Source organism: Schistocerca piceifrons, unplaced genomic scaffold, assembly GCF_021461385.2.
Source record: "Schistocerca piceifrons isolate TAMUIC-IGC-003096 unplaced genomic scaffold, iqSchPice1.1 HiC_scaffold_2340, whole genome shotgun sequence".
In the NCBI taxonomy this organism is placed as follows: domain Eukaryota; kingdom Metazoa; phylum Arthropoda; class Insecta; order Orthoptera; family Acrididae; genus Schistocerca; species Schistocerca piceifrons.
Genome location: NW_025728274.1, coordinates 7,510,202 through 7,654,380, shown reverse-complemented (window position 1 = coordinate 7,654,380; position 144,179 = coordinate 7,510,202). Strand labels below are relative to the sequence as shown.

General features: G+C 40.2%; 1 protein-coding gene across 1 annotated transcript; it reads left to right on the top strand.

Moving 5' to 3' along the window:
• Window positions 1-48,030: 48,030 nt before the first annotated feature.
• LOC124742871 (mucin-20-like) lies at window positions 48,031-120,805 on the top strand. Its single transcript, XM_047248816.1, has 3 exons — window positions 48,031-48,626; window positions 119,496-119,563; window positions 120,657-120,805. The coding sequence occupies exons 1-3, from the start codon at window positions 48,031-48,033 to the stop codon at window positions 120,803-120,805; spliced, it is 813 nt and encodes a 270-aa protein (XP_047104772.1).
• Window positions 120,806-144,179: the final 23,374 nt, after the last annotated feature.

Here is a 144,179-nt window from a genome sequence, read left to right as displayed (position 1 = left end):
TTAAAAGCGCTTCTTTCAAAGAACTGAATTCCAACTGTGCCTGTTCGTCACAGTTCCAAATGGTATTTCTTCCAGTGAGTGAACAAAGCTTTGGTGTAACTAGAATTTGCATATTCAGAAAACGACGGTAAAAATTTACGAGACCTAGGAAACTGCGGACTTGTTTTTTTGTGGATGGAACTGGAATGGCTCTGATTGCTTCTAACTTTTCAGGATCCGGCTGAATGCCTTCAGAAGAAATAATATGTGCTAAAAACTTCACCTTTGTCCTACCGAATTCAGACTTTTCCAAGTTAACTGTAATTCCAGATTCTGCAAAAATACGTAACAAACTGTTGAGGATGCGATTATGTTGTTCCCATGAGGCTTCTGCAATCAGAATATCGTCAACATATAAGGTGATGTGACGTTTTAAGAACTCGGGTAATATGGAATTTAGCCCGCGAATGAATGCTGCCGAAGAAATATTCAAACCAAAAGGAAGTTTCTGAAACTGATAAACGCCGAAACAAAGGAAAGCTGTGTATTTTCTACATTCTGTATGAAGTTCGATCTGATAAAAGCTGGATCTGAGATCAATGGAAAACAACACTTTTACACCATTAAAATTTTGAAGTTCTTCCACCGTTTGCGACCTGTCTGTTTCTGGAATAATAATAGTATTGATTTGTCTCGAATCCAAGACAAGTCTGATCGATCCATTTTTCTTCTCAACAACATGTAATGGATTGTTGTATGAGCTTACTGCAGGCTCAATAATGCCTTCGTCAAGCATAGATTGAATTCTGTTTTAACACGGTCCCTATAATGTGCCGGAATTACGTATGGTCTAACACAAAATTTTGTATGTTCACGAACACGAAATTGGTATTGAAATCCCGTGATTGTTCCTGTTTTGTGAGTAAAAACTGTGGAATGTGCTAGTAAAATCTCAATAAGGTCCTGCCTATCAGTGTCATTACAATTCTCAACAATTTGAATTTTATTCTGAATTAACTCATTAGTATCAAATACGCCGTCGATATCATCCCTGTCAATACTTGCAGTGTGATTGTTAGTGTCAAGTTCCGACGAAAATTCCGAACTGTTGTCTAACAGGAGGTAAAGCCGATTAATTACTTCTTCATCGTTTGAGAGCCAATCTTCAAATTTCAAAGCTATTGACTTACCTTCTTTCTCTAAACTTATTTCAGCATTGTGAAAGTTTAAGATTGCTTTGTATTCATTCAAAAAGTCTACTCCCAATATAATTTCTGTTGACAATAATGGAACGATAAGGAAGTTCGTAGAGAAACTGTGGCTCTGCAAAAATTGTAGGTGTATGCCAACAAAGCAACTTAGAATTCTTTTCTCAAAGATTGCACCTTGTCATTTAATCTTACATAACGGAAGTGTGGGGGCAATCGTTCAATTTTTTGCATTTGCTATAGCCTGTTTCACTAATTACTGAAATGGGACTGCCAGAATCAAGTACTGCCATAAATTTTACGTCATTTACTGTAATGTGAATTACAGGATATGCAATGGTGTTCTGTTTCACGTCGTGTTCCTGCAGTAAGATATCCCTAATGTCTTCCATTTTTACGTGATTATTAGCCACAGCAGCTACATCGTCAGCTGCAGAAGTACATTTTGTGGCTACCAGCGGTGTGTCATTGTCTACTGTCTCTTTGTTGGCGCGCACCGTTATTGGGATTAGGAGACTTAACTTCTACAAATTCACCTTGCCGAGAGGGCCCTGCCCCGTTTGAATCCCGCCAGTTCTGATGAAATTCAGGTCTGTCGTTATGTCAGTAGTTTCCACAGTTTCTTATTTGTCGGTCATGTGGTGGAGAATTTCTCCCGGAATCATAAATGTGCGGTGGACCGTTGCGTCTGAAGCTATTCTGTCTTCCTTGATAATAATTATTTTGATTTCCATATTGTCTGCTTCTCTGATTGTCTCTGTCATAGTCATTACCACGTAGAGGTGATCTTTCCCTGTGATTATTATTATTCTGCCAGTGGTTGTCATATAGGTGATATCTGTTTTGGTCACGATTTGCGCTATAACAATAGCCTTGTGGTGTCCAGTTATTATTTCTGTCATCGCGGAATTGTGACGGATGTGACCTATAATTAAACAATGAGATTTTCACTCTGCAGCGGAGTGTGCGCTGATATGAAACTTCCTGGCAGATTAAAACTGTGTACCCGACCGAGACTCGAACTCGGGACCTTTGCCTTTCGCGGGCAAGTGCTCTACCATCTGAGCTACCGAAGCACGACTCACGCCCAGTCTCACAGCTTCACTTCTGCCAGTATCCCGTCTCCTACCTTCCAAACTTTACAGAAGCTCTCCTGCGAACCGTGCAGAACTAGCACGCCTGAAAGAAAGGATACCGCTATATCGTAACATAACATATACATGGCTAACAAGGGGAGGCCGCCAATTGTGAAATTCAGATTCGATTCATACTGCGCATAATAAAAGCTCATGGCCAGAGGTGTAATGTGGCAAAGGACCAAGATGCACTTCTCAGCCATTGTCGAGAAAATCGACAGTTAAAAGAAACCGTTGCGTGAAATACTCTCTACGATTAGTAATTTTCCACAGCGTCGTGGCGCAGCGGTAAGCGGTCGGGTTTGTTATCCGAAAGTCGCCGGATCGAATCTCGCACCATGCAACTTTTTTTTTTTTAGTAGGCAATCAGTTGCAACAATTATGCATATAATAAGTTGTTGAAAGTCGTTTGTCGTGGAAAAACTGACGACTTCGAACATCATTATGTTTTCCGCAAACAAAGTTGTATTTCACAAATGTTATTAATTGTCTTCATAATGTTAACCACGTATAGTTAACGGAAGACGTAGAAACGATATTCCGAAACGAATACGTATAGCGTAAGTCAAACGTTCGAATTCGAATAGAGACCCCACGAACACAAATTCGCTGTGGCAGGTATGAAATATAAACTCCGTTACTCGCTCGTTACACTTGAAGGATAGATGTTGAATGGGCCGAAACGAGCCGCCGCGTAACAGCGTAGTTGCCTGCTAACTTCGAAAGAAGGTAGATGCGGTCCCTAGCGCAACTTATAACATCGTCGAAAATCAGTGCGGACGGGAGAGCTTTGGTACACCCTGTTAAACAAACGGAAAAATGGAGGCGGTACAATTGGAGATGTAAACTGGCAACGCCAACGACACACAATACCACTAGGCTGTGAAACAACTGTAGCAAAACAGAGCATCCTCGATGTCCATGTGATGGATAAGGCGGCTAATTCGCAACAAAGGTGATTCATGGACCAAATAAAATACATTTTCTACGTCTTCAGTGCGAATCATAGAGCAAATGTAATTTAAACAACACAAAAATATCGAGTTTATTTACTAACATAATTATGAACCAATCAGTAACGTAAATTGATGGTCACATAGTTGTCAAACGTATTCTACGGTGTTGCCATTGTCCATCAGACTAGCAGCAGGAAGGAAACGTTCGCTCAGCTGATGTGCAGAGCTGGGGAAGCTCACGCTTCGAAGATGCCACAGCATCGTCTGCCACCACTTCGTGGGAAATGAAATACCAAAAGTATAAATCAATGTGTTGTATTCGCAAATCTGTGGTTATGGCTTTGCGCTAAAGTGTGGTTATGGATAGTACGTATGCTGAGATTGCGAATCTGACATCATAAATAAAGATAAGGGGAAATGAATTAGGCGTCCTCCATCTTCCGTAACGTCAAATATATTTTAGTTATTCTATATTAAACAAACTGCGCATAAAATTATTCACCACGTCATATCGCGAACCGCTGCTCCTTGCGCCGTCAGTTCGAATCCTTCCCCGGGCATGGATGTGTGTTAGGTTAGGTACGTTAAAGTAGTTTTAGGCCTACGAGACTGATGACCTAAGCAGTTTGTTCGCATAGTTCGTAGAGCCATTTTTTGACCTTTCGCATAAGTTTTCTTTACTTAAACAGCCCGATCTTTAGATTGTGTTGACATAGAAGCTCACTTTTTTCACACCACCAAGGGACCGTAGACCGCAGGAAGTGCGATACATTTCCGCTTATTATGTCTATCCAACTCTTAAAATCTGTTACCCTCGAGTACAGGCAGACAGATAGACGATCAAGAAAGTGAGACTAGTAGGGTTCCATTTTCACCGATTTAGGTGACGAAATACTAACAACGAAAATAGCTATGATAGTTACTGAAGATGAGGGAAGCATAAATAATTCCCCCTACTCATTATACGAAATGTTCTAGTTGCAGTCGATACATCAGCATATTACTCCAAGCCACACTTTCGATCCAAATAAGGTTTACAGTAATACAAATAAAATCCATTTGCCTATACACGTGGTTATTCAGATCCCCGTATTAACGCCACCGAGTATTCCCATTGCTATATAGATCAAGAAGCACTTCAGGTAATGAACGTTTTCTGGCTGTGGCGAGTCTACTGGAGAATTCGAAACATTGTAGAATACATTTGCCAGCTATGTAGCCGTTTATTTCCTGCGGTTGTGCAGAATTATCCTACTAAATTTACTTGCTAATATCAGTATTTTGTTATTTCGGTAAACATCCCGAATGATTGTCACATAAGGGGTGGCATAAAAGTAGAAAATTCATGTTTCTGAGTCCAGAAAGCTCTATGCAACAGAGAATGCAGATAATTTTGCCATTTTCATTGCGAAATTGCCGGCTTATTCATGTCTGGGGTAATAATAGAGGGCTTTTTGCCTGAGTTCTCTGCTAATGTAGTGAAAGGTGTTTGGTACTACAAGGGTGGTCTGGTTTGTTTACGGTTCTGATCTCTATGGAGGCAGACAGACTATGAGTAAAGCAATTTTAAGAGATTCTCGCCCCTCTAATACGTTTTATTGCTACCTTTGTTCTGTACTGGTGCCCCGTGGATGTCAATATGAAACTCTTGTAGAATTTCATACTTGTTATTGCCTACTTTTTCCGCTTCTGTCAATAACTGAATTGACTTAAGTGTGGCAGGGAATAATTTTTAACTGAATTTCGTTATGAATAATTACGCATTGCTAAATTTGCACACTTTCATGGTAGGTCAGCAGCGGTAATCCAGTATGACTTGTCTGAACGTTGACACAAACCGTTTTTCAGCCGAATGCGCATAATATTTTGCTAATTGGTAACGATCTGTGGTGCTTTGTCGTAGTAAAACAGTTATGCTATCTCGATAAGCTGAAATGCATTTTTATTAGTACAGTTCATACTATTTAGCGTTTCTTCTTTCATTCATATCTTGTATTTACATGTTGTGTTCAACACACTAATCAGCACTAATATAGTCTTACCCATGGTTGAAAACAGTCTGCCTAAGTTCGGATGGTTTTTCCATTTCACGTCTATGCATAGTATGTTGGTAGCACTTCATCGCCTTGCCTGTTATGCAGTATAGCAGACTTTAAAGCTGTGCAGAGCAGCATTGCGAGAAGGCGAGGGGTCTCGGTCGTTTTGTCCGCGACTGTACATGTGTTGGCCACATGAAATATTAAGCATGTATCTGGGTCATTTTTGTAACCAAGAATTATTCAAAATGTGAAGAATTTTAAACAAGTTTTTTAAACAAATTCTGGTTTTGTGAAAAATAACAGGATTGTAAATAAAATATTCCGACATATGTCAGAGACAGAGTACTAGGCCAGTGGCCAGAATTTCCGCAAGCGGAAGTCATAATACAAGTTGTGATGCTGTAAACTAAACGAAGTTTTGGAAATGGGCCACTCAGAAACCTAAGTTGTCGGAAATGGGTCAGAAGTCAAAATGAACACTACCATGAGCAAACCTGTCACTGAAGTGAAAGAACAGTTATATAGGGAGGAAAAATATCACCGTAAATACATTTTAATGCCTTTTGTGGATGTCCAAATATGCTGCATTATTGACAAAATAGCCATTTTGGTGAGGAGGACAGGAGCTATTACAGAAAATCTACCTCCTTGCATTTTCAGTATTTCCTGTTAATAATTTACATATTCCCATTGCTATCAACAATCAAAGTAAACCCATTAAGGATACAGGGTACTTATAAATGGTGGAAAAATCGAAAATTTTTGTGACTTTATTAAAGTCTATGGTCTTTCCTGAAAGCACTGATATACACTACTGGCCGTTAAAATTGCCACACCATGAGGATGACGTGCTACAGACGCGAAATTTAACTGACAGGTTGAAGATGCTGTGACATGCAAATGATTAGCTTTTCAGAGCATTTGCACAAGGTTGGCGCCAGTGGTGACACCTACAACGTGCTTACATGAGGAAAGTTTCCAACCAATTTCTCATACACAAACAGCAGGTGACCAGCTTTGCCTGGTGAAATTTTGTTGTGATCCCTGGTGTAAGGAGGAGAAATGTGTACCATCACTTGTGTTCTTGCTACTTGCTACCTGTGTTCGTCAAGATCCAATGATTATTAGCAGAATATGGAATCGGTGGGTTCAGGAAGGTAATACGGAATGCCGTGCTGGATCCCAATGGCCAGGTAGCACTAGAAGTCGTGATGACAGGCATCTTATCCTCATGGGTGTAATGGAATATGCAGCCACACCTCGATCCCTGAGTCAACAGATGGGGACGTTTGCAAGACAACAACTGTCTGCACGAACAGTTTGACAACGTTTGCAGTAGCATGGGCTGTCAGCTCGGAGACCAAGGCTGGGGTTACCCTTGACGCTGCATCACAGACAGGAGCGCCTGCGATGGTGTACTCAATGATGAATCTGGGTGCTCGAATAGCAAAATGTCATTTTTTTTTGGATGAATAAAGGTTCTGTTTACAGCATCATGATGGTCACATCCGTGTTTGGCAACATCACGGTGGATGCACATTGGAAGCGTGTATTGTCATCACAATACTGGCATATCACCCGGCGTGATGGTATGGGGTGCCATTGGTTACATGTCTCTGGCACCTCTTATTCGCATTGACGGCATTTTGAACAGTGATGATACGTTTGAGATGTGTTATGACCTGTGGCTCTACCCTTCATTCAATCCCTGTGAAACCCAACATTTCAGCAGGATAATGCACAACCACATGTTGCAGGTCCTTTACGGGCCTTCCTGGATACAGAAAATGTTTGACTGCTGCCCTGGCCAACACATTCTCCAGATCTCTCACCAATTGAAAATATCTGGTCAATGGTGGCCAAGCAACTGGCTCGTCACAATACGCTAGTCACTATTCTTAATGAATGTATCGTGTTGAAGCTGCATGGGCAGCTGTACCTGTACGTGCCATCCAAGCTCTGTATGACTCAATGCCCAGGCGCATCAAGCCTGTTATTACGGCCAGAGGTGGTTGTTCTGGATACTGATTTCTCAGGCTCTATGTACCCAAATTGCTTGAAAATGTAATCACGTCACTACTAATGTAATATATTTGTCCAATGAATACCCATTTATCATCTGCATTTCTTCCTAGTGCAGCAATTTTAATGGCCAATAGTGTATATACATTATAGGGTTTCAAATTGAAATTTGGTATTCATATGTCATTTTTCAAGTTACGGTCATGTATATCACCACACCCAATTTTTTCTGTTACAGAAACCAGTATTATTTCGAAAAGAACTGAACTTTCTGTTTCGAACAATTATACGCATGATGCATTGTATATGTTGGTAACAGTGAAGGTTTCTTGTGTCTGTAAATGTTTATCTTTGCTTCAGCAAAGCAAAAATAAATACAAGCAGTTTGTTCACGTGTTACTGAATATTTGTTACCCAAGAGCTACATATATTTGTGGAACTACATATCCTTTAATGTGCAATAATTGCGAATTATGCCACACACCAAGAAATTCAATAACAGGAAATTCCGTGGTAACCAGTTCACAAACAAATCAAGCCACACTGTTGAAAGTAACGTATGTATCAGTTCTTCAGAGAAAAAACTCCCATATGGCATGCCTCCTGCTGATTCAAATTTTTGTGTTAACAATGGGGCTGCTTGTAGTGTATTTGTTGTTGATTATGTGGGCATCTTATCATCTTTGCTAAAGGAAGTTGCAAAACGTAAACAATGTGATCGTGTAGGCTGTCTGGAAATAAGTGAATAACACAGTAGCAGGAAGGGTTTAGTGTCAAATGTAGTTGTTCTGTGTAGATCCTGCAATAAATCTATCTCAAAAATGACCTTGAAAATTTATTTCAGATTCATATCAAATGAGTTATGCACAGTGTAGGCAATGTGTGCAATAGGAAAAGGAAAAATGGTTGCTCAAACGTTCTGTGGTTTGATGGACCTTCCTCCTCCTCCTCCCAGTAGGTTCAAATACATAAAAATACTTTTAGGTTCACTGACTCTTGTGGCTAAAGCATCTATGAAACTTGCAGTAGAAGAAACTTGTAATGGTCGCCTAGTCGTTGATATTGCTAATTGCTGTAATCGCACTATTTCACTCCCATTTACGGAGCTTGTTAGCACTTGATGTTTGGTTGGCGCCATTAAAATGCGTTGTAGTAATCGCTGCTGCTTGCTGGATCGCTGCTGTGTCTCGATGCTGATGCTGGCTCTAAATCTGGTTGTCTAGGGTTAAAAACATGAGGTCCCGTGTTTTTTATGTGCTTTTGATGATAAAGAACGAGCGAAACCAACAAATATGTAAACCTCAAATATTTATTACTCTGGTGGCCATCTTAATTCCACTGTCCACCAAAGACCATGACACAAGACAAAGTAGTATTTCCGTTGCATGTTCTTTGCATTGTTTATCCACCTCAAACAATAACACACAAACACACTCTACCAAAGTGACATTCCGACTGCCTCCTCGACCCTTCTTGCTGCTTGTATTTATAACATTGTCAAAGAACTACTAAAAAGAGATATCGTTTATAAGTCACATGTACATCTGTTATCATAATTTGTGCAGATAAGTTATTAATTTGCATCGAGTGACATAATTTAACATGTTATGAAAATGACAGGCAGATTTGTTGACTTGACAGAATAATTCTTTGTTACAAAAAGGCCATTTTTTAGAAGTTTGTCAATTGACTTCTCTAATTTGCATAAATAAGTAATTAACATTAATTATTAAGAATTACATTGGTTTTTGTCTAAAACAGGATTGATTTCTTGAATACTGAGTGAAACCGCTCCTAGTAAACAAATAGGTTTCACTGAGTGATTTTTATTTAAGGAGATCCATAATACCTAATTTGGCCACTATTTTTCGTACTTCATATTAATTATTTAAGATAAACTTAGTGTTTTTACATGATGACATTTGCTGTATCAGTGATCAAGTGATATTAACTTTTGTGTGGGTCAGTTATTCAGTATAATTTAATGGGTTGACTGTTTATGGAGACATGTTGTGCAATCATTGTTAACATACACAATAACTCTTCTATAATCATAAATACTCGTTAAACTGGTTGAATTTGGAGGGTATCACTTACTTCATTAAAGTAAAGCCTTTAATATGTTCCGTTACAAACTGTAAATATTAGTGGAACTAGGGATAATGCTGTTGCACCTGATGGACATGGCAATGTCGAGGACATCGTTCCATGAATGGTGTTTTAAGTGGTACTTCTCTGGAGAATGGAAAATTTGTTGATGTCGAGTGCTTATCTAAGTATTGCCACACCTGCCATGGTAGTACTGATGGACATATTGAACATCAGTGTATTAAGAATTATGGTGGTGCCTCTGGAGGTATGGATTGTGATGTAGCTCTAAAAATATTTCAGAGGTTGGTACCCATTTATAATGTTAGATATATGAAGTAACTAGGTGATGGGGACTCTAAAGCATTCAATAAAATTAATTTTGTTACCAAGGTATCACATGGAACTCTTTAGAGTGTTGTGGACATGTGCAATACAGGATGGGTACTAGATTGAGGAAGCTAAGAAGGAAAATGAAAGGAAAGCTGCTAATGGGTGGAAAATCTCTCTCTGGCCAAGGCAGACTAAAAGAAACTGAAAGTGACATTCTTCAGAGTTATTATGGACAGCCCATTAGATGTATTGCACCTCTGAATGATGTTATAGCACAGAGAAAAGCTGTATGGGCCACTTACTTTCATACATTGTCCACAGATGACCTCCCTGTTCACGGACTATGCCCTAAAGGAGCATATTCTTGGTGTGGTTACCAAAAAGCAAAAGAAAGTGGTCAAATATACCATCATAAGCATTCTCTTCCTGAGCCTGTTATGAATTAAATAAATCCAGTTTTTACAAAGTGGAGTGACCCTGTTTTGCTTTGTAAATGTCTTCATGAGGGCACTTGGAATACAAATTAATGTTCCAACCATTGCATATGGGAAAAATTACTCAAGAACGTTTTTGTAGGACTAAATACATTAAAAGTTGGTGTACTAGATGCAGTGATATGTTTTAGTGATGAAGTGATAGGAAGGTTGGAAGTCCTGAGAAATTTAGGCATAAAATGTGGCTCTAATATTGAAGATCAAGAGCTAAATCTTTCAGCTTCATCCACCGATTGCCTGTCACATGCAAGCAATTGAAGTTACCAAAGAAGCAAAAAGTGCTAAAAGAAATGCCAAGGGGAAGCTTGAGGATGAATAAATGCTGCAGGATGATGACTATGCTTCAGGAAAGTTCTGCGGCATGGTTTAGTTGGACTTATAACTTCATTCACGATTTTGCGCAAGTTGTATTTTTCAGAATTCATATACAAATATTCCCTAAAGTTTATATAGCATTGCTCTAATTTTTCCCTGTAAATTGCAATAGTCCATATGTATGTAGTAGACCTAAGCTTTAGCAGAATCAACTGTTGTTGTTGTTGTTGTTGTTGTTGTCTTCAGTCCTGAGATTGGTTTGATGCAGCTCTCCATGCTACTCTACCCTGTGCCTTCTTCATCATCTCTACTGCACCCTACATCCTTCTGAATCTGCTTAGTGTATTCATCTCTTGGTCTCCCTCTACGATTTTTACCCTCCAATACTAAATTGGTGATCCCTTGATGCCTCCAAACATGTCCTACCAACTGATCCCTTCTTCTAGTCAAGTTGTGCCACAAACTCCTCTTCTCCCCAATTCTATTCAATACCTCCTCATTAGTTATATGAGCTACCCATCTAATCTTCAGCATTCTTATGTAGAAACACATTTCGAAAGCTTCTATTCTCTTCTTGTCTAAACTATTTATCATCCGTGTTTCACTTCCATACATGGCTACACTCCATACAAATACTTTCAGAATCGACTTGCTGACACTTAAATCTATACTCGATATTAACAAATGTCTCTTCTTCAGAAACACATTCCTTGCCATTGCTAGTCTACATTTTATATCCTCTCTACTTCGACCATCATCAATTATTTTGCTCCCCAAATGGCAAAACCCCTTTACTACTTTATGTGTCTCATTTCCTAATCTAATACCCTCAACATCACCCGAATTAATTCGACTACATTCCATTATCCTCGTTTTGCTTTTGTTGATGTTCATCTTACACCCTCCTTTCAAGACACTGTCCATTCCGTTCAACTTCTCTTCCAAGTCCTTTGCTGTCTCTGACAGAATTACAATGTCATCGGCGAACCTCAAAGTTTTTATTTCTTCTCCATGGATTTTAATACCTACTCTGAACTTTTCTTTTGTTTCCTTTACTGCTTGCTCAATATACAGATTGATTAGCATTGGGGAGAGGCTACAACCCTGTCTCCCTTTCATGTCCCTCGACTCTTACAACTGCCATCTGCTTACTATACAATTTGTAAATAGCCTTTCGCTCCCTGTATTTTACCCCTGCCACCTTCAGAATTTGAAAGAGTATTCCAGTCAACGTTGTCAAAGGCTTTCTTTAAGTCTACAAATGCTAGAAACGTAGGTTTGCCTTTCCTTAATCTTTCTTGTAAGATAAGTCGTAGGGTCAGTATTGCCTCACATATTCCAACAATTCTGCGGAATCCTAACTGATCTTCTCCGAGGTTGGCTTCTACCAGTTTTTCCATTCGTCTGTAAAGAGTTCATGTTAGTATTTTGCAGCTGTGACTTATTAAACTTATAGTTCAGAAATTTTCACGTCTGTCGACACCTGATTTCTTTGGGATTGCAATTATTATATTCTTCTTGAAATGGGAGGGAGGTGATGAAAGAAGTGGAACTACAAAGATTTGATGTGCTACAGAAGCAGAAAAAAATGCTCCCTACAGTTTTCATTCGTTATAGTGGGCAAACAGGTAACCAGTGTGAAAGATAACACATATAATCTTTTACACCTGCACAAATATCACGACAGAACACTTTGCATACTTGTGACTGGCCTGTTAAGCAGAAATAGAGAATAACATCAAAGTCACATGACAGTGACCATGTATTCACTTTACAAGCTCTCTCCCCAAAACCAAAATCACACACATAGAAAAGGATTTTCTTACTTTCACAACTATGACCCTGAACAGTGAATGTACGACATCTTCAGGACTGCAATTAAATTCCTCCATGCATCGGAAGTCTTGTCCTTCATGGCATTAGATCCACATTCCAACGTTCAGGTTGTCACTATTCATGGGTTGTATAAGCAACCAGTTTATCAAAATTACTATACAGTTAAGATTAGTCAGTTGCTTCAGAATATCATCAAAGCTATCAAACAATCTGCAGTGTGTGATGTAGCTGTGACTTATAATATAGTGTAAAAATATGTAATAAAACAGTTTCTGAATCCGGCGGGTAACAGCAAGAGCATATGGGTTTCCTTCAACGTTCATTTGTTGAAATCTTACTGGAGCGAGTACACTGACAGGCATTTTATTATGTAATAGTTTGAAAATTGGAAAGTTTCTCCATCATGCTGTTTGTTAATACCAAAAGACTGACTTAACAATAACGCACCAGATTACCAAAATGTACTTTAGTGTAAGTAGATGACAATGCAGAAAGGATGGCATCATGTATATCTTCATGACTAGTAGTTCAGTGCTTGGAGTATCTTCTATGCAAGGACACAATTGAAGTTGTTCAGTATATCAAAGATGTCATTGATTCCAGACCTCCAAATGATAAATGTTAACCTGCATGTACTGGATTTGGAATCAATATTACTACAATACAGGAGAATACTATAAAAGAGATCCTTGGAAATGTTCAACTAATCTAGTTAGCGATGACAGACTGTTGCTTTCAAAAAAATGTTTCATTACCGCCATTAAGTCTTTCTTTGGTCTTTTTGAAAGCCAAAAGTACCATGAATGACAATTATAGATGAAGTTACAGGCTAAATCAACATTACTTGTCATCAAAATCAGGAAATAATTTTTATAATAATTCTATGCCGTTCGGTTTAAGTATCTTACCACCTTGCATAAGGAGATGCACTCTGTTTCTACATGACCCCTCAACATTATCAACTGTTGAGTGGTACTTAAGATAAGTAAATAAATTAGAGAAATTAGAAAATAAATGAAAAACTTAGTTCAGTTTAGAAGAATTACACACTGGCAAACAACGGACAAAGTAGCAGTGGGAACGGCCAGCACTTGCAAGTCAGCATAGCAAATTCAGGAGAAGGTGTCAATGCAGCCGTCAGGGCATCGCCCGGCTGGCTCACATCAAGAAGATTCTTCGAGAAGGTTTTCATGTGACAGAAGAAGCCATCGCGCTACCCACATAAGCGGGCGCTGTCGATTCAGCCATCAGGGCATCGCCCGACCGGCTCACATGTTCCTCAGTTATCACATGTGAGCAAAGGCCCTCACCTATATTCCAAGAGCCAATGACCGACGTTAAGAAGATTCTTCGAGAAGCTTGTCAACGTGACAGAGGAGGCAATGACCGTGAAGTCGTTCACCTCCAGTAGACTGAAGTGAATAAATACGCGAGACGCAGTGGGCCCGAGGGACGAGAGACGAAGAAGACGATGAAGTGAAGCAGCGTAGCAGTAGTTTTCAGTCAGTTTTGGTGCTGAAGACCGTCATGCAAGAAGAGACTGCATCATGCATAGGCAGACCAAGTCCGCCGCTGTAATGGAATAGCAGGCAGCAGCCACGGCGCCAGAAGACAGAAGTTAAAAGGTATTTGAAGTCTGATTTTTACATACCCTGGTGACTCGTGAGGACGGGAAGGAGACGGCCTCACATCAGCAGTCACCTGTGAACTGGGATGAAGATCTGACAGCCGAAGACTGGCAAGAGGGAGTCCATTGTTAGAGTCCGGGACACGGGCCTTCCTCCGCTGCGCCGCTCCGCTGGCCGACGCACAACACACGCGGCCGCTTAGAGAAGAGAAACACTGGGACGCCACATCCAAGGTATCACCATCCAATGCACAACTTCGCCCGCAATAATTAAACGGGCCACCTCGCGCTGTGCATCTCCAGTCAGCTGGGTGAGACGGCGACACGAGATACACACTGCCACGCGTAATCAGATGCCGCCGCTGCCGCAGCAGAAGGCTTCGCAAACGACACAGCTGCTGCTCTGAGCCAGAACATCGAGTAAGGAAACAGTTATACAAAACTTTCAATAAAAGTTATCTTATGTAAAAATGCTGTTTCATTCTACCTCATACTCAAGCCAAGGAAAAACCCACCCTGCCCACATGTTGTTAAGAAAGAAAAATTTATTTATTTATTATTTTCACCCTGACATAATGCTTTAGAATCAAATGCCCTTTGCAGTAATGCTCATCCTGACAATTGACTAGCATCAAAAGAGAAAATCCAGTTACATTTAGGAGCAGAAGTGTTACACAACATATATCGTATTCTTGTACTATTCTGCTACATCAATTGATCAGCTACCACACATAAATGCCACAGGTGGCATGTACCATGACACTATTATGCCTGACCTTTTGGGCTATTCAAATAATTTGGTCAGTGCTGTTTATGAGATACCTCCTCTTGAGACACCGTCAATACTAACCTTGTTCAGGATGCATACTCTTGCTTTATAAGTTCGTGAATCATCTCAATTATGAACCGTGAATCAATGTCAGGATTAACTCTCAAATACTGATTTCGTATGTACAAAATGTTTCCGATGTCTGGCATGAGGGGAGTGTGGCAGAAGCCAGACGTTTTCTGCATGTGAGATAAACACCCATTGTAAAATTTGAAGAGCTTTTACTGTTGATGTTTAATGATTGAAATCTGATCAATATCTTTCAGATGTAAAAGAATTTTGTAACACTGAAATGATATTGACCAATGAATAGCCAGCTGATACATGTAAGTCTTCTACTAGAATCTGGAGAGCGCTCTGCTATGAAGTGCTGTGCCATGATAGAATATATTGGCACAGCCAAGTAAAAATTCAGACATCTTCCCTGGCAACTCAGGAAACAGAGGAAAGCAGGCAAGCTGCAGTAATAGAGCGGAGTTTCAGTTTAGGGAGACCGTTGAAATTGTAATTATGTCCAGATTATGGAACAGGTTGCTGCATACCATATGAGCTGGGCTGTCTGAGATTCCTATGGAGCAAAATATCTTAGGAGGGAGGCACTGTCATTCTGTTGACCATACACAATTAAGCAAGAAAGTGTAACTCAGATGCAACAGCAATATGCTGACACTACAAAATACAGTAGCGAGAGCGACTGGAAAGTAAAGTTGGGTCATCACGGAGCATTCAGAAAAGCTGAGCAGATGGACAAAGCAGACCAGATGCATAACTAACACATAGAAGCCTCCCATAAGCACTACTCATTTCCAGTACAGTTACTCAGTCAGCAGCAAAGCAGGCTGGAAGAGCGACTTATATCGGTCTGCTGTCTACTTGTCAAGCTGTTTATGTGATTCTGTGAAAGAGCAGGCACCATTGTAGAGACTGATGCTGTTTAATGCAAGTTGCATAGTAGTCATGTAGATGTAGATCGATGACATGCTGCAGTAAGTGCTTGCCAGAGGGTTCTTTGAACCATGTTCGCATTGTTTCTGTACCGTTCCAATCTCCTGCAGCACATAGGAAAGACGAATGCTTAAGTGACATCAGAGTCCACATGGAAATATTTAAGTTATTAGAACTTCAATTTCTCTGTACTTATGTGGGTGTCAACCAAATATTTCCACATTTCTACATAAATCTCCCTTCAATGAAAAAAGCATTTTTTTAATGATTGCCATGACAATTACCATATCAGTGAATCTCTCTCCGCCTCACCTACCCCCTCCACCCTATTTCACGATATTACAAAATGAAGTGGCCTTTTTAAACTTTTTCGGTGTACTCAATCAGTCTTATCTGACAAGGATCACATAAACCACACGAATACTCTGGTGTCTACTAAATGTTCTAGCAATAAAATACAGTCTTTGGCTTGGCTTCTGAACAACATTACCATTTTAATTTAAGTTGTTCAGAACAACATTATCGTTTCAATTTAAGTTGTTCAGAACTCAAAAGCCTACGTATCTAGTATAACTGACAACCTTTAGATTTATGTGGTTTCCTGTGTAGTTGAAATTTAACGGACTTCTTTTAGTGCTCATGTGGATGACCTAACACTTCTTTTTTTTTTTTTTTTTTTTTTTTTTGGGTCACATTGCCACTCTTCACACCATACAGATATTTAGACTAAATAATTTTGCAATTGATTTTAATACTGTGATGCCTTCCTTAGACAGTAAATATCAGCATCATCTGCAAACAATTTTAAGAAGACTGCTCCTAAACCATTTATATAGCTTAGGAACAGTAGAGCACCTATTACACTTCATTCAGGAATGCCGTATATCACTTGTGACCGTTCTGACAGGAAATCAAGAATCCAGCCGCAGAAATGCAATGTCACTCCATATGCACACAATCTGCTTAGAAGCCGATTATAAGGAATATTATGCAAAGCCTTTTGGAAATCTACAAATACGGAATCAATTTGAGATGCCTGGTTGATAGCAATTGTCAGCACAGATTCAGAAAATACCCTTCTTGTGAAAGAGAACTAGCTCTTCACCCTCAGGAAGTAATGCACAATGTTTGAACATAGTATTAGTTCAAAAACCTTACTGTGAACAGAAGTCACAAATATGGGTCAGTGATTCATTATATTACTCTTATTTCCTTCCCTGATTAGTGGGGTGACCTGTGGGGCTTTCGTTGAGTGAGTGCTTATATATGATTATGCGGATACAATAGCTCAATAATTGGCACTCTAGGTGATCTAAGTGATATATAATCTGGACTGGGGGACTTGGTTTAGTGAAGTGGCTGAAGTCACTTAATGAAGACAAGGGTACCTACTTTTAAGTTATTCATACTAGAAGCAGCTCTTGACTCAGATTCTAGGTAATTTAATTCAGTTTCTTTGCTGAAGGCTTTTTGGTGTCCATGATGAGTCACGAAATACTGTTTGGAGGCCTCCACCCTGAGGGACCCAGGTAAACATATGGGGACATACAGCTGTTCTATCTTCATTACAATTAGGTGAACCATATTGTCTGTCAACCTCCAGATCTTTAGTCACCCACTTCCAAAGCCGCCAGCTGCCTCTGAGAGCACAGGTGTACCTATCTTGAAATGAGATAGTATTTGTGTGTGTGTGTGTGTGTGTGTGTGTGTGTGTGTGTGTGTGTGAGTGAGTGAGTGAGTGAGTGAGTGAGAGAGAGAGAGAGAGAGAGCGCATGCACGCGCTAGATGTGGCGTAATTTGTTCAGCAACTAACACACACACACACACACACACACACACACACACACACACACACACACACACACACACACACACACACACACACACACACACACACACACACACACACACACACACACTCAATATGAATGTCTTTCAACCAACTCCAACTCCACAATCCACACTCCACAATCTGCTTTCCTCTTCTTCTTCTTCCTGTGTGACAAGGCAAAAATAAGCAGGTTTGCAAGCTCATTTCTGTTGTGTTCAATCAGTACCGGAGGGTAGCATAGTGGTGTAGGTACTCAATACCAACTGAAGTACTTAAAATCTCAAAGCAAATTCAGAGAGGTTGCCTCGAGTGAGAGAATGGCCCATTACCTGTGGGATAAGTGCAGTTGGTGGCAATGCTCTTCCTTCCCATTGCCCCATAAAGTCTTTGGCGTGCTGACGGCCAAAGCTGAATGGGACCAGTGAGTGTGTACCACATTTTGCAGAGCTCTGCAGTCTTCTAAGAACCAAGCTTCAATAATTCAGAATAAGTTATTCCTGTTACTAGATAGAATTGATGAGACTAGGAGATGCATGTATTTAATTCAGATGTTTACTACATTTGTTTGTATGAGCTATGACCATCGAGACCAACCACTATGTGGTACCTCAGCTAAAATGATCTAACAGTGTTTCCATGTTCACTAACCTCACTGATACATAGAATATAAGTGATCAGTTGCTTCTCTAAGAAATCATAGTTCAAATGATCAATGTCCAATGAGCAGCATCTTACCGCCTCATGTTTATGAAAATATCTGTGTACTCGCCTTGCTTAAAATGAATCTGCATAAAATTCACAAAGGTTCCAGTGATACCATTCAGGACTATGTGGGTCCAATATTTTAGATTTTATTATCTGTTGAGTGATAATGTATGGACACAAAGAAATTTGTTCTGCTTTTCTCCATCAGTGTGATCAGTGTACATTATGAAACCTTTTTATTGTGATTATCATCTGCTTCGTAGCTCACAAATCAGTTCTTTCTTGAAAGAGCAGAATGCAAAGTTAGTCATAACTCAGTCAGTAAGGAATTCATTGTGTGTTTAGAGTGTTTGGAAGATCCTTCAATAATTATTATAAACCAGAATATAGGTGAAAAAATTTTCAATAACTTATACTCCCACTATTCCCAATTCTTGTCACATATATGATGTAAGAATCTGTTGTGGACTTGAAAATGTGAAGTTTGTTTTGTTATGGGAAGGTCACTTAGTTATGGGAATAGCCTAGCCCCTTCCCCAATTATTAAATTAGCAATTTCTGATTGCTCACGTCATCAACTTTGAGATCCACTAGCATGGCATTCATGTCGGATAATGTGATACTGATGCAAGTATCTGTCGTGTGACAATAATTTATTGTCTATTAATTCTCGGGGCACGAGTGACAGAACAGGATTCAGGCATCTCAAGTGTGCCCACGACAACTGGATGTATCTTAGTGTTGCAGATTCAATTGTTACTGCATGCCAAAAACACACAAGTTAATCAAAACTAGATCCCAAGTTTAAAAGCCACGACCTGTCATAACAAATTGGAGGTGTAGGCGATGAAGTGTTCAAACCTGCGCAGTATAAATGAAAGATGAGACACAAAGGTACATAATATTTCAGGGACCAAGCCTGCATGGAATATACCCAGTAACTGAGGCACACTTTCACTTTCAACGTGTCAGCTTTGTAGGGCTGACCGGTCTGGTGCCATTACACAGCCAGAGCTGATGCTGCTGCCACTCGTCTCAGTCACCGTGTATCGGGTGGATGCTTCCTGTCACTGTCCCAGCCTGGAGTGTAGAAACGTCAACCGTTGCACAGTTTTGTATCTTAATACTGTTTCACTAATTCCCATGGGTGTCAAATGGGAATCCACTCACCACACCTGGTGTGATGGTTGTACAGCCTCCTGAACCCAGCCAGCCTTCAGAGCGCACCCTATGTAATGTCCAGCCCCATGGACAGTACATCTGGTAAAAGCAGTCTTCTGGCATCAGAGGCAACTTCTGCCTCACCTCACAGCCCAGCGCTACGCTACGCTTTTGTGACTGATTCTTGGTTTTGGCATTCTTTTCTGTGTTAGGTGAATGCCCTACGGGCTAATTGTGCTTGTAAGTTTAAAAATCTCTTAATGCTATCGGCATTCAGTTAGGTGTCAATGCTGCAGTTAGTTTGCGCACTGGTTGTGTTGCACAATGACAGTGCCAGTTACACTGTACCGTGGCCTGACAAGATTCAAAGCACTGCTGCACTCTAAGATTAAACCTTACGTGTAGTACTTGTAGGAGCATCGGCTATAGTCAGTCCCTGCTTGTTTGTTTACTGTGGTGATGCAGTATATTTACTATATTATCAAATGTAGGTTGCACAAATAATGTAAATGTGAATCGAATTTTTGAATGTGTGAGTAGAATGGCTACATCTTTCAACAAATCTGCAGTGGAGCAGTAATATCACATCCGCAAAAGAGCAGTAATATTGCACCACAGGAGCCCGTTGGGATTTTGCTAGCCGTTAATGAGTGTTGGCAAGCTGAGCCGGTACACTCACTGAATATCACTATCACACCTATAAATACTGTTGCAGCTAATTTTGTTGCCTTTTTTTGTATAAATTAACTGACAATGTATCGGTATTTATTCGTGATTTGAAAGCCGCCTCTAACTAAGCCATATGCAATCATGTTTCATCAGGCTGGTTTGCAAAGTTATGGTTGAATGGTGACTCAAAGATAAACATAATGTACCTTGAGAGATTAATTAAGGAACAGGCATCTGAACAGATTATTAAAAGGCTTTACCAACTGTATTGCAAACAGTTGAGTGTGACACTTTCTAGAGAACAGCTCATGAGTTTGATTCCATTTCTGTGACAGTCAGTAGATGCATTTTCTGACATAATTATGAAGGTCAATAACCAACTCTAAGCATTAAGGTAAAATGCCGAAACCGCTAAGATTTATTCTGTTGGAGGCTGGATCCTGGATGTATTTTTTTTTTACAAGCATTTCCAGGCGATATGTTGCGACTACATGATATAGGTTGTGTGGAGTGGGAGACAATGATGTGGTGTCATTGGGATCAACATGGCTCAGTTTCATTGTTGGTGTATGAAATTTTCGGGACCAGATGGAAGTACTGCCACTAGTTGCTGATGGATACTGTGTTGTCCTTAAGCTATAATTTCTGGATATGGGGCAACAGTCCAGCTGCGAATGACCACTGCTAGTGTGACATTGTCACAAGTTTCAACTATGATGCAAGTGGTACCAAATACACTGCAGATGTGTAGACTGCAGTTCAGTTTATACAGTATGATACCGACAGATACAGAACTGATAGTCTTGGTGAATATGCATAGTGACCTATCAAGTGAAGATGATGAGTGCTGTGGAGCTGTTGGAATCCACTAAAGAGATGAATACATTGTATATTTTCTGCGTGGTAGTATAGCAAGCATAAGACAATAGGTCAAACGCGCATCCTCTATGTGCGGCGCTGTCTGCCAGCCATGCAGCAGCTGCGCTACCTAAGCGGCCAGCCGAGCAGCGGCCGATCGACTGGGACTCAGTGCTCATTCGAATGCTAACGTGTACACATGTCTTGCTTGTCAACTGACTCTGTGACTTATATGCGTTGTGTCGTTCTGAAATATATCTGTTAAACTTGACGTTATAACAATTGGCTACGAGGTAGTGGATTTTTCCTTTTCACCGTGGACCCACAGGGTTCCATGGCTACTGTCGAGCAACTATTGCAAAATCTCCTTGAACAACAAATGCTTCTCACGGCGGCGATTCGCGATTTCGTCGCGGCGTCAAATGCGGTGCGTTTCTCGTCGTTGGCTGTACCTCCATTTCCTCCTTACGACGAGACGGCGGAAGACTGGTCTGATTATGAAAAACGTCTTCGACAGCACTTCTTGGCATTTCATGTCACGGACGAACAACCATGCAAGTCTCTGTTCCTTTCCTGGATTTTACCGCAATTGTATCGGTTGTTTTCGGAATTGGCTCCTTTGAAGGATCCTGCATCTTTGTCCTTTGCTGAAATGTGCTCACTTCTGTCTGTCTATGTACAAAAGCAAACGCATGTGGTAGCCTCTCGTGTTGACTTTTATCGTTGTCAAAAACAGCCACATCAATCCTATCGCGCTTGGACTGCTGAACTTCACGGCCTCAGTCGAAAGTGTCAATTTGTTACCGACGTTCACAAAGAATCCTATGCCGATTCCATGGTACGTGATGCTATTATCCGGTCGGCGCCCCACTAAGAATTTCGGCAACGTGCCCTTCAGTTGGCGAATCCGACTCTAGATGAAGTTGTCTCCATTCCGCAGTCTTTTGAAATTTCTCGCGCCACTGGGGCGCAAATAGAGGCGTGGGGTGATGTCGGGGAAATACAACCTCCGTGCGCTGTTGACAACGCGCGCGGCGCGTCCCCGCCGGCCGACGTGGCCGCAGTGCGCTCCCACGCGCAGCCTCGGCCTAGCCGTAAACAACCCGCTAAGAAACTGCAGCAAAACCCCCGGCAACTTCCTTCATGTCCGCGGTGTTTTACGAAACATTCACGCGAGGATTGTCCCCAACTTTGGGCTGTGTGTCAAATTGCAAAAAGAAATGTCATGTGTCTCCCGTTTGCAAATCCGACCGCATACATGATGTTCATGAACATGACGCTGATTCTGATTCTGTGTTGTCTGGCAATTGCACTTCTTCCCTTTCAGGGACGTTATTCCTCACTGACCAAATCCTTGGTCGAGATGTTCGCATGTAAGTGGATACCGGTTCTGCTGCCACTATAATTAATTTTCAGATGTATCTTCAGTTGGGTTCTCCACTCCTGTCACCTGTCACTCGGCAATTACAGACGTACAATAAACAGAAGATTTCTCTCTTGGGACAGTTTAATGCTGAGGTATCTTACAAATCTGTCGTTGGCACTGTTCCCATATTTGTGGTCGACCAGAGCGACGCAGAAAATCTTTTTGGTTTCGATGCCTTTCGCGTTTTTGGGTTCTCCATAGATGACTGTCAATATTGTCTCTGATGCTATTCCTTATGCTCAACTGGATTCCTTGTCGACGACATTTTCGTACCTTTTTTCTCCTGGCTTAGGCCGTGCAAACGACTTTGAAGCTCATATCATGCTCAAACCCACTGCTCGGCCTACGTTTCTTCGGGCTCGGCCCATTCTTGTGGCCCTTCGTGATCGGGTAAAATGGGAGTTGGATCGTCTCACCACTTCAGGGGTCTTGCTTCCTGCCAGTGAGTGGTCCTCTCCTGTCATTGTCGTTGTTAAGCCAAATGGTTATATTCGTCTCTGTGGCGATTTCAAAGCCACTGTAAATGCTCAATGCCCCATCGACACTTACCCTATGCCCCGTCCTGAAGAACTGTTCCCTAAACTTGCTGGAGGCCAGTATTTTTCTAAAACTGACCTGTCAGAAGCTTATCGTCAACTTCCTCTCGACACTGCTTCCCGTCAGTTTCTGGTCCTTAACACGCCTTTCGGCCTCTATCAATACCAACGCTTGCCATTCGGGGTTGCTAGCGCCCCTGCTCTCATTCAGCGATTCTTGCAACAATTATTGCTCCCTGTCCCTGGGTGTATCAATTACATGGACGATATTGTTGTCACTGGCTCCAACACTGAAGTACATCTTTAAAATCTCCGCACACTTTTTCATGTCTTACAGACTGCTGGTCTTAAGTGTAATCAGAAATCACAATTTTTTCGGGCATCTATCATGTACTTGGGGTTTCAACTCTCTCGGGATGGTATTCGTCCGCTTCAGCAAACTGTCGCTGTGATCGATGCCCTTCCTCGCCCTACATCTGTTAAGGAACTGCAGGCCTTCTTGGGGAAAATAGCATACTATCATAAGTTTTTACTGTCTACGGCTTAGGTGGCTCAGCCGATGCATCGCCTGTTGCATAAAAACGTGCCTTTTCACTGGTCCGCATCATGCGAAGCGGCTTTCCAGACAACAGAAGAAGGAGTAAAACTGTTGAAGGTGCTTGTGAAAGAAGCCCAGCTGGCTTTCTTGCTTTCTTTAATAATACGACGACACTGAGCACGTAATCGTTTATAATTGATACAATTCGCCACTGTAGGGTGGCGTTTAAAGGTGCGTAAAGCACGTTGACGAGCACGTAAAGCGTCTCTACATGCTGCAGTCCACCAGGGGACCAGTACGCGACGTGGAGAAGAAGTAGGGTGAGGGATGGAATATTCAGCAGCAGCGAGAATGACTTCCGTGAGGTGTGCGACCTGACGATCGCAGCTTGTGAAGGTTTGATCCTGAAAGGTCGCCCTGGAAGAGAAGAGCCCCCAGTCTGCCCTGGAGATGGTCCAACTAGATGAGCACGGAGAGGGGGTATGCTGCTGGAGATGGATAACACACGGGAAGTGGTCGCTCGAATATGTATCAGAAAGTGCATACCACTCAAACCGGCGTGCAAGTTGGGGAGTACATATAGAGAGGTCTAAATGGGAATAGGTGTGAGATGTGTCCGAAAGAAAAGTAGGGGCGCCAGTATTGAGGCAGACAAGATTGAGCTGGTTGAAAAGGTCTGCTAACAGGGAGCCCCTGGGGCAGGATGCTGGAGAGCCCCAAAGGGGATGGTGGGCATTGAAGTCTCCAGTTAACAAAAATGGTGCAGGTAGCTGAGCAATAAGTTGCATCATGTCTGCCCTGGCAACGGCAGATGACGATGGAGTGTAAATGGTACAAATGGAAAATGTAAAAGTGGGGAGAGTAATGCGGATGGCAACTGCCTGCAGGCCGGTGTGCAACGTGATAGGATCGTAGTAAATATCATCCCGGACCAGCAACATAACCCCTCCATGAGCTGGGATACCTATCACAGGGGGTAGGTCAAAACGCACAGAGGTGTAGTGTGCCAAGGCAATTTGATCGCATGGGCGTAGCTTCGTTTCCTGGAGGGCTACGATGAGCGGACGGTGCAAGCAGAGCAGCAACTTCAAGTCTTCACGATTGGAGTGAATGCTGCGAATATTCCAGTGAATAAGTGCCATCGTAAGAAGAAAAGGAAGATGAAAGAAGGGGTCACCTCGAAGGCCACTGAGGGCCTGGCTTCGAGCGAGCACTGCCGCCGCTATCAGTAGGCGGACAGTCATCGTCCATTGGGTCTATAGGTTCATCGGCAATCTTTGGAAGATGGCCGGGAGGGGGAGCTTCCTCCGCCGCTGAATGGGCAGATATTCGGCTACCAGCGGTGAGGCCAGGCGAAACGGATGACGGCCTGGGGCGGCAACCGCTGGGTGGTGCAGGAGAAGAAATGCGCCGTGGCGGAGAAGGAGAACTGTGCTTCCTATGAGCCTTCTTGGAAGGACGTTTGGTGGAAGTACCGGTCGAAGGCTGGGAGGTCAAGGTACGTAGGAAGTCTGCACGGGATGGTTCCTTCATGAAGGCCCATGCATCTGACTTCTGGGTCTTCGTCTTGGCAGAAGCTGATGAAGGTGCTTGTGTCTGAGGGGAGACGGGAGGAAGAGGAGACGTCGACCGGGCGATCTTAGCACTGGCCGAACGGACGACCGTGGTGCTGAAGGTCAGATCGCATGTCTGGGTTGCCACCTCCCTGGTAATCTGAGGAGAGGCGAGGACAGTACTGTATTTCCCCACTGGGAGCAGCGTGGGCTTCCTACTAGCCAATAGCTTGCGAGCAGCCGAGGTGGACACTTTCTCTTTGACCCGAATTTCTTGGATACAGCGTTCATCCTTATAGACAGGACAGTCGTGGGAGGATGCGGCATGGTCACCCTGACAGTTCACACAACGAGGAGACGGAGGTGGACAGTCACCCTCATGGGCATCCCTGCCACAAGTGACACGTTTAGCCACATTGGAACAAGACTGTCGAGTGTGATTGAAACGCTGACACTGGTAGCAGCGCGTAGGTGTCGGGACATAGGGGCGAACAGAAATAATCTCGTAGCCCGCCTTGATGCGCGATGGCAGCTTAACACTATCGAAGGTCAAGAAAAGTGTCCGGGTCGGTACAAGGTCATTGCTGACCTTTTTCATGACCCTATGGACAGCCGTCACGCCCTGCTCAGCGAGGAATGATTGAATCTCCTCGTCAGTCAATCCGTCGAGGGAGCTAGTATAGACCACACCACGAGACGAATTCAAAGTTTGGTGAGCCTCCACCCGCACAGGGAACGTGTACAGGAGTGTGGCCCGAAGCAGTTTTTGTGCCTGAAAGGCGCTCTCAGTTTCTAGTAACAAGGTACCGTTACGCAACCTGGTACAAGATTTGACAGATCCGGCTATGGCATCTACACCCTTCTGGATAACGAAAGGGTTGACAGAGGAAAAATCCTTTCCGTCCTCAGATCGAGAAACGACGAGGAACTGTGGGGCAGGCGGTAGTATTTTTGTCACTGGTGGCTGGTCACGTTTCCGTTTTTGGGCAGAAGTCGAGACAGATGGAGTGAAATCCATTGCGGAGGAATCCCCCATGATTGCCAGCGTCTCCGATGGCGCGCTCCTTTCTTGTGGGGACCCTCTCAGAGGGCACTCCCGCCTTAGGTGAATGTTTACACCTCAGATCACACCTCCCGAGAAACAGACGGATGGACCAATCGGCATGGTCAGAAGGTATCAGCTCAGGCAATCACCCCTCCCCGGGCCTGGCCTCCTGGCCTTTACCAGGGGGTACGCGCGTGCCTTACATGTCTACCCAGGGCGGGGAATTACGCGTTACCCCGTCACTGGCTACACGTGCGAACGCGTGCGTCGACCTTCAGGCACGCACAGGGAGGAAGGAAGAAGAGGAAAAGGAGAAGAGAGAGGGAGAGAGAGGACAGACTGTCTCAAGCGCTGAGGCGAAGACCAGAGAAGGCAAGGAGAAGAAGGTAATGAGAAGGCAAGGAGAAGAAGGCATTGAGAAGGCAATGAGAAGAAGACAAGGGAAACAGTAAGGAAGACCGTGAGGTGGAGAAGAGTAGAATGATCTGCACCTCAAGAGGTGTGGGCAGGAAAGAAAACGACATGGAGTTTACGGAAACATCCTATTTTCACAAGTCTGATATGAGGCAGCCAAGTGAACTTCTTGTCGAAAATGTGACCCAGGAAACGAAACTGTGGCACCACGGGTAATTGTTGTGCATCAAGGTAGAGCTCTGGATTGGTGTGGACTGCAGTACAGCAACAGTAGTGGACCACTCACAATTTTAAAGGAGAGAATTGAAACCGATGTGAGAGGGTCCATGAATAGCCACGCCTTATAGCACCCTGGAGCTGGTGCTCTGCAGAGGCCATCAAAGAGGAACCAACCCAAATGCAGAAATCATCCACGTACAGTGCAGTGGTGACCAAAGGACCGATGGAGGCCTCAAGTCCATCTATAGCGATGAGGGAAAGAAGTTCACTCAATACGAAACCCTGTGGGATGTCATTCTACTGGGTCGATGGAGAACTAAAAACAAAACCAACCTGAACTCTGAATGACCGATGGAACAGAACTGGCAGATAAAAATCTGAAGTGGGCGCCGAAGACCTCACTCATGAAGTGTAAGAAAGATATGATGGTGCCAAGACATATCATAGGGTTTGCAAAGGTCGAAAAATACTGCAATGAAATGGTGGCACTTGGAAAAAGCCTGACAAACTGCAGATTCCAAGCAAAGTAAATGAACAATTGGAGACCATCCCTCTCAGAAGCCTCACTGGTAAGGGGACGATAGATCCCAAGATTCAAGGACTCAATTGAACCGACGGGCTACCATCCATTCAAGTAACTTGCAAACCACATATGTCAGACTAATTGGCCAAAAGCTTTCAGCAAACAGGTGGTCCTTACCTGGCTCAAGGATGGGAGCCATGATGCTATCCCTCCATTCAGAAGGGAAGTCACCCTGGAGCCATATATGGTTAAGCACCCAGAGACAATATTGTTATTGTGGAGCACTGAGATGTTGAAGCAATTGGTTGTGAATGGAGTCTGGGCCAGGGGCCATGTCATGAGGAGAAGAAAAGGTGGAAAGAAGTTCCCATTCAGTAAAAGGTTCGTTGTAAGGTTCTGACTGACAAGGGGTAAAATGTAAGGTGGATGCTTCGGCCTGCTGTTTCTGGTGAAGGAAAGCAGCCAGATAGCAGGTTGATGCTGATGCTGTTACAAAATGGGTCACAAGACACCCCGCAAGATTCAAGAGGTCCATGTGAAGGCCATCCGGGAGGGCAAGGACCAAGAGGGAAGACTTCCGATGGCAACCTTGGAGAGAGCAAAGTGAAACCCATACTCATGACAGTGGGACAGTAGAACCGAGGGAAGAAACAAAGCATTCACAACACACCTGTTTGCTCAGTTTTATTAAGTAACCGGCTTTGTCATGGAGGCATTTAAAGGTAGTAAGATTGGCAGTGGATGGGTGTCTTTTAAGGTGTGTTGCCAAACTTGACAGTGGTCACGGATGGCAATGGCAATGACAATGGCCTTAAACCACCACGGGAAATGCCATCAGTGAGATGGTCCTGATAAGCGTGGGATAGCAAGGCTAGCAGTATGAACAATTGCATCAGACACGTCACATAGGATGTCATCAATACAAACCGACAGAGGAAATAATACCTGTGCAGTATATAGATGCCAAATGGCACATTGGTAAGACCAACGATGTAACCTGCCCATTGGGGAGCATGAAGGTAGTGAGAGAATCAACGAGAAATTGTCACTACATCTACATCTACATCTACATTGATACTCCGCAAGCCACCCAACGGTGTGTGGCGGAGGGCACTTTACGTGCCACTGTCATTACCTCCCTTTCCTGTTCCAGTCGCGTATGGTTCGCGGGAAGAACGACTGTCTGAAAGCCTCCGTGCGCGCTCTAATCTCTCTAATTTTACATTCGTGATCTCCTCGGGAAGTATAAGTAGGGGGAAGCAATATATTCGATACCTCATCCAGAAACGCACCCTCTCGAAACCTGGCGAGCAAGCTACACCGCGATGCAGAGCGCCTCTCTTGCAGAGTCTGCCACTTGAGTTTATTAAACATCTCCGTAACGCTATCACGGTTACCAAATAACCCAGTGACGAAACGCGCCGCTCTTCTTTGGATCTTCTCTATCTCCTCCGTCAACCCGACCTGGTACGGATCCCACACTGATGAGCAATACTCAAGTATAGGTCGAACGAGTGTTTTGTAAGCCACCTCCTTTGTTGATGGACTACATTTTCTAAGCACTCTCCCAATGAATCTCAACCTGGTACCCGCCTTACCAACAATTAGTTTTATATGATCATTCCACTTCAAATCGTTCCGTACGCATACTCCCAGATATTTTACAGAAGTAACTGCTACCAGTGTTTGTTCCGCTATCATATAATCATACAATAAAGGATCCTTCTTTCTATGTATTCGCAATACATTACATTTGTCTATGTTAAGGGTCAGTTGCCACTCCCTGCACCAAGTGCCTATCCGCTGCAGATCTTCCTGTATTTCGCTACAATTTTCTAATGCAGCAACTTCTCTGTATACTACAGCATCATCCGCGAAAAGCCGCATGGAACTTCCGACACTATCTACTAAGTCATTTATATATATTGTGAAAAGCAATGGTCCCATAACACTCCCCTGTGGCACGCCAGAGGTTACTTTAACGTCTGTAGACGTCTCTCCATTGAGAAAAACATGCTGTGTTCTGTTTACTAAAAACTCTTCAATCCAGCCACACAGCTGGTCTGATATTCCGTAGGCTCTTACTTTGTTTATCAGGCGACAGTGCGGAACTGTATCGAACGCCTTCCGGAAGTCAAGAAAAATAGCATCTACCTGGGAGCCTGTATCTAATATTTTCTGGGTCTCATGAACAAATAAAGCGAGTTGGGTCTCACACGATCGCTGTTTCCGGAATCCATGTTGATTCCTACATAGTAGATTCTGGGTTTCCAGAAACGACATGATACGCGAGCAAAAAACATGTTCTAAAATTCTACAAGAGATCGACGTAAGAGATATAGGTCTATAGTTTTGCGCATCTGCTCGACGACCATTCTTGAAGACTGGGACTATCTGTGCTCTTTTCCAATCATTTGGAACCCTCCGTTCCTCTAGAGACTTGCGGTACACGGCTGTTAGAAGGGGGGCAAGTTCTTTCGCGTACTCTGTGTAGAATCGAATTGGTATCCCGTCAGGTCCAGTGGACTTTCCTCTGTTGAGTGATTCCAGTTGCTTTTCTATTCCTTGGGCACTTATTTCGATGTCAGCCATTTTTTCGTTTGTGCGAGGATTTAGAGAAGGAACTGCAGTGCGGTCTACCTCTGTGAAACAGCTTTGGAAAAAGGTGTTTAGTATTTCAGCTTTACGCGAGTCATCCTCTGTTTCAATGCCATCATCATCCCGTAGTGTCTGGATATGCTGTTTCGAGCCACTTACTGATTTAACGTAAGACCAGAACTTCCTAGGATTTTCTGTCAAGTCGGTACATAGAATTTTACTTTCGAATTCAATGAACGCTTCACGCATAGCCCTCCTTACGCTAACTTTGACATCGTTTAGCTTCTGTTTGTCTGAGAGGTTTTGGCTGCGTTTAAACTTGGAGTAGAGCTCTCTTTGCTTTCGCAGTAGTTTCCTAACTTTGTTGTTGTACCACGGTGGGTTTTTCCCGTCCCTCACAGTTTTACTCGGCACGTAACTGTCTAAAACGCATTTTACGATTGCCTTGAACTTTTTCCATAAACACTCAACATTGTCAGTGTCGGAACAGAAATTTTCGTTTTGATCTGTTAGGTAGTCTGAAATCTGCCTTCTATTACTCTTGCTAAACAGATAAACCTTCCTCCCTTTTTTTTTTATTCCTATTAACTTCCATATTCAGGGATGCTGCAACGGCCTTATGATCACTGATTCCCTGCTCTGTACATACAGATTCGAAAAGTTCGGGTCTGTTTGTTATCAGTAGGTCCAATATGTTATCTCCACGAGTCGGTTCTCTGTTTAGTTGCTCGAGGTAATTTTCGGATAGTGCACTCAGTATAATGTCACTCGATGCTCTGTCCCTACCACCCGTCCTAAACATCTGAGTGTCCCAGTCTATATCTGGTAAATTGAAATCTCCACCTAAGACTATAACATGCTGAGAAAATTTATGTGAAATGTATTCCAAATTTTCTCTCAGTTGTTCTGCCACTAATGCTGCTGAGTCGGGAGGTCGGTAAAAGGAGCCAATTATTAACCTAGTTCGGTTGTTTAGTGTAACCTCCACCCATAATAATTCACAGGAACTATCCACTTCTACTTCACTACAGGATAAACTACTACTAACAGCGATGAACACTCCACCACCATGCAATCTATCCTTTCTAAACACCATCTGTACCTTTGTAAAAATTTCGCCAGAATTTATCTCTGGCTTAAGCCAGCTTTCTGTACCTATAACGATTTCAGCTTCGGTGCTTTCTATCAGCGCTTGAAGTTCCGGTACTTTACCAACGCAGCTTCGGCAGTTGACAATTAGAATACCGATTGCTGCTTGTTCCCCGCATGTCCTGACTTTGCCCCGCACCCGTTGAGGCTGTTGCCCTTTCTGTACTTGCCCAAGGCCATCTAACCTAAAAAACCGCCCAGCCCACGCCACACAACCCCTGCTACCCGTGTAGCCGCTTGTTGCATGTAGTGGACTCCTGACCTATCCAGCGGAACTATCGCAAAGGTTGTCATATGGCAACCAGTGTAATGAAGGGAGGGGGCAGCGAGAAGAAAGAGAAAAATAAATGGCAGGAAAGGTACCACGACCGGCACTGAAATGGGTTGGGGAGCCACCATTAAGAAGGCACAAATCGTGGTCTGCAAGGAACTGGTCTATGAGAAGACCCTGACCAGATGGAAATGCACTGCTCCACAAGGGATGATGAGCATTAAAATCCCCCAGTATGGGGACGGAAGGAGAAAGTTGCTGAAGAAGGGCAGTTATGGCAGCAGGTGTAAGAGTCCTGTCAGGAGAGAGATAAAGGTTCCAAACTGTGACCCCAGAGTCCAGGTGGACCCTAACAGCAACTGCTTCCAATGTAGTTTGGTGCCTATGGATGTTGCTAGCAAGTGGATTCCTCTTCAATGTACAAACGCCACCAGATGCCTGGAGGGGGTCAACCCAATTTTGATAAAGCACGGAACCCGTTGAGGGCCAGTGAGTGATCATCACTAAAATGAGATTCCTGTAGAACCACAGAGGCTGCAGAGTGAAACGAAATAAGGGATTTCAACTCCAGAAGGTGATGGTAATATCCAATACTATTCCATTGGATAACCACAGAACGATGATGCAAATGGGGAGGCTAAACAGTCTAAAGCCAGCCACGGCGCCAGGTCACCATCCATCACCAGCAAGGAGGGGGCAACGTCCATGAACAGCAGGTCAGAGTCAGGTTGTGAAGGAGGGGATGGGACCTCTGGTGACACCAGAGGCTTCTTGTCCTGGGAATTATTTTCTTTTTCTTTTCTTTTTGAGATCGAGGAGGACAGTGCTGCAAAAGGGATCCAGCTGCAGCAAGATTTGAGACAGAAAGAGAGCGGGTGACCTGGGGCCCCACAGACTGTGGTTCTCGTGGTCGTCATGTGGCAGCAGACCTTTGGCCTGGAATGTGCCGGGAAAGTGAGACCCGGCAGGGGTGCTCTTGGCCGGCAGACGCCGAAGAAGGGGGACACTTCTCCAGGTACCAGCTAGGGAGAGGGAGTGGTGGGTGAACTGCAGTGGGGGAGGGGAGGGGGGAAGGGCTTTGGGACTGGGGTAAGAAAAGGGGAGGAAGGGGTGCAGATGTACCTAAGCATAGCTAGATGTCATTGACACAGGGTGAAGACGTTCATACTTCTTCTGAGCCTTAGTATAGGTTAGACGATCAAGGAACTTATAAGAAGGAAAAGAAGATACAGGAGTATAAGCCAGGCAACCTGGTGAACATGGAGAATGATTTGCAGGCCGCTCCTGTTCAGTCCTGCCACAATTTCATTAGTGGCAACCCCACAACCATTCATGACACGATTACAACATTGTGGTAACGAGGTAAATAGTGGTAGTTGTTAGCATGGGGGCTACATTGGTCTGTCTTCTGGAACAACAGCAGCAGCAGTTCCAGTTAGACATCTTACGAAAGTCAATGTGGTTGCCAACAGACAATGTCGATGTCTGGGACACATTTCCACAACAGCTTCCGAGTCCTTGGGTGTCCGATGCTTTCCCACACCCGCCGTCATACCCACCATTTAATGATGCTAAAGAATACTGGGAAACACTTACATTGGCTGAAACAACATTTCATGCCTTTTCAGGTTATGGATGGCCCCATTGTTTTTGCCATGGGCCTCCACAGACACATTCTTTCTTCTTCTCATCAAGTTGTCACCCCTGTACGAACCTGTGGCTCTGTCTCTTTCCAGGAGATATGCTTTTTGCTGACAAACTATTATTCTCAGCACTACCATGTGGTCACCTCTCAGTTGGAGTTCCACCAGTGCCATAAACAGCCTGCTCAATCATATTGTTCCTGGGTCACGGACTTGCAGGGAGTCAGCCGTCGCTGCAATTTTACATGCGCCAGTCAACAGTCTAAGGCTTCGTATGCAGATTCTCTCATCCAGGATGTACACTGCTGGCCACCGTAAATGCAACACAAAGAAAGACAGGAGATAGCACAGCAAAATTTATTTTGTAGATAACATGTTGACCAAATATCAAATGATTACGTTTACAGACGTCTGTGACATGTGGTTCCTGCCAGAATCAGTAGCCAGAGTAGCCGCCATTGTTGGAGATCACCGCTGCCACACGTCTCGGCATTGAGTCAAAGAGACGTTGGATGTGTTCCTGGGGTACAGCAGCCCAAGCAGCTTCCACACGTTGCCAAAGATCATCTGGTGTGGCAGCTGTGGATGTAATCTGGGTCACTCGTTGAGCAACCATGGACCACATGTTTTCTATCGGCGAAAGATCCGGAGAGCAAGCCGGCCAGGGAAGCACTTCAATCTGGTTATTGATGAAGAACCTTTGGACAATTCGTGCCACGTGTTGTCGCGCATTATCCTGTTGAAATATGGCTGTGGCCGAGCCCTGATGGTAAGGAAGGGCAACTGGCTCCAGCACCTCGGATATTTAGTGCCGGCTATTTAAAGTACCGGCAATGCGTACTAGAGACGTGCGAGAGTAATATCCAATACCACACCATACCATAATACCCGGTGCATGACCAGTGTGGCGGTGCATAATGCAGCTGTCCAGCATCCTCTCTCCACGGTGTCTCCACACTTGAATCCGACCATCGTGATGCTGCAGACAGAAGCGTGCCTCGTCAATGAAGACAACGTCATTCCATTCTGCCGTCCACATCCGTCTGTCATCACACCATTGACGACGGAGACGTCTGTGGTTCTGCATCAATGGTAGACGAAGCAATGGACGTCTTGCGGACAGACCACTCTGCTGTAAACGGCGTCGAATGGTACGCGCAGACACTGGATGATGCGTTACAGATGCAATGTGCTGTGCTATGGTTCGGGATGTCACTGAGCGATCTGTCACTGCCATGCGCACAATTTGCCTATCAGCACGTGCAGTGGTGCACCGAGGTGAATGCGATCGACCACGTCAGTCCGTCGTACCCTCCTGCATCCAACGGTCACATATCCGCATTACAGTTGTTTGGTTTCATCCAACACGACTAGCGATTTCTCTGTATGATAATCCACAATCTCGGTAAGCCACTATCCTTCCTCTGTTGAACTCGGATACTTGATCAAACGATGTTCGCTGTTGTCTACGAGGCATAACTGATCGTCTTGTGAAACAACCACAAGGTAAACACACGTGCCGAACGTACACTCGTCGAAACCGCCAAGCATTAAATGGCGCTATGAGGTGGCGCCACAGGCGCGCGTGATGTGCATCTGCGCTGAAATTCTAATCAGTTGCATATCTCATCGCTGCAAGCCCATGGTGTAAATTTCACTTGATTCGGATGCTTCCTTAAGGGTGTTGCATTTACAGTGGCCAGCAGTGTAGGTGTTCAGTTGGCTCCTGATCCTTAAGTCTGCACTGTGGCATTGAAACTCGGTAATCCCTCATTGGAAGAGATTTTCTGCATTGATCTCTCATTTGAAATTACTCAGGCAGCTAATGAGCATCTCATGACACAGCCGCAAGTGGCAGCGATCCTTGTGTCTTGTGGGTTCTGCCCTTGTGACATAGACATGGCCTGGCCAACAGAGGCCAGCGCCATCAGGATTCCTCTTTGTTTGACGTCTCTATCCCATCACAGACTTTGGTCACCCCGCGTCACTAATCATGCAGCCCACTTCCATCTTGCCCACAGTGCTTTACCACACACTCTCAGTCTGATTGCCCCCACTGCTGGAAACATGCACGCTGTTTGAGAAAAAGGGCCATATCTGATGCGTTTGTTGTAGTTGTTCGACTTGCTCCCATCCTGCCCTACCGGGCCTCAGGATACAGTGCTTGTGAGCCATCAACAGCCTGGTGCACAATATCACTGGAAGTTTGAAACATCAGCCTGCTCTTGTCTCACTTTCATTTATTCACTAGCCTTCAAGGTCACTTCAGCACTGTTCATCTGTCCAAGATTGACCCTGTAGTAATTGCAGCACCTTGGAATTACTTGATTCTAATATTCTCCAATATTTCTATTGGTGATGACACCTCCAATAGCAGCAACATTTAACATTTGATGTGGTTTACATCCTTCTGGATAGGGTTCTTTGTGATGTGTAAGGGCTCTTTTTCCATCCCATTTACTAATGCAGAGAAACATCACCAAATATGATTTAAATTTTGTTCCAAAACCAGGCATATTGTGAGTGTATGATCATACTTACACTACTGTCTACACATCCAGTATGGCTTGTTCCGACCTCACCATTTCTTGCTTGGCCTTCACATCAGATGATTATTTTCAGGCCTGTGACTATGATGATTTGTACATGGATTGTTTACCAACTTGACCACATAACACCCAGCTTGGAGGACCAGGCTTTCTCTGATTGGTTTGCCCCCTAGGAATGCTGGCTTACCCTTCACCACACCTGAGGCAGGCCCCTCCCACTGCCGACCCCTCTCATGGAAGGTGAGATTGAAGAATGAAAATGAAAGACACCCTCTGGCCTCACAACCTAATACCATTGGGGGTGAAAAAAAACAAGAAAAGAAAACAGAAGATCGACAAGTAAGTGGAAGCAAAGTCAGACTTTGTTAACAGTTACTATCAGACTATTTGCATAAAAGAAACATTGCTGTACTAAAGATTGTAAATATAATATAGAAGCACAGTTAGACTAGAATTATTACTGTAAAAAATTTGACAAACGAATGATGATGTCAAATAGATCATCAGCAGTGTTAAATAAGTAACTATTACAATGTACAGGATGCAGATACTTCTGTTAAGTTACCTTCTATTGGAGTGTCTGTTGTGTTTATGGAGGAACAAAGGGTAGACAAATTTACTTTTATCTGATCTATCATCAGTATGTTCACATACAGACATTGCCAAGATGATCACAGGCATGAAGAGCTGCAGATTGGATAGCAGAAGCAGGTTTGATCAATAGGGAGCCCAACTGCATCTTACTAAGAGACCCTACTTCACAACCTTGTCAAAGTTTCTGTGGTGTCACCGCCAGACACCACACTTGCTAGGTGGTAGCCTTTAAATCGGCCGCGGTCCATTAGTATATGTCGGACCCGCGTGTCGCCACTGTCAGTGATAGCAGACCGAGCACCACCACACGGCAGGTCTAGAGAGACTTACTAGCACTCGCCCCAGTTGTACAGCCGACTTTGCCAGAGTTGGATCACTGACAATTACGCTCTCATTTGCCGAGACAATAGTTAGCATAGCCTTCAGCTACATCATTTCTACGACCTAGCAAGGCGCCATAGCATTTGATAATTAATATTGTGAAGCTTGTACAGTAATGAGAAATGTTCACCAATTGTGGATTAAAGTTAAGTATTACAGCAACTGCGTCCGTTTTCTACGTTCTCATTTCCTTGTAATGTTCCAGACCTCAAGCCAGACTGCGTGAGCATAAAAGCATGCATTTCGGCCTCCTCTAGCAAAACGGTGTTGGCTTTTCTGCCAACACTTCAGTTTCTACAAAAAACAATGGTTTTGAAGCAGTGAATGTGTCCAAATCCATCCTATCCGTCCTAATGCAGATCGGGTAATGGGGAAAAGGTTTCATTTGAAAACAGTGTGCCTGGCTGTCCTCAAATCATGCAAAGCAGCATTCAGTGATCCTTCACCATCCGAAGAGAAGGCCACTTGAGAACGGCAGCTTTCTGCACCTTGATATGTTTCATGTGCCAAGCAACTGCCCTGATACCACCCAGTCTGACTAGGGGCTCTCCCCATGGGTACCATCCACCCACCCACCCACCCACCCGCCACCCACAGCACCCACAACAATTGCTGTGTGGCACAGCAGCCATTGCCAGGAGTTCCGATGCTCCAAGGAGACAAGCAACCACTCCTAGGCATACATGGGATGGGAACAGCTCAGGTATCAGTTGTGTGATCTGTGTGTTGTCAGGGGGCTCAGCCATATGGGTACGTTAACAGCCCCACCACACAGACTGGCTGCATGTGCTGGTGACCTAGCAGGGTGGAAGAGGGCTAGAGTGGGGAAAGGAGAGGGGAAGGAAGGGGGGAGAGGAATACACACTTTAGATGCTAGGGAGGGAGTTCTTCCCCATATGGATCACACTAGAAGCAGGAAATTTTGAAGTGGAGGTCAACCTCAAGTGGGGGCCTAAACACCAAAAAGGATGAAAGAATAGGCAAAAGGAACAAAGTTTCAACCAATACAGGAAACCAGTTGGATATCCTGGTTGACAAAAACCAAGACAGAGAGAGGGGAAGGAGGTGACAATGTGTAAGGAGTGAGGATAGGGAGGGAGGGTAGCCAGGGAAGAAAGAATTGGCTGCCATAGCTCGGGGCCCCATTTGTTCCATGTATGACTCGCAAAAGAACTTGAGCCCCAGGGGGGGGGCCGGGGGGGGGGGGGTGTTGGATGGGGCCACCAGATTGGATTGAAGGAAGATGGAAGATATTGAAGCAATTCAATTGAGAGGTGTGCTAAATTTCTTACCACTAGATTTTATCAGTAAGCATTTGCTATGGAGATCTTCATGAACTCAAACGCGAAACCCTGGAGGAAAGACCACACTCTTTTAGTGAGGCACTGTGGTGGAAATTTAGAGAACCAGCATTTGATGGCAACTGCAGAATCATTCTACAACCACCAGCATGTATTTTTCCATAGGAGCATGAAGACAAGGTGTGAGAAACCAGATCTCCTACGGAGGCTTTTAGGTAGTTTCATCTTCCGCTCACTCAGTATGTGAATGGAATAGGAAAGGAAATGACTAGTAGTACCTTGACTTGTGGTACCTTGTGTCATACATCGTACAGTACCTTATGGAGTTCATTTCAGAAAGTAGTTGATTTGTCATGAAGCCCAAAACTTCATGGCAACTAACACGGCAGATGTGGGCTTGAACATTAACTTCTGGTGGAAGTATTTTGATCAAAAATGCCAGATTCAGTTGTTTACAGGTGTAGTAATCATTGGTATTTGAGTATGTAGCATAAATACATCATTTATATTGTGACTCATTCAAGCAATATCTTCTTAGATGTATACGAATTTCGGTCATGCTGTTTGCTTTTACTATATTGGATTTATTTTTGTCATTTAGCTTTAGATTTCTCATCAATCCAACTCAAAAGCTCCCTGGGTGAACGCTGTGAGAAGGAAAGATTGATCAATATCCAAACATAGCATAATATTATAAGACTAAACAGGATACTAGTATCAGCAGTTCCACCGTAAAATGGCATCCCTGTGACAGGATTTTGATATGATCATGATCGTGTAGTAATGGAAAGATGATTGGACTATTTCGCCATCTGTGTAAGCTAAGTATTTAAAGGATGGGAAGTATAGCAGGATTCGAAGCAACTGTCCATAGCCAAAACGTTCTAGTACACTATATGATCGAAAGTATCCAGACACTCCCCAAACACGCTTTTTTCACATTAGGTGCATTTTGCAGCTACCTACTGCTGGGTACTCAATATCAGCAACTTCAGCAGTCATTAGAGATCGTGAGAGAACAGAATGGGGTGCTCTGCAGAACTCATGTACTTCGAATACGGTCAGGTGATTGGGAGTCATGTGCATCATACGTCTGTATTTGAAATTTATCCCTAGTTCCAGTGTTTCCAATGTGGTAGTGAAGTGGAAACATTAAGGGACATGTACAGCACAAAAGCCTACAGGCCAACAGTTGAAGAGGGTCATAACATGTAATAGGAAGACATCTATCCAGACCATCACAGGGGAATTCCAAACTGCATCAGGATCCACTGCAAGTATTATGACAGTTACAATGGAGGAGAGAAAACTTGGATTTCATGGCTGAGCAGCTGCTTATAAGCCACATATCATGCCAGTAAATGACAAATGACATCGTGCTTGGTGCAAGGAGCATAAGCATTGGACAACTGAACAGTGGAAAAACTGTTGTGTGGAGTGAAAAATCACGATACACAATGTGGTGATCCAATGGCAAGGTGTTAGTATGGCGAATGCCCAGTGAACATCACCTGCCAGTGCATGCTGTGCCAACAACTAAATTCAGAGGCATTGGCATTATGGTGTGGTCATGTTTTTCATGCAGGGGGCCTGCAACCCTTGTTGTATTGCATGGCACTATCACAGCACAGGCATACATTGATGTATTAAGCACTTTCTTGCTTCCCACTATTGAAGAACTGGAGAAGCATTTATGTCGTATAGTAGTCATGGCAGCACAGACACTGATACAAAAGAAATGAAAATGGTTAGATGCAGGTGGGAAGCTGCTGAGTACCATTCTTAGTACAGTCAGCAATGATGACATTCTGGAGTTAAACAACATGGTAGGGGAATTACAAGCAATAGCAGATGCAAATTGGAAAATAGTAGAATAGCATACCATATAAGTGACAAATCTGGAACATAATGTATTTAATAATGTCAGGATAGTACAGGAACTGACTATAGAATTGGCAAGACCTATCATGGATACTTTGGGAATACTGCATGGGCATCCATAGAAATTTATCTGAGACAAGGGAAAAATTCTAAAACTGTCATTTTTATATAACTGTTTCTGTGAGTTTGAAAATGTATAATGCACTAAAACTCAAATTAATAGAGAACTAAATATGTTGTTGTTGTTGTTGCTGTTGCTGTTGCTGTTGCTGTTATTGTCCTCAGTCTGCGGACTAGTTTGATGCAGCTCTCAATACAAGCACATTTCATTTCATGCACACATCTATGAATTACTGCTGCATCCTACAAAAATTTGAACCTGCATACTGTGTTCATCCCTTGGCCTTTCTCTACAGTTTTCCCCATACACTTCCCTGCAAAACAAAACTAACGATTCCTTGATGCCTCCAATTGTGTCCAACGAGACAATCCCTTCTATTAGTCAAGCTCTGCCACAAATTACATTTTTCCCATTTTGATTGAATGCTTCATTAGTTATGTGGTCTACCCATCCAACCTTCAGCATTTTTCTGTAGCACCACATTTCAGTGGCTGCTATTCTCATTTTGTCTGAAGTGTGCACATTTCACTTCCTTAAAATGCTATCCTCCAGACAAATTGTTTCCTGGCTCTTTAAATTTATATTTGCTATTAACACGTTTCTCTTCTTAAAAAACACTTTTTTTGACATTGCTTGTCTGTATTTTGTAGTCTCTCAACATTGGCAATAATTAGCTATTTTATTCCTCAAATGGGAAAATTTATGTACTATTTTTAGTGTCTCATTTTCTAATCTATCTCCCTCAGCATCGCTTGAATCAGTTTGCCTTTTATGTTTGTCTTAAATCCTCCTTTCAAAACAAACGTAATAGGATGCAGGCAATGCCCATTCCATTCACTTCAGAAGTTTTCATTTCTTCTTCTTGTATTTTAATTCCATCTTCAAATTTTTCATTGCTTTCCTCAATTACTTGTTTACATTGTGAAGGGTCAAAACCATTGGGGATACGCTTCAAGCCTGTCTCAATCTGTTCTCAACCACTGCTTTGCTGTCATATCCTTCATCTACTGTCTGATTTCTGTGCAAGTTGTATACAAACTTTTGCTCCCTGTATTTTACCTTTGCTACCTTTGTAATTTCAGGTGGTGTATTCTAGTCAACACTGTCAAAATGTTATTAAATGTATAAATGGTATTAGTGTAGGTTTGCTTTTCTGTAACCAATCTTGCAAGAAAAGCTGTAGAGTCAATATCACCTTGCACATTCTTGCATGTCTCTCGAACTTAAACAGATCAGTTTCTGTCAATTTTTCCATTCCTCTGTAACTAAGTTAAGCTGGAATTTTGCAACTGATATTTTGGTAATATTTGCTGCTGCCAGCAGCTGCTTCCTTTGGAACTGGAATTGTCAGATTCTTCTTGAAGTCTGAGGGTATTACATCTAGCTCACACATATTGTACATTAGGTGGAATTGTTGTCATGGATGATCCCTCACAGATATCAGTAGCTCTGAAGGAATGATGTCTATGCCAGAGTCTTTGTTTCAACCTAGGTCTTAACACTGCTCTACCAAATTATTCTCACAGTATCATATCTCCCACTTTATCATCATCTACATGTTTCAATAGACTTGCATTTTTAATTTGTAGTCATTCCTACCTGGCCAGTTTGCACTTTCTGTCAATTTCATTTTGTAGTCATCTGTGCTCTGGAGATATCTATGGACTTTACAAGGCCTCATATTCTTATCCATTTCATGCTCTACTGTCTTTACTATTTCATCCCTCAAAGAAACCCATTTGTATTAGTGTACATTATTTCTCAAATCCACATACGTTTTTCTCAACACATAACAATCATACTGGGATGAATTAGATGTCGTTGGAATGGATTTTCCACCACTTTCTGATGCTGCATGTTGCTTTTGCACTAAAACGTACTATTTGTGGAAAAATTTAACACAAAAGAGACTTATACACAAAAGGGCATCATGTATGCCCAAATTCATATCTATATTTTATGAATTTACCATATTAATTATGAATGAGAGACTACCTTTCCATATTACCTTATTACAAATATGATTCTATTTCTTTTAAGGTACTTATTAACTGGATAATTTACATACAGCATTGTCACACATAACCACCATAAGCACTAAGGTAGTGCGTTATATGTGGCTGTCATACAAGTTGACTCTTCTAAATGAATATACTTCCTGAAATGACAGGTAAATCATGTGAAGGCAATTATGATAAATATGTTTATGCCACTATGGCTTAAGGTGCTTACTGTAACTGGAAATGTTTGAATTTTTTCAAATGTTGTAACTCAACAGTTAATAATAAATAAAATAAAATAAAATAAAATAAATCCAAATTACTAGTAGTGAAACTACGTAAATAGAACTAAATTTAAAAATTCAAAACCCTGTTTCCAAAAAGAGTAGAAATATAATTGAAGTTTGAAAATCATAGAAATTTCCTTTGTGCTTGGTAATGATAAAATGGGATATAGTAGAATTGCAGGCAACCATTGCTAGAAATGTGCAAGAGTAAGGTCTGTACTCTCAGATTCCACAAGGGGGCTAGTGCTTCCCCTCCCCCCTCCCCCCTCCCCCCTCCCCCCTCCCCCCTCCCCCCTCCCCCCTCCCCCCTCCCCCCTCCCCCCTCCCCCCTCCCCCCTCCCCCCTCCCCCCTCCCCCCTCCCCCCTCCCCCCTCCCCCCTCCCCCCTCCCCCCTCCCCCCTCCCCCCTCCCCCCTCCCCCCTCCCCCCTCCCCCCTCCCCCCTCCCCCCTCCCCCTTTCCCACTACCACTTTCCCACTACCACTTTCACCACACCGTTGCAGATGCCTCTGGCACAGTGAATAATGAATTGGATTGGACTGGATAAAAAGTTGACCAAATTTGTTGGCTGAAAGAAATGTTGTAACCAGGTTACTTCACTTGTTGGCAGATAGCTTGAGTGATGCAAGAACTAGCATTGTTGCAAGATACAGTTCACCATATGATGCATTGATGGTTGGTCTTCTATCACCCCAACAGTACTAGCAAGATTATAAATACCACATCAAGGCCAAACAGACGATTTGCAGTACATAGGTGAGCTGACTGAACTAAGGTGGTTGCTATTCTACTGCATTTGAACAGATGTAGGAGGGGGTAGTAAAGACAAACACAAATAACGTTGCCATGGACGGAGCTCATGCAGCACGTATTTCTGCCACTAAGCATCTATAGGGCAGCTCGTTTTGTACACTCCTGGAAATTGAAATAAGAACACCGTGAATTCATTGTCCCAGGAAGGGGAAACTTTATTGACACATTCCTGGGGTCAGATACATCACATGATCACACTGACAGAACCACAGGCACATAGACACAGGCAACAGAGCATGCACAATGTCGGCACTAGTACAGTGTATATCCACCTTTCGCAGCAATGCAGGCTGCTATTCTCCCATGGAGACGATCGTAGAGATGCTGGATGTAGTCCTGTGGAACGGCTTGCCATGCCATTTCCACCTGGCGCCTCAGTTGGAGCAGCGTTCGTGCTGGACGTGCAGAACGCGTGAGACGACGCTTCATCCAGTCCCAAACATGCTCAATGGGGGACAGATCCGGAGATCTTGCTGGCCAGGGTAGTTGACTTACACCTTCTAGAGCACGTTGGGTGGCACGGGATACATGCGGACGTGCATTGTCCTGTTGGAACAGCAAGTTCCCTTGCCGGTCTAGGAATGGTAGAACGATGGGTTCGATGACGGTTTGGATGTACCGTGCACTATTCAGTGTCCCCTCGACGATCACCAGTGGTGTACGGCCAGTGTAGGAGATCGCTCCCCACACCATGATGCCGGGTGTTGGCCCTGTGTGCCTCGGTCGTATGCAGTCCTGATTGTGGCGCTCACCTGCACGGCGCCAAACACGCATACGACCATCATTGGCACCAAGGCAGAAGCGACTCTCATCGCTGAAGACGACACGTCTCCATTCGTCCCTCCATTCACGCCTGTCGCGACACCACGGGAGGCGGGCTGCACGATGTTGGGGCGTGAGCGGAAGACGGCCTAACGGTGTGCGGGACCGTAGCCCAGCTTCATGGAGACGGTTGCGAATGGTCCTCGCCGATACCCCAGGAGCAACAGTGTCCCTAATTTGCTGGGAAGTGGCGGTGCGGTCCCCTACGGCACTGCGTAGGATCCTACGGTCTTGGCGTGCATCCGTGTGTCGCTGCGGTCCGGTCCCAGGTCGACGGGCACGTGCACCTTCCGCCAACCACTGGCAACAACATCGATGTACTGTGGAGACCTCACGCCCCACGTGTTGAGCAATTCGGCGGTACGTCCACCCGGCCTCCCACATGCCCACTATACGCCCTCGCTCAAAGTGCGTCAACTGCACATACGGTTCACGCCCACGCTGTCGCGGCATGCTACCAGTGTTAAAGACTGCGATGGAGCTCCGTATGCCACGGCAAACTGGCTGACACTGACGGCGGCGGTGCACAAATGCTGCGCAGCTAGCGCCATTCGACGGCCAACACCGCGGTTCCTGGTGTGTCCGCTGTGCCGTGCGTGTGATCATTGCTTGTACAGCCCTCTCGCAGTGTCCGGAGCAAGTATGGTGGGTCTGACACACCGGTGTCAATGTGTTCTTTTTTCCATTTCCAGGAGTGTATTATCAAGTAATAGGGGACAGAGTGTGGCAGATAAGATATGCGTGTTGGGATGGAAGCCATTAAAGTGAAGACGTTTTTCGTCGCGGCGAGATCTATTTACGAAATTTTAGTCACCAACTTTCTCTTCCGAATGTGTTGACTACTTTGTTGTTTGTAGTATGGTGTGTGTGAGTGTGAGTGTGGCTGGCTGAGGTGGGGGGGGGGGGGTGTTTGTAGGCATGCATGTGCAGTACGTTTTCTGGCTCAACCTTGATAAATTTCGATGTGTTTATGGTTCTGAATTTTTTATGAGCTTTTTCATTTATTGTGAGGTTGTAGTTTGTTTGTCACAGGGCAATGTCTTTCAAAGGAGGGTTTTCAAATTTCTCTTCGATTAGTTTTATTTCGGAGGCATAGGTTTATCAATTTCTGCATTTCAACGATATACATATCTAGTTAACATGGACCATGGACGTTCCCATTGGTGGGGTGGCTTGTGTGCCTCAGAGATACTAAAACCATACTGAAGGAGCAATCAGAATGCTGGGTTATCTGTTGACAGGTTTCCCCCTAAGGTAAGTCTTTCCGCTCCCAGGATTGGAATGACTCCTTACCATCTCCCTTAAAACCCACAGCCTTCCGTCTTTCCCTCTCCTTCCCTCTTTCCTGATGAGGCAACAGTTTGTTGCGAAAGCTTGAATTTTTGTGTTTGTTTGTGTCTACACACACACACACACACACACACACACACACACACACACACACACACACATAATAGAGGGAAACATTCCACATGGGAAAAATTATATATAAAAACAAAGATGAGGTTACACACACACACACACACACACACACACACACACACACACACACACACACACACACACACACACACACAATTCAAGCTTTCGCAACAAACTGTCGCCTCATCAGGAAAGAGGGAAAGACGAAAGGAAGTGGGTTTTAAGGGAGAGGGTAAGGAGTCATTCCAATCCCGGGAGCGGAAAGACTTACCTTAGGGGAAAAAAAGGACAGGTATACACTCGCGCACACACACACACACATATCCATCCACACATACAGACACAAGCAGACATATTTAAGGACAAAGAGTTTATATATATATAGCTTATTATAGCCTACTTTTCTGTATAGCACACCTAAGTTCATGTGCAGAGGAATTGTTGGATATTACAAAGCTCAGAGCAAGTTTATGTAGTGTTTAGAGAATTTCTGTGTAAATTCTAGAACCACTCAGCATTCTACCTTCTCGAATACATGATATTTTAAATATAAGTGTGAGAGAGCCTATCTACTGTGTGTCACCTGTCTGTGTGTGCAGGCTCGAATTAATAATCATGATTGTCATTATTGGTCCCCTCTCAAACCACACTGGCACAGACCCATTGACAATCAACACAAATGGTCGTTAATGGTCTGGTGTGGAATTTTAAATGGTTACTTGATAGGACCATATTATTTTGAGCAAAATATTACCGGGGAATCTTATTTACAACTTCTCTGCAATTGATTTTGAAACTAGGCAATGAATGTAGTTCCAACAGGACAGAACAGCTCCCCATTATGCTAAAAATGTGTGGAACATTTTAAATTTATGGTACCCTCGTCAGTGGATAGGACACAGAGGACCAATTCAGTGGCCTCCATGTTCACCAGACGTGACATCTCCTGATTTTTTGTGTGGGGTTATTTAAAAAATATTGTCTATGAAAGACAGCCCACAACCTGAAATGATATGGAGCAATACATTCAAAGAGCATGTGCAGCCTTACCACAGGATGTGCTGCTCAAAACTGTGGACAACTTTTGCAGACAATTGACTTTATGCAATGAAGCAAATGTAGATAATTTTGAACAATTTCCTAGTGGCTAATTTCATTAATTAAGCACTCCAAACCGTGAGAGGTAAGGGGATCCACACTAATGAAGCACCCCAAAATGTGAGATTTGAGGTTACTCCCCCCCAAGAACCATGAACCTTGCTGTAGGTGGGGTGGCTAGCGTGCATCAGCGATACAGATAGCCGTACCGTAGGTGCAACCACAACGGAGGGGTATCTGTTGAGAGGCCAGACAAACACGTGGTTCCTGAAGAGGGGCAGCAGCCTCTTCAGTAGTTGCAGGGGCAACAGTCTGGATGATTGACTGATCTGGCCTTGTAACACTAAGCAAAACGGCCTTGCTGTGCTGGTACTGCGGACGGCTGAAAGCAAGGGGGAAACTACAGTCGTAATTTTTCCCGAGGGCATGCAGCTTTACTGTATGGTTAAATGATGATGGCGTCCTCTTGGGTAAAATATTCTTGAGGTAAAATAGTCCCCCATTCGGATCTCTGGGCGGGGACTACTCAGGACGACGTCATTATCAGCAGAATGAAAACTGGCGTTCTACAGATCGGAGTGTGGAATGTCAGATCCCTTAATCGAGCAGGTATGTTAGAAAATTTAAAAAGGGTAATGGATAGGTTAAAGTTAGATAAAGTGGGAATTAGTGAAGTTCGGTGGCAGGAGGAACAAGACTTTTGGTCAGGCGAATACAGGGTTATAAATACAAACTCAAATAGGGGTAATGCAGGCGTCTGTGTAATAATGAATAAAAAAATAAGAGTTCAGGTAAGCTACAACAAACAGCACAGTGAATGCATTATTGTGGCCAAGATAGACGCGAAGCCCACGTCTGTTACAGTAGTACAAGTATGTATGCCAACTAGCTCTGCAGATGATGAAGAAATTGAAGAAATGTATGATGAAATAAAAGAAATTATTCAGATAGTGAAGGGAGATGAAAATTTAATAGTCATGGGTAACCGGAATTCGGTAGTAGGAAAAGGGAGAGAAGGAAACGTAGTAGGTGAATATGGATTGGGGCTAAGAAATGAAAGAGGAATCCGCCTGGTAGAATTTTTCAGAGGGCACAACTTAATGATAGCTAACACTTGGTTTAAGAATCATAAAAGAAGGTTGTATACATGGAAGAAGCCTGGAGATACAGACAGGTTTCAGATAGATTATGTAATGGTAAGGCAGAGATTTATGAACCAGGTTTTAAATTGTAAGACATTTCCAGGGGCAGATGTGGATTCTGACCACAATCTATTGGTTATGAACCGCAGATTGAAACTGAAGAAACTGCAAAAAGGTGGGAATTTAAGGAGATGGGACCTGGATAAACTGTCTAAACCAGAGGTTTTACAGAGTTTCAGGAAGAGCATAAGGAAAAATTGACAGGAATGGGGGAAATAAATACAGTAGAAGAAGAATGGGTAGCTTTGAGAGATGAAGTAGTGAAGGCAGCAGAGGATCAAGTAGGTAAAAAGACGAGGGCTAATAGAAATCCTTGGGTAACAGAAGAAATATTGAATTTAATAGACGAAAGGAGAAAATATAAAAATTCAGTAAATGAAGCAGGAAAAAGGAATACAAACGTGTCAACAACGAGATCGACAGGAAGTGCAAAACGGCTAAGCAGGCATGGCTAGAGGATAAATGTAAGGATGTAGAGGCTTATCTCACTAGGGGGTAAGATACATACTGCCTACAGGAAAATTTAAGAGACCTTTGGAGAAAAGAGAACTACTTGCATGAATATCAAGAGCACAGATGGAAAGCAAGAGCACAGATGGAAAGCAAGAGCACAGATGGAAAGCAAGAGCACAGATGGAAAGCAAGAGCACAGATGGAAAGCAAGAGCACAGATGGAAAGCAAGAGCACAGATGGAAAGCAAGAGCACAGATGGAAAGCAAGAGCACAGATGGAAAGCAAGAGCACAGATGGAAAGCAAGAGCACAGATGGAAAGCAAGAGCACAGATGGAAAGCAAGAGCACAGATGGAAAGCAAGAGCACAGATGGAAAGCAAGAGCACAGATGGAAAGCAAGAGCACAGATGGAAAGCAAGAGCACAGATGGAAAGCAAGAGCACAGATGGAAAGCAAGAGCACAGATGGAAAGCAAGAGCACAGATGGAAAGCAAGAGCACAGATGGAAAGCAAGAGCACAGATGGAAAGCAAGAGCACAGATGGAAAGCAAGAGCACAGATGGAAAGCAAGAGCACAGATGGAAAGCAAGAGCACAGATGGAAAGCAAGAGCACAGATGGAAAGCAAGAGCACAGATGGAAAGCAAGAGCACAGATGGAAAGCAAGAGCACAGATGGAAAGCAAGAGCACAGATGGAAAGCAAGAGCACAGATGGAAAGCAAGAGCACAGATGGAAAGCAAGAGCACAGATGGAAAGCAAGAGCACAGATGGAAATCAAGTTCAAAGCAAAGAAGGGAAAGCAGAAAGGTGGAAGGAGTATATAGAGGGTCTATGCAGGGGCGATGTTCTTGAGGACAACATTATGGAAATGGAAGAGGAGGTAGATGAAGACAAAATGGGAGATAAGATACTGTGTGAAGAGTTTGACAGTGCACTGAAAGACCTGAGTCGATACAAGGCCCCGGGAGTAGACAACATTCCATTAGAACTACTGACAGCCATGGGAGAGCCAGTCATGACAAAACTCTACTGTCTGGTGAGCAAGATTTATGAGACAGGGGAAATACCCTCAGACGTCAAGAAGAATGTAATAATTCCAATCCCAAAAAAAGCAGGTGTTGACAAAAGCGAAAATTATTTAACTATCAGTTTGGTAAGTCACAGCTGCAAAATACTAACACGAATTCTTTACAGACGAATTTAAAAACTAGTAGAGATCGACCTCGGGGAAGATCAATTTAGATTCCGTAGAAATATTGGAACATGTGAGGCAATACTTACCCAACGACTTATCTTAGAAGAAAGATTAAGGAAAGGTAAACCTATGTTTCTAGCATTTGTAGACTTACAGAAAGCTTTTGACAATGTTGACTGGAATACTCTCTTTCAAATTCTGAAGGTGGCAGGGGTAAAATACAGGGAGCGAAAGGCTATTTATAATTTGTACAGACACCAGATGGCAGTTATAAGAGTCGAGGGGCATGAAAGGGAGGCAATGGTTGGGAAGGGATTGAGACAGGTTTATAGATTCTCCCCGATGTTATTCAATCTGTATATTGAGCAAGCAGTATAGGAAACTAAAGAAAAGTTCAGAGTAGGTATTAAAATCCATAGAGAAGAAATAAAAACTTTGACAAAATAACAATGTCATCGGCAAACCTCAGAGACAGCAAAGGATTTGGAAGAGCACTTCAACGGAATGGATAGTGTCTTGAAAGGAGAATATAAGATGAACGTCAACAACAGCTAAACAAGGTTAATGGAATGCAGTAGAATTAAGTCAGGTGATGCTGAGAGAATTAGATTAGGAAATGAGGCACATAAAGTAGTAAAGGAGTTTTGCTATTTGGGGAGCAAAATAACTGATGATGGTCAAAGTAGAGAGGATGTAAAATGTAGATTGGCAATGGCAAGGAAAGCGTTTCTGAAGAAGAGAAATTTGTTAACATCCAGTATAGATTTAGGTGTCAGGAAGTCATTTCTGAAAGTATTTGTATGGAGCATAGCCATGTATGGAGGTGAAACATGGACGATAACAAGTTTGGACAAGAAGTGAATAGAAGCTTTCGAAATGTGGTTCTACTCAAGAATGCTGAAGATCAGATGGGTAGATCATATAACTAATGAGGAGATAATGAATAGGATTGGGGAGAAGAGAAGTTTGTGGCACAACTTGATTAGAAGAAGGGATTGGTTGGTAGGACCTGTTCGGAGGCATCAAGGGATCACCAATTTAGTATTGGAGGGTAAAAATCGTAGAGGGAGACCAAGAGATGAATATACTAAGCAGATTCAGAAGGATGTAGGTTGCAGTAAGTACTGTGAGCTGAAGCTTGCACAGGATAGAGTAGCATGGAGAGCTGCATCAAACCAGTCTCAGGACTGAAGACCACAAAAACAACCACACTAATGAAGCACCCTAATGTGTGAGAGGCAAGGGGACTCGTTAATGAAGCACCCCATGGGAACATGATTCCACTACATCCATGTCATTGTTCCTGGGTAATGCTTAAGTGTGATACAGTCAATTTTATACAAAAAATAGGTTAATTCGACATAATGAAGGAATTGGTACACATTATTTATTGATTTGATTTATCTAGAATTATCCAAGAAAGATGCATTAGAGTTGTTTTCCAATTTTACTTTTTTCTCTATTTCAGTGCCATCTGTCAATGGTTTAAAAAACTGTTTCAGACAAGACTTGATTACTTTTTCATGGAGAATCTGAATCTGGAATAAAAAATGGGTGTTTCCATTGAAGATTTAAAAGTTGCCCCCTGCACCACCCAAGGAAGCAGGGCATGCAGGTCACGTGTAGTATCATTTGATGTCCCCCTTTGAGCTTATTAACTTGTCTTACCCACAATTTTTGCTCAATGTATAGTTTTCGAGATAATCTCATCTGGAACTTCAGATGGACCACCCTGTATATATTCCTTTCACTAGCATCATTCTTTGGAGAAGAATGTTTTTGGAGACTGACAGAGCCGGCTATCCAGAGAAGATCAGCTGTGCATGCCAAGTAAGTCTATGCATGTAAAAGAAGTGAGCAGGTTGCAATCCAACTTCACACATTCTTGTGGTCGAAAACATTAGAATGTAGTGACCAGTGTGAAAGGACCGAAGGAAAAAAAGGAATTTTGAGATGAAAACAAGAGAAAAAGCTATCAAGTGTTTCCATAGCAACTGAGCATAACAAGACTAAACATCAATTTCAAGGAACTGGATTCTGCCCAAATATCTAATGGAAAAATTTGTAACAGTAAATAAGGGAGAAGAAGTGAAAAAAACACAACATGAAAAACTGGAGAGAAGATCTTGACATATTAGATTAAGAAGAGATATGCCTTGCATAGTACAACTAAGGAGATCTGGTGTGGGGAGTATACACTTTTCACACATCGTGGGTTCACAGATGCAGAAACCAGCATCCAATGCTGCCGGCACCACTTGCTGTTCACTGGTGTTCACCTACTTCCACGTCCACTAACTGACGCCTACGTGGAAACCAACAACCAATGCCACCAGCACCAGTTGCTGTTCACCGATGCTGATTACACTTACGCTCAATGACACAGCCCAAATTCTAAGCCCGGTGAGAATAAAACCTAATGTTCATTCAACAGATTATACCACATTGTGTTAATATAATAAAGTTATTAGTGTAGTTATTATGCTTAAAGTTGATTTTAAGATGATCACAAGGGATAAAGCTTGTAAAATTATGGATCAGGATCACCAGGTTGGAGAAACTTCAGAACCAGGCATGGCTATAAAAATTAGTAAAGAAGGACCAGACTGGTCTTAGTTCCTTTCTTAAAGTAGCATTTTGAGCTTTGATTAGTTTTACTAACTATGTGCAACTTTGGATATCTAACTTGGGACTCTAGAATAAGTGAAAAAATAGGCTCAGTAAATGCTCAATTAAATGATAAATAGATGCCCAGAGTGAGATCTTGAATAGTCAAGCAACCAATCTGGGTTTATTAAGTGCGAAGGTTGATGCACAGAGTAGATAATTTAGTAATCAATGCAAAGGAATGGATGCTTTAAAGACTGAATTTGACACTCTAAATGGTAAAATTGAATATCTGAAATTAGATTTAAAGAAGGAACTGACTAATTCTTGAAGCATTCATGTAAAACAAATGTTTGCTGAATTCAACAAAAAACAGAATATTAATTTTCAGAATTTGACCAGAAAGTTAGAATGGAATATTTTGAATATTGAGGAGAAATATAATAGTGTAGAATTAGAGATTAATGAAAAGTTAGGGTCATTGGAGGATGTATGTCATGCTCAGTTTAATGCTGTAAACCAGGGATGGTATACACTGAAAGAGAGCACTATAAGCATAGCAAATTAATGCCCGACATTCATTCACAAATTATAAGTGTAAGTACACGAGTAGACAGTTTAGAAAGAAGCTTAAAAGAGAAGATGGCTAGCTCTGGTATCATAAATTTAAGTTGTCTGGAAGAGCAGGTAGAGAAAATTATAGATTGGAAAGTCACTGAGAATAACATCGAGGAATGCATTGCCTATGGCTTCATCCAAATTTACTGATACCAGAAAGGGCATAGACTAACTCTGGAGAAAAGGCAAACTTATGCAGGAACATGTAGAAGAATGAGGAACTTCACCAAATGTTGTGCTGACTAGTGAAGTAGTTTCTGATTTGCAATTGTGTGTGTGGGGGGATTCAGGGATATCGAGACAATTCCCTAATTTAAAGCCCGACAGAGAGGTGCATCTGACTCATTTTTTTAAAAGATTCAAAAAGCTATCATGAAGAACTGGGAAATACCTAAAATTATTGAATTTGCTGTGGGGTACCTTTTAGGAGAATCCTCAGAATGGGGAACTGTAAATATTGAGAACTTTTCTTCGTGGGGAGAATTTCAGAAGAAATTTAAAGAGAAATATTGGTCTGCTAGTACACAGGAGAAACTAATATCAGATTTGTGGGACCCAAAATATTACAATAATACTTGGGGTACCATGAGTAAATATTTAGACTGGCATCTAATATGGGCAAAGTATTTAGATAAGCTGACGGACGAAGAGGGTTTAATTCAAATTTTGATTAGACAATTACCCATCTATGCAAGAAATGACATCTGGTTTAGTGGCTGGAAAATGGTTGAAGAATTGTTATCTTTCATTGACACACTAGAAGCTCTAAATAAAGACTGTTATGAAACTTTACATCAAGGGGAAAATTCAAATTTCGAAAGGAATAGTGGGATAATTTCAAAAAGCACGAAGTCAACCTACCTAGAGTTCACCAGTGCAATAGAAAAATTCTAACAACCATCATCAGAAGAAGCATCCACCTTAGAATGTAGGTCCAGTAACTTCACAAGAATTTGTACGAAGTAATAATAGAGCACAAAGTGGTATCATACCATCTTGATTTGGTTACCAACCTGTGATTACAAATAATGAGGGAAACGTGGTGCGATCTGGATCCAGGGCCAAGGCCAAGGTCATTGAGATTCACTAGGAGGGCTGATTAATGATAAGTATGTTATTTGCATGCACAGACTACCTACAAAAGTTTGGTTATCACTATAAGAACCAAACCTAGTTTTCAACAACCCATAACCAATAATGGCAGGGACTGTGGAAACTTCTGAAGTTAATATATTTATAGACTCAGGGACTGAAGTATCACTCATATCTAGTGCATTCTTTAATTTATTACACACTAAACAGCACTTACTGCTATTACCAGTAACTGGAGTTTACATAGTTGGTATAACAGGAACGAAAAGTAAAATTGTGAAACAGGAAACCCAAGTGAATTGCAGTGCTGGAAATATCTTATTTCGTCAAACACTTTTAATAGTATAAAATATTAATAGTGATGTATATTTTGGTTTAGATTGGTTATTAGAATTTAAAGTCATCTTTAATTTTGAGAATCTTCTTTGTTTTGGTAAAAGGAACAGTAGACGCTGGATACCATTTGTGACAGAAGCTACATAAGTAAACAAACAACCGAACGTCAGTGTATGCGATTAACAGCTACAGCACAATTGTCACCAGAGAGTGATAATGTAGTTCCAGGAACACTACAAACTGACATACAAGACAAAGTTAATGAGTCACTAATATTGACAAAATAACAAAAGCAAAATTTATATAAAATTTTAATGGAGTATGAAGTAGTGTTCTACGATTGTCCCGGTGACATCAGTGGCTACATTTGTAAATTCAAAATCAGAGATAACACTCTATTCTTCTATAAGCTGTATCCAATACCAGTAAGTTGGAAAGAAGCAGTGAGGGAGGAAATCAACCAAATGATTGCAAGCTACGTTATATTATATTGTTATCAGAGTCATGAATAACCCTTTGGTCAAGTTGAAAAAAGCTACGGGTGTGGTACAATTAGTGTTAGATGCATGGACATTGTGTCTTTCTGTCTCTAAATGATTATTCAGACTGATTAACATCAAAGAATTGTTATGCAAATTTGAGAAAGCAAGGTGTTTCAGCACAGTTGACCCGACTGCAGGATATTGGAAAATCAGGTTACATCCAGAATCAAAAAAGTACACAGCATTCTTATTTCATGGCTCATATCATTTCAATGTATTGCCATTCAGACTTAATATTTCTGTATATGTATTTATATGTGTGCCGGATGAAGCATTAGGGAGAGATTTATTGAAGGATTTAATAATGTATGTAGATGATATCCTTTAATATCAACTACTTGGGAAGAACATTGTCTCACCTTATGCAGAACTCTGAAAAGATTTAAAGAGAACGGTATTATGGTGAAACTGTCTAAATCATACTTTTCATGCCAAGAGCTTAGGTTTTTAGGTCATATTGTATGGGTGCAGGGAATTGAACCGGACCCTGAATGCATTAAAGCTATTAAAGAGTGTCTACACCACAGAAATTTATAAATCCTTTCAACTGTCTTAGATATGGCTGGATACTATCAACAGTACAGAAGAGGTCACAAATGAAATGACCTGAAAATTTTATGTTTATTAAGGAAGGGGTAATGGGATCAAGAAGCAAATGATGCATTTGTAGAGGTCAAAAGTGCACTTGTTGAATCACCCATATTACATCATCCAGTTATGGGCAAACTGTTCAGAATTTCAACAGACACATCTGATTATGGTACTGCTGCAGAATTTTTCTGAGGATAATGGAATCTATATAGTGTAGAACACCGAACCATAGCTTTTGCTAGCCGTAGTCTAAATAAGCATGAATTGAATTACATGGCTGCTGAAAAAGAACTATTGGTGATTGTATGGAGTAACCAAAACGTTTCAGACACTAGTATTGCAGTCAGAAATTCATGTTTATACAGATCATCAAGCTCTATCCTTTTGAATGAGCACCTCATTGTTACACAGTAGATTAATGCAATTGATGCTTTCCCTACAAGAATATGATATGAGGATACAATATGTGAAAGGTTCCGAGAATATTGTACTGGATGCTTTGTCTAGATTACCAATAGGAATGGAAGAGTTGACATGTACAGAAGGACCAGGCATTATTTTTGTAATCAATTTTATGTCAGTAGAAAACCTGAAGATCAGGGTACAAGAGATGGCTCGAAGAATAACAGAAAATATTCATCATGATCCCTATTTTACAGAAATGTTTTCTATGTGTATCTGGAATACCTTACCTCATAATTTTCCATTTTCCCACTTGATTAGGAGTCATAATTTGTTTTGGAGAGACAGTGTAACATCGCAATGTTGGTGTTTATGCATTCCGAAAGTAATGAAAGACACATTTATGTGGTATTTTCATACAGGGTGTGGACACTTCAGTATCAAAAATTGAATAAGTTTTATTATTTTAAGAATCCAGGGCATAATGTAGCATCTTTGATTAGAACTTGTGAAATCTGTCAGGAAGTGAAAGAGGATAATACTCATGTGAAATACAAAATGAATCAGATTATGCCTAAGTCGTGACATGATCTCACAGCAGCAGATTGTTTTGGGACAGTTCCAGAAGGAAAGGGAGGAGTGTCATACATTTTGGTCACCATAGAGTGCTGCTCAAAATATGTTAGGCTATATCCCACCACACAAGCAAATACGCAGACAATTATACACCGTTTACAACAATACCTTCTAGAAGTAGGTAAAATAAAATGGTTTATTACAGATAGTGGCCCACAATTCGTGAATAATGAATTTAAAGAATTCATAGCATGGTAAGGTATTCGTCAAGAGTTAATATCCAACCATAACACATCCTTGAAACTGTGTGAACGGGTAACTAAGGAAATTTGAAAACTATGCCGCACCTACTGCCATGAAAAACATATTTTATGAGCAATGAAAATTAAAGACTTTTAACTTATTCTAAATGAATTACTACATTCATCAGCTGGGCTACACCTTTAGAAGTAATGGGTGAACCATATACAGGAGAAACTATCATTAGATGTTTTAGTTGGCCTGAACAAAATGAACCAGGAAATAGTTTCTCAGAATTTAGTCTAAAAGACACATCAAAGAGTAAGTAAACATAATTAAAAAAAAGCTTTGGAACCTCAGAACAAGGTTCATGACCTAGTTCTTGTAAATCATCATCTTCCAACCTCTGCCCTGAAGAAAGAGACACACAAGTATTTCCAAAAATGTGAAGGACCATACCGAGTACAAATGGTGATCCATACCAAGACATTATTTTTCATGGATCTACAACTAGATCAGAAAAGGGAAAGTCTAATGTAAAGGATGTAAAGTTACATATCCCCCAGGGACATTAATGTTCTGAATTAACAGTTGAGTGACTACTGTCAGGTCCCGAGTTGTTTTCGGTGTTTCTTCTATAATAGTTTTTATGCATCAAATTCCTTCAATATCTTAAGCTACTCTACGAAACCACACTCAAAGATATGATGAAAAAAGAAAAAAATAGCATTTGTGATTACGTCACCCCCAACAGTTACTGGTGGTGTATTTCCTTATTCCATTCAGTCAGACTACTAACAAACTCTAGTCCCCTGAGAGATTTTATAGGGGGTCAAAGAAACTTCTGCATACGCATTTCTGGTACTACACTTATGCACCCAGCAAGAGCACATATGAGGTAGGTATTTGCACAGTGCATGCGCACCTACCTGTCCCCAATCTTGTCTTGTCCCAACTATGCTCGGTTGCACTATGAGGTGGAAATTTGCGCACGTTATCTCTGAACTCCATCATTTGGCACAGCCTTGGGACAAGACACATTAAGTGTGCCTGGTCAGCTCTTATTTCCCTTTGTTTCAACCAGCACGGTCTCCATGTATAATTAGTTCATATTTTTGCTTGGACCTCTGTTTTGACCAACACGGTCTCCATGTATAATTAAGTCAAATTTTTCCTTGGAATGATCTTGGTATATAATCTCTTCACCAGTTGCTTTGCAAACCTGTGTGAAGAGGTCTTGGTAAAATCAGTGTCACCAATTTTGTATGTATTATTGATATAAGGTGTCATTAAGATGACTCCAACACTGGTTTTCTTGAAAGATGCCAGGTAATTCTTTCATTGGTCATATATTTCTAGGTAAATAGGGAGGCCGGTCAGTGTGGCCAAGCGGTTCTAGGCGCTACAGTCTGGAACCACATGACCACTATGGTTGCAGGCTCAAATCCCGCCTCAGGCATGGATCTGTGTGATGTCCTTAGGTTAGTTAGGTTTAAGTAGTTTTAAGTTCTAGGGGACTGATGATCTCAGATGTTAAGTCCCATAGTACTCAGAGCCATTTTGAGGTAAATAGGGAGAACAGTGTCCTGGCACTTAACTTTAAAAATAATTTCTGATGTCATGAGAATAATTTTCTCATACTGAATGTAATATATTCAGGCCAGAGTTCCAATTGATATTTCTTGATGCATATTTTTCTTAGTGAACTGAAGGAAATATTGCGTTAGCAAAACATAAAATATTGGATGACTAGTTAAATAACTGTGACAACATAGTATTTAGGTTTACTACTTTCTACAGAATATTTGGTACCTTTTATGAAATGTGACGTAGATGGGAGGGTTTATATCAGTTTTGATAGGGGAGGGTACTGTGGATAACAGCATGATTTATAAGAGCATCTATATCATGACAAACCCAAAATATACACCACACCTTTCAAACAACCCTCACAAACAAGTTTGCCTCATTCTTCATCACTTGCCTTTTCCATAGGGTTGCTAAGATTTCCTCAAGGGTGAAGGGGGAATGTCTGTTCTGTAGGAGATGATTTAATAACAAACCACCTCCGGCATCTCACTCAAGTAACTATGAGGTAGGGATCCTGGGGAAGGGAGGATGGGTAGGGTTTCCTGTCTTTGAGGCTATCTTCTTTCTCTTCTTTGATCTTGGAAACCATTTCTATTTATTTTCTTTCTTACTTCTCATTTTTACGACCCATCTTTTGTTACCTCTTTCCATATTCACCTACTTCTATTGCAGAAGTCCTTCCTGGTTTCCAAGGTTTCCAATAATCTGCATCTTATCTTCAGATAAGAAAGCCAAAGAATCAGACTACACGAACACACACAATTACATTCATACACAAACATTAAAATTACAGAAGTCACTGTTATGTATGTTTAGGAGTGTCAAAAGGAACACACTCATTTTTCCCAGAGTTCCTCCAAACTACAACAGATAATGAATGAGTAAATACTTAGAAAAGGTAGTACAAAAAGTGACAACAGAAAATAGATTACTCATGTGTCATGGTCACCTGGAGTTTACTACTGTTGTGAGGGGGGGGGGGGGGGGGAGGGAATTATTGTTAATGTGAGAAAGATATATATAAACCTATGTAATAAATGTATACTATTAAAATGTGAATTGTTATTATATGTGATATTAATGTACATAATGATTACGTATAAAATATCACGTGTTCGATCTGAGGAAGGGGATATGTAGTGTTTCGAGAATTGGTGCATAAATTCTAGAACCTCTCAGCCATCTACCATCTCGAACACATGATATTTTAAATATAAGTGTGAGAGAGCCTATCTACTGCGCATCACCTGTCTGTGTGTGGACGTCCAAAGTATATAGTGAGAAGACCGTAGACACAGCAGTCAAATGGCACTGACAAGCACTTGTCAGTTGGGCCAAGGAAGTTGTAATGAAAGAACACAGCAGCCCGAGGAACTTCTGTGTTAATCTGTGCTGTTTTATAACTTTGACTACAGCAGTGATGAAAAAACAGTCAAGCTGAAAAAAAGATTTTCAGTAACTTTTAACAATGACATGCTAGAGGCAAGACTTGTTCATGATTTCTGTGGTTGTTGAATCAACTATATGGTAAATATATCTTAATTTGTGTCTAATGTGAGATGACACTGGTGACTTACAAGAAGTCTAATGTTAATGTGAGAACTGATAATTACGTTCTTTATGGAAGTTTTTTTTTTTAAATACACCAACAGTGAACTAAAAGTATTCTTAGAGTACCTACGTCTCACGATCACGAGGAGCGAGGAGGGGGGGGGGGGGGGGGGGGGGCGAGCAAGAGAGAGCGAGCAGAGAAGAAGATCAATATTGCTAGGTGTTCATTTAAGAAATGGCATGCACAGCTGAATTTCAGTGGTGCAAAGATAATATCGAATGTAAATGGTGGAAACTGTGTTTTCTGTCAAAATACCAGGGTTAGTTTTCTGAGATTTGTCACTCCATCTAGGCCACCAATTGAGCTAAGATTCTTTGAGGGATGAACAGGACTGTCAGAATGTGATGTTGTGATCATAAACAATTTACTTGTGTCCCAAATTTTTTTCAAGACTACTTCATGGCAGGTTAAGACTGTACACCAGACCCAGCAGACTCTTAAACTGGAAACTTTGGACAGCTCACTCCACAGAAGACAAACACGATTCATACTGCCCCTGTGTGTATAGATTCAATATGCCTTGCTAGGCCTATTTGGTAAGGGTCCCACACACTTCAGCAATTTTCTAGAACTGATTACACAAGTGATTTGTAAGCTATCTCCTTTATAGACAGTTCAAGATGGCACCGGGTGAAAGCACCTCATGTAGTGATGGCTCAGTTACTGTAAAATGTGATTGTGATGTGTGTAAAATTTGTGTGAAAAGGTCAAGTGAGGTATCCTGTGGTACCATGATAAATGTGTAAAAGTGGTTGGTTGGTTTGTGGGATGGAAGGGACCAGATGTGTAAAAGTGAAACTGAAGTATATAAAAGAGGATCATGACTGGACATGTCATCAGTGCTTTACGAGTGCTGCGAAAAACTTAATACAGAACACACTAAATTCAGAAGAAACAACAATAAGGGTTCTTTCGGACAATATCAAGGACTGGAGCAAAATCATCACCTAGCACAAGATGTTGCTGCAAACAGTCTTTCTACACAGAAAATGTGGCATGAGCCAACTAAAGCATGTAAACATACAGTAAGTACAGCTCTGGTGAAACAGCTATCAAGTAAATAATTGTTTCTAGATGAAGACTGTAAGAAAACAGCAACACAGATGAACCAAAATCAGTGACAAAACGTCAAATAAAGTGCACAGTCAAGAAAATTTGTACAATCAATAAAAAAAGGGAACTACAAAAAGTGAGTCCTTCAACAGAATCACTGATAAAATGAACACATTTCGTCATATACAGCCACAGGAATAACTAAGCTGACCACACCTTTGACAAAGATAACGAAAAGCAATAATTCACTAAATGATAACTGAGAATGACATGGTCATAATCATGGGTTGGAAGCAACGAAGTAAATTTGCCACACACTCTCTAGAAACAACACTACTGAACCTCAAAGTTCCGAATATTGTAGTGACAAGCATGCCTCACAGACATGATCTGCATAGTAACTCAATCTTAATCTTTGAGCTTAAAAAAAAACTTGTAAAATATGCAAGTTTTATCAAAACATAACATTCTTTGATCTCCCCAACTCAAGAGATCTGTTCACACAAATGGTCTACACTATAACAGCATTGAAAAGTCATGCATGGCAAAATTCTGACTAAACTAATACAGAAAGATGACCATGCTGGAAGAAATACAATTGCTATATAGCCAGCTTTGATCAAGGAAATATGAAAACACCATAACAGCTCCATAAAAAGAAAATCCTGGCTGTGCTAATGCTGTGGCTGTGACTGACTATCACTTGAACAAGAAGAGCCAGTGCCAGAATCACCTTCAGCAGGAACAACAAGAAAATGTGAGGATCCAACAGAAGAAACAGTGTCCATTGCATCAGGTGGTAGGATAACTGTAACACCTCATCACCAAAAGGATTTTTTATACCAAGGCAAGAGAAAGTCTACAAGGTAAGCAGTGCCCAATGCTTCTCAGTCTCGCACCAAAAAATGCAAAGTGTAAGAAACAAAAGGCAACAATTATTGGTGGAACTGCAGTCTATTGACAGCTCACTTGTTTGCATAACAGAACATTGGTGTAACAGTTCAGAATTAACAAATGTAGCACTATATTCCTACAGTCTAGCCTGTCATTACAGCAGAAACACTATGAAATGTGGTGTATCATGGATATACATGGAGGAGGGGATTATGTAAATAATTAGAAATGACATTACGGCATTAAGTGAGGATAAACATTTAGAAATATCAGTCTTTGGAATACATGTAGGTTTTTTATCTCTCAAGCTAAATGTACTATGTAGTTATCATGCTCCTAGTGGTGACATGGACACATTCACTACAAAGCTAACCCAAGCATTACATACGGTCTCCCACCCCTAACGCAAAATCATCATTTGTGAAGTTCTAAACATTAACATGATGAACCCAGATATGCCGTGCAATAGTTTTCGGAACATTATCTACACCTATGGCATATCACTATTAATTAATGCTGCCACTAGGATAACCAGACATTCAGCATCAAGTATTGATTATACGCTACAGACAGAGAGAAAGATAGGTGAGACATTGGAATGGTCTGAGATGCCAAGGTCATCTATCACAGTCAGTTATTAAAATCAGGCATAGATTTAGATAATAACACTAAAATACACAAGTACAGTAAGGGTTTTTTGTAAGTCAAAAAGAGCTCTATTTGCCTCTCTAATTAACAGCGAAACATGGGAGGAAATGTACAGAGAATCTATTACAAATGGAAAGTTTTCAAAGATTCTGTGGTGTCACTGCCAGACACCACACTTGCTAGGTGGTAGCTTTAAATCGGCCGCGGTCCATTAGTACATGTTGGACCCGCGTGTCACCACTGTCAGTGATCGCAGACCGAGCGCCACCACACGGCAGGTCTCGAGAGACGGACTAGCACTCGCCCCAGTTGTACGGACAACTTAGCTAGCGATGCTCACTGACGAAGCCTCGCTCATTTGCAGAGCAGATAGTTAGAATAGCCTTCAGCTAAGTCCATGGCTGCGATCTAGCAAGGCGCCATTAGCATTACATTGCATGTATCTACAGAGTCTCACTTGTATCGTCAAGAGCGATGTACAACAGATTCTGTGAATAGGAAACACTTCTTCAAGTCTTAATTTAAATAAAGTTCTAAGAATCACTAAATCATGCAACAGCTGGGTAACCAATGGGATAAGGAAACCCTCTGAAACCCTAATGCACTTTAGCTCATTGAAGAACTACAGTAATAATTCAGCATTTCATAACTGTTATCATACATACAGAAAGATCTACATAAAAGTATTGTTAGTGGCTAAAAGGTACCAAAATTACAAATTTATAGAAAAAGCTAATAACAAAATCAAAGCAGCATGGAAAATCACCAAACAGGAAAGTAACTGGAAAAAATTTAAGCCAGTAAATATACAGTTCCAACACAATGATACCAAAATAAATGACCACAAAAAACTGTCAAACTCTGCCAATAAGTATTATAGCAACCAAAGTTCAACAAAACAAAGAATTTACACAGGCATCATTTCCATGGGGCCTGAGGGGGCCCAAGCTCCCTCAAATATTCATTTGGGTGAGGGAGTGGGAGGGGGGATGAAGGGGGACCTCCGCCAACCCTCCCAATAACTTTAGAAAATTATTTGTTTCATTATGCTTTGTAAAAAAAAACAAAATTATTTTGGAATTTATTTTCCTTCTTTGTGAGAGTTACCTTTTAAAATATGTTCAGTAATGCATTAAAACAAATAGTTATTATGGTAGTAAGCAGGTTAACTGAAAATGAGTGGTGAGAATCATGATAGTGTTACGGTGCTGCAGGCACACTTAACATTTGACCCAGTGTGTGTAACTTTGGGTCAAGTCTGGTGCCAGCAGGCCAGCACTGAGGCTGCGGTGACATCAAAGGACTAGAGCAGAAGCGCCTGGAACCCTCAGCCATGCGTCGCCTTGATGCTTTGAGACATTAGGAAGACACGGCTATATAAAGCCCACCCTGCTGTCACAGTCATTCACTGTGGGTAGTTTCATTCCGTGCATGCTGCAGCCATGTTTAGTATTCTGACTTTGGTGTCTAGTGGACTATTTTTTGTATGGCTGTATTTTATTCATTTACTTTAGTCTCTTAGTGTATTGTGATTACGTTTGCAATGGATAAATTTGTTACCAAAATGTGCACTTGGACGTTGATGATGATGATGATACTGCTGCTGCTGCTGCTGCTGCTGCTGCTGCTGCAAGTCAGCCTCCAACAATTATTGTGTCATCAATTGCTTTGTTGTCTTCAGGCAAGAACCCTTCACAGCTGAAACCTGATCAATCTGGTAAGGGAAGTATCATTTCAGATGTCTTGGTTGATCAAATATATGTTGTTGCTGTTGTTGTGGTCTTCAGTCCTGAGACTGGTTTGATGCAGCTCTCCATGCTACTCTATCCTGTGCAAGCTTCATCTCCCAGTACCTACTGCAACCTACATCCTTCTGAATCTGCTTAGTGTATTCATCTCTTGGTCTCCGTCTATGATTTTTACCCTCCACGCTGCCCTCCAATGCTAAATTTGTGATCCCTTCATGCCTCAAAACAAGCCCTACCAACCGATCCCTTCTCCTAGTCAAGTTGTGCCACAAACTTCTCTTCTCCCCAATCCTATTCAATACCTCCTCATTAGTTACGTGATCTACCCACCTTATGTTCAGCATTTTTCTGTAGCACCACATTTCGAAAGCTTCTATTCTCTTCTTGTCCACACTAGTTATCGTCCATGTTTCACTTCCATACATGGCTACACTCCATACAAATACTTTCAGAAACGACTTCCTGACACTTAAATCTATACTCAATGTTAACAAATTTCTCTTCTTCAGAAACAATTTCCTTGCCTTTGCCAGTCTACATTTTATATCCTCTCTACTTCGACCATCATCAGTAATTTTACTCCCTAAAAAGCAAAACTCCTTTACTACTTTAACTGACTCATTTCCTAATCTAATTCCCTCAGCATTACCTGATTTAATTTGACTACATTCCATTATCCTTGTTTTGCTTTTGTTGATGTTCATCTTATATCCTCCTTTCTAGACACTGTCCATTCCGTTCAACTGCTCTTCCAAGTCTTTTGCTGTCTCTGACAGAATTACAATGTCATCGGCGAACCTCAAAGTTTTTACTTCTGGTCCATGAATTTTAATACCTTTTCCGAATTTTTCTTTTGTTTCCCTTAACTGCTTGCTCAATATACAGATTGAATAACATCGGGGAGAGGCTACAACCCTGTCTCACTCCCTTCCCAACCAGTGCTTCCCTTTCATGTCTCTCGACTCTTACAACTGCCATCTGGTTTCCGTACAAATTGTAAACAGCCTTTCGCTCCCTGTATTTTACCCCTGCCACCTTCAGAATTTGAAAGAGAGTATTCCAGTTAACGTTGTCAAATGCTTTCTCTAAGTCTACATATGCTAGAAATGTAGGTTTGCCTTTTCTTAATCTTTCTTCTAAGATAAGTCTTAGGGTTAGTATTGCCTCACGTGTTCCAACATTTCTACGGAATCCAAACTGATCTTCCCCGAGGTCCGCTTCTACCAGTCTTTCCATTCATCTGTAAATAATTCGTGTTAGTATTTTGCAGCTGTCACTTATTAAACTGATAGTTCGGTAATTTTCACATCTGTCAACACCTGCTTTCTTTGCGATTGGAATTATTATATTCATCTTGAAGTCTGAGGGTATTTCGCCTGTCTCATACATCTTGCTCACCAGATGGTAGAGTTTTGTCATGACTGGCTCACCCAAGGCCATCCGTCTAATGGAATGTTGTCTACTCCTGGGGCCTTGTTTCGACTCAGGTCTTTCAGTACTCTGACAAACTCTTCATGCAGTATCTTATCTCCCATTTCATCTTCATCTACATCCTCTTCCATTTCCATAATATTGTCCTCAAGTACATCGCCCTTGTATAAACCCTCTATATACTCCTTCGACCTTTCTGCCTTCCCTTCTTTGCTTAGCACTTGGTTGCCATCTGAGCTCTTGATATTCATACAAGTGGTTCTCTTCTCTCCAAAGGTCTCTTTAATTTTCCTGTAGGCAGTATCTATCTTACCCCTAGTGAGACAAGCCTCTACATCCTTACATTTGTCCTCTAGCCAACCCTGCTTAGCCATTTTGCACTTCCTGTTGATCTCATTTTTGAGACGTTTGTATTCCTTTTTGCCTGCTTCATTTACTGCATTTTTATATTTTCTCCTTTCATCAATTAAATTCAATATTTCTTCTGTTACCCAAGGATTTCTATTAGCCCTCGTCTTTTTACCTACTTGATCCTCTGCTGCCTTCACTACTTCATCCCTCAGAGCTACCCATTCTTCTTCTACTGTATTTCTTTCCCCCATTCCTGTCAATTGTTCCCTTATGCTCTCCCTGAAACTCTCTACAACCTCTCGTTCTTTCAGTTTATCCAGGTCCCATATCCTTAAATTCCCACCTTTTTGCAGTTTCTTCAGTTTCAATCTGCAGTTCATAACCAATAGATTGTGGTCAGAATCCACATCTGCCCCTGGAAATGTCTTACAATTTAAAACCTGGTTCCTAAATCTCTGTCTTACCATTATATAATCTATCTGATACCTTTTAGTATCTCCAGGATTCTTCCACGTATACAACCTTCTTTTATGATTCTTGAACCAAGTGTTAGCTATGATTAGGTTATGCTCTATACAAAATTCTACAAGGTGGCCTCCTCTTTCATTTCTTCCCCCCAATCCATATTCATGTACTATGGAATTCGTCAGTAGGAAAAGGGAGAGAAGGAAACAGTCACCCATGACTATTAAATTTTCATCTCCCTTCACTACCTGAATAATATCTTTTATGTCGTCATACATTACATCTATTTCCTCATCATCTGCAGAGCTATATTTATATACATATAGCTAGAATATAAAGAATGTACCGAAAGTTTTTTGCAAAACCTGCAAAGAGGCAGATGCTAAAAATCTATTACAATTCTTCAAAAAAAGAAGATGCATTTACTTCCATAGGGTGTTCTAACTGAAAAAAGGCTTTGGAAAAACTCTGTTTTCATGAATATATGTCTATGCATAAAGAAGGTGTTCAGTTAGTGATAGAATTTAGTTTCAGAAGTGTGGCGTCCCAATTGAATGAACAGTTGGGCAGTGATATGAAGAAATGCTGTTTAGCTCTTGAGACACTTTTTACTACTATGCAGTTTCTATGGTGACAAGGAATAGCAATTAGAGGGCATGAAGATCTAACTCAGATTTCTTCCAATTGCTGGAACTCCAGAAGAATGACATACCCCAAATGACCTAACCAGCCTTTAAACTCAGGTATAAGTGGACACCCCATGATATTCAAAATGATATCATTGATGTACTACGAAAGTCTGTGTTGAGAAAGGTATTGGCTTCAATCAAGAAGACTGTTTTGTCAACCATAATGTTCACGAATCAAAGAATCATTTGAATATTTTTATAAGTGTCATTTTGTATCCATATTGTTAATAATTACCTAATTATCAATGAAGACTTTATTGGCTAATATGAGACCCCCAACATTGAATCACAAACTCTAGTATTTTAAAAGACATTTTATTTATTTATTTATTTATTGTTCCATGGGACCACATTTAGGAGAAGTCTCCATGGTCATGGAACGAGTCAATACATGAAATTATAACACAATTGTAGAAACAGATAAAATGAAATATAAGAAACATATTCAGACAACAAGTTGTTAGTATAAATAAAGAAAATCAAGAATGTAACACTGGAATTTGCTTAATTTTTTAGCTCTTCCAGGAGCTCCTCGACAGAATAGAAGGAGTGAGCCATGAGGAAACTCTTCAGTTTGGACTTAAAAGCGTTTGGGCTACTGCTAAGATTTTTGAGTTCTTGTGGTAGCTTATTGAAAATGGATGCAGCATAATACTGCACTCCTTTCTGCACAAGAGTCAAGGAAGTGCATTCCACATGCAGATTTGATTTCTGCCTTGTATTAACTGAGTGAAAGCTGCTAACTCTTGGGAATAAGCTAATATTGCTAACAACAAACGACATTAAAGAAAATACATACTGTGAGGGCAATGTCAAAATTCCCAGACTATTGAACAGGGGTCGACAAGAGGTTTTCGAACTTACACCATACATAGCTCGAACAGCCCATTTTTGAGACAAAAATACCCTTTTTGAATCAGAAGAACTACCCCAAAAAATAATACCATATGACATAAGCATATGAAAATATGCAAAGTATACTACTTTTTGTGTTGAAATGTCACTTATTTCAGATACTGTTCTAATGGTAAATAAAGCGGCATTTAGTTTCTGAACAAGATCCTGAACATGGGCTTTCCACAACAGCTTACTATCTATCCGTACGCCTAGGAACTTGAACTGTTCCGTCTCGCTTATAACATTTTAATCAGACAGAATGGGCATGTCAGTTCTTGTTGAATTGTGGGTTAGAAACTGTAAAAACTGAGTCTTACTGTGATTTAGCATCAAATTATTTTCTACAAGCCACGAACTTATATCATGAACTACATTATTTGATAATGTTTCAATATTACACACAACATCCTTCACTACCAAGGTGGTGTCATCAGCAAACAGAAATATTTTTGAATCACCTGTAATACTAGAAGGCATATTATTTATATAAATAAGAAACAGCAGTGGCCCCAGCACCGATCCTTGGGGAACGCCCCATTTAACAGTGCCCCATTGGGACTGAACATCATTACCACTCTCAATATTGTGGAGGATTACCTTCTGCTTTCTGTTCTTAAGGTAGGAGGCGAACCAATTGTAAGCTACTCCCCTTACTCCATAATGTTCCAACTTCAGCGGTAATATTTTGTTGTCAACACAGTCAAAAGCCTTCGTTAAATCAAAGAAAACACCTTTTATTTAATCCATCCAAAACCTCACAGAGAAAAGAGACGATAGCATTTTCAGTTGTTAAGCCATTTCTAAAACCAAACTGTACAGTAGACAGCAAATTATGTGACTTTAAATGCTCCAGTAACCTTGTATATACAACCTTCTCGATAACCTTAGCAAACACCGATGGCATAGAAATAGGTCTATAATTGTCAACATTACCCATGTCTCCCTTTTTATAAAGTGGCTTCACTACCGAGTACTTTAATCGGTCAGGAAACCGACCACTCCTAAAGGAAAAGTTACAGATATGGCTAAGTACTGAGCTAACATACGTGGAACAATACTTCAGTATTCTGCTAGATACCCTGTCATATCCATGAGAGTTCTTGGTCTTTAGAGATTTAATTATTAACTCAATCTCCCTCTTGTCAGTATCATGGAGGAGCATTTCAGGTAACAGTCTCAAAACACTTTTTTCTAAGAGCGCTATATGATTCCCTGTTGGGACTGGGTTTCTATTTAGTTCACCTGCTATATTCAGAAAGTGATTATTAAGTACTGTACATATATGCGACTTATCAGTAACACGGACATGCCCACTACGCACTGATTATTCTTGACCTGTCTCTGCAGACCAGCCACTTCCTTTACGACTGACCATATGGTTTTAATTTTATCCTGAGACTTAGCTATTCTATCTGCATACCACATACTTTTTGCTTTCCTAATAACTTTTTTAAGCACCTTACAATACTGTTTGTAATGGGCTGCTGCATTTAGATTTTGACTGTTTCTAACGTTTTGATATAATTGCCACTTTGTTCTACAAGATATTCTTATCCCTTTAGTCAGCCACCCAGGCTGTCTGTTTGTGCTAGTACCCCGTTTTGAACATTCTAACAGAAAGCAACTTTCAAAGAGCATGAGAAAAGTCTTGAGGAAAGCATTATATTTATAGTCTACTGTATCAGCACTATAAACATCTTGCCACTCTTGTTCCTTGATAAGGTTTACAAAAGTCTGTACAGCAACTGGATCAGCTTTCCTAAAAAGTTGGTAACTATATTTAACATGTGTTGCAGCACAAAAATCTTTTAGACTTAAAATTTGTGCATCATGATCTGAAAGGCCATTCACCTTTTTGCTAACAGAATGCCCTTCTAATAATGACGAATGAACAAAAATATTGTCTATGGTTGTTCTACTGTTCCCTTGCACTCTCATTGGAAAGAATACGGTTTGCATAAGATTATTTGAATTAAGGAGGTCTACCAGCATCCTTTTCCTTGCACAATCACTTATACAATTAATATTGAAGTCACCACATATAACTAACTTTTTGTATTTCCTATTAAGTGAACCAAGAACCTCCTCTAGCTTTAGCAAAAATGTTGTGAAATCGGAGTCTGGGGATCTATAAATAACAACAGTAAGAAGTTTAGCTCCACTAAATTTAACCACACCTGCACAACATTCATACACCTTTTCAGTGCAGTACTTTGAAAAACGGTATCCCATTTGAGTCAATTGATGTTTCACATACATGGCTACTCCCCCACACTGCAAAGAGCTCCTAGAAAAGCTGCCAACCAACCTGTATCCTGGTAAAGGAAACCTCTGAATTATCTCCTTATTTAAGAAGTGTTCAGATATACCAATAATTTCAGAGTCAACATCTATAAGCAGTTCACTAACTTTATCTCTAATACGTTGTACATTTTGATGAAATATACTAATTCCCTCATTAATTGGATACCCAAGCTTTGTAGAAAGTGGTTTCTTTGTTAGAGATACTTCCCTTAAGCAGGAATACCTATCAGCTGACTTCAATCTAAAAAAGGTACAGCTCTAACACCCACAACTACCGGAATTTTCCCATGAGTGGTCCCACCACCCCCACCTATGCTGTCACCTATAAGTTTTGCCAACCTCCCCTTCCCATACCTGTTGAGGTGCAGGCCATGTCTAGTGAAACCCGTCCTACTGATAGAAGGCATGAGTCACATTTCAGTGGTGTCGGTGGAGTCTGTCATCAGCGCACCCCCAAGTCTCATGTTATTACGCCTGACGGCTGCATTAAGATGAGGCCGATCATGACGCTGAAACAGTTCCACGAAATGCACATTCGTGTTGCCAATCTTTCTTTTTTTTTTTTTTTTTGGGGCGCAAAACTTCTATAATGTGTTGCCAGTCTGAGTGGCTTTTCCAGGGCACCATCTATGTCATACTCCCCATCCCTATCAATATTATTACCAGCCCCACCCACAATCACTACCTGATCCTCTTTAGTAAAATCCCTACATAACCCCCCTATGTTAAAAGTCACCTGAGCCAATCCTGCATTAGGCTTCACAATGCTGGTGACCTGGTACTCACTCCCCAAAACTTCCTGCAACTGCTGGCCTACACCTCTACCATGAGAACTACCTAACAGCAGAACCTTCTTCTTTCTCTTAGACTTTGCAACTGTCCTAGCCACTGTAACTGCTGAGGTCTGCTGCATACTTCCTACATCTACAGCTACTAGAGATTCCTCTCCACTAGACTCTGACAGTTGGTCATATCTATTACAAACACCAATAGTAAAACTATCTGAAAATCTTCTTCTCCTAGCAGATCTCTTGCCAACAGCCAGCTCCCATTCCCCAACCCCCTTCTCCCTCCTCATCCTATCTAGCTCCTCCTGTGCATTTTTCAACTGCACCTGAAGGGCACAGATCTTACGCTCCTGCTCCTCTATCAACTTACTCTTGCTACATAACCTGCAGTTCCAGGAGAGGATCTCACCAGAATGCCCACTGGCTTCCCCACTGCATTCCCCCCCCAGTGAAAATACTTCGAACAAGCCTCACACCGCAATCCACTACTCACGAACCTACGGCAAAGCCCACACTTCTCACTAATGGTAAAATTTTACAATTATTGAAACAAGAAAACAACTTTATCTAAGTTCCTGTACTACAATAAGAAGATGTTAAAAACTGACTACAATTATCACAAACTTGCTCTACAAGGGAAATAACTACTATTATTGACAGTATTAATCAACAACAAATGAGAATATAACAAAATACTAACACAGAAAGAAAATCAAACATCTAATGACAGTTCGAAAAATTTCTTCTGAAGATATTTCACTGGAAAACACCAAGAAAATCCGTTGAAGACTACTAAAGTTCCTAAATAAACTACTATACACAAACAATTAATTAGCACTTAGCTTTCGATTCGCCGCTACAGCTGCAACTGGTCAGCGCGGAATGTAAATACGGGTAAGAGATTAAGTTGCTCGATACGAAACCCTCACAAATATCAGGCCACAACACAAGAAATGCAGAGGTGAATGAAGAAACCACTAATAAATTACTTATATAGTAAATATTATCACAAAAACAGTTAAAATATATATCTGAAACCTAAAAATAGATGAAAACTTAGAGAGCGATCTCACATGCAGTCATGCGCAACTAGGAGAACTGACTGTCCAATTTTTGCTCATCTTGATTTGTCAATGCATAACTTAAGACGACAATGCTATGATGATGCCTCAGATATGAGAGGTAAGTTCAAAGGACTAAAAAGATTAGTTTTGGACTACAACCAAAAGCACATTATGTGCACTGCACTACTCACAGTTTAGGCTTGTAAGTTGTAGACAGTTTCCACCATCTTAAGTCTATGAGGGACATTATGGCTTTAGCCAAGGACTTAATAAACACCGTAAGGGAATTAAACAAAAGGATGGGACTTTCCAGAAGCATACGCTGTGAGAGTGCTAATGACTAAGGTGGTCTAGGACCCCTTTGCTCGACTTTATGTACTACATGAGTTTGTAGTACCTTGAGAATATTTAAAAACTTTGCAGAAAATGTCACAAAAATCTCCAGAAATTCTTCAGTGGACAAAACAGAGGCAGGTTACAAATGTGCAGGCTAACTTGAGTCAATGTTACAATTCAAGACTTATTTCTTTTTACATCTTTGTTGTCATGCAATGAACCGAGTCAAGGATGTCAATGAAAAAATTCAATGCCCTCATCTAAGTGTTGCTAATCTGGAAAATATGTACGAGGGCTTGATCTGTATATTGAATGGAAGGCATGATAGTTTTGAACACTTTTGGGAATTGTGTTTAAAAGAAAAACCTTCACAACTTGATGATCCTTCACTTCCTTGGAATCTAAGTAGACCAAAGAAGTACAAAAACAATGAGCCATCTCACCACCCACTTTCAAAACCCAAAAGGAATACTACAAACCTGTTTGTACCGTTTCACAAACTTCGATGTAATCTTTCATTACTCCATGGTTTGCTTCCACTGGACTCACACAGGTCATTGCAGTTGAACAAGAGTGCTTGCTTTTAATAAACAGAGGTGAAACAAATTTGAAAAATCAACTGAGTTTTTCAAAAATGATGTATAGATTGGAAGACTGCGCTTACACTCAAATATGTTAGCCGATATTGGTAATAAAAAACAACTGGTCTTAAAAATAATGTATGATGTAAGAAAGTACATTACACAAGACCCTGCAGTTGGAGAGATGTTATGTGAGGTAGTGAAGTGCATTAAACTTCTCCAAGTATTTCCAGTCATGACAGCAACAGCAGAATGGTCATTTAGCACACATAGATGCCTGAAGTCGTATCTCTGATCAAGAATGGGACAAAAGCGATTTAACAACTTGGCTGTACTTCATGCCCAATGAGATATTTTGGATGAATTGGATATCTGACCAGTCTTCAATTACTTCATATTCAGTAATCCAGTCAGAGGGTCAACATTTGCACCTTTTTAAAGACACTCTGGCCCAAAAAATGGCATTTAGAGCAATATTAAAAATCTTTATAAAATAGAGAATTAAATACATACATAATGCTAAATTTTCAGTTTCAAAATATTAGTACTAGTTTATTACTGTATTATTTATTAAGTATTGTATTAGTCATTTTCAAATACTTAAGTATTTTTAGGGCGTATGACCCAATTAAAACCACTATTTACAAACATTTTGAATGAAATTATTAGGCATACTGTATTAACTTTATTAACTGAATTAGAGCATTAACTTTGAGTATCATTTTATTATTTTTATTTAATGAATACTGAGCCTTATTCAAAGTAAGCTTAAATTAGCTATTTCACTTATAAAATATTGCTGTTGCACAGTAATAGCACTTTGATTAATGTTTTATTCTTTTCATGGTAGTTTAGGATTTATTTAAATATAATTTCAGTCTTTTCAGAGCTATATATTCACTGCTCTGTAATAGTCTCTAAGTATGATTATCATAGTAAATTTAATTAGCTTTTTACAAAAATAACGTGCGTGTTTATGTTATTTTTTGGCTTGGAATAAAGAAACAAAAGTCAGGCTTGTTGAGTTTCCTGGAGTGTCAAGTTATTGTGAGTCCTTTTCTCCTGGTTCAAATGCTGAGCAAATGACTCTAAAATGCTTAAAAAAAATTTGAAGCTCATCATTCTTCCATCTGAAATTTAGAAAATTTCCCAGGGCGAGATCCCCAGTATGGGACCCCCAATATATTTTATAAGTCGGCACCCCTGGTGCTTACTGAAGGACTGCATGGACAACATTGAGGACCCTTTAGTGTACATCATCAATGAATCCTTCTCCTCAGGTTGCTTCACAGATATACTGAAGCATACAAGAATCATAACTATATATATGAAAGGTGACAAAAAAAAAGCATAGAAAATTACAGATCAATCTCGTTACTGTTATCCTTTGTAAAGGTCATAGAGACCATAATGAAGAACAGGCTCATGGGGTACTTAAAGTTCCATCTTCTGAGTAACGAGCAATTTGGTTTCTGGGCTGGCAAAAGCACAAATTCAGCGGTAGCTCATTTCTCAAATGTTATCCTCGAAGCACTAGACAAAGGAGACCACATAACAAGGATCTTCCTTGATTTGACCAAAGTGTTTGCTTAGCAAAATTGTGTGGTCTGTGGTGTCAAACTAAATGTACTAGGAGTAAGAGAAGCAACAAATGTGTGGTTTCATTCATACCTGCAAAACAGGGTCCAACAGGTGCAGATCACTCAAACTAACTCAAATCATACCTTTCAAATTCAGAATACACCAATATAAGAGTCCCCCCAAGGAAGTGTGCTGGATGCAGTCCTTTTTTTTTTAATATACATCAACGATTTTCCACAAAGTGTCAAACATGGTGAATCAGTACTGTTTGCTGATGGTGACTCAGCTTTGATTTAGATGTTATTGTCAAGTGTACTCAACGATAAAGCTGAGGAAACACTTAAGCATGCATCCCAGTGAATAGAGACTAATAAATTAATCCTAAATGTAAAAAAAGAACCAACAGCATTTGTTTCCACTTAAACAGAAAACCAAACAGTACCAAGCTAAAAGTTAATGAAGGGCACATAGACTCTGTACTATCAACAAAATTTTTAGGCATGCATGTCAACTCTCAACTAAACTGGACAAAGCACACTGCAGTACTTGAAAGCAAATAGCTTCAGCATGCTGTGCACTTGGGATAATAAATTCAGTGTGTAGTAGCTTACGTACTAGAAATGCTTATTTTGTGTATGTCCACTTTATAATTGGTTATGGAATATCCTTCTGGGGGATCAACAGAGCACAACAGACAAACAATATTTAAGTTGCAAAGAAGTGCTGTACGAATCATAGCAGAAAGTAGCAATAGATCCCATTGTATGGCATTATTCGAATCTTTGTGTATATTGACAGTTCCGTGTGAGTACATTTTCCAGACAGTAATATACATAAAAAACACTTTGACCAGTTCCCGATAAACAGTTCATACATGCACATAAAACCAGACACAGACAACACTTACACCTCTATAGGAAAAACAAATGAAAAACTGAAAATAGCATGTTATATAATGGAATTAAACTGTACAACAATCTTCTACAAGGGATCACAGACATAAGCAAAATAGATAACTTCAGGAATTTGCTAAAAAACATCTCTTGGAAAAGTGTTTTTTTACTGTCAAGTATTATTTGGAATAATGTAAATATACAGATATATGTAAAAATTATCAACTGTGTTATTAAGTGGTTTAACAATGTATCTTCATGTTACAATCTTCACAAATTCCAATTGTGATAATTATAAATTTGTTCACCTATTGTATATATTTATGTTGGCAACATCCATGAAATTCTGACACACTACAGATGTTTAATAAAAAAAATGATGCACTACACACCCTCACAGTTTTACATCTCTAAGTACTTCATCTCTCACTTTCCACATTTCACAGTAATTCTCCTCATATGGGAGTAACACTCCTAGAAAACATCCCTCAGGCTGTTGCTAGGCCATGTCTCCACAATACCCTGTTTTCAAGAAGTGTTAGCCCCACAAGGTATACAGCAGATCTTCTGTGAAACACTCAAGGTGTGAGATGAGGTTCTGGTGCAAGTAAAGCTGTGAGCATGGGTTATGAGGCATGCCTGGATATCTCTGTTTTTAGAGCACGAGTACCAAATGCAAGTCCCAGGTTTGAGTCCCAGCCTGGCACACAGATTTATTTTGCCAGGAAGTTCCTAGTTTGTAATCTACAAACACTTTGCTATAGAGTGAAAATTCATTCTCAAATTCTGGGTAAATATGCTAATATTGAAGTTGCCTGAGATACAGACAGAATGTAATTGGTTGATTTTTTCATTACCAATGCCAGGTGAGAGAGAGAGAGGCAGAGAATGATGCAGCACTAAGAAGATGTAACAGACTGGGGAAGCAAAATAAATGCTCTTTGCAGTGTTATTCTGATAAAGTTGACAAACAGGAGAATTTCTGAATTATTAGAAGTCACATCAAATAGGAGAACCATTGGTGTAGATAAAATGACATGCTACAAATGTTTAGGTAGTGTTCTATCAAAATTTTTTACACCATCAAACACAGCTTGTGTCAAATAGAAACAAAAGGTAATGTGGATCTCATATTACACTGCCCAAGCAGTGAATTTAAGAGTGCTATCCTAAAAGTCACACACTTACTTGTGGAATTGAAAAAATGGCATTCAGTGCAACACTTAACAAATCCATGGAGGAATTTAAATGCATACCTGACATCCCCTAATATGTCCTACATTTATCATTGAAGGACATAGCATTAGGTCAACAAATGTTCATCTTGTATCAATTCACCAGTTATATAAGCAACCACATGATTATTGTTACTACAGAATTATGGCTATCAGTTTTCTTCAGCCTATCATCAAGGATGTCTTACAAAATAACAACACATGTAGCTGTGACATATGATTTGGGTGTAAAAGACATGAAAGTTTGTATTATGCAAATAAAACATATTCTGAACAAAGAGCATATGCATTTTCTTCAACACATCACATCTATTAAATTTGTTGCAGAGCCATTTCATAGATAGAGGTACGTAATGTAATAGTTTGAAAATAAGAAGTTCCTCTGCTGCATACTTTGTAAAGGATCATAAGAGTGGGCTAACAATAACAGACCACATTACCAAATTGCATTTGCTCCAAATCACTAGGGAAGTGAAGACTGACCCATAACCCATAACTTCCCTCTATCCTATGTTGGGACACAACAAACTATGCTAGCTGGCAAAAAGGATTGTGACATTTCCAAATAAGTTTTACTACATCAATAAAATTTTTCTTTGACATTTTCAAAACCTCAGAAAGTATGTACATCAATTAAACATTAACTTCAAAATTAAATCAAGATAGACACTGAATAACCAGCACATAATCAGTTGATACCATCACGTTATTGGGCATTGACATCCACTGCAAATCATGCAAGTAATGTCACATTTAACAGACTGAGCAGAGAGTCAGCTCAGCAGCTTTTGCTCTCTCATTCTCGATGATGAAGGGGTGAGACAGGTAGCTTATTCTGCTTCTGTGCACTCTACAGTGTCACATAGATATATGTCCTGGGGGAACTCTTCCTTAATCAAACTAGAATCTCCTACTGAGCAGTGAAAATAGTCATATATAGAATGAGTCCATGAAACTCCCATTGCAAATAATTTAGCCAGCTGAGAATATTTACTACTGCTTGTCAACACTTATTTTCTCTAATGTATCATGTTCCTGGAGACTGGATCCTTGGTGACAGAACTCCGCAATTCAATTCACAGGTGTGTCACTAAACAAAGAATTATGTACACTGTCTCTGCTGCAGAGAAATGCTATGTATGCTGCTGTAAAAACTCTCAACCTCCTTCCCACTGAGCTGAAAATCTTATGGAATAGTAAATATCTATTAAAAACTAAACTACGTAACTTTCTCTTGAATCACTATGTTGTAATAGAAGGTTAATAAAATTATATATAATGTTGGATAAGTAGTTTATAAACACATGTCAGTTGTGAAGCTGCATTGACCCCTGAAGTAGCTAACAAGCTTCATAAGTGCACATGTCAACCTCAAAGGGCCCTCCATGTGATCCCTGGGTGGTACTACAAATAGAACGCAACTGGCTAATCTCCCAACTACATGAGAAGTACATACGTTAGGGAAGGAATGACTCATCATCACATCAAGAGCTCTTTACCAGGGCCAAACATCTACAGAAGTGAGACCAAGTATTAAAACATGTCAACTCAACATTGAAGCATTAGTCGAACTGAAGGCCAGTTTGTCCTGCACGAATTCATTCACTGAGTAATAACACTTCAGTGTCAGTACCTCATATAGTTTTCTTTGAAGTGAACCTAAATTCATCTGCATCAACTTGTTACCTTTTAATTTATTACAAATTTTCATTCCCATGTATTGAGGTCCTTGTGCATATAGTCTAAGGCGGTGGGTGGGGAGCATAAAATTTTCTTTGTTTCTGGTATCATGTGAATGGACAAATGGTTTCCCTCAAATAATTCATGTCTGGTGTAGAAAAATATGATAATCTCATATATTTAAAAGGATGGCAGAGTTAATATTTTAAGTTTTGTGAATAATGATCGACACAATTCTTTGTGATTTGCAGTGAACATATTTCATATGATTTTTTCTGTATTTTTAGTATCCGCACTATTTTTGTCGGGTTACCCCAGAAAACTATACCATACCTAATAATCGATTGGAAGTAGCTTGTACATGCTGTTTTTTGTGTGTCCATGCAGTTGCAGTTGACAAATATTTGCATTGAAAATGCAAAGCTGCTCAGTTTGTTTGCCAGGTATTCAATGTGTGCCTGTCAGCTCAAATTTTTATCTACATTTAAACCTAAGAATTTCATTGTACACAACAACCAAGGCATAGAAGAAGTTGCCTCAATCTTAATCTGATCACATTTTGACTGTTTGGTTCTGAACTGCATCATGTGAGTCTTAGATAACTTTAGGTTCAACCCATTTAGCTGAAACCAAATTTCTAAGGTACTAAGGTTACTGATCACAGATTTGAGAATTTTTTCTGAGTCCTGATCTTCAACTAAGACACAACTGCTGGGGAGCTGATATTTAATGGTAAGTCATTAACGTTAAAGAAATAGGACTGGGCATAATATGGAGCCTTGTGGAACACCCTGTGATATTTTTATTCCAGTCAGAAAAATAATGTGTGCCATTTGAAGAAATACTAACTCTTTGCTTTCTGTTGGATAAGGAGGAGTTAAAAATTATGGCATTAGTGGCAGTTCCCTACAATGCTTAAGTTTGTAAACAAGCAATGCATGGTTTACGGAATCAAATGCCTTCGTGAGGTCACAGAAAATTCCTGCAACCTTATTTCTCTTGTCTAATGATGTGCTTATTTTCTCAATGAAACAGTTTACTGCATTGATGTTGTTTTTACCCTGCTGAAAATCAAATTGATTGTTTAGAATAACAGAATATTTTGCAATGAAGTTTTGGATTTGTGCAACAGCAAGTTTTTCAGATATTTTAGGTAGGACTGGGAGAATGGAGATAGGATGATAATTTCCCATGATATCTCTTGATCCCTTCTTGAAGAGTGGTTTGACCTCAGCATATTTCAGTACCTCTGGGAAACAGCCCTCTTCAAAACATTGATTTATTATCTGAGCTAGTGGGTTTTAAATTCTGTTGTGTAGCACTTAAATAACTTTGGTGAGCATTCCATTCCAACCTACAGATTTTTTTGTTTCTTAGTGTTAGAATTGAATTTTCTACATTCTCCACAGAAACTTTTGAGAATTTTGTAAAGTTTTCAGAGTTTACGCTTAGGTCAAAGGGATTTACTTTGTTGTGATAATCTTATTACATCTGCATCAGACTTTGCTACATTTATAAAGAATTCATTAAAGTACTCTGGTATTTGAGCTGGATCTAAAGTAGTATTTCCTTCAATGTCAACTTTTGACATTTCTTGGTTACAGGCTTTAATGCCTAACTCAGATTTAATGACAGACCACATAGCCTTTGTCTTATTTTTGTGATTTAAAATTAGCGTCTTATTTTCTAGTTGTTTTGCTGCCTTGACAACTCTTTTAAATATGGCTTTGTGGAGTTTAATGAAATCAAAATTTTTATTATATTTTAAATATGTTAGTTCTTGGCGCAGTTGGCTTTTCCTTACACAGGAAATTTTTATGCCCTGGGTAATCCCCTTTACTGTATTTGTTATTTTACTGCTGCAGAGTCTAGGTGGAAATGTTTCATTAAAGTCTCTAAGAAAACTATTTAGGAATTTCTCAAAGCTTTTGTCACGTGATTTACAATAACCAAAAGACCATGTTTTATGTCTTAGCTTCTCACTAAATGTTAGCAAGTTTTCTTTGCTAAAGTTCCTTCTCATAAGGGGTTTTAAAATGTGAAATGCTCCTGTCTGTCTGTGGCAGCTCATTGAACTAGACGAAATTTGTGCACATCTTCATATACATAATTAGTTTAAACATTGTCAATGCATGTTGCTGATTGCCCATTGTCTCTGGTCAATTTGAAACCATATTTCTTTACTAATTCAGAAAACTTGGCGCATGGCTACTATCACATGTGATATCATTATTAAAATCTGCGTCTATTACAACTTTTTTCTTTTTTTCTCTGCAAAGGTCTTCCAGCATAATTTGAAGCTTAGATAAGAATAATTCTGTTGTTGACATCCCTGGAATTCTGTATATTGAGATTATTATAACATATGCTAGTGAGTCCAATGTTTTAATTATTTAAATGAAGAATGTGTGTTTGAGAGCTGTTGTGTAGAAGTAGTGATATAAATTATGAGACCAGAAACTATGTAGAAGTATACATGAGCCTCCATGTGACTTGTTTCTTCTGCAAAAGCTACTTGCTAAACCAAAGTTCCCTATTTTGTTTAGAATTTTAACTGTGTCTGCAGTAAACCAGTGCTCATTTATACAAACAACTTTAATATTTGCACATTCTGACTGAATGAATTCCAATTCATATATTTTGGAGCTTTTATTGTTAGACGCATCAATGTTGAAGCCATTTGTATTCCAGTGGATAACATACCTACTTTGAATATCACTAACAGGCTTTAGCACATTTCCACCCAGATAATGGTTTGGTTCTGTCTTTCTTAATGCTACACAAGTTTTTTCACCCCCATCACTACTTATAAGTTTCCCTTATTTTTTTGTGATCTGGCAAGTATCTAGAAACATCTTACTGAATATTTTTGAGCCCAACCTATTCAGATGTAGACCACCTTTGGCAAGACGCTTTGTTCCCAACAAATTTCTAAGTGCAATGAAAACAACTCCTAGTTTATTGCACTGTTCTTTAATATTGCTGCTTATTCTCTGCACATGGCTGTCACTCACCGATCTTCTGTACACAATGCCACTTATTGTTATACCAGAATTCAGGTTGAGTCTTCTGGCCAGTCGGATGAGGTTTCTTGTGTGGTTTACAATTTCCCACTGTTGTTTCAAAGTGAATTTGTTCCCACATGGATAAAAACACCTTTCACATTTCTGCTATGCTTATCTGGTGCATTCTCTCTTCAGTTTAAGACGTCGTTATGTATGTATGCATTTGAAGCGTCCTGACTCCAGGTTGAACGTCGATTTCAGAGTTTGGTACAACTGTTTTTCAACAATGAGTCACCTACAATAAAGAATTCACTTTCTGTCTTATTTGTACAGAACACTGGTCCACTTATTTTTGTTTGGTTCTTCAGTATCTTCAGTTTCTTTTTCTTTTCTAATGGCAGCTGAATTTTTTTCATTGGTTCTCAATTGTATCACTCAGCGTATTTGTTGAAGTAGGACCTAATACTGAAGTTTTTTCACATGCACAACACTTTCCACATTTCAATGCAATAATTTCTTTCTTTAGTAATGTCAGTTCTGCTTTCAGAGCATCAATGTCACTTTGAAGTAGATGAATAATTTCATCCTTAGAACTTACTGTGGATGTTAGTCACACATTTTCGTCACTATTGCAGTTCAGGCATGTTCACTGAATATCATCAATTATAAATTTCAGACACACATTTGTGTAACAAGAAGTTGCACATAATGCATTGAATTCCTTTGACTACAAGTTTTTTACACTTTCTGTATGAAGAACCATTTAATTTCAACTGATTTTGGAGCATCCTATCACCACACAATCCTACTGTAGCCATATTGGAAGGAGCACCTTACTGAAAATTTTCTATGTAATATCATGTGGGAGCAGGTGGTGGTTGAAATTATTGCGAGGAATAAAAAATATGGTGCTCCTGATGCAGATGGTGCTTTTAATTTAAGCACTATTTTCTCATTGTACAAGGGGCGAAAAAAAGTTGTGCACAAAGATGATAGAAGAGGAGGAATTTTCAAAATGTGGCTACCAATTTATGTCAATTGCATTCATGATCCCCCTCCCCCCCCCCCCCCCCCCAATCGACAAAGTGTGGGAGCCTAAATGTTGTTGTTGTTGTGGTATTCAGTCCTGAGACTGGTTTGATGCAGCTCTCCATGCTACTCTATCCTGTGCAAGCTTCTTCATCTCCCAGTACCTACTGCAACCTACATCCTTCTGAATCTACTTAGTGTATTCATCTCTTGGTCTCTCTCTACGATTTTTACTCTCCACGCTGCCCTCCAATGCTAAATTTGTGATCCCTTGATGCCTCAAAACATGTCCTACCAACAAATCCCTTCTTCTAGTCAAGTTGTGCCACAAACTTCTCTTCTCCCCAATCCTATTCAATACCTCCTCAGTTACGTGATCTACCCACCTTATCTTCAGCATTCTTCTGTAGCACCACATTTCGAAAGCTTCTATTCTCTTCTTGTCCAAACTAGTTATCATCCATGTTTCACTTCCATACATGGCTACACTCCATACAAATACTTTTAGAAACGACTTCCTGACACACAAATCTATACTCGATGTTAACAAGTTTCTCTTCTTCAGAAACAATTTCCTTGCCTTTGCCAGTCTACATTTTATATCCTCTCTACTTTGACCATCATCAGTTATTTTACTCCCTAAATAGCAAAACTCATTTACTATTTTAACTGTCTCATTTCCTAATCTAATTCCCTCAGCATTACCTGATTTAATTTGACTACATTCCATTATCCTCATTTTGCTTTTGTTGATGTTCATCTTATATCCTCCTTTCTAGACACTGTCCATTCCGTTCAACTGCTCTTCCAAGTCTTTTGCTGTCTCTGGCAGAATTACAATGTCATCGGCGAACCTCAAAGTTTTTACTTCTGCTCCATGAATTTTAATACCTTTTCCGAATTTTTCTTTTGTTTCCTTTACTGCTTGCTCAATATACAGATTGAATAACATCGGGGAGAGGCTACAACCCTGTCTCACTCCCTTCCCAACCATTGCTTCCCTTTCATGTCTCTCGACTCTTACAACTGCCATCTGGTTTCCGTACAAATTGTAAACAGACTTTCGCTCCCTGTATTTTACCCCTGCCACCTTCAGAATTTGAAAGAGAGTATTCCAGTTAACATTGTCAAATGCTTTCTCTAAGTCTACATATGCTAGAAATGTAGGTTTGCCTTTTCTTAATCTTTCTTATAGGATAAGTCTTAAGGTTAGTATTGCCTCACGTGTTCCAACATTTCTACGGAATCCTAACTGATCATCCCCGAGGTCCGCTTCTACCAGTTTTTCCATTTGTCTGTAAAGAATTCGCGTTAGTGTTTTGCAGCTGTGACTTACTAAACCGATAATTCGGTAATTTTTGCATCTGTCAACACCTCCTTTCTTTGGAATTGGAATTATAATATTCTTCTTGAAGTCTATAGGTATTTCGTCCATCTCATACGTCTTGCTCACCAGATGGTAGAGTTTTGTCATGACTGACTCTCCCAAGGCCATCAGTAGTTCTAATGGAATGTTGTCTACTCCCGGGGCCTTGTTTCGTCTCAGATCTTTCAGTACTCTGTCAAACTCTTCATGCAGTATCTTATCTCCCATTTCATCTTCATCTACATCCTCTTCCATTTCCATAATATTGTCGTCAAGTACATCGCCCTTGTATAAACCCTCTATATACTCCTTCCACCTTCCTGCCTTCTCTTCTTTGCTTAGAACTGGGTTGCCATCTGAGCTCTTGATATTCATGCAAGTGGTTCTCTTCTCTCCAAAGGTCTCTCTAGTTTTCCTGTAGGCAGTATCTATCTTACCCCTAGTAAGACAAGCCTCTACATCCTTACATTTGTCCTCTTGCCATCCCTGCTTAGCCATTTTGCACTGCCTGTTGATCTCATTGTTGACACGTTTGTATTCCTTTTTGCCTGCTTCATGTACTGCATTTTTATATTTTCTCCTTTCATCAATTAAATTCAATATTTCTTCTGTTACCCAAGGATTTCTATTAGCCCTCATCTTTTTACCTACTTGATCCTCTGCTGCCTTCACTACTTCATCCCTCAGAGCTACCCATTCTTCTTCTACTGTATTTCTTTCCCCCATTCCTGTCAATTGTTCCCTTATGCTCTCCCTGAAACTCTGTACAACCTCTGGTTCTTTCAGTTTATCCAGGTCCCATATCCTTAAATTCCCACCTTTTTGCAGTTTCTTCAGTTTCAATCTGCAGTTCATAACCAATAGATTGTGGTCAGAATCCACATCTGCCCCTGGAAATGTCTTACAATTTAAAACCTGGTTCCTAAATCTCTGTCTTACCATTATATAATCTATCTGATACCTTTTAGTATCTCCCGGATTCTTCCACGTATACAACCTCCTTTTATGATTCTTGAACCAAGTGTTAGCTATGATTTAAGTTATGCTCTGTTCAAAATTATACAAGTTGGTTTGCTCTTTAATTTCTTCCCCCCAATCCATATTCATGTACAATGTTTCCTTCTCTCCCTTTTCTTACTGACAAATTCCAGTCACCCATGACTATTAAATTTTCAACTCCCTTCACTACCTGAATAATTTCTTTTACCTCGTCATACATTTCATCAATTTCTTCATCATCTGCAGAGCTAGTTGGCATTTAAACTTGTACTACTGTAGTAGGTGTGGGCTTCGTATCTATCTTGGCCACAATAATGCATTCACTATGCTGTTTGTAGTAGCTTACCCGCATTCCTATTTTTCTATTCATTATTAAACCTACTCTTGCATTACCCCTATTTGATTTTGTATTTATAACCCTGTATTCACCTGACCAAAAGTCTTGTTCCTCCTGCCACCGAAGTTCACTAATTCCCACTATATCTAACTTTAACCTATCCATTTCCCTTTTTACATTTTCTAACCTTCCTGCCCGATTAAGGGATCCGATTTTCCACGCTCCGATCCATGGAATGCCAGTTTTCTTTCTTCTGATAACGACGTCCTCTTGAGTAGTCCCCGCCCGGAGATCCAAATGGGGGACTATTTTAGCTCCGGAATATTTTACGCAAGAGGACGCCATCATCATTTAATCATACAGTAAAGCCTTAATAACAAATGTAAAAATCAAAAAATTTTGTCCTTCACCTCCATCTCTTAGTTTGTAACCTGAAAAAAGTAGTAGCGTTTATACCCAATCTCTATGGTGTCGACATATCACTACTGTATCCAGGTCACTGGCAATACCTCCATTATGTACTGCATTTGAACATAAAAGCAAAAACATGTTATTGAACATAAAAGCAAAAACATGTTATTGAACATAAAAGCAAAAACATGTTATTCATTCAGAAATTTGTGGATTAATATTTACAAGAAAGATAAGTGAATAAAACAAGACGAAAATAAAAACAGTATCTAGAGCAACTATAAAATTTTCAGATCATGCAGAATATAAAACGTATTTATCTTAGCATCTTAACAATATGTACCTACAAAGTAATTAAACAACTGTGTTCTTCACATTTGCAAAATTTCAAAATCCCTATTAAAGTTGATTTGGTGGTCAGGCATGCGCTAACTGTTGATGAAGGATGTCAGTGACAAAATAGTTGAGGAGGGACCAGGCAGAGTATTCGTTGTTGTCTTTTGGTCACTGTTCTCAGCTGTGTAAGGTATTAAGAGCTCCAGCATACACTGTGTCATCTGTGTTTGGAAGTCTTCAGTGCATCAGTTTGCGAGTTGGTAATGTGAATTCATTCTAAATACTGACTTTTGGTACTGAACAGTAATTCAGCAGTAACTATTAAAAGTGAGGAATTTGTTCCTGTCAACTTTGTGGCACACAACACAAGGGCAATGACATATGTCAATGCTGCCTGAGCATACTCTGCTTCCTCTGACTCCACTGCAATTTCAAATTATATTTATTACACTGTGTATAGTATTAGCCTCTGTAGTTGTCAGTACATCCGTGTCCTAATAGCCTGTTACCATATCGTCTGGTTTAATATGTGACATTTATTTGTGTTTTGCAATTTAGTCATTGACTTTCCCTTATGATTATCATATATCTTTAGGGCACAATGTAAGGTTGCACAACCAGACACCTACATTAGTAGCAGATCCACTAAATCAATATAATTGTTCAGGTTGAACTATATAGTTCCAGTCTCAAACACCAATGATTTTTTATATATATATCTAAAAACAAAGATGATTTGACTTACCGAACGAAAGTGCTGGCAGGTCGATAGACACACAAACAAACACACACACAAAATTCACTCTCTCTCTCTCTCTCTCTCTCTCTCTCTCTCTGTCTGCCTGTGTCCATTCATGCGAATGGACAGTTTGTTGCTGGTCATTCCCCCATAGAATGCGTCACAGTGTAGGCAGGTCAGTTGGTAGATCACTTGGGTGCTTTCACATGTGGCTCTGCCTTTGATCGAGTACACCTTCTGGGTTACCAGTCTGGAGTAGCTGGTGGTGGGAGGGTGCATGGGAAAGGTTTTACAATGGGGGTGGTTACAAGGGTAGGAGCCAGAGGGTAGGGGAGGTGGTTTGGGGAATTCATAGGGATGAACTAAAAGGTTACGAAGGTTAGGTGGATGGCGGAAAGACACTCTTGGTGGATTGGGGAGGATTTAATGAAGGATGGATCTCATTTCAGGGCAGAATTTGAGGAAGTCGGATCCCTGCTGGAGAGCCACATTCAGAGTCTGATCCAGTCCCGGAAAGTATCCTGTCACAAGTGGGGCACCTTTGTGGTTCTTCTGTGGGAGGCTCTGGGTTTGAGAGGATGAGCAAGTGGCTCTGGTTATTTGCTTCTGTACCAGGTCGGGAGGGTGGTTGCGGGATGCGAAAGCTGTTGTCTGGTTGTTGGTGTAATGCTTCAGGGATTCCGGACTGGAGCAGATTCGTTTGCCATGAAGACCTAGGCTGTAGGGTAGGCACCGTTTGATGTGGAATGGGTGGCAGCTGTCATGATGGAGGTACTGTGGCTTGTTGGTGGGTTTGATGTGGATGGATGTGTGAAGCTGGCCATTGGACACATGGACGTCAACGTCAAGGAAAGTGGCATGGGATTTGGAGTAGGACCAGGTGAATCTGATGGAACCAAAGGAGTTGAGGTGGGAGGGGAAAGTCCGGTGTTCTTCTTCACTGTGAGTCCAGATCATGAAGATGTCATCATTAAATCTGTACCTAACTTTGGGTTGGCAGGCCCGGGTAACCAAGAAGGCTTACTCTAAGCGACCCATGAATAGATTGGCGTGGTGAACATGGGTTGGTAGACAACGATGTGCACAAAGCTTAGGTGGTTGTGTTGCCGCCAAAACACGTTAAGGGATGGAGAAATTCGGGAAAATTTCGAAAAAACTGCGTGTAAATGTATTAAAAGGAGTGGTTTTGTGGCGGCAGATTATGAAAAAGAGGCTAACAATTGTCTGGCGAAGAACTAATGATGTTAAAACCCGTGGGAATCGGATAAAAATTATCAGTGATGTGCAAAAATCGGAAATGGAAATAAAGCGAAAGTTATCAGAACTAGAAGAAATGGTTGTTTAATAGGTGAAAGGAACTGTTTGTGGACTAGAAACGGTGGATTTTATAGCAGCGGTAGTGTTGAAAGCGAGGAAAAAAAATTTTTTTTGGTTATGGTATGGAAGTGGGTGACGTTTTGTTGAGTATACATAGGCGGGATAAAATTGTATAGTAGATTACGGTAAAAAGGAGATGGTGAATACAAAGTGAAACTACTGGCAAAAGCAAAAAGAGAAAATAAGACGACAGAATAGAAAAGACCATAACAAAAAATTTTTCCTCCGCTTTCAACACTACCGCTGCTATAAGATCCACCGTTTCTAGTCCACAAACAGTTCCTTTCACCTATTAAACAACCATTTCGTCTAGTTCTGATAACTTTCGCTTTATTTCCATTTCCGTTTTTCGAACATCACTGATATTTTTTAGCCGATTCCCACGGGTTTTAACGTCATTAGTTCTTCGCCAGACAATTGTTAGCCTCTTTTTCATAATCTGCCACCACAAAACCACTCCTTTTAATACATTTACACGCAGTTTTTTCGAAATTTTCCCGAATTTCTCCATGCCTTAACGTGTTTTGGCTGCAACACAACCTCCTAACCTTTGTGCACATCGTTGTCTACCAACCCAAGTTCACCACAGGATCAACATAGCCCAGCTTTAACCAACACCTTTTCGCCTTTTTTCATTCCAGATCTCCAGTTTCTTTCCGGTTCACCTTTATCTCTCCCCATATATTTTTATTTTCAATTTCATTTCAACCTCATGTTACACTTCCACTTTCTAATACCATGTCACCCTCACAACACCCCCACAACGACCCCATTAAGTTTTAATTTACATTCCCTCCGCAAACATGCCTTCACCCTAGCCAGATTACACTCGCATATTTTATTTTCTCAGACTTGTCTGACATTTGGCATTACCCCCAAAGGACTCACACTTAAAGTTCCCATCTCTGGCTGCAACCCTTCTTTCCATCAGTCCCTATACCAGTTCCAAACTGAACAATCCATTGCCCTCACCCACCTAATCCTTCACCTACACATCAACTCAGCCAATGAACACACCCGTCAACTCCTATCCTTAATAAAAGTCCTCAATCTTTCCTCTCCCACACACACACACCGGCTATTCAGAGCACCCTCCTACAGGCCAACCACAAATTAGAGCAGCATGCCAACCTTCACCTCAAAAAACTATCCAATCTCCTGGTTTCCCACCTCCAGAAAGGCAACTCACTCACCCTTCACAACCTTTCCAGCAAACCTCAACCTCCTCTCATTGCACACAAACCCAGTCTCTCCCATCTACTCAATCTCCCACTTCCCACTCCACTCCCTCCAAAACCTCAAAATTCCAATCAACACATTCTGGTACCACAACACCCTAATTCAGTAGTTAACCTTTCCTCCAAACCTCTCTCCCAATCCGAAACCTCTGTCCTATCCAAAGGCCTCACCTTCAGCCCCACTCCCAGATTCAAACAAACAGCCCTTGTCAAAGATTTACTGTCCTACACTCGTACTCCCTGCTGGAAATATCACTTTGCCATGAAGAAAAATGATCCTAATCCTACCCCTAATGATCCTAATCCTACCCCTAATGATCCAACTCCCTAAGACGCTATCCAAATTGAACCCTGCCTGCAACAGTTCTGTCCTCCGTCACAGCGGGACCCACCTCCTCTTCCTCAAAATCACCCACTCCAAACCTTCCAGGAATTTCTGACTTCCAGCCTTGCCTCTCAATCCTTCTTAAAAAACCTTAATCCTACTCCCAACATCACCACTGCTGAAGCCCAGGCTATCCGTGATCTGAAGGCTGACCGGTCCATCATCATTCTTCCAGCGGACAAGGGTTCCACGACCGTGGTACTTGATCATCGGGAGTATGTGGCTGAGGGACTGTGTCAGCTTTCAGACAACACCACATACAAAGTTTGCCAAGGTAATCCCATTCCTGATGTCCAGGCGTAGCTTCAAGGAATCCTCAGAACCTTAGGCCCCCTACAAAACCTTTCACCTGACTATCAACCTCGTGAACCCACCGACACCCCGCACCCCTACCTTCTACTTTCTACCTAAAATTCACAAACCCAATCATCCCAGACACCCTATTGTAGCTGGTTACCAAGCCCAAGCCTACGTAGATAAACACCTTCAACCCATTACATGCAGTCTCCCATCCTTCATCAAAGACACCACCAACATTCTTGAATGCCTGGAATCCTTACCCAATCCGTTACCCCCAGAAACCATCCTTGTAACCATTGATGCCACTTCCTTATACACAAATATCCCGCACGTCCAGGGCCTCGTTGTGATGGAGCACTTCCTTTCATGTTGATCACCTGCCACCCTACCTAAAACCTCTTTCCTCATTACCTTAGCCAGCTTCATCCTGACCCACAATTTCTTCACTTTTGAAGACCAGACATACCAACAATTAAAGGGAACAGCCATGGGTACCAGGATGGCCCCTTCGTACGCCAATCTATTCATGGGTCTCTTAGAGGAAGCCTTCTTGGTTACCCAGGCCTGCCAAACCAAAGTTTGGTACAGATTTATTGATGACATCTTCATGATCTGGACTCACAGTGAAGAAGAACTCCAGACTTTCCTCTCCAACCTCAACTCCTTTGGTTCCATCAGATTCACCTGGTCCTACTCCAAATCCCATGCCACTTTCCTTGATGTTGACATCCATGTGTCCAATGGCCAGCTTCACACGTCCGTCCACATCAAACCCACCAACAAGCAACAGTACCTCCATTACGACAGCTGCCACCCATTCCACATGAAACGGTCCCTTCCCTATAGCCTAGGTCTTCGTGGCAAACGAATCTGCTCCAGTCCGGAATCCCTGAAGCATTACACCAACAACCAGACAACAGCTTTCGCATCCTGCAACCACCCTCCCAACCTGGTACAGAAGCAAATAACCAGAGCCACTTACTCAGCCCTCAAACCCAGAACCTCCCACAGAAGAACCCCAAAAGTGCCCCATTGTGACAGGATACTTTCCAGGACTGGATCAGACTCTGAATGTGGCTCTCCAGCAGGGATACGACTTCCTCAAATTCTGCCCTGAAATGAGATCCATCCTTCATGAAATCCTCCCCACTCCAAAAAGAGTTTCTTTCCGCCATCCACCTAACCTTCGTAACCTCTTAGTTCATCCCTCCACACACACACACACACACACACACACACAAGCAGACATATTTAATTATATAATTATGGAGACTGAAATAAAGAATGAAAATTAATTATGAATGGCAGGATTTGAACCCAGGCCTCCTGCTCATTAGGCAGATGTGCTAACCACTACATTTAATAACCTGGCAAAGTGGTTTTGCATAACCTCACCAATTATCTTCCATGCTTCACTCCTCAATCAGAACTGCGATTCGTGCCACAGCCCACTTGGTATTCCCCAAAAACTAACAGCACTTCATAGACTCTTAGTATGCAGGTTGTTACTATAAAACCGCTGGAGAACACATACACTACTGTAGTTTCATTTGCTTATTTTCACTTTACAATTTTGTTACTATGAACAAAAGCATTAGGTTGCACAGTAACATGACAAATGTCAATAGATGAATGAGATATGGACAACAGGTCCCACAGCTGTTGGCTCTTTGTCAGATCCTACTGCTGCAGCAGGTAAACCCTGTAGTGCTCCAGTACTTGAAAGTAATTAAAGAGAAATAAAGCAAGTGACCTCAGAAGAATGCTTCACCATGATGATGCCAGAGGTGCCAGATCCCCCCATGCCATCAGAATCATAACCCAATTTCATCAATGTTGTTCTAGTTCAAACGATAGAGGTGGAACAAAATTTTGGTCATTAACAGAGGATAGTACAACAGTAGCAAGCAATGATGGGTGCCATAATGAACAACATGACTCCCAACATTACGACAAGCTCCCACAAGTACGATCATTTTCAGATTCAATATATTCATCACACAATTTGAGATATCACAAAAAGCTTGTATGTAAAAGACTACAATGGTTTTCAGTTCAAACTCTTCTTTTCTTGCCTGGAAATTTCAGGTGTTTTGGAATGCTGGTAGTAATATCCACCCTAGCACTATGATAGAGCAGTTAGGTTGGGCACAAGAGCGCCAGTGAGAAATCAGTCACAAACTCAAACTTGATGTGCAGGTCCTTAGAAGTGGAATTGTGTATCAGCATGTGTCCTCTTCCTTACATGTCCTGTCATGTGTTCCTTTTGAGCTACTGATTATAACCAGTATAAGTATAAGCTGATATCAAACATCATGCTCAGAAATTTCCAACAATCTGACTTTTTAGAAATGTTTCCCATTTCCTCAGATACATGGTTCCAAAGAAATAATAGTTTCTGACAACCAGTCTTGCAGGACTACATGGATTGTCACAAATTTGACAAAGTTACTTGTAAGGCTAAGACACATGATACCAGAAAACCATTGCATGGGTGATATTTAAGCATTCCAAACCTTTCTACAAGAACCATAATTTGTTAAATTGGGTTCCTGAGTGATAACGTCAAGTAGCTATGGAGGGCACTCAAATATCTTGCTTCAGCCATATAGACCGAATAACTGAATCTTACTTGGTTATGATATTTATATACCATCCAACTGCCACACACATTGGCTCTTGTACCCCCACAAAGGAATAAAAACAATTATGTCAGTTAAGTTCAGTAAGAAAGCCATGACTAACAGAGTTCAGCGGCATATAATGTTAAGATTGTTAAGGCTACATTCGTGTACCCAGGAAATAATCATTTGAGAGAAAGTCTCCTCCAACAGTGACAAACCAAGTGGTAATTCACAACAGTGAGGACAGAGGCCAGAGATAATGAATAACTAGTTTCGCTCTTTTGTAATATTGCATCTGGTATGTGCGAGAAAGATGGTATCTTGCCAAATTAATCACAACCAATAATGAAATTTAAGAGGACAATTGTGAGGGAGGAAGAAAGTTTGAATGTGAATTACTTTAAACTACATGTGGCAATGACCTAAGTTAGCAGCAACTTTTCTCACTATTGCACTCCTTACCCAACACACAATTTTAAGGGTAGATTATTTAAGCGAACAAGAAGCCCTAATCAATTTCAGCAGCGCAAAAATAAAGCTCACAGTAAATGGTATCTGTGTGTTGTTGAAGAAAGCTGCATCAAACCATACTTTCGACTGAAGACAACAAGGACAAAATCTGGAAATTGTGTTTTGTTACAAGATATCACAACTATAGTTGGATTAAAATTAGGACAGGTTACATTTGTCACTTTTCACTGCACTGATATCACATTGGCAGCCTGCTGCTGCTGCTCTTTTATGGGTGGCACACAAACACAGTGAGTCACTTCACGAAGGCAATTAATGTGCAACAAGAGCAATATTCAAAATATCCGCCATAAGGTATGATGGAAATGCTAGATGCTCTGTTGACAGCTTATTTGAAGAGACCAATGACTAAATAAGGGCTACAAAACACATCATCTGCTACAGTTCAAATTCCCAACAGGTCTTAACCACAAACTTGCAATCTACTATCTTTCCAAGAAAATTGTGGTCAACAATCGCAATTTCAAATTTTAATGCTAACCACTGTGCTATGCTACTGCACAGCAGCTAGTTGTATCTATGACTATGGCAACCGTGGTGCAATGATGACTGAACATAACGCGTTAAAAATTTGACTGACTTACATTGGATAAGCCTGAAACTACATTCCAAGCATCTCAAGGAAAAATGCTAGACAAAGAATTGAAAACCATCGCCAACACATAAAGTGTCAATTATAAAGTTATTTCTATCCGAGTATATTTGGCATGCATTTCTCACTGCATCTACATCACAAAATGAGCCAGTATCCTTTGATGGATATACAGGTGACGTCAGAATGCCATGTTTTGACCGTAAACAATCTGCTGAGGTCTTGAAAGCAACTCAGGATGACACTGGTAATGCCGGTTGTTCCTTAGATAAAGACAGTCTATAATTGAGGATGGTACTGCAAAATACCAACAAAAGGAGAGGGAAGTGGTGAAAGAAGTGAAACTAGAAAGATTTGACATGATACAGAAGCTCTCTACAGTTTTCTTTTGTTAAAGTGGATAAACCAGTTAATCAGTGTGGAAGATAAAACCACTTGTCATATTTGTGCAAGTGTAAAACATTATGACAGAACACTTTCTATACTTGTGTCTCACCTGTTAAGCAGAAACAGAGAATAACATAAAAGAGGATGACAGTGCCCATGTATTCACTTTACGAGCCCTCTCCCCAAAACCAAAATCACACACTTAGAAAAGGATTTTCTTACTTTCACAACTATGACCATGAATAGTAAATGTAAGACATCTTCCAGGTCTGCATTGAAATTCCTTTAAGCATCTGAAGTTTTGCCCTGCATGGCCATCAATCTGCATTCCAATGTTCAGATTGTCATGATTCATGGGTTGTATAAGCAAACAGTTTATCAAAATTACTATATAGTAAATACTAACGGTTTGCTTCAGAATATCATCAAAGCTATCAAACAATCTGCAAGTGTGATGTAGCTGTGACTTTTATGCTGTATTATAAGTATTAAAAATAAAATATTTTCTGAATCCAGCAGGTAACTGAGAGCATATGGGTTTCCTGAACACTCATCTATTGAAATCTTACTGGACCAAGAATACTGACAGAGGTATTTTGCTATGTAATAGTTTCTCTACGATACCGTTTGTGAACACCAAAAGAATGCATTTTGGTAATCGGGTGTGTTAATGTTAAGTCACTGTAGTGTAAGTAGATGAGCAATGCAACAAGAATGGCATCACACACATACTCATGACTAGTAGTTCAGCCCTGTAAGTTTCTTCTACACATGGACACTACAAAAAATGTTCAGTATACCAAAGATGTCATTGACTCCACACCTACAAATGATAAATGTTCACCTCTGTGGAAGTGGATTTGGAATCAATATTACAATACAGTAGAGTAATATAAAAGAGATCTTCCAAAACATTAAACGAATCTGGTTAGTGATGATGAACTGTTGCTTTCAAAAAATGTTTCATTACAGCAATAGAATCTTTCTTTGATCTTTTCAAAAGCCAAAAGTTCCAGGAATATCTATTATGGCTGAAGTTCCAGCTAAATCAACATTACATGTCTTCAGAGTCGGGAAACAATTTGTATAATAATTCTACACCATTTGACTTAAGTATTTTACCACCTAGCAGAAGGAGATGCACTCTGTTTCTACTTGACACCTCAACATTAGCAACATATATCCTATTCTTGTATTATTCTGCTACATCAATTGATCAACTGACACACACAAATGCTATAAGCAGCAAACAGTGTGACAGTAATGCCTGACCTTTCAGGTTATTCAAATAATTTGATCAATGCTGTTTATGAAATCCCTGAATTATTAGTGCGGAAAACATCTCGGTACGGAAATATGATACATAAATACTGACCTCTAGTTTGTATCCAGAACATACAAATCTGACCAACACTGTGTGGTGTATCACTTCCATATACTTCAGTCACAGTTCAATCCAGGAACTGTCACACAACATGAGTTCATGCCAAGTTACCTGAGCTGGTTGGATAAATACACAAATCTGGATGTTTGCCATCACATTTTGATTTTACGAGTTGACTGACGCACTCCAATTCTAATGTCTGGATATCACATTGCCCCATTAGCAGAGAGCAGATGGTCCACCTCACAATACAAAGAAAGGGAATCTGGCTATCTCTCACTACTCCAGCGGAGACACCATCAATACTAATCTTGTTCTGGATGCGTGCTCTTGTTTTTCGTTTGTGAATCACCTCAATTATGAACCCTGAATCAATGCCAGGATTAACTTCTGTCTCAAATAGTGATTTTGTACATACAAAATGTTTCCAATGTCTGGCACAAGGGGAGTGTGGCAGAGGCCAGACGTTCTGAGCTTGTGAGATAAACGTCTGTTGTACAGTCTGAAGAGCCTTACTGTTGGTGTTAAGTGAGTGAAATCTGATACCCAGTTCTTTTACATCTGAAAAATATTGAACACTGTAATAACATTGACCAATGGATAGCCAGCTGCTACATCTAAGTCTTCTACTAGAATCTTGATTGCACTCTGCTATGAAGTGCTGTGCCACAAAAGAATATATTGATGCAGCGAAGTAAAAATTCAGACATCTTCCTGGCAACTCTAGAAGCAGAGGAAAGCAAGCCAAACCGCAGTAACAGAGTGGAGTTTCAGTTTGTGAAGACTGTTGATATTGTAATTATGTCCATATTATGGAATATATTGCAGCTTACCATATGAGCTGGGCAGTCAGATACCTACAGAGCAAAATATCTTAGGAGGGAGGTGCTGTCATTCTGTACACTATCAAGCAAGAAAATCTAGATCATATGCATCAGCAGTGTACTGAAGCTATGAAATACGGTAGCAAGGGCAACTTAAATTTAACATTGGGTCATCATGGAGTATTCAGGAAAGTTAATCAAATGGGCAAAGCAGACCAGGTGCATAACAAACACATAGCAGCCTCACATAAACTACTCATTTCCAGTACAGTTACTCAGTCTGCAGCTGAGCAGGCTGGAGGAGAGACTTGTGTCGGCCTGCTGTCTACTCGTTGAGGTGTTTATGTAATTCTGTGGAACAGCAGGCCCCGCTGTGGAGACTGATGCTGTAAAATGCAAGTTGCATAGTAGTCATGTAGATGTAGACCAGTGACATGCTGTACTAAGTGCTTGTCAGAGGGTTCATTGGATCACGCTCACATTGTATCTCTACCACTCCGATCTCCAGTGACATGTAGGATAGATGAATGATTAAGCAAATTCAGAACGAACATGGTTGGTTGGTTGGTTGGTTGGTTGGTTTTTGGAGGTTGAAGGGACCTGACTACAAAGGCCATTGGTCCCAGGGCCCACATGGAATGATTTATGTTATTACAATCATAATTTCTCTTTGCGTGGGTGTCAAACAAGTATTTCCACATTTTTACATAAATCTCACTTCAACAAAGAAAGTGTTTGTTTTAATGACTGCCATGACAATTATCATATATCAGTGACATTAACTCCCCATCTGCCCCCCCTCCCTCCACCAGTACTCCACACCATTTTGTGATAGTACAAAATGAACTGCCCTTCTTTAAACGATTTCAGTGTCCTCTGTCAACCTTATCTGATAAGGATCCCATACACATAATGTGAGGTTCTGAGTGCCTATCAAAGCAGATTGAGAGAGATTGCATTGATTGAGAGAATGGCCAGCTACCCATGGGTTAAGTGTAGCTGGTGGCAATGCTCTTCCTTCCCATTACCCCATAAAGTGTAAGGCGGGCTGATGGGCAAAGCTGCTTGGGCCCCAGTGAGTGTTTAATGCATTTAGCACAGCTGCAGTGTCTTCTAAGAATCAAGCTTCAATAAATCAGAATAAGCTTTGATTTATTCATGTTACTAGATTGCATTGATCAGATTAGGAGATGCGTGTATTTATTTCAGATGTTATCTACATTTCTTTGTATAAGCTATCCCCATCAAGTTCAACCACTACGTGGTTATTTAATTCTATACATAACTCAGCTAAAAGCATCTAATAGCATTTCCATGTTCACTAATCTCACTGATACATAAAGAATCAACTGATCACTTCACTTCTAAGAAATCATCACTCATTTGAAACATGTCCAGTGAGCACCGTCTTTCTGCCACATATTTGTGAATTTAATGTAGATTCATTTTAAGCAAGGCAAGTACACAAATTTCTTCGCACAGGTTACAATGACACCATGTGTGACTATATAGGTCCAATAGTTTAGATTTTATCATCTATCAAGTGATAATGGACAAAAAGAGATGAAATTTCTTTGTGTCCATACATCAGTACCAGCAGCATGACCAGCGTACATTTTGAAACTTAGTAACTGGGGTCATAGTTGACAAATAACTATATCCCTCTGCATACTGAAGTATGTAGCCATAATTAGTATTTCAAACGCACATGCTATTGCCGTTATGGTATAGTGACAGAAACTTATTGTACTCATATGGGCATTTGCATAGTATAAGTTACTTCTGTCTAGCATTCCGCACTGCACAGTTTGGAATAATATTCCACAATGAACTAAAAGTTACATGCTTATGTCTGGTATCTGTATGAGTGGAACCAAATACTATGTTCTTCCACCCACCCTTTTATTGTGATTATAGTCTGCTTCATAGATCACCGTTCAATTCTTTCTTGAAAGAGCAGAACTCAGTCAGTAAGGAATTTGTTGTGTGTCTAGAAAGTTTGGAAGATCATTCAATAATTATTTTAAACCACAATGCAGATGAGAATAGCCAGAGTATTAATTACTGAAAAAATTTTCAATTCTTGTCATGTACATGATGTAAGAAGCTGTTGTAGTCACAAAAATGTTAAGTTTTCTTAGTTATGGGAAGTTCACTTAGTAATGGGAATAGCCTAGCCCATTCCATGATTATTAAATTAGCAATTTTGCATTACTCATGACATTAACTTGGAGATCCACTTGCATGGCTTTCATGTTGTACAATGTGATATTGAACCAAGTATCTGTCATGTGACAATAATTTATGTCTGTTAATTCTTGAGGCATGGCTGACAGGATGGTATTTGGCCATCTCAAATGCACATGCATCAACAGGCTGTATCTTAGTGCTGCAGACTCGATTGTTACCGAATGCCAAAAACACACAAATTAATTAAAACTAGATCCCAAAAATCCATGATACATCATACCAAATGTGAGGGGTAGGTTTCAATGTGTTCAAGCCTATGCAGGATAACAAAGATGAGACACAAAGGTACATAATGTTCCATGGACCAAGCTGCAGGGAATATACCCAGTAACTGAGGCACACTTTCAACATGTCAGCTGTTTAGAACTGACAGGTCTGGTGCTGTCACACAGCCAAAGCTGATGCTGCTGCCACTCACCTGTCAGTGTGTACTGAGTGGACACTTCCTGCCACTGTCCCAGCCAAAGACAGCTGCCTGGAGTGAAGGAATGTCAAGCATTGTACTTAATCAACAATAACAGTTTTGTGTCTTAATGCTGTTTCACTAATGCCCATGGGTGGAATCAATCAGTAGATGCATTTTCAGACATAATTACAAAGGTCAATACACAACCCTATGCATTAAGGTAAAATGCTGGAACTGATAAGATTTATTCTGGTGGATGATGGATGTATTTTTTTACGAGAATTTACAGACAATATGTTGATACTATGCAATGTAGGTTGTGGGGAGGGGGAGACAATGATGTAGTGTCATTGTGATCAACATTGCTCTGTTTCATTGTTGGAGTATGAAATTTTCAGGACGACATGGAAGTAGTGCCTTTCAGTGATGGATACTGTGTGGTCCTTTATCTATATTTTCTGGATATGGGGCAATAGTCCATCTGCAAATGACCACTGCTAGTTTGACGTCATTGCAAGATTCAAGTATAATGCTGTTGGTACCAAATACACTGCAGATATGTCCACTGAAGTTCAGTTTGCACGGTTTGATACTGAGATGTACAGAAATGATAGGTCACTAACCACATCCACCAAGAATATCAAGTGAGATGATGAGTCCTGTGGAGCTGTTGGAATCCACTAAAGATATGAATACATTGTATTATTTTCTGTGCGGTAATATAGCAACTGTAAGAGAAATAGTTTGAGGTTGTATAGTCCTGAGGTGTGTTGATAACTTCAGTTCAGATGAGGTCTGTCTCCCAGGGAATTCAAATTGGACATCCTGCAGGATGATGATTTAGGTACATCAGGCAGAGTCCTTAGTCCCACGCAGACTGTCGATGCATCTACATTGCATGGAAAGACGATTCACTTCGTGGAAAAAGACAGAACGGTGGTTGAAGCTACGCTTTGATGATTCAGACTTTTTCAAATCCTGGTGGATCATTGTGAGCAACAACAGATATGCAACATATGATACCAAAGGGTAGTGATGGACTAGTTCATGGGAAACCATACAGAATCCTGAAAGCCTTACAGCCAATAATGTAAGAATTGCTCAATCAAAATTTTGCTTATGGCATTATTGAATGTAGTGATAATCTGTGTGATGCAGCTGTTTTAATTGTTGACCAAAAGGTCATCAGATGGAAAAATAAAGTATAGTTTTTGATGCTACTACAAATAACTGAATTTAGGAACCACCACTGATGCATATCCTATACCGAATGTAACGGAGTCCGAACAATTTGGGTCTGTGTACGTATTATTTGGCGACAGTCTATAAAATCATTATGGATGGCTTATCTTTATGAAGTAATTCTATTTCCTAAGGATATGGAAGAGCATCTACAGCTCGACTAATTTGCAGCAAAGTGACATTTAGCAACTTTCGTTGTTAAATGTGCTTTGCACAATCTGCTGAATACCTAATGCAAGAGGAACTGGAAACAGACACATTTAATTTCCAGTGTACATGATTCCTTGCAACCATGGAAAAAGCTGTTTCAATCATTTCTAGGTCCCTGTAAGTAATACATAAAGTTTTTTAGATGTTTTGTCAAAGTTGTTGAGCCATAATACCATTTATTAAAGAAAAGAGCAAACATTCAGTGGTCTACTGGCTATCAGGCTGTGTTCAATGATGTAAAACAAGCAATAATGACAGACTTTAAAAAGTAAGTAATTTCATCATGAGTTGTGAGTTATTTGGCTGTCTTATGGATTCTCAGGCAAGATACAGATGGCAAGGAAAACCCAGTAGTATATATATTGAGGCAGTTCAGTATAAAGTGCAGTGAAATTATTTGACAATGGGAGATCCTGGCCATCATCTATGGTTTAATGTATTTACATTGTCATCTGCATGGAAGGAAATTTTATGTTGTGACAGAACACACTTCATTGCAGCATGGTCTATGTTTAACCTTTCTTCTTACTGGTGGTCATCTAGCTGAAGAGCATTTTAGAGTACTGTGAGTGGCGAGTAAGAGCACTGCTGGGTGGAAAGAAGCATCTTCTGCTGACACTGTCTGCCAAATTTAATGAGCAACCACAGTCTGTGACACACAGTGTCTTGTCACACAGAATGACTATGGACCATGCATGGTGGCACCAGCAGCTTTCAAGTACTAATGCATGCATATGACAATGTTTCGGTAGGTCATGGAGGTTGGATAATGACCTTTCCTTCAAATGGAAGCAGACCGCACTTTCATCATACAATTGCCAAATTTTACATTTTTGGGTGAACACCAGCCAAATGACAGAGGGGTGATACTCATATGCTGGATCAGCATATAACTGTAAGGAACATATCAGTATTGTGCTTTCAAACCTATCAAATAGTGTACAGCAGGAAAATGATTTGAGGTAGTAAAGCCTCTATTCGGGAAAAATGGGGACTCAGTACAATATGTTCCCTAAACTTCTTCACTATGTATCACAGAGGGTGAAGAAAAGTGAATGCAAAGGTGCTCAAGCATCAGGAACACATGGGACAGTGTGTCAGAAAGCTGCCTCGATATTAAGTTGGACAACAGGTTCTGTTGATGATAACGGATGATGTCACCTATATGGATTCATTTTCTATGAAGAAAAACCTCTGCTGTTGTGAGCTGAGCATGTAATAGGACACTGCATATTGGCCTGTAGTATGACTCTCTTAGAGACGGATATATGCACACTTTTGGAAAGGGGGAAAACTTGACACACATTTATTTCTGCCAGATGGTGTATTTCCAGAGTATCTAGGATGTGGATCATAGTTCTATTGGGTCTACACTTCAATAAGGGAAGAGTAGTGGTTGCTCTATGGTATTAGCTGCCTGAAGCAGGAGTATTACTTGCCAGAAAAATGGATGCAACACTTACTAGTAATCAGTAGATGTTGATACTGATGCTTCTTCTGTTCATTTATTGCTTCCCATAGACACATCTGCATGAAATTTTTAATGTCCACCCACCAGAAGATAATATTATCCACTGATGTAGTATTACACCCACTAAAATTAAATTAAGTCTCAAAACTATAGAACCCTAAATATGGGCTGTTAGTGACTCTCAAGTTACATGGTAAACATGACAATAGATTTGATATGGAGACAGTTGGCTTCCATACTTAAAAACTGTTTAGAAATTTTGAAGGAATTGGCAGACACACAAGACTGCAAAGTTCTTCCAGTATTTAAAAAGGGTGATACAAATCTACCATATTTAGCAGGGTATAGGACAACCCTGACTAGAAGACAACCACCTGTTTTCAAGGGGATTCTTGAGAGAAAATAATTCTTAACGTATTCTGACTAATCAAAATTACAAACTGTTGTAATATCTGTCTAAAACGTTAATATAATACCTATTCTAAATTTATGCTGTTTGTTGATTGTTTACATTTTGATAATGTAAGGAGAAATAGAAATTTCACAGATAAGTAAATTTACGTAACCATTTTTCTTCAATTATTTTATCATCATTGTCACAAACATTTGGCCACTTCTTCCAAATACTTTGCCTTTTTAGATGTTGTCGTTACCTCGTAATCTCCGAATACAGCTATTTTTATACATACGCATATAGGATTTTGCTTCTATTCTGACGTATGTTACAATGTGGCACTTCCAAAAATATTGTCTGCTCAATGCTTTCTCACTGACTGCGTTGATCGAGCATCTGAAACATCTGGTTTTGTTCCCATCATACTTCATGGTGACCGTCAACTACACAGCTTAAAGATACACTTAAGTATGCCACCATTCCCAACTAGACTTTTAATGTCTCCTGCAGAGATGCATTGCTCTTTTTGAGTTCTTGTAAAATTTTTCAGTCAGTTCAATTCTAACTACAAACTGATTAAGGCAAACTGCAATTTAAACAGGTTATATGCTCCTAAAAAGCCAAAGCATGCAAGGTAGATGCCCTTGGTTTGCCAATAGAACAATGTAATTTGCTGGCTACTCACTACTCCCCTGTCCATACTAATCAAGCTTTCAGCTAAGCTGATATCACTGTTCTCCTTCCATAGTGGTGTGATTGAACCACTGTGAACACTGATTGCAATACCTTCTGGGGACCAAGTCATATGTAGTAAATACATAATACATAATACATAATTTAATATTACAATTACATTCAATTCTCGAACTTCCTGAAGGCCGCCATCTTCTGATGTCTATTGGTACCATCTCTATGACACGTCCTGCCACTATAATTTATTCTCGCGTATGCATTTAATATGATTTATTTCATTTGTACCATCTTTTTTGATCAGAATGTCAGCAGCACATTCTAAAGCTGATTAAAAACTGATAAAGTTTTTATTTGGTATTCCAATACATGAACAGTGACCAAATTTCTCATTTGCAATCAACTTATTAAATCATTACAGTCTCTCAATCAAAATATTGATCTAGTTTCAGAATCCAGTAACTTTTTTGTAAGGATAACATTTCCACTTTATTTGAACCTGGTATCCACACATGTATGAGACCTTTTACTCCATACCTGTTCAAATAGAATAAGAGTTTATAAATGATAGACTATGACACAGTTTCCACCCATGTTCCACAAAATCATCATTTTTATGCAGAGCAACAGATTTTTGTAGCGGCTATTTGATAGTTTCTCACATATCACATACACTAGCACTGCCCGAGTTGTGTCACATGACTGTTCATGTAGCATCGATGGTGTACGTAGGCACTTCAGCAGGTGTGGAAATCTTGAACCTGTTCAAAGCCAAGTTTCATTGCCCATTTCTGTCCTTCTAAATTCTTCAAAATAAATTTTTGTGTTACCTCAATAGCCAAAGCTTGCTTTGTAAATATAAGACAACCACTATATATTCTGTTAAACAACGGAAAAATGTTGACCTCAGCAGCTATAGTTTTATCAATGAATATAAGGCACCCCTATATTTCCTTAAAGATTAAATTGGGGAAAAAAACCCATATCTTATAATTGAGTAGATATGGTATCTAAAAGTTATGATCCAATACAAATCATACCAATATTGTCAGAGATATTTCAAATACTTTCATATATCCAATTACTTTTCTTATATGAATTAAGCAAAGCATTTGTCTGTATTCCCTTCTATGTCCCGATAACAGAACTAGAATTTTATGAGGTATGTAATACAGAATTAGGTGTATTAGCTTCATATTTTCACAGTACAAGACAGCTTGCCACAGTTAAAAATAAACACTCCCATGTTGGTTGTGTTCCACAGGGCATATTACTTCGACCATTCTTCTTCATCGTCGCTATCAGTGACGTTTCTCTCTATATGAATTGTACTCTCATATGCCATGTGGATTACAACACTGGTCACCTCATGTCAGAAAATCTCAGCCTTGCATAAAAGTAAACAGCAATCACTCAAATCTGCCCTCCACTGGTACTCATCAAATAAATTACTCCGTAACCCAGAGAAAATAAAACAGCTTCATTTATGGTCACCCAAGACCACAGAAAACAAATCTGTAAAACTGTTAGGAATGCATATTGATTCCAAACTTAACTGTGATGAACATTTTAGTCAGGTATGCAAAAAGATTTTGTGGGTCTCCAGTCTGCTTTGGAAACTTACAGTCATGATTAGTATTGACTTCCTGAGACTAATATACTTTGGACTGTTCAATCGCATATACATATTGCCTTCTTGTTTGAGGAGACACCCTCTTACACTAGCAAAATTCTTAGAATACAGTAAAGGATGTAACACACAATGTATAAAACATGTCCCGGAGAGCACTGTCATCCTCTCTTTACCAGGCTCAGGCTACTGTCTGCTGTACTCATGTACGTGTGTGTCTGTGTATTATATGCAAACAAAAATGGCATGAAAAATTCTTCTAGGGAAGAAATTCATGACTAAAACACTAGAATAAAGGCAGTTGATGACATACCAGGATACAGATTACCACCACCTTGTGTCTAACACACGGTGAATACTTTAAAACTCTTCAATTACTGTTACAAACTGCTCGGGCCATGCCAATATAATTTTTTAAGGAAAGACTGTAAAATAGGTTACTGGACAACACATTTCTCTATCTGCAAGTTTTCATGATCTGAGTAGTGTTGAGATCAGCCTATGAAATTGACAATCTGTGAAATGACTGCAGGTTTTCCATGAATGTGATTTATGCTTTTCAGTGTGGAAAGACAGCTGTCATCAGAAATGTGCAGCACATTTCTCTGCTCTGCCATTTTTCCAGAAAAAGTAAAATGAAGGATGAAGTTTGTTTACCTAACTGAAGTAGTTAAAATCATGCAGGTCAATGCATTGGGTGAGAGTGTACATTTGAATTCCTGAAAATACTAACCACAGTGTGTATATCAAATTATTTTAAATGCTCATCCTCTGGAGTGAGAACATATACATGTCACTTGTGGTGTTGGCGCTGAGCGAGTCACTTGCAAATGAGAGTCATTCACAGCAAAAAATTTTCATCCCTCCCACCAAACTTAATTGGCATTGATCACATATTATGTGTGTGTTTACATGTCTGTTGATTAAATACATAAGGCACACAAACATTTTAGGCCTACAATAGTCTACTGAATATTTTTTTGAACAATTTAAGAGCCCTGTCAAAAAATGTTACATTATGGCAATCACGTATCACTGAAACATTCTGTACCTCTCCAATTACAAAACATTGTTCTAACAAACAACAACTATTTTGCCAATTTTCTTGTTTATTAATAGTATTTTAAAATCCCCTTTTTATTGTTGCATGGCTTGGTAAGTGCCAAAATTTGAGGCAAGGGATAATAGAGGATAACAGTATGAAAATAGAATGAAAGAAGCAGTTAGTTTGAGATGGTAGGAAATTTATCACATACCAGACAAGATATGCGATCTCCCGATGTGATTTTTTATGAGACAGAGGTGAACGGGCTTGTAAAGAAAGCAATTTGTGCAAAACATGGCCTTTCACAGTCACACACAACCTCCGGACATGTAATGTAGGCGTCGGCTTGCAACACAGTGGTAGGCTAATGTCCATATCTAACTTCCTACTTTGAAAATCGCTTGTTTAAAGAAGATTATATGTATGATAATGGTGATATACTGTAGACTGGGACACACTTTATGGTGCTAATACTCATCATGGTGGAAATACTAAAATATGCCATTTTGGATTCAGCACACAAACTTTAACTATGAGGTGCATTAGATGTGGCACATGATTTTGGGCTAGACTTTCATGAATGATGAGGATATACACTGGTTTTTCATGGTTACAGGCAGGTAAATAATATTTCCAACAGGTTGGGTGGCATAACTGTTCACAATTCTCAGACTACTTAATGCAAAGGAGATGTCTGATTGTAATATGTGTAATCACAGAGTTTGTGATAAATGTGGTATGAGCATCCTACATGAGAGAGAGAGAGAGAGAGAGAGAGAGAGAGAGAATTAGCTTTATAGGACGAGGACTAAAGTTAAACATGTTTGACTAACCACATGTATCCCACAGAAAAACGGGAGTGCAAGACAACGCACCCTCCCACACACCAGAAGTACTTGCAGCCCTATACGGACAAACAGTATATCTCATATGCATTGCGAGATCACATGAGGGGTCACATGTGTGGAAGATGGCACTCACGTGCACGCATTGTACAGTAGTGGCATTTATTGTGGTGGGTGTTATTAGTGAATAATGAATCTTGGGACAGGCCTATTCAACTGTTCAATATCAATGTTATGAAAATGAGGTTTTGTACTGAGATTACTGAAATGGTGTGTAATCCCCGAGCTTTGTACGAACACCAATGATGGAGGTGACCCAGACCTACCCTCAGACTACACAGCTCCAACACACATTGTAAGGGAGTTGTTGAACCTGTCGGACCAACATTTTGAAAGAGACACTATCGTGTTGGAAAGACAGACATTGTGTTGTGATATGCCTGACAGTGCAAGTGATGGGAAAACAGGGACACTTTCCAAAAGTGATATCCCACAGTAGATCTATTCCCCCCTCCCCAACAATGTCACTTGCTATTTACAAGCAGTCAACAACAATTGACACTAAAACCATACAGAAGATTAACAACAGTGTGAAGGTAAGGTGTAAATCCATAGCAGTGACCTAATGCAACACAAGATAGCACCAGAGAAGAAGTGGCAAAATGTTGCAGCGCTTGAATCTGGTAGTGCCACAGAATACCAGGGGGTCACGAATTTGCCTGTATATGTATACCAAATTCCACGAGGTGTCCCACAGTAATGGCTGCACACACTTTCGACATCGCTGTTGTGAAGAGTTATGCAGACTGTATGGTGAGCGGGAAAGTGGACAATCACCAACTGTGAAGGTTTGGGGCGCCATTGCCTGGAACATGTGATCTCATCACCTATGTTTTGAGGACTGTCTGAACAGTTACCGCTAAATCAGAGGTTTTACAGCACTAATGCAGGCCATTCCACGTGTCATATTTTAGCATGACAACATCTGGCTAAATGTAGCAAGGAATGTGCAAATCACCTTCGAAGAACAAATGGTGCTCTCACTTCCGTTGCCTGTCTGTTTTCCTGACATGCCAAATGACCATATCCCACATAAGTTCGATGGGTGACAATGTGTATATTCAGGCCTACTGCAGCCACAGCTGATGCTTTGTAGATGTGCTTAAAAACTGTGAGGCAGAGTATACCCCAGCAACATGTTCATATGCACGTTGAATGGTGTCACAGGTACAGGTGCACAGGTGTTAATCATGTCTGTAGTGTCAAGTCTGTAATCAGTGGTACTAATTTCACTGTGATCACATCTCTCAGTGTTTCACTTTTTCAAAACAGTAGAGTATTGACACAAACTTCCACAGTGGATGTCACTTCCATTTTATACCTGCACTTTTCAATTTTCATTTTTCCTCAGAAGAAATGGAAAAAATAAAATCCATTATTGGTATGTTCAAAAGAAATACTTTTTGGTGGAGCTCCTGAACGCAGGTGGATGAATCGGGACGTGTTCTAGCAGTGTTTGTAGCATTTTAAACAGCAGTTTCTGCCAATAGGAACGAATCCAGTCCAGTACTCTTAATTGTGGATGGCCATTGTATTCATAAAGGGCTGGCAGTTAAAAAATATGCTGGTAACTATCACATTTACATGTTGAACACATCATCACATGACATTCGCAAGTTATAGCTGACAGACAGGAAATTCTTTACGCCTTTTTGGGCTGCACTTTAAACTGCAAATTCAACACTGAAGGGATGATATCCTGCACCTGGAGGCACTGTTCGTCTTGTGCAACCATTTACACTCCATCCCATATGATGCTCCCCTCACACCTAATTAACTGAACCTAATTAGTAGGTGAGTGCATAATCATGGACATTTCAACAACAGAGGCAGTGCACTAAAAAACCACAATACATGCAGATGATACAGAACTAGAAATAAGGGCCAGGAGATTTGCCACTTGTCCAGCTGCAGAACAACCCTTCTAATTCCTTTACACACACATCAAATCCCACGACTGACTACAGTGTCAGCAGTGATACAGTTTCTTTCTTGTTATACAGATTAATTCCTTTCCTTGCTTGTTGCAAGTGTCTACTACAGCAGCAGTGTCAGACAGGAGTGGTGGAGTGAACTGCCACCCTAAAACTGTTACCGTTAAAAAACTCACAGCAATTCCAGCAGTCATGTGACATAATAATCATACACAGTGGCAGCCCTTCATGATGCAGGTGCACACAAGTGAAGCCTCAACTGTTACCACCCAGTGCAAAATGATGAGTAGTTGTCAGCCTGTTTGTGGGCACTGGAATTCTCAGAAAGGTCAGCTGAAGCAGTAGGGCATTGGTGTAATCGAGTGCCATCTGCAGAAACTGCTAACAAAAACCCACCGACTTTCCAATCCTCAAAATGTGCTTCACTAGTTAACGAATGTAAAATCAGACCACTTCAGGTCTTTGCTTGCCTGTCATATTATTGAGCCTGGAAAAAGTACTATTATGTTAATACCATATCAAAGATATTGCTTTCTGCCATGACTGTGGATAGATAACCAGAAATACCTTTATTATGTGTTGTATTTGGGGACATCACCTCCCCACACACAGTGTCCTCCTCCAGCATCTACTAGTGACTGGATGCCTCTGCATCCCTTTACAGGGCCCTCTCCCTGGAATCTCCAGACCAGCGACATAATAGACGTAAGGGTGGGTGTAAGGGTGGGTGAAAGGGTGGGGTGTGGGGGACACTTACAACAATTTTTTGAATGTCTCACCTACAGTTAAGGCACATTATACAAGCAAGCTATTTGAAGGATAATATTTAAGCCTTTCAAAGGTTTCTCCAGAAACTGGAGTATTACAACTTGAATTTTTGATCATGATTCTTCAGTCACTGATGGAAGCTAGAGGTGCTGCCACAGCCATACAGACCAAATAACTGGAAATCAAAGATGAAGATCCCTAAATGAATATGATTCAGAGATCAGTAGCCTCAGAACCCACTAATGCACAATAACAACAATTATGACAGTATGTACAGTAGAAACACCATTGAGTAAAAAAAGTTTGTCGAGATTGCATCTGCAGAACGAGGAAATAATCCTATGGGAGACAGTACCTCATAACAACAAAAGCAACAACACCAACGACAACAACTGCAATGATGATGACACAGGTGATAGTCGAGTCAACAGTCAGGATAGAAGAGATGATCATTATGATGATTTGTTTATGGGGTGCTCAACTGGGCCGTTATCAGTGCCTGTACAGACCCTTAAATTTACTGAGTCCAATCTCACCACTTTCATGACTGATGATGAAATGATAACTATACAAACACCCAGTCCACGTGTGGAGAAAATACCCAACTGGGCCGGGAATCAAACTCAGGGCTCTGTGATCCAAAGGCAGCACTATTAGCCACTATACTGGTTAAATAGAACAGACTTAGTAGCAATCACTTATTACATCATGGTGATATAAGGGGATGGTATCTGATATACATTGTTCCATTTTGTATACATCTACACCTACATACATAATCTGCAAGCCACGGTGTAGTGCATGGTTGAAGGTATCCCATAACTCGAGTAGTCGTTTCCATTTCTGTTCCATTTGCAAACAGTGCAAGGGGAAAATAATAATCTGAACTGCTCCATTCAAGCCCTAATTTCTCTCTCTCATCTTATGTGAAATGTATGTTGCCAGCAGTAGGATCCTTGTGCAATCAGCTTAAAATGCTGGTTCTCTAAATTTTTTCAACAGTGCTCCTAAAAAACAAAGTTCCCTTTCTTCCAGGGATTCTCATTTAACTTCTGTAATACTCACATGTTGTTCAAACCCATGGGTAAAATATCTTGCAGCATGCTTCTTAATCTTTTTTAATCTGACCTGGTACAGATCCTGCAAAGTCATTCACTCTGTTATTTTTGTAGGTGAGGTCTTGCTGTTTTGCATGAAGTGGTGTTCAGGTTATCAGAAGTATCACATGTGGTAAGTGTGAAGATGTGAAACCTCACTAATTCAATCACAAAAAATAATTGTTGCTACGGCCACAATTGTGGAGAAAGAGAAGTTTGAATTGGGGGAAAGAGAAAAATTCAGTGCTAATTAGTTTGGCCCAGGCATACAAAGGTCGTACACAGTTGTAGGAGTAGATCTTTAAAATTAACACCAAGCAATATTGAATTACAGTGGTGCAAAAACAGAGCTGAGTGTAAATGGAATCTGTGTGTTATTAAGAGCAGCTGCATCAAACCCGTATTTGCACTGAAGCCCGCAACAAGAAAATGGTTTGAAAACTGGGTTTTGGGACAAGATGTTGGAACAGATTAACTGAGGTTTCTCACTCCATCTAGATCATGAACTGAACTTGGATCCTTTGATGGAGGTACAGGTGAGATCGGAATGTCATGTTGCGATCATGAATGACGTTCTGAATTGTCCTCAAGACAACTTTCACACAGATTAAATTTGTGTGCAAGACTGGGACTTAAATCCAGAAACTTGGCCTTTCATAGTCAAGGGATCCACCAACTGAGCTAGCCAAATACATCTCATGACCAGCCTTCAGACGGATGTCCAGGAGGATCTCATCTCTTAAATTCCAAATTTCACAGAATTTCTCCTGCATATTTTCTGGGACTAATACCCCTGCAAATGATCCCTCAAGCTGTGGTTAAGCTGTCCCTCCTAAATATCCGTTTTTTCCAAGAGTATTAGTCTCAGAAATTATGAGAAAGAATTTCAGTAATCATGTATGAGATGAAGCTTCGGTGGAAGTACATACGTGAGGGCTGTTCATGACTCATGTTTGGATAGCTCAATCGGTAGTGCACTTGCCCTCAGAAACAAAAGATGCCATGTTCAAGACATTGAATCTCACAGTTTCCATCTGTCAAAAAATTTATAGTTTATAATTATCTTGCACCTTGCAGCAGAGTGAAAATTCACTTTTTCAAATCTGTATAAATATCATCAGGTTGAAAGTTCTTCAGATTCAGGCACACTGTAACTGTTTGATATTTTGCGATTCCAACGTCATGAAAAAGGGAGGTAGAGAAACAACTGGCACTACAAGGATGCAACATATTATTGGAGGAGGTAATGAATCCATCCAAATTTAAATGTCAACCTGGTATCCTGGTAGTTTTGTTGCATTTACCACTGGAGGGCATACCAGTATGTCGGCACTGTGATGTTCATGAAATGTATTCATTGTTTCAAATATGACCAGCCATCAGTTGTATAATGGAATGACAATCATGAAAATTTCTCCCGGACCAGGACTCTAACCCAGATTTCTCCATATTGCACAAGGTAGCCTTACCATTAGCCTATCCAAGCATGATTCATTGGGAAACCCAAACTTCCACTTATTGTCAAAAATGTGTCTTCAACTCTCACTCTTACATTTACTATGTACACTCCTGTATGGGTGAAATATTTTAATTGAAATACACATTTTAATTTAAATGTCGCTTACCTCGTGTTAGAAGATAGTCACGCTCTGTGTTGTTCAGAAATATGATGCACTGTTACTTTGTGATCTTAAGAAGTACAGTGCAATGTTCCTTCAGACAGTCCAAACACTGCATTACCTCACTCCAGTGTTCAGATTGCCACACTTCACACATTGTATAAGGAGCCACAGATTATTACAATTACTATACAGTTATGACTAGGAATTTTCTTCTGACTTCAATCAAGGCTGTCAAAGAATGTGCAACAATTTTTGTAGTTATGACATAATACATGGGTGTAAAAAATATTCAGGTATGTGTTGATACAAAAACAACATTTTCTTAACCAAGACCAGGGGCTTTTTCTTCAATGTCACATCTGTGAAAGTTGTTGCGGAGTCATTTCACAGATAGAGGTATTGTGCTATGCAATGGACTGAAATTAAGAAGTTTCTGTACCATTTTCTTCATAACTAATCAAAAGAGTTACCACAGTAATGCAGTTTTTTAATGTTAGGTCAAACTTTAGTCTAACTGATTGAGCAAGGCAGGATGTAGGGATGACATCATGCCTATTTTCATGATTAACAGTTCAGTCCTTGAAGTGTGTTCTATGCAAAGACACTAATGGTTACTCTACTGAAGTCATTAATGACATATTTTATGTACTGAACAACAGAATCCCAAAAGATAAAGGTTCACCTCTATTCAACGGACTTGCAATCCGTCTCAAAATTCAGGATAATACCATAAAAATTGCTCTATGTGACATATTGACAACATATTGACTGGTACATTGTTAAGCTGAAGGCCATTGGAAGTCAGCTTTGGAACTAGAGGATAGGAAATCAGACACACAAAGCAGATAGCAGGCAGAGTGACAGTATTTAGAATAACATAGATAAATAGTATTCCTTGAGTTGTCCAAATAGCAGGCACTTTAACTGTCCCAGGGTAGAATGTTCTCTTCAGGAAATTAAATGGCAACGCCAGGGTTAACAGTGCTGCGACATCACTCCCCACTCACAAGATGCCTCAGGGTAGTGCCAAGTGACATAGAACATGGTTGTGGCTAGTCTTAATAGGAAGTTCAGTGACATTCAGCTTTCGTTGTTACAAAACTTGGAGTTAATTTAATGGCCAGATCACCACAACCTACACAGTAGGAGAAGAGAAAGGATACAAACTTGTTAGCCAGAGACACCAGGGAAGTACAAAGCCACAACGCACAATGCATGTAGTATCAGTGGATTGTTTGGCCAACTACAGGTAAGGAGAAATAGTGTGCTACCACTATCCCTTAAACACTTGCAGTTTTTTATTCAGGGCAAGTTCTCAATCTGACCATTGGGGCCACAACTCCTTGTCATTCACAGCCAGCCTCTACTTCTACATCTTAAACTAAATCTGTACTCTCCAAATCCACCGTGATGTGCATGGCAGAGGGTATGTCCCATTCTACTAGTTAGCGTTTCTTCTTTTACCATTCATATATGGAGTGTGGGAAGGATAACTGACTGAACGCCTCTGTGCATGCAATAATTTTTCTAACCTTACTCTCACAATCCCTATGTGTGGGTTATGTAAGGGGTTGTATATTATCCCTGGAGTAAACATTTAAAGCCATTCTTTGAAACATTGTTAACAGACTTTCTAGGGACAGTTTACATTGAAGGAGTGATTTGTAGGCAATCATTTTTGTAGATTGATGGTACTTCTCCGGTATTCTACCAATAAAGTGAAGTCTACCATTTGCTTTACCCATGGCTGAACCTATGTTCTCATTCAGTTTCCAGTGACTCATTGATACAATAGTCTAAGAACATTCCATTCCACCCATTACATCCATCCTGTGGAGTGCAAAATTTTCCATTTATGAACATTAAGAGCAAGTGCCCAGGCTCTGCACCACATAGGATTCTTATCAAGGTCTGATTGAATATTTATCAAGCTTTTCTCATGTAGTACTTCATTATATGTAACTGCATCATTTGAAAGAAGTCATTAATACAAAACATGAAAAGCAGGAGTCCCAACACACTTTCCTGAGGCACATCCAACATTACTTCTATATTGGGAGATGACCCGCCATCCAATGTAACATGCTGTGTGGTACCTACCAAAAGATTCAGATAAGATTCAACAAATCTATATTCTCATTTGGAGTGGTGCCCTTGTTGAAGTTTGCACTTTACAGTGCTGCAAGTGTGATACATTCATTAACTGTAACCCTGTAGGCACAAACTCTTGTTGTGCAGCCAGTTGCATCTTTTGCTTTTTTTAAGTTTCACAATTACCCTCCAGTGTAATAATAAGTTTGAATTCAAATTGTGTTATTCAGACAGATGAGCTCCTAAAACTCCTGCAGCTAGTAGCCTTTAGAATTCCAAAACCTGTGCTCTCATATATGCCCTGTGACCATTTGAGTGACAGAAGGGTTGACTGATCTGATCAGCGCCAAAGTCTGTCAATCTGCATTTGCTTCCAATCACTTGGGAAGTGCAGACTGACCTGATGGATGTCTTCCCTCTATATGATGTTATGACAACAAATTATGGTGGTTGGTGATAAAGTGTTGCATTTTCAAAAATGTTTCATTATGTCAATAAAACTTTTATTTGATGTTCAAAACCCTTAAAATTATGTACATCAACTACATATTAGATTGTAAACTAAATCAAGATAGCTTTTTTTTGTTCTTGCATGTGGGAATGGTGTAATTTTGATAAAAATTTAAGGAATAGGGTGGTGTCTACACTACTTCCACAGACTGGTAAGGTCACCCTATGATCTTGTTTGATACCTCAATATTGCCAAAATATCTCCTGTTCATTTATCATTTTGCTCCATCATTTGATCAGCTGACACCCACAAATGCTATGGACAACAGATTTCATTAAAATTTGAAGCTTTACCTTCCAGCCTATTCAGATAATTTGGTCAATGCTGTTTATCAGAACCATTTAACTAATGCTGCCAAGAACACATCAGTATGGAAATATGTCAATGAAACAACTAAGGGAAAATTTTTATCCAGTGCTTTCACATCTAAATGACATAGTTCAATCCAGAAACTTTCACACAATGTGAGTTTATGGGAAGTTACCTGAGCTCATTGTCTGCATACATAGATGTGTAAATTCTCCTGTGTCATTTTGATTTCATTGGTGGACTGACTATTTTGGTGAAAAAATTACAATATTTGAGTTAGGTGAGACAACAGCATTGCTCCAGCAGATTGCCACAACTTTGGATCTCTTATTATTATATTGGCCACAGTAGTGGAGAAGAGATGATCCACTTCACATACAAAGTTGTGGAAATTGCGGTCTCCATACCTGTACTGAGGGATTACCAATCAATGCTTAAGTAATCTGGGATAATTTTTCTCTTGTTTTTCAAGCATGTGAATTGTCTCAATTACGAACCCTACATGAATGCCAGGATTATTGTCTTATCCAATGCATAGAATATGATGTACTGATACTGCCTGGTCTCTGTCATGACCTAAATGCCATAATGAGCTATGAGAAATTTGTACTTGTAATGAGTTGCATGAGGTTTGTTGACATTTCCACTCCAAATGAAAGAAAGTGTCCACATTCCTTTGCAGTCAACCTGAAGTGATTCTATGATCATGCTGATGATGTGACAGTCTATGTAATGTTGACTCAGTTTAGAGGCCACTACTCCTGGACCCTATATATACCACACAAACCCACAAAATATTCAAATGAAATATGTGCCATGAGTGACTGAAAAAAAGTTTTATGCCAGTAATAGTGAAGAATATGTAGGAAAGCAGCTAGATGGACCATTTCTAGTATCAAACAGCCCAGCCATAATTGTAGGAAGGCTTGTCAGTAACAAAAGTACACACAGAGATGTCATCATTGACAATTGGTACACAAGCTGCCATTAATGGAAGACTTGTTGGAGAAAAATTACAATTCTCGACACTCTTCACAAGAAGGAAAAGGAGATACCTCTTGAATTTTGCATGTAAGAGATCAACCTGTGGAGTTTCAAAATGTTGCTTCCAAGCTAATAAATCCTTTGTTTGTACCCAACAAAAAGTAATTGTTTGCTGATGCTCCTATCTACAACACATGACATGGATGATATCGACCACCAAAACAGGGAAGCATTTTATTATTTTTTACATTCACACTGAAGGAGGAGTGGATACTGTAGATAAAATGATTACAGATTATTCTGTTTCCAAAATCAGAAAGAGTTGGCCTATGGTGTTTTATAGCAAGCTAAATGTATCTGGGATAAATTATCAAATTTTGTATTCACTTTCAAAACCAGAAGGAACCGTCAAAATTTGATGTGATTTTCTGAAGAATTTAGCATTTGCATTGACAAATGAACACTTGAAAAATAGATTGGAAATCTTATCACTGGGGAGTAAAATTTGGCGTAGGTATTAAAATCCATGTAGAAGAAATAAAAACTTTGAGGTTCGCCGATGACATTTTAATTCTGTCAGAGACAGCAAAGGACTTGGAAGGGCAGTTGAATGGAATGGACAGTGTCTTGAAAGGAGGATATAAGATGTTTTTATTTCTTCTCCATGGATTTTAATACCTACTCCGAATTTTTCTTTTGTTTCCTTTACTGCTTGCTCAATATACAGATTGAACAACATCGGGGAGAGGCTACAACCCTGTCTCACTCCCTTCCCAACCAGTGCCTCCCTTTCATGCCCCTCAACTCTCATAACTGCCATCTGGTTTCTGTACAAATTGTAAATAGCCTTTTGCTCCCTGTATTTTACCCCTGCCACCTTTAGAATTTGAAAGAGAGTATTCCAGTCAACATTGTCAAAAGCTTTCTCTAAGTCTACAAATGCTAGAAACGTAGGTTTGCCTTTCCTTAATCTTTCTTCTAAGGTAAGTCGTAAGGTCAGTATTTTCTCACATCTTCCAGTGTTTCTACGGAATACAAACTGATCTTCCCCGAGGTGGGCTTCTACTAGTTTTTCCATTCGTCTGTAAAGAATTTGTGTTAGTATTTTGCAGCTGTGACTTATTAAACTGATAGTTCAGTAATTTTCACATCTGTCAACACCTGCTTTCTTTGGGATTGGGATTATTATATTCTTCTTGAAGTCTGAGGGTATTTCGCCTGCTTCATACATCTTGCTCACCAGATGGTATGAGTTTTGTCAGGACTGGCTCTCCCAAGGCAGTCAGTAGTTCCAATGGAATGTTGTCTACTCCGGGGGCCTTGTTTCGACTCAGGTCTTTCAGTGCTCTGTCAAACTCTTCACGCAGTATCGTATCTCCCATTTCATTTTCATCTACATCCTCTTCCATTTCCATAATATTGTCCTCAAGTACATCACCCTTGTATAGACCCTCTATATACTCCTTCCACCTTTCTGCTTTCCCTTCTTTGCTTAGAACTGGGTTTCCATCTGAGCTCTTGATGTTCATACAAGTCATTCTCTTATCTCCAAAGGTCTCTTTAATTTTCCTGTAGGCAGTATCTATCTTACCCCTAGTAAGATAAGCCTCTACATCCTTACATTTGTCCTCTTGCCATCCCTGCTTAGCCATTTTGCACTGCCTGTCGATCTCATTGTTGACACGTTTGTATTCCTTTTTGCCTGCTTCATGTACTGCATTTTTATATTTTCTCCTTTCATCAATTAAATTCAATATTTCTCCTGTTACCCAAGGATTTCTACTAGCCCTCGTCTTTTTACCTACTTGATCCTCTGCTGCCTTCACTACTTCATCCCTCAAAGCTACCCATTCTTCTTCTACTATATTTCTTTCCCCCATTCCTGTCAATTGTTCCCTTATGCTCTCCCTGAAACTCTCTACAACCTCTGGTTCTTTCAGTTTTTCCAGGTCCCATCTCCTTAAATTCCCACCTTTTTGCAGTTTCTTCAGTTTTAATCTACAAGTCATAACAAATAGATTGTGGTCAGAGTCTACATCTGCCCCTGGAAATGTCTCACAATTTAAACCTGGTTCCTAAATCTGATACCTTTTAGTATCTCCAGGATTCTTCCATTTACACAACCTTCTTTCATGATTCTTAAACCAAGTGTTAGCTATGATGATGATGTGCTCTGTGCAAAATTCTACCAGGCGGTTCCCTCTTTCATTTCTTAGCCCCAATCCATATTCACCTACTATGTTTCCTTCTCTCCCTTTTCCTACACTCGAATTCCAGTCACCCATGACTATTAAATTTTCGTCTCCCTTCACTATCTGAATAATTTCTTTTATTTTATCATACATTTCTTCAATTTCTTCGTCATATGCAGAGCTAGTTGGCATATAAAATTGTACTACTGTAGTAGGTGTGGGCTTCGTATCTATCTTGGCCACAATAATGCATTCACTATGCTGATTATAGTAGCTTACCCGTATTCCTATTTTACTATTCATTATTAAACCTACTCCTGCATTACCCCTATTTGATTTTGTGTTTATAACCCTGTAGTCACCTGAACAAAAGTCTTGTCCCTCCTGCCACCGAACTTCACTAATTCCCACTATATCTAACTTTAACCTATCCATTTCCCTTTTTAAAATTTCTAACCTACCTGCCCGATTAAGGATCTGACATTCCACGCCCCGATCCGTAGAACGTCAGATTTCTTTCTCCTGATAATGACAGCCTCTTGAGTAGTCCCCGCCCGGAGATCCGAATGGGGGACTATTTTACCTCCGGAATATTTTACCCAAAAGGACGCTATCATCATTTAATCATACAGTAAAGCTGCATGCCCTCGAGAAAAATTATGGCTGTAGTTTCCCCTTGCTTTCAGCCGTCCGCAGTACCAGCACAGCAAGGCCGTTTTGGTTATTGTTACAAGGCCAGATCAGTCAATCATCCAGACTGTTGCCCTTGCAACTACTAAAAAGGCTGCTGCCCCTCTTCAGGAACCACACGTTTGTCTGGCCTCTCAACAGATACCCCTCCGTTGTGGTTGCACCTACGGTACGGCTATCTGTATCGCTGAGGCACACAAGCCTCCCCACCAACGGAAAGGTCTATGGTTCAAGGGGGGGGATAAGGGATGTAGTCGAATGAAGTCAGGTGATGCTACAGGAATTAGATTATTGCTATTTCCTATTTGGGGAGCAAAAGAACTGATGCTGGTCGAAGTAAAGAGGATATGAAAGTATTTGTATGCAGTGTAGCCATGTATGGAAATGAGACATGGACGATAAATAGTTTAGACAAGAAGAGAATAGAAGCTTTCGAAATGTGGTGCTACAGAAGAATGCTGAATATTAGATGGGTAGATCACATAACTAATTAGGAGGTATTGAATAGAATTGGGGAGAAGAGGAGTTTGTGGCACAACTTGACAAGAAAAAGGGACTGGTTGGTAGGACATGTTCTGAGGCATCAAGGGATCACCAATTTGGTACTGGAGGGCAGCGTGGAGGGTAAAAATCGTAGAGGGAGACCAAGAGATGAATACACTAAGCAGATTCAGAAGGATGTAGGTTGCAGTATGTACTGGGAGATGATGAACATTGCGCAGGATAGAGTAGTATCGAGAGCTGCGCCAAACCAGTCTCAGGACTGAAGACCACAACAACAACAATCCTTTCAAATTAGGTTTTGACTTAATAAATTCTATTAATAAATCGAGTTCCCAAAATTTTATTTCCTTTGATATTTTCATCCTAGTAGAAGGACGATTGTTGGACCTTCATGTCTACTAAAACATACTCTTTGTGGCTCCTACCAGCAACATGTGAACACATTTGTTTAACTATTGTTGCATTTTTAGCAGTTACATGAAAGAATGATTTAGTCAACAAGATTGCAAAGCATACTCAATGTCAAGAAGTAAAGCCATTCAAAGCAGCATCAATATGGGCAAATTACTTACAGTGCATTTAAACCGTGAAGTCCAAACACGAATTTCTGAGCAGGAACAAAAATACACGAGTACACAGATGATGTGGTGAAAGCAGATTCCATATCATACAGAATGAAATCGTATATGAAGTCTGTAGAAACCCTTACATTGCTGCACCTCCACCACCACTATTGATCATTAGAGTAGTGCACTGTTCACTTGCTCTGTGCCCAGAACAGAAGCCACTGATCTCAATCCTGCACCTCTATTGCCTGCAGCTGAAACAGAGCTGTCCCTGGCAGGTAAATGTTTCTCATATAGCTACCTACCTCGTACGTATGCTGACACGTCCTTACTCACTAACTAGACCATTTCTAACAGCCACACACTTTATTGGGTCCAGAGTTAGAAAACAAGTGGAAACAAGTAGAACTTTCAAACACTTAGTTTCTGCGACTGTTTCTTCTTGCGTCTTACTTATGAATGTGGTACCTCTACCACTTGCCTGGCAACTGTAATTTACTATGGCCACTTCGGAAAAATTAGCGGCTACATTGATGGTTCAGGCTCCACGATCACAGGTGCTACGCATGATGGTATATTTCTGTCATACGACAACTCTGCTGAAGAAGTGAAACTTGTGAAAACTGGCTACACCAACACCTCATGGTATTGAGGATAATGGACATAGAAACTTAAGGGTTTGTTGGGGATTCCTGCCATGTGTGCAACAGTAGTTGTGCTTTAAACAAACTGGACTCTCACTTTTGATGAAACGTGTAGTTTGTCATCACGTTATAGTCACGAGTGCATCCAAATCAGTGTCGCTTGTGTAGAGTTTTACAAGCAATGCAGGCAGTCATGTCAGTCTTATCAGGATTAGGTAGCAGAGCTGAAGGGTTTGAGGGCTGTAAGTGACACTTTGTTACTAAAAGCTCCACAGAATATTATGCAGACTTTGCAGTTGATGATATGATCATCTGCCTAGTGCCCAATAAGGAAATTCATCAGAGAACCCTTTGAAGTGAAGATCTGTCTTCAGAAGAAATTTTAATACTGGTCAGTCTCCAAGTCCCCCATGCTGTAGCCTACCAAATCGAAGAACCCGGCTACACATTTGCATGCTTCAGCACATGGCACAAGATGATGAGGAAGACATTGCTGCTCAAGCGGGAAAGCCTAGCCAAGATGGATAAACCCAATCATGATGCTGATGAGGAGACCATTTGGCACTTGCAACATATCCCTCTCTCTTTGTGCGGCATGAGGAGGCTGCTTGTCCCAAATGGTGAGAGTTGTGGGACAACAAAAACTACATGGCTTCGATTTGTCACAACCAGCTTACCTCAATATAAATGGACTTTGACATTCATTCCATTTCATTATTGTCTGCAGGTTACAATGAACTTTTTATTGAAGTGTTTGCACTGAAGAAACCGTTATCTCCAAAAGTGAACACCAGATCAACCGTTTCACTCCTCTGCTCTCAGACCCACACACAGATCGGCTCCCACCATCAGCAACCATCAAATGCCATGTGGTAAGCCACAAACAAACAGCATATTCCAATTCTCACTCAGTTTTTGTCCACCACAGCTTACGTGGTTGAACAGACTGCAGATGTGTATTTGGTTATTAATGATACTGACACAGAAAATCTGTTTGGGTTCCATGCTTTTGTTACTTTTGAATTTTCTATTAATGAAAATATGTATCTTTTGTCAGATCTGGTTCCTTATCAAGACCTAGATTAATTGTGTTCTGAATTTTTGGATTTGTTTTCTGTGGGATTAGGGTGTGTGAACAACTTCACAGCACACATCAATGTAACAATTTGGTTTGGCTGCATTTTTTCACGTCCTTACATGAACGAGAACAACTGAATCTGTTGAGTCACCAGGCATAATTCGACTGCTTAAGACAAATGAGTGGGCTACACTATTAGTGATCATCAAAAACACATGTATGTCACCTCCAACTTTGTGGAAACATCAAATTTATCAGAGTCCTGTTATTGACACATACCTCCTGCCATGAGCTGATGAGTTACTTTTTAAATTGCACTAATCCTATTCCCAAACTGTCTGGGGTATGGTTTCCCTGCAGGTGCCATTAAAATACACAGTGAAACAATTTCTCAAAGTAAGCACGCATTTTGGTCTTCACGGACTCCAGGTCGTAGCTTGTGTGTGTGTGTGTGTGTGTGTGTGTGTGTGTGTGTGTGTGTGTGTGTGTGTGTGTGTGTGTGTGTGTGCGCGCGCGCACATGCATGCGCGCACACTGATGAGTGCCCGTGGGGCACCACTGTCATTGACTCTGTCCTAGGGTTGTACAGAAGCTCCTGTGCTACCCACCATGTAGGTGCCTCATATGCCATCATCACAGTTCACTGTGAGCAGCATGCCCTCCGGACTATGTCTGGCCACCCTCCCAATGTGGTTTCTTGGTCCTTTGCCAGTAGACTGGTCCCCAAAAGCTGCAGTGGCTTCTCTCATTGGAGGGGACGCTGAAGTTTCATTGACATGCCTACAGGTGCCTCCTAAACTGAGGCCAGTGGCTGCCATCCACCTGCTGGCACCACCTACGTTACCTCCAGAAACTGCAGCTTTCCAGTTCACAGCGCCACTCTCGTGGAGGAGGCCAGTAGCTGTGCATCTCTGCACACACGTGACGTTCATTCCTACTCAGCAGTTCACACAAAATGGGAACTGTTCACACCTGTTTGACCACTTCAAAACTATGGACATGTCAACTTCAGTGCACCACAAAGGTGCTGGCATCTGGTCACTTTTCCCCCAAAGCAATGAGAGTTTGTAGTAACATACATAGTACTGTACCTTCACCATCACTAATGTAGAGTGTGTTGGTATGTGTGCTGATTTGGGTAGCGTGCTGTTCAGCTGTTGTGTGCCCCCACCTGAGAACCCCGACCTCTGTCCAACACCTGAATCACATGCAGCCAAATGCCTAGTGGGCAAATGCATCTTATACAGCCATGTAGCAGCTCCAGCAGGAAATCATGTGTATGGTCTCTAAACTGTATTGCACTTATGCCTTCACACCATGACTTAATAGGTATTGGGTTGGGGTATAATTTTGTAGCTTTTGTGTTTTGCATGTTGTTATTCCAATTGCTATGAATTTATTTATTGCTTTTTTTTATTTGAGGTTCACCATTGCTTGTTAAGTTCATATATTGTCATTTTTTCAGTTAAAGGCACCTTAACCCCCAATGAACCACATCAGTGTACTTGAGAACAGGGAAGTACAATTGTGTGTGATTAGTTGACCATATGTTACATTTGCATGCAAAGGGGAATATTCAAAAACTGTTTACAGGTATCGTGTGCTCCAAGGCAAAAATCACGAAAATCGACAGGTATACATCTGTACCTCACTGCTTGATTGTATTCTAGTGGTTCATTAAGAACACCAACCATTCCTATCCTGTATTGTCACTGGCCTTGAGAAATAGTGTCTCTATGCTAACACAAGGAAAAGAAAGGAATGATTGTGTCCAGACAAAGCAGCAACTCCCCCTACAAAGATCTGCACACATCAACAAAAGATTCACAAAGAAAATACATTCATTTTCAACAACTATGACCTCTTTCAGATGCAATCCAAGAACAATTACCAGAAAGACTGTATGAAGTGACGCTGCTCCATGATAACAACCTCCATCATTCTGCTAGACTGACAAAAAATAATGTACAGGAGTTTGTTTTAGAAGTCATTCCAGACCAATCTTATTCACTTAATCTTGTGCACTCAGATTTTCACCTTTTTTGCTCTCTGTCTAACGACCTTCGAGGAACTTGATTCCTTTCTTTCTGGATGAAAAGGCACTGTCAACATGGCTTGGTGAGTTCTTTGCCTCAAAACTACACGATTTCTACAGTCACAGAATAGTAAAGTTGCCCCAGTGAAGGGAAACACATTACTGGAGAGTGAAATCTCTTGTGTGACTCTTGTGTTTATCAAAATTGGAAAAATGATACGAACATATACACCAACCCAGTATTTGCTTTCTTACTGCCATGTCTTTCAAGTTTTCTCTCTAACAGATGTAAGTGAATGTCAAGCTCAACACAAGCAACATATTAACAATTCAATTTGGAGAGTGTAAGATGAAGTCTTAATCACATATGGAGGACATGGAAGAGAGAGAAGAAAAATCACACAATGAGATCTACACGTTGGACTGAAAAACGTGGAGCACTTCAAATGGCCTAAGAGCAGACCAGAATTGTGTTTCCAGATGTACCTGTGTGAGTTTCAGTCCCCCTGCTGTCATGCACAAATGGAAATTGCATCTTTCATTCTGATTTCAAAGCTCCTGCTTTCTACACATTAGTTTGTGTGGTGTTTATTTCCTTTTCTTTTGTTTTGTAGTTGGGTGCAAAAGCAACTATAATGATATGCATCCATATCAGAACTATACAACATGAAGACTAAGAGAGGAGGAAGAAACAACTACACTCTTAATCACAATCAATGGAACAGAAGAATGCTAAAACAGAGACATGGAGAAAAGTGTGTAAAGTTTGCCATAGAGGAATGGAGGCCCTGAAATAAAAATTAAATGGTCTTAGCTATATTGCTTTTATGGATAAAAAGTATCACGCGGTCGACAGCTCACTTGTCGTTCGCTAAAACGAGTGATAATTCAGATGGAAAACTCAAACAGGAACAGAAAGTGTTAAAAAAACGCCATTCTGTCAGGAAATGCCTGACATTTTAACATTGCACCCAATGTCCACAACATGCTGGGAGAGCGCCACTTAACAAATGGCGATGGCTGAAAAGGCAGTGCAAAATACGCAGCCTAGATAAAATGACCTCCTCATGAAGGGAGGGCTGACAGGAGTTTGTCCAAGCCACAGGGAGAAGCTTAATAACCAAGAGCTTAAATCCATTGAATGGAGAACCAGTGAAGCTAAAGTGACACCACTTCCTGAGAGATGGCGACACAGTGATCATTAGAAGGAATGTAAGAACCAATGGGCTGAGGTTCAATTACTGCAGCCTTAGCACCAGCATCAGTAGCCTCGTTTCCTGTCACACCGACATGGGCATGAACCCACGTGAACATCACAGGGGCTCTATCATGAGTGATCAAGTGACAGTTTTCCTGGAACAATTGCACTAAGGGATGGGTGGTGTACAGCCCCCAGAGGCTTTGAAGGGTGCAGACAGTGTCTGGCACATCTGAAAAGCCTGTGTTGCCAAATGTATTCAGTGGCCTGATACAGGGTGAAGAGCTCTGCTGTAAATACTGAGCAGTGCACTGGAAGCCAATAACTAAAGACGTTGGCACCAATGGCAATGGTGTACCCGACACCACGGTCAATCCGAGAACCATCAGTATACACAAAGGTACAGTCGCAGAGTTCCACGCGAAAGTCATGAAACTGAGGGGGATAGAGTGAGGCTAAAGTAGTGACCTCAGGAGGAGAATGAAGACCAAAGTAAACATGGGCCACCACATAAAGCTGAGGTGATGAAGGTTTCACACCAACTGGGAAAGTTGCAGGGAGCATAAAGTTAAGCTGCCAGAGCAAGATCCAGATACGAACTCCAGGAGGTAACAGAAGAGGGATGCACCCCATACTAAGATCAAAGGAGACATGGGATGGGTGGCCATGCATGGCAGACAAAGGGCATGCATACTTGCTGAGGAGAAAAATCATGGCACAAGGAAAGTGGTTGTTCAGCAGACACTCAACCTGTCTAGTGTAAGAGATGCTGGTGGACATAAAGATGTCACAATGGTGGACAGTATTGAGACAGTGTAAGGGTGATGGACTCGCAGATGCATACACAAAACACCCATAGTCTAGTTTCAGCCAGACAAGGCACTGGTACAAACTAAGGAATGTAGATCGATTTGCTTCACAGGAAGTCCACTAAGGACACAAAGGGATCACATACAGCACGCTCCCTGCTAAGACACATTGGGGGACCAAGAAAGTTTCCTGTGAAGTAGGAGTGAGAGACATTTCATAGTTTCATCAAATGAAAGAGCATCAGGCTCTAGTTGTGAAGATGGTGGGAGAAGCAATTTACACCACCAGAAATTCATACAGATGGTTTTGTGAGTGGAAAAACAAAACCATTTCTCTATGCTCCATGAGTAAAAATGATTGAGAACACTCTGAAGATTCTGCTCAATGAGACTAGTCTGTGAAGAACTGATATGTTGACTGGCCTTCAGCGATGAAGAAGGAGAAAGAGGAGCCTCAAATATCCAAGAGAAGGAAGGGTAGGAAAAGGTCAATGAAGGAAGGGAAATAGGCATGATAACCAGTGGAGAGACTGTTTGTATGTCAGCTATGGACAGTGTGCAACATTTCCAAAAACAGACCAGACATGTTCCCAAAGAGGATAGACATGCAGCATGAAAGGGAAAAGATGCTGCTAAGGGTGGGAGCCTGTGGTAGCCAAGCATGAACCCACCAAAGATCGGCGAGTCCCCTGGAGGTTGTGAGTTCAAGGTTGAAGAGTAAGGTGGGCATTATGTCGTGAGCAGAGAGTACTGTTAATGGATGGAATAGGAGTTTTGTTAATAAACAAAATGCACAGCACACATCTTCAACATTGGCAGTGTTGTGATATTTAGTGCAATACAGATACTGAGTGAATCGGCCACGAAAGCAAATGGAATGCAATAACTCTGAAATGAGTTACTGGAGAGCACAGATCCCTTATGCCAAGGTACTGAAGAGGTAACCCTGAATAACCTCTGAAAGCTGGTTGACAGAGGACTGTTTCACTGTACCTGTGCAGTAATGCTGGATCTGTCATACGACAGATTTAAACTGGAGTCAGTCTGTCTGTCCTGTTCTGATGATCTTTCTTCATCTGTTTCTATGCGTATCTTCTCCTATGTCGTCCATCACTCCAACTGTTTGTTGTAGACAATTCCCACACAGTATATGTCAGAGGCAATACTACTAACTGAAAAGGTGAAATTGATGGATGGATGGATGGATGGATGGATGGATGGAACAGTGAATAACTGAATTTCTTGCTTTTCATCAGCAGAGTGGCAGTAGCTCTAACAGATGCAAGAGCTGGGAGACCCGAATGCTGTACATTGGCTATTCTTCCTTTGGCCTCCCCATTCAGCCGCTGATTGATACAGGTGTGGTATGGTACATGTGCGTGTTCGTGGGCTAAACCACAGCTGCTCAACCACATGGAAAAAAATGTGAAAGTGTGGAGATGTGTTTTAAATGACAGTTTTTAAACAACTGACACAAAAGGAAAAGTAGGAGATACAGGGGTGTATGTGGCTGGCTGACCACTTACAAAAAACACTGAAAAAGCATTTATAGGTAAGAGCTTCTTGAGGAGCAGGAGTTGCTCAGATAGTAATTTAATAAAGCAAGTCAATTTTGTAACTCCCCATGAAGGGTCTACAAGTTAATCATCCAGAGAATGAGGAAGTCAGATTTTATTTGATGGGGGGGTTATGAAACAGTGTGGCTTTCAAGTGTTCCGTAACCCCCTTGATGTTCACATGGATGTTTAAATCTTAATTCTTGTGTTCAAAGTGGTTTCTGTCTGTTACAGTAAAATATAGGCTGAGTAACACTGAGCTAACGAGAAAATGGGGATTCTATTAGCAGTCACAAGAAATGTGTGTCACAAGACCAACAACAACAACAACAACAACAACAACAACAACAAAATAAACCGGATTCTGATCAAATGGCAAAAGCTGTTAACTTAGCCAACCAAAAGCGTCATCCAATGGACATTGTGGCAGCTTTAAAATATTGCATTTTCTTTTCCCCACTAAGTCAGGGAAGGAGGCAGCAACAATGAAATTAGCATGTACAACTGTGTTACCAGTGAATCTCCACCTAAGCATGGAACTCTTATCTGCAAGTAGGATTCATCATGTTCACATAGTTAGACTCCCTTCTCACTGCACCTGTAAGATTCAGCCACTGGATAAAATGTTTATGGGACTGTTGAAGACCTATTACAGTGAAGAAATCTGGCAATGACTGAGGATGGAATAGAAGACTAGGACTGGACCAACTAATGTTGCAGAACTCTGTGGTCAAGCCTATATGAAAGTTGAGGAGTACTTATTCCTGATATGGAACAGGTGCTTCTGGATGCCATGACGAGCAATGGTTTCGGCCAATTGCAGATGGTGGCTCATGTTGGTACTAACACTGATCTGATCCAAAGCAACACACACAGTGTGTGTGTGTGTGTGTGTGTGTGTGTGTGTGTGTGTGTGTGTGTGTGTGTGTGTGTGCGTGCGCTTTTTGGCGGCTAGCTGATATGGTAAAGATTGCCTGTCTTGCTATTTGAAGGTGGAGCTCTATCAATAGCATCATGACAGAATTGACCATGGTCCTTTGAAACATACCACCAATTCAGCTCTGTATCAAGGGCTATGACAGTCCTGCACTCAGTCTGCAGATTCTCTGACTTGCGCCTTACGGTGGTGTGTTTCCTGGGCTATGCTTAATATGTCAGGGGACCACTACACACAGGAGGTGCCTACTCGGATATTGGGGGCTGTGTGGAGGTGAATGGCTGTCTTATATGATAGAGGGTCTCGGTAACCTACAGAAAGGTTGACAGTTTAAAATAGTGCAGAGCAAAAACAGGATGAAGGTAGTTTTAGATATAGTCGGTATTGTAACTAAGTTATTGTGGCTGTGTTGGGAAAATGCAGAACTCCAATCACTAATAGAAAGCATTGAAGCTTACATACCTTGTTTTACCAACCACCTGAATGAGTTGCTGAACAGCTCAAAGAAGAACTTAGCCATTCCAAATGGGTACCCCATTCATACAAATACAGTTGGTGATGACTTCAATCTAGCCTACATATGTTGGCTAAAATACATGTTGCAAGTCGGTTTTAGGTATGTCATCTGGCATACCAAAAGCTTTCTCAGAGAAGTATTTACAACAATAATTATTAGTGCAGGTGCCCACATTAATTGTAAATTATTGTAGAAGCATTGCTGACTACTTATCCACAAATAATAATGAGCAATTAGGGAGCATTATGATGGATACACAGTTTAGTGTCCACATGCTTATTGTAGAGAGAATAAATGTTGTAAGATCCAAACACACAAAAATAAACGTAAAGTATACATATAGAAATGCAGTTAAAAATGCACTTGGCATCTTTCTAAGAGGCAGCCTGAACTCCATCTGATCTGACTATGTAGGCCTAGACCAGAGATCATGGATACAAATAAATGGAATCAACGGCAGTTGAGAGCTATGTACAAAATAAATTAATAAGAGGTCCCACCTAGTACACGAAACTGACAGATCAGAACACTATTACAAAAGCTATGAAGAAATGCATGCCAATTGTAAAACAATATAAACTCCCAGTGCGAGAGGCTTTTAGTAGTTTCCACAATGAAACTGCCCTTAAAACTGGCAGAATCGATAGAGGTTCTGGTCATATGTAAAGTACAACAACACCAACATGGAATCAATACCTTCACTGTGCGATAACAACAGTGATGTTACTGATGAAGTGAGACTAAAGCTGAGTTGCAGAAAGCATAGTTTTCTTTGCTGAAAGAATTTCAAAAAGCAAGAAAATATTCCAGTATTCAAATCAAGAATGAATGCAAATATGAATAACTTGGTAGCAGGTATTCTCCATGTTGAGAAGCAGCTTACATTACTCTGGTCTGGATTGCATGCCACTCAGGTTTGTTTCAGAGTATGCTCATACAATAACTCCAAAGTTAGTCATCATACACACCCATTTGCTCCAGGAAAACAATCTGTTGATACACAGTCAGTATGGATTCTGAAAATGTTTTTCTCATTAAACAAGGCAACACATCCACACTTTAGTTCCACAAAGTAACAACTGAGATTGACCGGAGGATCCAAACTAATGTGATATTTTTAGGTTTCCAGAAGGCTTTCGACACTATTCCTTAAACACAACTTCTAATAAAATTGCACAGTTGTAACATCTTAGTTATGCACTGGATTCATGATTTCCTGTCAGAAAGGTCATAGACCATAATTTATGGAGAGCCATTGAGTAACATGGATGTAATATCTGGTGATCTCCACCGGAGCGTTATAGGCCCTTTGCTGTTCCTGATCTACACAAATGATTTAGGAAGCAATCTGAGCAGTCCTCTTAGATTGTTAGCAGATGATGCTGTCATTTACTATCAAGCACAGTCATCAGATGATCAATACAAATTGCAAAATGATTTATACAAGATATTTGTATGGTGTGAAGAGTGGCGATTGTCTCTCAATAAGGAGAAATGAGATTATCCACATGGGTGAGGGGATACCCACTAAATTTCAGTTTGACAATTTATCAATCTAAAGGCTGTCAATTAAGCTTAATACCTATAAATTACAATTACAGACGAATTAAATTGGATGGTCATATAGACAATGTTGTGAGGGAACGAAACCATCAATTGCAATTTATTGACAGAACACTTGGAGAGTGCCACAGGTCTACAACAGGGACTTCATATAATCAAGCTTGTTCACCATCTTCTGAAGTACTGCTGTGCTTTGTGAGATCCGCATCAGATATTATTGACGGAGGAAAAACATCAGTCCATAGAAGAGCCACACAATTAGTATTATAATGAAATAGGGGGAGACAGTGTCATGGTTATAACAAGCGAATTTGTGTGGCAATCATTAAAACCAAGATGATCTTCATTGCAGTGAGATCTTCTGATGAAAGATCAATCACTAGTTTTCTCCTAATGTGAAAATATTTTGTTGGCACCAACCTACATATGATTATATTCACCACCACCACCACCACCACCACCACCACCACCACCACCACCACCACCACAAATTAAAGTAGAGCTCACATGGTGTGACTAAAGTTGAATTGCAGATCAGTCATGTGGATGTAGATTGTGTCAAGCATCACAGTACCGATACTGTATTTTAATGTTAATGGCTTGTTTCTCCTACTCATCCACATCCACTTACATTTTTTACATGTAGAACAAGTTGCTGTTCACCATACTAAATAGAAATTCAGTCCAAGTCAACATGTATCCTCCAAGAGTTCCTAAACGATAATATGTTTCTGTGTATTACAGTGTCATTAGCAGATGGTACTCTAGGTAAAGTGGTCAAATGGCAAAGCAGCTGAACATAATGCATGTAAGTGTAAAAGAACATAAATTTATCTACTTGCTGAAGGTTTGATAGTTCTAATAAAAGTTGAAAACAGCGATAAGCTGCAACAGGATGTTAACTGCTGCACGAGTCAAATCAGCAGTCTGGCAGACCACATCCGCCAATAAGATTGTGGCTTATGTGGGTTCTTCTGTTGTTGTGTACAAACATTTACTGCAACTGTGTGTTCTTAAGGGTGATAAAGTGGAGAGTAGGCCTGTTACAAAATGCAGTGGTGTTTGACTGTGAGAGGCTATGAAAGAGCTTCCCACTGGCACACTTATTACATTTAATACACCACAGAAAATCTTGTTCCTAGAGACTGGATCCTTGGTGACACAACTCAGCAATTCACATGTGTGGCACCAAACAAAAGAATTGTGTGCAGTGTCACTGCTGCAGAGAGATGCTATGTATGCTGCTATAAAAATTTTCAACCTCCTTCCCATTGAGCTGAAAACCTTATGTAGTTTCCTCATATAGTTCAGTTTTGAATAGTTATTTACTATTCCATAACTGTATCATTAATGACTGTGTTGTACAATATGTTTAAAACTACTTATCCAACATAAGAGATACCTAACAATTTTCATAACTGACAAAAGGTTAGTAAAATTATTTCAGGGAGTAATGCAGCTTCACACGTGCACATGTCAACCTTAATGGACCCTACACGTAACCTCTGGGTGTTACTAAAAAACCAACACAACTAGCTAACCTCCTGACTACATGAGAAGTACATATCAGTCAGGGAAGGAATGACTCATCATCACATCAAAAGCTCTTTACCAGGGCCTAACACCTACAGAAGTGAGACCAAGTATTAAAACTTGTCAACTCAACAATGAAGGCATTAGTTGAACCAAATGCCAAATTCTGGGAAAGATTCTGTTTAAGCATGTTATCAACATGGTTGTCCAACAACAAAGTCATACTAATAATGGAGATCAGGTACATACAGGAGGAAGGTGTCTAGCAAGCATCAATGTGCAGTAGCACGTGTGGCAAGAAAGGTCTGTAGAGGTTGTGGGTGGTGGTTGTGGTTGTGCTTGTGCTTACTGGAGAAGAAAAAAATCCACCGGAAATCCACAGACTGTGACATAGGGTGAACAGAAATAAAGAGCTTCTACTGCACAAGATTAATGCAGCATTAGACAAAATAGGGACTAACATTGACAATGCACCTCAAACAACTGTAGATAATGGAACTTTCAGGACAATAAAAAAGGGCACAGGGTGTTCACCTTGGTTGGATTCAAACATTTCAAACATTTATTTCAGAAACATTAAACCAACCAGGGCAAAGTAGACATGTGCATTACCCACATGTAATGTTAAGCAAATATCTGGACGATTCGTTTAACCAAAATTTATTCCAATTGTGAAGAATTTAAACCACCTTCTTAAAGAAATTTTGGTTCTGTGAAAAAAAAAAAAAAAGGATTGAGAATGAAATACTTCCAGCATATGCCACAGACAGAGTGCAAAACCAGTGGCCAGATATTCCAAAGCTGAAGTCGTAATATGTGAAGTTATGATACAGTAAACTAAATGAATTTTGGAAGCGGGCTATTCAGAAACTGAAATTGTCAGAAATGAGTCAGAACACAACCTAGTGGAAACCTGTCACTGAAGTGAATAAGGATTTATAGAGGAAGGAAAATATGGAAACATGAATACATTTTAAAGCCTTTCATGCAAACAAGACAGGAGCTATTACAGAAAATCTACATCCTTGCATTTTGATTATTTCCTGTTTATCATTTCCATATTGCCATTGCTGTAAACAATCAGTGCAATCTCACCAAAGGCCAGGCACTGTTAGATTTCAGAATTCAGGAGAGTATGTACAAGCAGAGTGTATTCATTTTTGGGTCACTTGATACCAGTTTAGTTCTCAGAGTTGGCTGATTCTGAATAGCTTTGTAAATGCATTCTCTCGCACTTCCTTCCACTAGCCAGACAAAATGAACAGAAGAGGAGATAGTTTCTGGATTCATCAAGGGTGATGATTAGAGTGCTCCATTCATAAATATGAGCTTGGGAACTGCATCTTCAAGTAAGTCTGAGGAAATGCTGGTCTGCAGGAGAATAAGAATGATTATGATGCTCTGACTAGTACTCAAAGTGTGAATCAAACATTAGTGGACATGCCTGAAACTAAACGGGAGGAACAGTTAAAAATATAGGGTGTTATGTTGATCTGTTTGAAGAACACCTGGCCCGATCAGATGATGCACTTGTGAAACTCAAGTTAAGAATCATGAGTCATTCCATAGCAAATTGTACCCAGTACCCTTGCCCTAGAAAGCAGTAGTTAATAAAGCAATTACGAATATGTAGGAGAATCAGATAATTTATAACTCAGGTAGGTAATGTTCTATTCCAATTCACACTGTAACAAAAGAAGGTAGCAGTATGCATTTTCTAACTGATGCTCATGGAGAAATGATGCAGTTTACTGTACAATGTGACCAACTAGAAGACTAAGGTATAGCAGGCAGAACACAGCCTTTCTGTGGAGTGGAAGTTGTTACCAATTTAAAAGAATGGCCTTCGGTCTGTCAGTATCATCAGTGGCCTTTATGACAGCACTTAATGAAGTTCAAAGAGAAGAATTATTGACACACTTAACATTATGTAGGTGGTATACTAATTAGTACTGCCTTTAGGGTGCACACTTAGACATTCTATGCCATGTAATTGAAGTATCTAGTGGAGCAAGAGTCACATTAAGGATGGATAGATAAGTATTTGCCAAATAGCAAAACAATTTCCCTGGGCATGTAATTTCTTTGTGTGGAATCAAATCTGATCTGATGAAAATGAAACCAGTGACAAATTTTCCTCCACAACTAAGCTGTAGACAACTGAAAATCTCTCATTTCATGCAATTTCTATCACAGTATTCATTCTCAATTTTTTTTTATCTTCACAAGTCCATCTCCATCTGGAAACGGAATAAGGAATATCAAGAAGCATTTGAGTTAATTAAAAACCAGCTGCATGAGGCACCGATACTTCATCACCCTGATTTAAGAAGAAATTTCTACATTGGTACTGATTACATTTATTCCTACTGATTGCTTAGTACATTTAATCCAACACAGGAAATGAATGTGTGTATAGCAATCTCTGTAAATAGGCACATTAAAAGCATTTAGAAACATTCAAGAGAAACACTCCAGATCTTTGCCTTCTATCCAATCATAAAGTTACTGAATCACACTAATAGAGAGGAACAGTGGAAGAATGGAAGTGCGCAAATATGTCTAACTTCCCTTACATTGCAAAGCAACCAGTCAATGGGAGTAAACTGCTATATCAAACCTACTGCAGCTCACTATCTTGGTAATGACCACTCAGATCTGCCAACATAATTACAAGCAAATCATGTAGGAACCGCTTATGGAAACAGCTGTCTCCTGCTTTTGATGGTATTCGTGGGTCTTTGGATTGTGGCAGTCCACACTCACATGCTCCGAGTCCTCTATCCACGAACAGAAGTTTGTATTCAAACAACAACAGTTAACAGACGCTTTGTATACTTGGTCCTTTGTATTGCAGTGATCAGTATCACAAGAAGAATGAAACATGTGTTGAAGTAAAGATATGACACAGGAGAATGAAGAAAATTCCATACCTGGGAACTGCTTCTAACATTAGACGCAAATTAATGGATTGAGTTAATGATTTATGATCACCCAACAACCATGTACACAAACAAGATCTACCCTAACCACCGTTCATATACCCAAAATTCTGAAATGTTAGTAAGAAATGTGCATAGAGTGGACATGCATGGACACACGCATCTGATGAAGAAAAACCTGTAGCCAATGGCTAGTGTAATAAAAACAGACAAGAGCCCTAATGATGAAGCACTATATTAATAACGCAAGGTTTTTTTGACATAATAAGTCACTTTACAATCAGACAGTATTGCAAAACTAACTTTGTATACACAGAAGTCACTTACATAGCAACGAATGACATAATCACTTATTGAACTAATGTTATTGCCGTAACTGACCTTCAAGTTAAGTCTTACACCATGGTACTGGAGATTCAGTTGTATATCCAGGAACCCAGTACCAGTCACAAGTTGACTAATTAATGCCTTCGAGGAACTACAAACATATTTTGCTTAGTTATTGATGGACTTAAACACAACAAGACATTTTTAACATAAGGTTTTGTGTCTTAGCGAGTAGATATTGGCCAGTAGTACATTGGGAAACTGTGTGCATGTCAAGGCAGTGTAACAATATTTGTTGAGTATTTCAGGATGAGTGCACTTACAGACCTCTGATGACTTCAAGCATGTAAGGAAGAAAAAGTTAAGCATATGTTTGCATTTATGCTTTAAGTGAAACATTGAGCTCATTAACTTATTTGCAAACCAGTCAGAAGATTAACTCCTGTGTATAAAAGGGCATCAGAGTCTGAACAATTTGAAATTTGTTGATACCTTTACAAAATCCAGATGGTAAGGTACTAAATTTTCACTTATGAACAACAGGAACATGAAAATATCACTATAATTGGTGTACATATGATTATCACAACAGGGATGATATTATGAATACAAAGACATTATTGCAGTAACTTGTGAACCACAAAAAAGTATGTTCTAACAGAGTAAGTGTAACATATATACATTCTTGCTGACAGCACATGCACTCAGAATATATTTATGAATTAACTATTGTAATATTACCAGTTGTGTTTCAGTCACATTCTCTGCCACTGTAATACTGAATTTAAAAGGGAAACATGGAAGTCGATAACTGACAACTTCAAACTGGGGTAATATTACTACAAAAACATCTAAACTGAGAATTGTATGGACTTCAACAAATAATGATGTTTTTGTATTATTGCATATTTATATCGATTAGGTAAGACTAAAGCAAAGCTTCTTAAGTGCGAGATTTTTGTGACTATCGAGCCTCATTAAGTCTACACTCAACACATGCCATCCATCTAGTCACTAAAAATCCAGAGTGTTTCACAATTCCTATTACAGAGAGGTTCTAGAGAAAACTTTATCCACCAGGTTTCATTAATGAACCCATGTCTGTAAATGTACAAAGTCCCTTCTATAACTCTTACACACCCGTAATAGGAATTCTGACATGCCCTGGGTACAGAAAAAGAAATCTGTGGCAGTTTTACAACAGATTGCATATTTTACATTAAATGTATTTAACACTAATGAAAATATCCCAAGAGCATATGGTATTTAAAACTAAATAAATAAATGACCAAAATAGTGACTTTACCACTTCTTTTATCCATTTAATTCTGAAGTTATGGGATCCTGCCTAACTACACCAGGTCTCACTGGGTGTATTTTAAAACATCTGGAAGGGAATTCCACATCTGAAGTGCAGGGATAACACTTGCAATTTGCACAATATTTATTTTAAGTTGGTTCCTTCCACACCAGACAATAGTGATATCCACAACCACTTATCATTGCATTCAGACCAATATGAAATTCTGTGAGTAACTACAATGTCAATGCGTGATGGAGAATCCACAACTTATAGTTGATGAAACTCGTGAGCTACCCTTCATACATTTGTGCTCTGGCTTTTATAATGCTGATGCACATTTTTGGGAAGGTGAGGCATGTAAATGGCTGGAAAAAGTGTGATGCTCAGCAAGTAGGGCTTCTGATGTGAGACAGTTTGGTGCCTTCCCCAAGTGATATGCTGCAGGTAAAGGTACTTCAGGCATCTGTCAATGCTAGCTGGACCTTGTGTCATCTTCCTGTTAGCAGCCTTAGAGAACATTCACCCATGATGACAATTATGGACACCAAAATACAAATGATAGGAGCAGGGCAGACATCCATGAGGTCTGTGATGTGAGACATTACTCTGAACCCAGTAGCATCTGGGACACTGTTTAGCAAGAAGATACTCTCTTGAGAGGAGATACAGCAGTACCTCATATACTTTCAACACTGCTCCATCAAAAACTCCTGTCCTCATTTTTATTTCAGTCTTCTCCAAACATCTGGCACCTCCAAATTACTTTTGTGTCCATCAGGGATGTCCAGCCTTTTGCACAACTTCACGGAAATTTAATAATGCTCCACCACAGCATGCTCATCACTCTGTTCTGATACATGCATTGCTAAGGGTTTCTCCATACACTGAGGAGATATAAAATAGTATCATAACTACTTCCTCTTCATCTTGTTCTTGTTCTTCAATAGATGAGCATGTCCTCCATCCATCAGAGAGAAGATTAAATAAAGAAAATGAAAGACACCCTCTGGCCTCGCAACCTAATACCATTGGGGTCGAAAAGATCAAGAGTTGGTCAAGAGAGACCGACAGGAAAGGAAACAGAATATGTCTGACACAAGTAAGTGGAAGTAATGTCAGACATTTCTAGAAAGGTGATAGTGACATACATATGACTGTTCTGTTTATGGCAAGTGGTATTTGACCATATTTAAAACCAAAGATCAGGTCAGATTTAATACTGTGAAATTTAAATGTTTATGCTGAGCCAACAAGTTGACACAATGCCATGTTCTCTAACATCGCAAGTACATTGTTTGGTCATGATACAATTAACAATGGGTAGATGTACCGAAGTGCAACATTAAATTATTCAAAAATGTAACAACACTTTATGCACTGATGTATGCTGTTAGATATTCCTTCCAAGTAATACCTTGCTGATATTAAATTTTTTGAAATTTTATTTTTACAACACAGACACATTAATGAATTATAACATGTAACAGGCCTCTGTAGTCACTACAGGCTACAACTCAGCTGACATTAAATAACAAGTTTTAAAAGAAATTTCTTGACACCTATTAAAATTGAAATCACTATGCAGCTTGTTTGAGCTGATCGTAATACACAAAATAGTATGTCCTACATTACTAAATTGGAACATCGGATTGTCTAAAATGCTCAATTATATGATGGATATTCAGTAAGTAATGCAAAAATTTTTCAGAAAGCAGGTTGGTTCTATTCAGGATTCCATAACACCATATAATTTCCTATGGTCTTTGATACAAAACCTGAGTTTTCAACATAGTTTCTGTTCAATTTGATGGCCTTATGCCACCTTACAGGGAGGACTTGTATGCCTGTGAGACACAATTCTAATGATTGACGTTGGTGCCATCTTGTTGCTTCAACAACTATCCTATCATCCACACACTGCTTTCTGTAGAGAGCGTCCTTCAATGGATAATTCTTCCTTGTCCACACAACAGTCTGGATATCGCACCTTCTGGCTTTCGTTTCTTTGTCCCAATGAAGTATGTGTGCTCCTCTCAAGTGTGCAGACTTGGCGTGGTCTTGCAATGCCATAGAGAAGGAGAAGTTCATTTCCATTTTTGTGGTGATGTGCGTGCTGAAGTCATTTTTCAACTTCCTGATGGTAGTGCAAAACACTACATTATGATGGAGATAAGCACAAAGAATAACAACTTCAAAATTTCAGAAGACCACCACCATGACTTCATTGGTTGAGGATGAAGCTTTGAACTTTTTCTTCAGAGGAGATGATGTGGCGCTACTCTGTGGATTGCTGTTTTGTTTCTCAGTTCAAAGTGTTGCACTATCTGACAAGATTCAACAAAGATTATCACTATAACCCTCCTAATGCACAGTCAGTTTGGAGATGGTAAAGACCAACGAACAACCATCTGTGCCAGTTTGGCAGAACAGAGCAGGGCACATCTTTGAGTGCCCTAACTGGTGGACAACTGTGTCTGCACTAACAACAGAGATGTCCAGCTGAGCAGCGAGGTGTTCCATCCATTGTGATTGCCAGATCACAATCAGAGTGTTTGCATGTTCCAACATTGCAGTCACAACTGTGTGCAAATGGCACACTTTTTTCCAGGTCTCTGTAGATATTCTGCAAGTGCCTATGAATAACTGAAATGGTCTGGTTTTGCACTGAAAACTCAACAGGGCCCTGCTTGGAACATACCTCTGTCACAGACAGATTTTAAGGCACAAATAGTGCTGCCACTTATTGGAACTTTGTGGAATATTCCTTCTTCAGCCCCTATAGTTTCATCAAAGCCGAAGATGTTTCATGCACATTTTTTCGAACTGACATCGGCCAGGAATAGAAATATGTTGCATTACTTAGTGAATGCCCCTTCTACATTGGGTTACAAATGCAGACTGTCATTATATAGAGAAGCATCATACAGAAATATCAAAGTTGAGAGACTCTAGAATTTTAGGAAAACATACTGCTATTGTGGCAATGGTATGAACATGTGCAGATAACAATTTAACCAACACAAAATATGGTAATTACCTGTATACACAGGTTACCTAACACATAGAGGAATTTATGGAATGTTGTATTACTGAGTTTCTAAATTATGCTAAAGTAAGTTTTCTATTAATAGATAAAATTTAAAAACTAATGACAATCACATATTTACAATGTCATTAACCAATTCCCATACCTTCTTGACCAGCTGTTATTGTAGCTACATTTAACAAGTTTGATTATATGCATGTTCACAGTCTCCAAATATGATAATCATTTTATAAAAGGAAACATCGTCCATTGTAGACTGTACTGAAAAATATGCACCATGTTCCATGAGATGTGACATACAGATAACGAACAGCCCACACACAAAGGCACACATGAACAACAGTATGTTCTGTATAAAATACAAAGGAAGGAGCAGTACAGTATGTGAAAATATCCATACCTAGTATAATTCAGGTATGAAGATCCTGTCGTTTCACCTCGGAACCATACTGGATCATGTGTAAACCACAACTAATCAAATCTACCAGTAACATCAACACACAGAATGAGAGTTTAATCAGCTCTTCCAATTTCCACCACAGACACATTAAAAATTAATATACATGTCTTCTGATACTGTATGCCAAGGCACATTACATAGTTTTCTGTTGTGCCAATTAGTGTCAGTTGAGTCTTACATTCTAAAATAGACCAAAATGGTATAAACCCTGTTACTGGAATGTTAGCAACACCTGTATGCAGTGAGAAGACTGATAATATCCAGTCACTCACAATTGCCATCTCATACTTGACTATACTAATATGATGCATATTTTATAATACTGAAGAGCTGTGTCAATCTTGAAAGATTGCTGCTTAGTAGAAATGTACATAGATCATGAACTGCTTTTTCAAGTTTTAATGCATGTAAGCTTTTAACAGATTACTAACATTTAGATTATTAGAACACTGGCATAATAAATTTCAGCAAACACATGTATCCATTACTTATCTGTGAAGTACAGTTAGAAGAGAAACCTATAACTGAAATTTCTAATAATACTTAGTAATCATTTAGGATGTATATTATTGTTACATCTGCATAAGAGAATTTCACGCAAGAGTGAAGAGCCACATTATTGTAAAAATATGCTCAAATTATGATGCATAACAAGTATCTTCCACATAAATCATACTCAGTATGTTAAAAGACTTAAACTACAATGTATAAAACAACTTCATACTTCTGACTATTTTGCAAATGCACAACTATGTTCTGACGTTGAGCATTTAGGAGAGATTTGAAATTATGTTTGAAGTTTTTGGAAATCACAAAGTGCTCTCATTATGAAGCATTGGATGTATACAGTGTGTATAAATCATGCAACTTGAGCTACACTGCTGCGAGACATGTATGCACAGTTTCCGACTGTAATACTCGTCCCACAGGGTTAAACTTTTGTTGTAAGACATAAGGACAAAATTATGGCAGGGATTTAAATTCACTCTACATTTGTATGAAATACTGAGAATCAAAGAAAGCATTTATGTAGGCTACATGCAGCTGGCACTGTGTGTAATGAACCTGATTAGTAATTTAGTAATACTGCCAGAACTGTGTTTGGGTAAAGAACCAACTTCTGTCCTCCTGAGTCCTTCAGCGTCTCTGATTTATGCTAAGATCTGCCTGCAGTAGTGAATCGCGTATAGTGGAAATGTACCATGTTTACAGATGACACCATCATTGTAACAGAATATCTGTCAATTACAGTCTCCAATGACATTTCACGAAACTTCTGTAACAGGTTTGTTAACTCCCTTCCTGCCAACCTAAACATGATAAAATTTATGCAATTTACATGAAGTCACAAAAAGCCAGACAAACACTCAGTGACAGTGAATAAGCACCATATTATCAGTTGATACCATCAAGTTATTGCGCATTGACATCCATTGCAAATTATGGAAGTAATGTCACATTTATCAGACTGAGCAGAGAGTCAGCTCAGCAGCTTTTGCTCTCTCATTCTCGATGATGAAGGGGTCAGACAGGTAGCTTATTCTGCTTCTGTGCGCTCTATAGTGTCACATAGAAATATGTCCTGGGGGAACTCTTCCTTAATCAAACTAGAATCTCCTACTGAGCAGTGAAAATAGTCATATATAGAATGAGTCCATGAAACTCCCATTGCAAATAATTTAGCCAGCTGAGAATATTTACTACTGCTTGTCAACACTTATTTTCTCTAATGTATCATGTTCCTGGAGACTGGATCCTTGGTGACAGAACTCCGCAATTCACAGGTGTGTCACTAAACAAAGAATTATGTACACTGTCTCTGCTGCTGAGAAATGCTATGTATGCTGCTGTAAAAACTCTCAACCTCCTTCCCACTGAGCTGAAAATCTTATGGAATAGTAAATATCTATTAAAAACTAAACTACGTAACTTTCTCTATAATCACTATGTTGTAATCTATGTTTAAAACTACTTATCCAACATAATATATAATTTTATTAACCTTATGTCAGTTGTGAAGCTGCATTGACCCCTGAAATAGCTAACAAGCTTCATAAGTGCACATGTCAACCTCAAAGGACCCTCCATGTGATCCCTGGGTGGTACTACAAATAGAACACAACTGGCTAATCTCCCAACTACATGAGAAGTACATATGTTAGGGAAGGAATGACTCATCATCACATCAATAGCTCTTTACCAGGGACAAACATCTACAGAAGTGAGACCAAGTATTAAAACATGTCAACTCAACATTGAAGCATTAGTCGAACCAAAGGCCTAATTCTAGGAAAGATACTGTTTATGCATGTTATCAACATGGTTGTCCAACAATAAAGTCATACAATTAATGGAGATCAGCTATGTGCAAGAAGAAAGTGACTAGAAAGTGATGTCATAATTACAAAGTACCACTGTACCAATTGAAGGGAAAAGTACCCATATATCTTTGAATTTAATATCCCTGACAGCATTAATGTGCAGTAGCGCCCATGGCAAAAAATGTCAATAGAGTTTGTGGGTGTGTGGTAGTGTGTACTGGAGAAGATGAAATCCACCAGCAATTCATACACTATGAGGAAGTGTCGATGGAATAAATAGAGAGCTTCCACTGCACAACATTAATGCAGCATTAAGCAAAGTAGAGACTAACATTCATAATGCAACTCAAATAATTGTAGATAACAGAACTTTCAGGACAATCAAAAAAGCCCACAGGATGTGTGCCATGGTTGGGTTCAAACAGTTCATACATTTATTTCAGAAACAAAAATTATTCCATAGGTGAAGAATTTTAAGCCACATTCTTAAACACATTTTGGTTTTGTGAAAAGAAACAGAATTAAAAACCAAAAATCCCAACATATGCCAGAGAAAGAGTGCAAAACCAGAATTTCCAGAAGCTGAAGTCATAATACGAGAAGTCGTGATTCAGCAAACTAAATGAAGTTTTGGAAATAGGTCACTCCAAAACTGAAGTTGTCAGAAGTGTGTCAGAAGTCACAATGAACACCACAAAGTGCAAACCTATCACTGAAGTGTAAGAAGATTTATAGAGGGAGGAAACATAGCATCATAAATACATTTAAATGCCTTTTGTGGAAGTCCAAATATGCTGAATTATGGATGCAGTAGCCATTTCGTTGAGGCGGATGAGAACTATTATGGAAAATCTACCTCCTTGCATTTCCTGTATTTCCTGTTAGTAACTTTCATATTACCATTGCTGTAAACAATCAAAGTAAGCCCATTAATCATACTGGGTACTTATAATTGGTGGAAAAATAGAAATTTTTTTTAATGACTTTAATAAATTCTATAGTCTTTCCCGATTACATTGATATATGTACATTACAGGGTTTCAAACGAAAAATGACCTAAGTATAGCAAATTTTACAGTTACGGACATGTATGCCACCACACCCCCTTTACTTCTGTTGCAAAAACCAGTATTATTTTGGAAAGAACTGTAAACTGTTTCCAGTGATTATTTGTATGATACATTGTATATGTTAGTAACAATGCAGGTTTCTAGTGCCTGTAAATTATTACCTTTGTTAGTATTTACCTCTGTTTTGTTGAAACAGTTTACCCACGTGTTGATCGAGTGCTACATATACAAAAAAGCAAGCCACACTGTTGAAAATAACTTCTGTATCATTTCTTTAGGGATGACACTCCCACCACGCCTCCCAGTGATTCAAATTTTTGTGTTAACAATGATGCTGTTTGTAGTGGATTTGTTGTTGTTGATGGCATTTTATCTTCTTTGATAAAGGAAGTGGGGAAATGTAAGCAGTGTGATGGTGTAGGCTGTCTGGAAGGGTTTGGCATCAAAAGTAGTTCTGTGTACATCCTCCAATAAATAACCTTAAAAAGGAACTTTGAACATTGTGCATGATACATACGGTGTAACTCTAAAGTTAGTGCCTGCATGTGTGCAATACAAAAAGGGGAAAAAGGCTACTCAAACATTTTGTGGTTTGACGGACCTACCTCTTCCTCAAACTAGGTTCAACAAGTACATAAAAATACTTTTAGGTGCCTTGACTGTTGTGTCTAAAACATCTAAGAAACGTGCGGTAGAAGAAACTGTAAATATTATTGGAACCAGGGACTTTTCTGTTGCACTTGATGGGACATGGCAATGCCAAGGACATTGTTTCTTGAATGGTGTATGAAGTGGAACTTCTCTGGAGAATGGAAAAGTTTTTGATGTTGAGTGCTTATCTAAGTACTGCCACACCTGTGATGGTAACACTGGACATACTGAACATAAGTGTTCTAAGAATTATGGTGGCTACAGTGGAGGTATCGAGTGTTATGGAGCTCTAAAATTATTTCAAAGGTCAGTGGCCATTTATAATGTTAATTATACGAAGTACCTAGGCGATGGTGACTCTAAAGCTTTCAACAAAATTAATGAGTTCAATGTCTATGGTGATACCTTGGTAACAAAACTGGAGTGTTGTGGACTTATGCAAAAGAGGATGGGTGCTAGATTGAGGAAGCTATGAAGATAAATGAAAGGAAAGTTGCTATTGGATGGAAAATCTGTCTGGCCAATGCAGATTGACAGAAATTGAAATAGACCTTAATTCAGAGGTGCAGGTCATCTAATGGCTAGTCCATAACAATTCTGAAGATGTTACAGCAACGAGAAAAGCTGTCTCGGTCACCTACTTTCATGAGTTGCCCACAGATGACCACCCTGTTGACGGACTTTGCCCTAGAGGAGCAGACTCTTGGTGTGGTTATAATAAAGCAAAAAAAGTGGTCAAATATACTGTTATAAGTATTCTCTTCCTGAGCCTGTTATGAATAAAATAAAGCTAATTTTGAGAGATGTGAGTGATCTTGTTTTGCTTAGCAATTGTCTTCATGGGGGCACCCAGAATAAAAATGAATGTTTCAACCATTGCATATGGGAAGATAACACAAGAATG

Coding starts and splice junctions, on each gene's coding strand:
- LOC124742871 (XM_047248816.1), top strand. CDS start 48,031: ATGGAAAGCAAGAGCACAGATGGAAAGCAAGAGCACAGATGGAAAGCA. Junction 48,627..119,495: donor AGCAAGAGCACAGATGGAAA/GCAAGAGCACAG, acceptor CTCTGTGCCCAG/AACAGAAGCCACTGATCTCA. Junction 119,564..120,656: donor AACAGAGCTGTCCCTGGCAG/GTAAATGTTTCT, acceptor TATTGTCTGCAG/GTTACAATGAACTTTTTATT.